Source organism: Mus caroli, unplaced genomic scaffold (genome assembly GCF_978045245.1).
Source record: "Mus caroli unplaced genomic scaffold, Mus_caroli_1 scaffold_3, whole genome shotgun sequence".
In the NCBI taxonomy this organism is placed as follows: Eukaryota; Metazoa; Chordata; class Mammalia; order Rodentia; family Muridae; genus Mus; species Mus caroli.
In genome coordinates this window covers 7,806,573-7,950,751 of record NW_028227258.1, presented here as the reverse complement: position 1 = coordinate 7,950,751, position 144,179 = coordinate 7,806,573, and the positions used below count along the sequence as shown (strand labels likewise).

General features: G+C 44.4%; 1 protein-coding gene and 1 pseudogene across 1 annotated transcript; both read right to left on the bottom strand.

Annotated features, from left to right (window-relative positions):
* Positions 1-40,269: 40,269 nt before the first annotated feature.
* Positions 40,270-66,932, bottom strand: LOC110291949 (phosphatidylethanolamine-binding protein 1 pseudogene; annotated as a pseudogene).
* Positions 66,933-67,274: 342 nt separating this feature from the next.
* Positions 67,275-140,112, bottom strand: Gipc2 (GIPC PDZ domain containing family member 2). Its single transcript, XM_021158210.3, has 6 exons — positions 139,732-140,112; positions 108,799-108,984; positions 99,665-99,845; positions 80,578-80,684; positions 75,439-75,520; positions 67,275-67,729 (listed from the first exon to the last, which is right to left on the bottom strand). The coding sequence occupies exons 1-6, from the start codon at positions 139,969-139,971 to the stop codon at positions 67,581-67,583; spliced, it is 945 nt and encodes a 314-aa protein (XP_021013869.1). The 5' UTR covers positions 139,972-140,112; the 3' UTR covers positions 67,275-67,580.
* Between the last annotated feature and the right edge of the window lie 4,067 nt (positions 140,113-144,179).

Below are 144,179 nucleotides of genomic sequence, written 5' to 3'. Positions count from 1 at the left end.
GTCTCAACATTCATGCACCAACTCTCCTACCCGATCCCAACTCATTAGTTTGCACAAGTGGGAACATGTAACATTTGACTGTCTGCACCTGAACTATCAACTTCTGTCCATGTTGCTGCAACTATCAGAATTTCACTCCTTTGAGTCTGAATATTTGAACATTCCACTGGGTCATATTTTTCCTTATCCATTCATCAGTTCACGGACACCACTGTTTGTGCCAAACCTTGCCTACTGTGAATATTGCTGCCATAAACAGGAGCATGTAGGTGTCTCTTGATATCCTGATTTCATCACCTTTGAATATATATTCAAGAGTGGGAGCATTCAATCTCATAGTAATTTTATTTCCAGTTTTTAGGCACCTCCATACTCTTACAATCAAGCCAGACTAATTCATATCCTCAATAATGTATACGAGGGTCCCCTTGCTCATTGTGTCCTCTGTCTGTCTGTGAAGTGGGAAGTTTCTGGTTTCAAAACAACTCAGTTGTATCACGTGCTTTCCTGTCTTGTGAGAGGACATGTGATGTTGTATTGAAAACAGACCCTTGAGAAGGCACATGATGTTTAGAAAGAATAGAAATGGAACCCACAGACAGTGAGAGGATGCTCTTGCATTGCTACGCCACTGAGCAATGCTTTGCTGGTCTTTGTTGGTCTTCACTTCATAGAGAGAAATGCACCAAAGAACTTCTCATGGTACTCCAGCTGATTCTAGCCAGTCTGCCTGCAGAGCCTTGCTGTTTCTGCTGGACTGTGCTGCGGCTGCTGATTCATATTCGGTGTTTGCTAACCGTTAGCCATGAACTGGACGGCTGGTATCCTGACAATGAAGAGTGGAACTGCCCCAAGAAACTACTTCTCAAACAAACCCACATCCCTTTTCCTATTAACCTTCTTTCTCCCTTACCTCTGGTCAGTGGGCTAGAGAGGAGGCTAAAGAGTTTAAGAATCCTAAATAAAGTAGGTTTTGAAAAATCTAAGCCTACAGTCTGTCAGTCTATCTGTCTCTCTCTCTCTCTGTCTCTCTCTCTCTCTCTCTGTCTCTCTCTCTCTCTCTTTTTTTTTTTTTTTACAGTACCCATTCTGAGCCATTCCACCCAGGGTGAGATGCTATCTTGTGGTGATTTTTATTTATATTCTTCTGACTGGTAATGTTCTCTGTTTGCTCATGTACTTGTTGACAACTTGCATGTCTCTTCTGAGAGTTGTTCACACAAGTCACCAAAATAGACACTCAACTAGAAACCCACAGGTAAGTCAGGCTAGGACTAGTCCACAGTGATACATTCATGGAATTGTATGGTGATATTATGTGCACCCATAGTGTGATTTAATTTCAGTCCCATCATATGCAAGAATCTCAGTAAAATAACTAAAAACAAGATTTAGAAAGTCATTAAGAAATCCCACGTTTTTCTAAGTCATGCCAGTGATCTCAGTACTGAGGAGGTGGAGGCAAGAAAACTATGAAGTTCAAGGTCATCCTGCTCTATAAAGCAAGATGACAGGGAGAGGGAGGAAGGGAGGGAGAGGTCAGGAGAGGGCAGGAGAGGGGAGGAAGGGAGGAGGAGGAAGGTAGCAGAGAGGGAAGAAAGAATAGCCTTGTTTTACTAATACGCCTTTTGCAATCCTGTCCTTTCCTTATTCCCTGCCACTGTGCTATCATGTCTGTCTTCAAGGCTGGGGGGCAGGGGAAGGTCAATCCTCCTGCACCATGCGGCTGTTGCCCAGTCTTCCTTTCCTTTCTGAAAACTCCATCATGGCAAACAGCCTAGCATCCCCTCTATAAAAAGGAATCTTGGGAGGGAGGGAGAGGTTTGATTCACTAGGGCTGAGGAGGGATCTGTCACTGGGGGAGGGGCACCCCACACTGTCACTTTTGTCTCATCACAAACACCTCTTGAAGTTTTGGTTTCCATCGCATTGTCATGAGTCTTTACAAGTGGGTCATTGTCCCTGTGTCACCTCCATTACTGTGATACAATCACTAACAAAAGTAACTCAGGGGAGAAAAGGTTTATTGAACTCACAATTTGAGGTCACACTGCATGACTCAGTCACATCATATCTAAGAGCAAAGACAGAAATAATTCATGCCTGCCTGGTCTGCAGCTCATTCTCACTCTCCCTATATAAGCTAGAGCCCAACCTAGGGTATGGTACCTCCCAAAGTGGGCTGGGTCTTCCCACAACAATTATCCTAATTAAGAAAAGTCCCTCCTAGGGCTGGTGAGATGGCTCAGTGGGTAAGAGCACCCGACTGCTCTTCCAAAGGTCCAGAGTTCAAATCCCAGCAACCACATGGTGGCTCACAACCATCCTTAACGAGATCTGGTGCCCTCTTCTGGAGTGTCTGAAGACAGCTACAGTGTACTTACATATAATAAATAAATAAATCTTAAAAAAAAAAAGAAAAGAAAAGAAAAGTCCCTCCTAGGAATGCCCTAAGGCCAACCTGATGTACACATCCTCTACGAGGCCCATCGTTAGAGCTAACCATCACAGTCACCAGGAGAAAAAAGTGTGGAGGGAGATGGAGATATGATTGTGCACAATTAGAGCAAGGCCATCTTTCCACTCTCTAATAGCCTAACCACAGACAGATGACCACACTGTGGTTATCTGCCCTGATAACACCCAGCCACAAACCAGCAAACGCAGGCAGAGGAGACTTCAAAAGAAGCAAACGAGGTGACTGGCCCTGCCTAAAAAGGCACAACTCCTGTAAACAAATGTGCTCTGCTTTGAGCATGAGCCACTAAGCAATCCCAAGTAACTTGCTGCTTTAGGTCAATCACCCAGCAGTGGGGAATATTTTCATTCCAATCAAATAAGAAGCTAATGAAGCTATGTAAACAGTGATTCCATCACACCACCAACCTGCTATGTTGGGGCCACTCTGAGCTCTTTTGTGGTAAGACTCAAAAGAAATAAAACCTAGAGTGGAAGATGGAAAAGAAGAGGCCCCAACCTTACTTCCTTCCTCAGCGATTTTATCGCCTCCAAGTCCTGAAGGAATGTGCTTCCCTCAGAGGTCTCATCTCACCTCTGCCACAGACTGAATTCAGTCATCCCAAGTGCCTTCTTGCTACAACTCTCCACTACAGATTGCAAAAATCTAGGAAACTGGAATCTTCTTCTTCTTCTTCTTCTTCTTCTTCTTCTTCTTCTTCTTCTTCTTCTTCTTCTTCTTCTTCTTCTTCTTCTTTTTATGTTTTCTAGGTGCCTAGAAATGTTCTACCTAACAGTTAGGAAGTGGGTGAGCATTCACAGAAAAGCTGGGGTTCTGATTCAGTGCTGCAGTATATTACATCCCAGAATAACTATATCTAAGTGATTTCCTATAACTTAGAGCCTGGGTAGTTCTCCAAAGATGCTATTTCTAAACAGTAATAGATGCATCCTCAGCCAAAGATTAAGTCATTTTGTTTCCTAGAAAAACAGTGGGGGTAAAACAGGAAGTCAGTGGCAAATTGGGAAGAAGAAGTTTTACCCATTCCTCAGCCATGTGTGGAAGAATATTCATTCTCATATTATCTGACCTTTGGAGGGGAACTTCCCAAACTGCCTCTAACTCCGTTCCATCCAGCAAACCTCTCTGAATCATTCACGAGCCATGTTGGTGTGGGAAGTTATTGCAGCAATGTTTTTCTTAAATATTGCAAATGTTTCAACATCTCAGAGACGCTGCTCATGGCTTGGGTCTCCTGTGTCTGGACATATAAAAATCCAACACCTGAAGTTCTTTAGGTTAAGCAAAACAATTGAGCCATCTAGGAACTCACCTGCATTTGGACCACCTACCAGTCTGGATTGCATACGGGTTTGATGGCTCCCCAAGAAATTATTAAGATTCCCCAGGTTCTGATCTAGAGAGGTCTCCTTCCTTAACCACCTCTCACATGACCTTACACACCAAAACAGCTCAGAGACTCACAACAAGAGAAAGTGCTGAGAATAAATGACTGCTGTCTGACCAGCCTAAAATGGGACATCATTCCTCCAAGGCTCAGAAATATTGTTACTGGCTGGGAAGAAAGCCTCTGTAAGGCCCAGAGAATGAGCTGGAGTGGTGTCTCCCAAGCAAGGCAAGGTCAGTGCCCTCTTGAACTCTTGACAGCTATGATTATCTGCACAAGGCTTACACAAGATTGTACCCATAAACATTCCATCATGGAGGCACTAAGCACTCATTAGGTTTTATCCCTCCTTGAGTTACAGTTGTTGGGAGAGAAAGAGGTATTTTCTTAGCCCAAATTCCTATAAATGACCGTTCACCTCAGCTCTTGTGAACAGCCCAAGTTAGACTCATTGAATCATACATACCCCCCCCAAAAAAAAAAGGTTTAGAGGTGTCACCTTCACAAAAGTCTCTTTGAGTCTTCTCCCAGGTGCATAGACTGATCCCCCTTACCTTCTCATTGTGAGTACCATGTGATCTGATCCCCCCCCCCCCCGCTTCATATAACAGTTCAAGAGGGCAGCAGATTTGCCTGCTGGCTCCATGGCATCCCTGGGGTTCTGAATAGTGTTAACGAGTTGAACAGATGAAGCTTGCACGTTCTAGAGATGGACAGGCAGACAGCCAGGGTGGAAGATCCTGTCTAGAACTCCAAGCTTCTCAGATGGGTGGCACTGCCTCTCTCCCCATTCTTCTCCTCCCCATCGCTCTGCTCTCAAAACCCCAGTAACCTTTAACCACTTGTTGCTCAACCGTACCTTTGTTTCCCTATCTTTGTTTTCTGATTCTCAAAATACAGTTTCCCTACATAGCCCTTTCTGTCCTGAGGCTTACTCTGTAGAGAAGCTGGCCTTGAATGCACAGACAGCATCTGTCACTGTCTCCTAAGTACTGTCCTTATGCTTTTGATCAAGTTATCCCTTAGTCTTCCGAAACTCATGTCACAATGCATCATTTCTTCCATTCCCGTCTCACTGCCACTCCTAGAAAAGTCCTACTCATTCTGTGTCAGATCAGACATCTCCTTGTAAAAAGCTGCTGCATCCCCCATGACTCCAGCAAACCCTCAGGGGTGTGTATGTCCACCTCTGCCCTTTCCATATTGTAAACCAGTCTCTGTCTCCACTGTTTTAATACACTACACTATGAACTCCTTGAAATGTGAGCCATGCTGTCCCCTCCTCCTCCTCCTTCCCCCTCGTCTTCCTCCTTCACCTCCTTCTTCCCCTCCTCCTCCTCCTTCCCCCTCCTTCCCCCTCCTTCTCCTTTCCTCTTCCTCCTCCCCCATCCTCCTCCTCTCCCTCCCCCCTCCTCCTCATCTCCCCTCTTCCCTCCTCCTCCTCCTCTCCCTCCCCCTCCTCCTCCCATCCTCCTCCTTTGTTATGATCTCAGGCAGCCCAGGCTTGGCTGCATTTCACTCTGTAACTGAGGTCGAGCTTCGGTGCTAGTAATACAAGGTTGCACCACCATGTGCACTCTATAAGGTGCTAGGAATCTAGGTCTAATCTGTATGTCAGGTCATAGCCATGCGTTCGTTGGCCTGGTTTAGAATTCAAGTTCATCTGTTGACACTCTAAACCAGGTAGAAAAGCAGCTCACGGTTCCAAGCTTCTTTGACAATATCACTGGACAGAGAAGCTCATAAGCAGGTCGGGACAAGGGACCAGGAAGCAAAGTGACCAGAGAACATGGGAGGAAGCTTAAGTGGTGGGAAATTCCATCCATCAACGAGTCAGTCATGGTGGTTTCTGGGTGAGTAAGCCCTCAGATGCTTTATTGAGCCCAAAAGTCGTTTTGAAACGTCAGTACTCTCTAGAAAAGCTATCATTAAAATCTCTTAAGAGCTTCAAGTCATGTTATTTTTTTTTTTTTTGAGTGCCTCCGGGTTCTGGTTTTCTACTGCTGCTTTAATGCACAACTACAAAGCTGTGGCTGCAAACAGCACCGCTGTGTTATCTTGCAGTGCTGGAGAAATCCAAAACAGGGTGATGCTAACATCAAGGTTTCAGCAGGCTTGTATGGATTCTAAAGGCTTACTTAGGATCTGCCCTTACTTCTCCAGTCTCCAGAGGCCTCCAAGATGCAGAGCTCCTGTCTGCTCCTAGCAAAGGCAGCACATTACTGGAACCTCCTGTGACTCACTCTCAGCCTCCACCTCTGTCCTAGAGAAACCATCTGGTTAGACTGGGGCACCCAAATACTCCAAGATACCTGCCCCCCACCATAATCACATTGGCAAATCTCCTTTTTCTAGGTGAGACAACATGTCCACAGGTTTCCTTTTTTTTTTTTTCTTTTTCTTTTTCTTTTTCCTTTTTAGTGACCATATGGGAATTTATTTTAACATTATTTTTTATTTTATTTTATTTTTAATTTATTTTTTACACTCCATATTCCATTCCCTGTCCCACCCACCCACCCTCCATCTGCTTCACATCCCACACCTCCTCCCCACCCCACCTGACCTCTAAACTCCCTGGGGCCTCCAGTCTCTTGAGGTTTAGGTGCATCATCTCTGAATGAACACAGACCTTGAAATCCTCTACTGTATGTGTGTTGGTGTCCTAATATCAACTGGTGTATGCTGTCTGTTTGGTGGTCCACTGTTGGGGAGATCTCAGGGGTCCAAATTAATTGAGACTGCTGGTCCACCTACAGGGTGGCCCTTCTCCTCAGCTTCTTTCAGCCTTCCCTAATTCAACCACAGGGGTCGGCTGCTTCTGTCCATTGGTTGGGTGCAAATATCTGCCTCTGACTCTTTCCTAAATAGGGTAACATGTTCAAAGTTCCCTTGGGGTCATTTTCCTGCCTATGAGGGGTCTGAGAATCTTCTCTAGGAAGGAGAAAAACACAGGACTACAGAGACGGCTCTGTTCTTCCAGAGGACAGAGTTCAATTCCCAGCGCTCACATGGCTGTTCACAGCTGTCTGCCACTCCTGTTCCAGAGCCTCCTCAGGCACCAGACACACACACACGATGCACAGATGTACATGCAGGCAAAATAGTCACACAGAAAAAAATTAAACTTAAAGAAAGTTTTTAAAGAAACTTAGCTGCTAGTATTACAGTCAATCGTAGTAGAAACGCATCTACACCTCAGAAGCTCCTGCAGGACAGGCATTGACAAAAGCAGGGCGTACACCCAAAATAGTAAGAAACGGGAAGCTTCTACAATGCGCTATAATATAGCATTTTAATTGGCTTTACTCATTAACTATTATGTAATTATAAAGAATAATAAAAATACGAGTATAGGGGACTGGAGAGATGCATCATGGGTAAGAATATGCATCTTCTCCCAGATGATCCAAGTTCAGTGCCCGGCACGGACATGCCGCAGCTTATAACCACCTGGGACTCCAGTGCCAAGGGATTTGACTCCCTCTTCTGGCCTCTGCAACCACTGCACACATAACTACATTTAAATAATTTAAATGAAACTTTTCAAGTGGATAAAATAATTTAAAACTAAATTTTTAGCTGCAAATATGAATGTGATACGGCTGTTCATAAAAGAACGTGATCATTGGGCTTCCCTGCCTTTGCTCCCTTGGTTCTGTAGGTGGCAGCAGCTAGAGCACAGCAGTGCCAGCAACACTTATAGCATAGACACCGGAGTAAAAGACACGAAGCGCCCACAGGGAGGCCTTTTCCTTTTAAGAAAAAATAAGAAATAACTTGAAAAGTAACATTCACATTTTATGAACATTGTGGATGTCACGAGTGTTTCTACCTACAAGATACTAAAGAGAAAACTGGAAACTATTTCAAATGCTCCATATGCTCCTGATGGGAGTGTACACTGACCACAGCCCACACAGAGGCAAGACACATTAATGCATCAGCATACAACAGCAGCCAGGATATGAGCAGCGGACAGCAGGTCACCAACAGGGACTAAAAACAAAAGGATCTGCCTTCCACTCCAGAGTAACTGCCAGCCATGGAGGCTGAGGCCCCCATGGAGGCTGAGGACACCGCACAGTTCAAGGCCATCTTCTGTGCACATTCAAGGCCATGTTTATTTGCTAGATACCAATTATTTTTTAAGCAAGCAGCTGGTAGTAGTGACAGACAGTGTCTCTAGCTCATCTGCTTTCCACATTGCTTACAATGAAAGAGATAAAAACATTTAGAATTCTTTGAAGCCTTGCTTGAGGGATACTCTACTTTTTTTTTTCAATCTTTTTTTCAGTTGTTTTTAGATATTTTCTTCATTTACATTTCAAATGTTATCCTGAAAGTCCCTTATATCCTCCCCATGCCCTGCTCCCCTACCCACCCACTCCCATTTCTTGGCCCTGGCATTTCCCTGTACTGGAGCATATAAAGTTTGCAATACCAAGGGGCCTCTGTTCCCAATGATGGCCAACGAGGCCATCTGCTACATATGCAGCTAAAGATATGAGCTTAGGGGTACTGGTTAGTTCATATTGTTGTTCCACCTATAGGGTTGCAGACCCCTTCAGCTCCTTGGGTACTTTCTCTAGCTCCTCCATTGGGGAGCCCTGTGTTCCATCCAATAGCTGACTATGAGCATCCACTTCTGTATTTGCCAGGCACTGCATAGCCTCACAAGAGACAGCTATATCAGGGTCCTTTCAGCAAAATCTTCCTGACATATGCAATAGTGTCTGCGTTTGGTGGCTGATTGCGGGATGGATCCCCAGGTGGGGCAGTCTCTGGATGGTCCATCCTTTCATCTCAGCTCCAAACTTTGTCTCCAGCCAGAGACAACTATAACGACTAACTCCAGAGATTACCAGATGGCAAAAGGCAAATGTAAGAATCTTACTAACAGAGACCAAGACCACTCACCATCATCAGAACCCAGCACTCCCACCTCAGCGAGTCCTGGACACCCCAACACACCCAAAAAGAAAGACTCCTATTTAAAATCATATCTCATGATGGTGGTAGAGGATTTTAAGAAGGGCATTAATAATTCACTTAAAGAAATACAGGAGAACACTGCAAAACAAGTGGAAGCCCTTAAAGAATTACAGGAAAACACTGCCAAACAAGTAGAAGCCCTTGAAGAAGAAACACAAAAATCCCTTAAAGAATTACAGGAAAACACATCCAAACAGGTGATGGAATTGAACAAAACCATCCAAGAACTAAAAATGGAAGTAGAAACAATAAAGAAAACCCAAAGGGAGGCAACGCTGGAGATAGAAACCCTAGGAAAGAAATCAGGAACCATAGATGCGAGCATCAGCAACAGAATACAAGAGATGGAAGAGAGAATCTCAGGTGCAGAAGACTCCATAGAAATGCTCTACTGTTTAAAGGCAGCGTCTTCTAGCTCAATGAACTTTCCAAGATTCCTTGGGTTAGGTCACATGAACTTAAACCTGCTGAGCACTTCTTAATAATTATGTCCGTTTAGACTTGAACTTTGTACAAGGAGATAAGAATGGATCGATTTGCATTCTTCTACATAATAATCGCTAGTTGTGCCAGCACCATTTGTTGAAAATGCTGTCTTTTTTCCACTGGATGGTTTTAACTCCCTTGTCGAAGATCAAGTGACCGTAGGTGTGTGGGTTCATTTCTGGGTCTTCAATTCTATTCCATTGATCTACCAATGTCACTGTACCAGTACCATGCAGTTTTTATCACAATTACTCTGTAGTATAGCTTAATGTCAGGCATGGTGATTCTACCAGAGGTTCCTTTATTGTTGAGAATAGTTTCTGCTATCCTAGGTTTTTTATTTTTCCAGATGAATTTGCAAATTGCCCTTTCTATCTCAGTGAAGAATTGAGTTGGGATTTTGATGGGGATTGCATTGAATCTGTGGATTGCTTTCGGCCAATCCATGAGCATGGGAGATCTTTCCATCTTCTGGGATATTCTTCAATTTCTTTCTTCAAAGACTGAAGATCTTATCATACAGATCTTTCACTTCCTTAGTTAGAGTCACACCAAGGTATTTTATATTATTTGTGACTATTGTGAATGGTGCTGTTTCCCTAATTTCTTTCTCAGTCCATTTATCATTTGTATAGAGAAAAGTGATTGATTTATTTGAGTTAATTTTATATCCAGCTACTACACTGAAGCTGTTTATCAGGCTTAGGAGTTCTCTGGTGGAATTTTTGGGGTCACTTAGCTGGAAAGAACCCAGATGTCCCTCAACAGAAGAATGGATACAGAAAATGTGGTACATTTACACAATGAAGTACTACTCAGTTATTAAAAACAATGGATTTATGAAATTCTTGGACAAATGGATGTATCTGGAGGATATCATCCTTAGTGAGGTAACCCAATCACAAAAGAAATTATTAGAAATGCACTCACTGATAAGTGGATATTAGCCCAGAAACATAGAACACCCAAGATACAATTTGTAAAACACAAGAAAATCAAGAATAGGGTGGATACTTCATTCCTCCTTAGAATTGGGAACAAAATACCCATGGAAGGAGTTACAGAGACAAAGTTTGGAGCTAAGATGAAAGGATGGACTATCCAGAGAATACCCCACCCAGGGATACATCCCATAATCAGCCACCAAACCCAGACACTATTGCATATGCCAGAAAGATTTTGCTGAAGGGACCCTGTTATAGCTGTCTCATATGAGGCTATGCCAGTGAATGCTCACAGTCATCTATAAAATGCAACACAGGGCCCCCAATGGAGAAGCTAGAGAAAGCACCCAAGAAGCTGAAGGGGTCCGCAACCCTTTAGGTGGAACAACAGTACGAACTAACCAGTACCCCCAGAGCTCGTATCTCTAGCTGCATATGTAGCAGAAGATGGCCTAGTCAGCCATCACTGGGAAGAGAGGCCCCTTGGTATTGCAAACTTTATATGCCCCAGTACAGGGGAATGCCAGGGCCAGGAAGCAGGAGTGGGTGGGTAGGGGAACAGGGTGGAAGGAGGGTATAGGGAACTTTCGGGATAGCATTTGAAATGTATATAAAGAAAATATCTAATAAAAATATATATTAAAAAAAGAAAAAAAGAAAAGTAATTTTTCAAACCAAAAAAATAATAATAATTATGTCCGTGTGTTTATCAGAACAAGAGAAGGATCCCATAAAGAGAGCTAAAAGCATGATAAAGCCATAAATAATAAATTGAATCATAAGGCAATTAAAACATAGAACCAAGAGCACAGCAACTGCAAGAAAGCTGAGGTGAAGCTGTGAAGCATGCTGGGACGGACAAGAGCTAAAGACTGTGAGCCCTGAGAACACTGAAGTGCCACTGCTGAAGGGGAAGGAGGCTGCTGATTTGGTGTGTGTGTGAGTATGTGTGTGAGTGTGTATGAGTGTGTGTGTATATGGGAGGTAAACATGCATATGGGGGATGTGCTTGTGTGGGTGTGTATGTATGAGTGGGTATGGATGGGTGTGGGTGAGTGTGCATGTGTGGGGTGGATGTGTGTGCATGCATGCATGTGTGTATGTATGTAGTGAAGTGTGCACATGCACGTAATGAATGTGGGGGTGGGGTGTGTATACATGTGTGTATGCATATATGCATGTGTGTATACATTTGTATATGCATGTGTGTATGCATATGTGTGTGTCTGCAGATAGGTGTGTACAAGTCTGCGTGTGAAGACCAGAGACAGCATCAGCAATTGTTTCTCAAGTGCTACTCTGTCTTCTCTTAATGGGATCACTTAGACAACAGTGTGAGTACACAAGATGATGAATGCTGGTACACTGTGAGTATGAGCACGCAAGATGATGAATGCTGGTACACTGTGAGTGTGAGCACACAAGATGATGAATGCTGGTACACTATGAGTGTGAGCACACAAAATGATGTATGCTGGTACACCGTGAGTGTGAGCACACAAGATGAAGAATGTTGGTACACTGTGATTGTGAGCACACAAGATGATAAATGCTGGTACACTGTGAAACAAACATGAAGAGAGAGATCAATTGGGTCACTGCAATAATCTCAGTGGAGATGAAGACATCTTGGACCAAAGTGTGGCTATAAATGTGAAGGAAAGGAAACAATGACAGGAAACAAATTATTTATGGCCACCCTTGGGGGAAGATGTCTTAGTTTCTTTTCCTATTGCTGTGATGAAATATTCCTCACCGTAGAAATTCTTCATCAAAAGCAACTGCAGGAAGGGTTTATTTGGGCTCACAGTTAAAGATATAGCCCATTATGCAGGACAATCAAGGCAGCAGGAAAGAGGCTCAGCATACTGCATCTACCACGGGGAACAGAGAGAAATTAAGACCTGTGCGCAGCTCCATCTCTCCTTTTCATTCAGTCCAGGATCTAGCCCACAAAATGGTCTTGCCCACAATTAAGATGGATTCTCTTATCAATTAACCTAACTAAGGTAATCCCACAATGACAATCTCAGGGGCTCGTCTCCCGAGTGATTCTGGATTCTGTTATCACAGAAGACTTAACAAGTCAGCAGAAGGGAGGAGAAAGTCAGAGGAGTCTAGGGATGCTGGCCCAAGCTCCATCAGAGAGCATCCCTCTATCAACAGTGTGATTTCCATACAAATAAAGCTACAAGACCAGACTACATAGCTTATATCCTCTGAGTGATAATTTCGGCAGGACTCTGTGCCTGACACACCCAAGGGTGTATGAAATTCTATGTCACTGAAACCCAAAATGTGCAATCTAGTACAGAAGATGAGACTCGAAGCAGATTATAAAGGACTAAGAGTATAAGAGACAAAAATATGGTTGGCAGTTTTGCCAGCATTTGACTGCATACTACAAACATAAAAATGCACAGATGTTGTTCCCATAATCCATCAGAAAACCTGCTGAGTCAAACCTCAGCAAGAGAGCTACTAGGAAATACTAAGTTGAACTAGCCTGGGCTGCATCATTGTTGAAAAATTCATACTCAGAGAAAAGAAAATTAGGGATGCTCTTTATGAGTATAAACCAGTAACATAATCCTAACCCTTGTCCACCACAGGCTAATGTTTGAAGAATTGCAAACTCTTAACATTGTGAAATGACAGTAATGAATTGAATAGATTTATTTCCCAAACTCCTGGGTGTTGCCGAGACATTGAAAGGGTCAAAGTTTGACCACACTCAGTACTGTGAGGCAATGACTGAGGGATGTGTGCACCTTAGGAGCACAGTCATGCAGGAAACTCCAAATTATGAGAATAAACTATTGCACATGCAACTGTATTCATGCCAAAATTGACTAGCACTGCTCCAACATCTATTCAAAGGCAGCCAAAGTCTCTCCCATGGTTGTATGACTTCCACCAAGCCCAAAAGAAGTCCTGCCAACCTGGGAAAAATACAGGAGATTCTTCGGGATTGGGGAATAGAGCTTCTATTGCTGGAAATACATATGAGCATTCCAGGATTCTTTCCCCTAAAAGCAAGCTGCACCCAAGATTCCAGAGTCCATCCACAAATGTTTAATGGACACTCTTCCTACAGCAGTCCCTGAACATGAGCAGGATGCTGAGGAAGTGTATGTGAAGGTGTAGGCAAAAGCAGAAGAACGTGTAGGGCTGAGCCCTACAGGAAGAAAAGCTCAGAGTAGGTGACATGGCTGTGCCACACACCTGCTACAAGGCACACTGGCGGCTGGAGCTCAGGCACGCTTTTCCTGCACTCATTACCTGCTTTTCCTCACACAGCCTGTATGTATCCCCGCCAGGCTCAGCGCTCCAGGAGAAGATTCTGCTAGGGCGGGGTGAGACTTCTAACAGAAGAGGAAGCACTGAAGACTGTGACAAGGGTCCCAGGGCTCACAGCATTCACACAACAGGGCTGACAGAGAAAGGCAGAACTAGACCAGGTGTGCCGGCCTCAATGTATTCATTCCGGAATCCAGTCTTCAGGCAGGGGAATTGCTATAAGCAGACAAGCTCAATGTTTATTAAAAGATAATAACATAAACAGCTGTTTGATTGCTGTCACTAGTATTGACTGGAGTCTCAGATAAAGTCTCAGCAAATATTCCTGTCGGCTTCCAACCTGACAGGGGACTGAGGTGAGCATTTTACATACCAAAGCAGACCTGGCCTCCAGCATCCCTCAGCCCCTACCTGGCATACCCTGTCCCCAACTTTTCAGCCGGGGGCTGGGCTGCCTTTCCCCCAAAGACTGCTCCCTATGTAATCCAGACTCACACACTCTCACTCTCTCTCTCTCTCTCTCTCTCTCTCTCTCTCTCTCCACCACCCCCCCCCCGTGCCCACCCCACCCCCTTTCTCCGTGGCAACTTCCCTGACCTCAGTACTTGGGGCCGGGGAACTCGCCCAAGTGCAACTTCCCAATAAACCTGCCTTTAATATAATCTAATCTGGTTTACATTGGCTCATTTCATGGGCGACAGAAAATTTAACCTATCAGTAATGATTTCCACTTCAAAGGTGAGAGAGGCTCCGCCTTAACGCTGCTCCACCTAGCACACGTGGAGTACGTGTGAGAATCACATCCATCCATTTTTTACAATTCCTGGTTGTTTTAGTTAGGTGTTAGCTAAGTAGCATTTCATTCACTTCTTATATATCTCAGGCAGGGAAAAGTTAAAGAAAGGGAAAAGTGGGATTCTTTCCACTGTTAAGAAAAAGAAACAAATGACAGGCAAAAACAAAAAAAAACAACAACAAAACTGACAGCTAGGGCATAGGAAACATGATGGAGAGGTGGGATTATTTCATCCCGGCACTCTGGTTTGACTGTCTCTCACAAAGTATTGGAAATCTAATTTCCAAATGTCAATGTCAGTGGCTTGAAGAGGTGTGCTCTTTGAGACGTGTTTGTGACTAGATGAGCTCATGAGAGCGAGGCCTCTATAGTAACATTAGGACCTGATTTCTTACTGAAAGTATTTTTTCATAGAACATATTCTGATCTCAGTTTCTCCTCCCTCTCCCCCCAGACCTTTCCCCACCTCCTCCCTGCCCTCCCAACTCCACAGCTTCTTCCTCTATATATATTTAGAAAACAAACAAGCAAATAAAAAGTGAGAAAAAGAAAAGGCACACACAGAAAGAAATAAATGCACAAAATCAGAGACCGTAATATACAGACAAAACACAAGTAAGAGAATGAAAAAAAAAATCTCCAAACAAAGCAATATAAGACGAAAACAATCTACAAAAATACCATTGAGTTGTTTTTAGGCTGCCCATCTGTTGCTGGGCACGGAGCCTGCCCTTAAGTGTGGTCTATCTGCCCGGTGAGGCCCCATTAGAGAAAACTAATCTTTCCTTTGCAGGTAGTTGTCTGTTGGAGATAGTGTCTTGGTTAAGGGGTCCACTTCCCTCTTTTAGCACTGAGGCCCTGTCTGGCTTGAACCTGTATAGGCCCTGTGCACGCTGCCACAGTCTCTGTGAGTTCATATGTGTGGATAGTGCCTTTGTAATAAGAAAAGGAGTGGCTCAAGCTAATATGCATGCTCTGTAACCTGACCTCAGCAATAGTGGCATCACAAGGAGGTCCTCATATCAGCGTTATGCTTTTAGACATCTTAGCTGATGAAACTTGTCTCGGGCATTTCATTATAGTAACAGAAAGAAAGTAGACTAAGGCACCTGATTCTCCAAGCTCCAACCCAATCGTTAAGGCTTTTTTATCTTCATTGAGGATTGATCTTCAATTAAGACTTGATACCAAAACAAAAGTCACAAAACAGCCTCTATACTGCCCACCAAGAAGCATCCTTAAAACTTTCCAAGCCCATCAGGTCCTTTCAAGTTTTTAAAAGTCAGTAATGCCTCCCCTGTTTGTATCATCTGGAATTACAGAGATACTTTATCAATTCATTGTTTGGAGCTAAGATATTCCTGAGACTTAAAAATCTTAACAAATAAAGTATAAAAAAATTATCACAAGTAGAAAAATCTAAATAATATTATCTATTGTAATTCCTATTATTTTTTAAAAATAATGGACCATAGCCAAGTTGGATCTATTTCTCAGAATAAAAAATGACTCGAACAGTGGTTTTGTTAATTTTATATGTAATTTAGCATCTTAAATATCCTGTCTCTGCCTACTGGGTTGTGGATCTAATTTCTCAATGTGTTCTTGTGATTTGTGTTCAGAATGCACTTGGGAAGTTTTCATAATTGATAATGTTTTGGTGGGTTATGTTTTATTAATACCTCCTTTACATTATCAGCATCTTTCCCCATTCATGACTTTGCCTTCATTTTGTTTTGCCCATCATTAATAGAAGTTACTATGCTTCCATAAAGTCCAAAATCCATTCCACATTCTATATTCTAAAATAGCTGGAGGAAGCTAGGGGAATATCCATCTAAAGACAAGAAGTACGTCCAGTCTGGCTGAAAATAAAGACACTCTTTCCATTAGTAAGAAGACTATGCCCAATGTTACTGTTACTCTTTGATTCCAGAAAATCTAAAGGAAAAGTAAATAAAGGGGAAAGATGGAAAGGCTGAAATAAAATGAGAATTAGAAGCATAATTAGAGACAGATAGTTTCATGATGATTATGTCCAATCCACATATACATTCAGAGAAATATTTATATCATAATCAATCCCCTATGCATTCCTAGCTAGAAAAAATAAACAAATATTTAATTATTCTCATTTCATTTGTCACTTCTATCTCCACAGAGCATTTATAAATGCATTTGTTAATTACATTAAAGTGATGTAACCAGGAAGGGGCATCTACGTTGTCCTTACACTCCTCAAAAAGCATGCAAACTGCTAATCTAGGCAACTCAGTCTCAAAAAGACTGAGGAACTAAACACAAGAAAGAAATGGGGAAAGCATCTCTGGTAAAGCTTCAGAAATCTCCTAGATGGTCCAAGACTTTCCAAAAGCCTTTCTCAAAATGCCCACCAAACTTCATTGCAAAAAAAATCCTCTAAATCTGAGCCCCACATAACAACCTTCCCTCTGCTTACTACAAAGACAGCAGGGTAATTAGGAATGTAAAAATATCTGTGGACTAAACAATGATGTTGAACTATAATCAGTCAAATGCACTAAGATTAGTCATTAAGGCTTTCTGGTAACAATTTACTTAGACTTAAAAGGCTTTAAGAGGGCTAGAGAGATGGTTTAGCAGTTAAAAGTGCTGGTGTGCAAGCAAGAGGACTGGAGTTCAGATGTCCAGAACTCACAAAAAGTCCAGGTAGCCTTTGTAGCTCCCTGTAATTCCAGTCTCAGAAGTAGTGAGAGACACCCATTCTCAGAGCAAGATAGCTAAGGAGACTAAATGGAGAGAGGAGCGCTGGATTTGACAGAAAGATCCTGCTTCAAAAGTGATAAAGCAATCCAGGAAGATTCCAGACCTCAACCTCCAGCCTCCACATGCATACAGTGCACATCCATACATCCACATACATGCACACACTAATGCACACACATGTGTGCATGTGTACCATACACACAAACACATGAAAAAAAAAGAACAAATATAAACATAGAAGCTTTGGCATGAGGACTCTGAGTGTTGCTTATTGTTGATTGATTGTTCCTTTGTGGCCAATGGACATTGAAAACTAAGCTCATTACTGGAGATTCCTCTTCCTCTCTGTATTACAAAATAAAAATGATATTTGATTATTTCAATTCCCCACACCCACCTTCCTATACCTGGCAATCAATAACATCAATATCACCTCTATTCATCTACAACCAGTCTCTCTTTAATACCTCTTAACTTGTTGGGTTACGTTAGATCCTTCCCAAAGAGAAGAGATTCTAACATGCAAGTAAAATGACCGGTCCCTGTAGGTTTTAACCTCCATTAGAAAACAGAAAGCTAGAAAACTGCCAACACGTGTAAAAGACACCAACAGCTGCTGTATTGCATAACACTACAAAATAATGTTTTTCTTGGTTTAAAAAAAAATGGGTGAAATTCCAGGAAGCTTCTAGAATGATTGTCTTTCTGAAGTCAACAATTGTGTTGATGGGAAATTAAGACAAACAACACACATCTGCATTAAGAATTCAAACAGGACTCCCAAGTGAAACATTAGAATTCCATCGGACTTTATGGGGGAAAATATTGTAACTAGCTTGGTAAAAATGTGTATGACTCTGGCCAAATTCAACCACATAAGATTGCTTTTCATCTGAGTGTTTTGGTAAACGACTAGTAAAATTCAATTGATTTAAAAACAACAGCAAGCAAACAAACAAGCATCTTTAACAGTCCCCCAAATCAAACATGTGGCCTCTGTGCTGCTGACCCCAGCAAGGGACCTGTACCCAATGGTAGCCACCCCGTTTTAGCCATTGGCTTTTTTTCCATTCTACAAAGTATCCATGAATGTATCTACATGCTCTGTTGCAGAAAGCTAGCCACAGGCCACAGCAATGAAGGCTGTCACTCACATGCCCTACCTTGAAAGAGTACACATTCCTCCCCTCCTTTTCCCATTCTCCCTTGGAAGGATCAGTCACTGTGGAAAGATTACTTCACTGTTCTTATAAAATGCTCCAGAGCAATCCCACTTCCTGAAGGAGCCACACCCTCGCTGTCAACGAAAGACAACAGGCAGATAAACAAAAATAAGAAGCTGCCCTGTGTGAGTCTGGCCTGTGCTCTTGATAGTACCACGTTGTAGCTGTATAGACAAGCACATTCATGAAAGGAGCCAATAATTACCTCGAAAAGACTTCTCTGTTACCTCCCTTTGGTTTATTTTCAATGTTGTTCTTTAAAACAATATCTTAAAAAGAAGGTAAGGATTAAGGAAGGACCAGGGGTGGAGAACATGGAAAGAAGTTGAATTGCGCATTACATGGCCCATCCCCAAGTTTCAAGGACAGCCTCGAGGCTGACAAGGTGAGCCGGTTGTCTATTTCCCACAGCCAACAACTAAAGTCTGACATATTTCAAACATGACTCATGAATGTGTCCTCACTGCCAGGTTAGTCCAGAGCTCTTGACAATTTAACTAAGAGAAGAAAGGAAAAACAAAATACCACCATGGCCCAAATCTTTTTGTTCTTAAATTTTGATAACATTGGTATAGCCAAAACTCCACTTGGCCATAGAGCCAGCAGCCTTAGGAAAATATCCATAAAATGTGAAGGCATATCTTCCTGAGTAGTCATCTATAGTAAAGTCACTACAAAAACGTTTCTGTAATGAGCCACTTGCTCTTTGGGCTTACTCTCTATAAACCAGTGAAGAGCTAGGGGGAAGGGGAGCCTCCTTTTGCTGAAAAAGAAATGGTCATAAATGTAATGGCCCAACATAACACCCTTGAGAAGTGCTATAAATCAGAAGCCAGCATGGAACGGCTAGGTACAACTCAAGATTCTCAAAGTCCAAATCCAAGGTCTTGGCCATAATGAGCTCCTTTTGAAGCTCTAGGAAGTTCCCTCAGCTACTCTGAGTGGTCTGGGCAGCTTGTTCTCAGTGTTTACTCATGGTAGCTGATATTCCAAGTCTCTCTTCCTTCTTCATTCTTCACCCAGCAAAAGCACTCCCCCCCCCCCTCAGTAGCCAGCACTGGGCCATGTCCCCACCTTAGAAACAGTGAATATGTTGATTTAAGCCAGCCAGGGTCAACCTCTGGATCCAGATGGGATATCCACTTTATGGCTGACAAAAATACAACCTAACTCAAAAGACATAAACAGAGAGAGAGAGAGAGAGAGAGAGAGAGAGAGAGAGAGAGAGAGAGAGAGCACAATTGACAAAAGTTTATTGTACAGAGAAGCTGAAGTCTCCAAGGTCATACTCGAGAGCTTTCACTGCTCATGAGAAACTAGTGCTCGTTGTTGTGTAACTTATGGACTCTTCAGTCCTCAGTGTTAGAACCCTGTCTAATTTCCTCATGGTTCAGCAATTAGAGCCCAGAGAAGCGATGCAATGTGCCTAGGGATACGCATCTCATTAGGCCACTGAGAAGAACATTACCCAGGTGTGCTTATTTCTGCTCCGCCCCGGGTATGTTATTAGTACACAATCAGGGTGAAAATCAGGCCACGTGATGTGTCATTCCTGTTATTCTCTAAACACAGAGTTTACTTGCAAAAACAGCATGTTTGCTAGATTTCTAAGGAAGGCAAAAAGACTGAAATGTGGAAGAACAGAATAATATCTTTTAATTTGGTTTTAACTCACAGAACTAAAACATTCGTCAGCCCTAGAGTTTTCTGGGAGATGAGGAGATGTGATGGGGACATTGAGGACAAAATCCAACTAGTAATAAGTTAGGCTCATAGCTCCTAGTTCCAGGGCTGAACGACATTTGGAAAACAGACAAGCCCTTGGCTCTGCCCTCAGCAACCTGTGAGCCTGGAACCTTCCTCACAGTTCCCATTGGCCATGCTTTCACCTGAGGAGCCACTCAGAGGAAAATCTCATCCTGGTCAGCTTTCAGAAGGCATAGCTGGTAACATCATCAAGGTTCGCCCATATTGTCACATCCGGTGGACTTCCTCCCTCCATATGTTGGAGTCGTATGACTCATCTGTTCTGCAGGAATAAAGATATTCCAAACAAATATCTGTACTCCTTTTAGCTGCCAGACAATTGATCCAGTGTACACCCAGGAACACTAGACACTCCTGCTGGAAGAAGGAAACGACTGGGAGACAGGTACCAGACAGAGGTGGACATTGTCACTCAGAAAGAGATCTGCAACTTGTATGAGACAGAGCCTGAGGCCAAGATGATGGTGATTGCTGGGACCACGACTTGGCCAGAACTACTGAGGTATGCACATCTCTTGCCCTCTATTTAAACCTAACAGAATATTAGGACCCCAACAGGGAGTGGGGGTCCCTGAAGCTCTTTGTTGCTCTCCCAGTGTGGCCATGTCAAACAACTCTCCTTTTTCGCTTCTCACTATGAGTCTGGCCTGTCAAGGGTGGTAGTCAATCCTGGTTCACTCAGGTATCCATGACCCAGGCTCTTATACTAACAACCCTGTAAGAATACCACACTTTCTGCATCCATTCTTCTGCTGGACGTCCAGGTTGCTCCTGCCTCTTAGCTGTTGTGGAGAGTACTGGGATGACCATGGAAGAACAAATACGCAAACAGTTGTTAAAATCTTGCATTAATTAAGTACAATAGTAATCATCCCAGAGTACTTTAAATGTGTGGATGTCACATTAAGGGAAGAAAGGAAACACTTCCCCCTTGGAGTAATTTAATCAAGAGTGAGGCCAGATTTAAATTCTCTCCCTCTCTGCCTGTCTCGTCCAGCTGGCCCAGAAAACAAACAAAGGCTCATAAGGAGTATCCATATTCATCTATAAGGCTGTTTTCACCTACCTTCTGTTAGAATTTATTATACAATTATTATATTATTATATTATTCTGTCAGAATTTATTATACAATCATATTGCATTACCACTGGGTTGGGGACATGGGTGGGTGCATAATTTAAGATTACAGCTATGTGTCAGCTTAGGTTGTAAAAGTTGAAATCCAGGCAAGTAAGGTTCAGTGTTACATTGTTCTCTTAAAGGCAGGCTAAAAAAAAAAAAAAATCAGGCTGAGTACATAGTAGGACAACAAGCTTAAGTCTTAAGTGACCTCAATATATATTATTAACTTAGATGTGAGGTACAACAAAAGTTCCAGTCTCTTTATATGTGTACTGGCTAGTTTTGTGTCAACTTGACACAGCTGGAGTTACCACAGAGAAAGGAGCTTCAGTTGAGGAAATGCCTCCATGAGATCCAGCTGTAAGGCATTTTCTCAATTAGTGATCAAGGGGGAAAGGTCCCTTGTAGGTGGGGCCATCTCTGGGCTGGTAGTCTTGGTTCTATAAGAAAGCAGGCTGAGCAAGCCAGGGGAAGCAATCCAGTCAGAAACATCCCTCCATGGTCTCTGCATCAGCTCCTGCTTTCTGACCTGCTTGAGTTCCAGTCCTGACTTCCTTGGTGATGAACAGCAGTATGGAAGTGTAAGCCGAATAAACCCTTTCCTCCCCAACTTGTTTCTTAGTCATGATGTTTGTGCAGGAATAGAAACCCTGAGTAAGACAATATGTAAGGGGTATTTTCAAAATACTGTATCACCACAAAATCCTAACTTCATTTCTTTTAGGTAAAACCATGAAATGAGGTTGCTAAGTCATGTGGAGGTTCTATTTAAGGACAAACACTCCATGACTCCAGTTATCTGAATATGTTAAATAATTAAGTTCACAGAAGCAGAGCACAGGAAGGCAATTGCCAGGGGACTCGACGGGGAGAGAGAAACCAGGAGCAGTGACTCAAAAGATGAGATGTTTCAGCTACGCAAGGTACAGAGTTCACATGGACCCTTGGTTTTGCTAAGATGGTAGGAGCCCTTAGATTGTATACAAAAAACATCAAACTACATTTTAAAAAGTATTTAACTCATAGAGAAACTTTCATCCAGGTCACAGCACTGTGACAGGTCAGCTAGTGACAAGCAGCAATCAATGGGTATGGGGGAATGGATATGGAAGGGCCACCACTGTGACCTGGCTGTGAACTGTCTCCCATCCACTCATCTGCTTGAACACTTGGTCCTCAGCTAGTAGGACTGTTTGTGAAGGTTGTTGAATCTCTATGTGCAGCCTACCTGGAGGAAGTGGATCAGCAGAGGTGGGCTGAGGCTGCATAGCCTGGTCCCATTTCCTGTTCACTCTGATTCTGGACTGAAGATGTAATGTGGTCAGCCAGCCTTCCACTCCTGATTCCTGTTTCCCCTGCTGCCGTGTCTTCCTCGACATAGTGGACCGGACTCTCTCAAGCCATAAGCAAGTGTAAACTCATCCTCCATCAAGTTGCTTCTGGTCAAGTATTTTGCCACAGCAAAGAGAAAACAAATATAACAACCCAAGGTGCCTGTCCCAGAGGCCAGGACAACCAGTCTTAGAAGTCACAGCCATTGCAGGTCTATTCCAGGGCCAACTGCTCCATTGGTCTGTCCGTCTTAGCCTGTGAGTCATCACAGTATCTCATCAGGGATATATTTAATCAACTTTTGCTTCCTTAGCCTCCTTCCAGATCCCTGCCAGCCCTGTTGTCCTCCAGGCCTTCCTGTACCTTCTGACCTAAATCCCCTTTCTAAACATAAGCTGAACTGTGTAATTGTGTTATGCACAGAACAAATCCAAATGGTTGTAGAATAACAGCTTCCTTGTTAACGAGATCCACAGGGGCCCAGCTACTATGACTCACCCTGTGACGTCACCCACCAGACCAGCAAGGCCACCTCCACCACCACACGGGGTCCTTTCACTGGGCTCACTCCCCACTGAAAGCCTTCCCTGGCCTCAACTAGAGAAAAGCTTGCATTTTCTTAAGAAAATGTTTTGTTTTGTTTTTTTAAGTTGCCTACTCTCTTCATCTCCTTTGATAATTCCCTTTTCGGCATTACTGAGAAAAATATGTTTTATCTTTTATATTTAATTAGCTTACAGAGTAGCAGGCTTCCTTGTTTATGTTTACCCATACTTAAATTTAGTTGAATTTCCCTCTGTCGTTTGCTCTCACCCATCCTTCAGTTTCCCCATCCTTGTACCCTACAATCCCCCATCCCCCATTCCACTTCCATATCAGACAGGATGAAATTTACACCTCGTCTCCTCCAGACAGGAACTGTGTCTTATTTACCTCTGGGTTGTCGGCTGTTCTGGAGTAGATAAAAGACAAGTTAACGCAGTTGAATTATTTTATGTATAAAGCTTGCCTTTAGACGGACGAAAGGCAACAAAGTCTCCTAACTCTAGGTTCAACTTAATGTTTTGAGCAATTCTCATTCCTGCCTCGCCTCATTTTAAAATTAAAATGCACCTCTAGTTCCAACTCTCAGGACTAGTGAGGCAGAGCAAAGACTTTGAAAAAGTCCAGCCCATACCCTAGAGCTCAAGATCAAATCCCCCTGCCCCTGGCTGAATCCCCGGGCCACTGGTTGAAACTGGCATCCACTTATTAAATTAGTGAAGGAACACTGGAAAGCATATTTTGCATCAATGAAAAGGAAACCCGGGTGACGAATAGACAGCCAGCAAACAGTGAGCCAGCCTCTAGTTGCCTATGTAGCAGAGAATGGCCTAGTGGGCCATCAATGGGAGGCGAGACCCTTGGTAATGAGAAGATCATATGTCCCAGTACAGGGAAATGCCAGGGCCAGGAAGCAGGAGTGGGTGGTTTGGGAAGCAGGGCGGGGGGAGGGTATAGGGGACTTTCGGGACAGCATTTGAAATGTAAATGAAGAAAATATCTAATAAAAATTAAAAAAAAAAAAAAGATGGCAGTGGGTGTAGACACTGCAGCCGTTGCTGCAGCTGCTCTGCCAAACCTTTCCCAGCCCTAAGTCTCTCTGCTCTGTTTATATCCCTTGGCTTTCATCCTGCCATTCCTGTTCTGACCGTCTCCACTGTTTTTAAAGATGGGCTTTCCAAGCCGCTATCAGACAGCAGTCCTGTGCCCATATTTCATTTTCTTTTAAATGAGACTTCCTACCAGAGCCTCTTCATGGAATAAGGAAACGCCAGCATCTTCGCCTGACCCATTGTCTCAGGACTCTGGCTATGGAGATCCGGCTTTTCAGAGAAATCATCCAGAAGTCTTCAAAGTACCCAAGAGTCCCTAAGGTTCCTACTGTGTGTGCGCGCGTGCGTGTGCGCGCGCGCGCGCGCGCGTGTGTGTGTGTGTGTGTGTGTGTGTGTGTGTGTGTGTAATTTCTGTTATAAATTTCAAATATGTGGGCTATATTTCTGTCATGTTACTCACCTCCCTTTCCTCCCTCCAACTTCTCCCCATTTCTGCTCAGATTCATCACCTCTTTTTTTTTATTATTGAGATATGTGTGTGTGTGTTTGTTCATATATATATCAATATATTGTTCATATATTACATATGAACAAATATAAATACAACCTACTTGGTCCATTTAGTAGTAATGGTGTGTGTTTATGGCTTTAGGGCTGATTACTTGACATTGGATAACCACTAGGGGGCTCATCTCTGGGGAAGTCTGATTCTCCCTCTCTCAGAAGTCATTAATTAATTGCCTGTAGTTTTTCTGTCTATGAATGGGGCCCCATAAGAATTCCTTCATCCATATTGGCATGTGTTTGTGGGAAATATTATGAGCTGGCCGGCCAGGCACTAGCGGGCATGGCGGGCCTATTCTCATCTCGTGGAGACTGACTCAGAGCTCCGAAATTTCCCCACCCAGCTCGCAAAGTTCCCACTGGTGGGTCACTACCACACCAAACCCACGCTCCAAAATTCCCATGGCCTTTTGGGATACACTTCTGGCAAACCCATGCATTGCCTCCATACCTTTGTCTCCGGAACCCAGTTAGCCGTGGCAGCAAGGAAGGAAAACACCACACAAACTTAATTCAGAATCAATGGTAACTCAATCGCTGGCACAACTAACATCCAAATTATTAGCCATGTTAAGTTAAATCCTCCGGTTGTGGATCCAAACGGATCCGCCACCTGAAAGAGGTCTCCACTGTCTACATCTTCATCTCCCGCTGTCTGGTCCATCCAAAAGCCTGTATCTTTCTCCTGCCTCTTATCTCCCTCTCTCTGACCCAGAATCCCCACCTACTGGCCCAGTGACTGGTTTCTTTATTCATGAAGTCCTGAGTTGTCCTTTATAAGAGTTACCTTGAGCCGGGCGTGGTGGCGCACGCCTTTAATCCCAGCACTCGGGAGGCAGAGGCAGGCGGATTTCTGAGTTTGAGGCCAGCCTGGTCTACAAAGTGAGTTCCGGGACAGCCAGGGCTACACAGAGAAACCCTGTCTCAAAATAAATAAATAAATAAATAAATAAATAAATAAATAAATAAATAAAATAAAATAAAATAAAAAGAGTTACCTTAGTCATGGTGTCTCTTCCCAGCAATGGGAACCCTAACTAAGACACCACTCTGATTCTAAAGAGCTCTTAGTGTGGTGCTACCCTGAGCATCCTCTTGGCTCCCAGGCCTTTGGGCAGTGCTAAGCATGGGTTCATTGACATAAATCTGAGTTGAAATCTTGAGATGATGGCACGACAAAGCCTGGAATGGGGCAGAGGAGCCACAAGCCTCAGACTTCCAGCTGTCCAGCTACAACAGTGGGGAACAGCAGAGATCACACTAGACTTGGTGCTCAGTCTACAGGAACTTGGTTCTCTGGTCCTTAAAAAAACGAAATTCCTCATCTATAAATGAGAAGAATGATCCTTGCAGGGCTCCCTAAATGGGTGTTGGAGAGGCTCAGATTGAATGTGAACACTCTGTAAAGACTGAAGCTAGACTGAGCACCCCTCAACAATCAGTGCTTCCCCAACAAGCACCAAACTGTCTCACATCTCCTACTTCCTAGTCCTTCGTCTCCAGATTATAAGTACCTGTACTGGCCGGTTTTGTGTGTCAACTTGAGTTATCACACGTTGGGTTATCACAGAGAAAGGAGACTCCCTTGAGGAAATGCCTCCATGAGATCCAGCTGTAAGGCATTTTCTCAATTAGTGATCAAGGGTGGGAGGGCCCATTGTGGGTGGCACCATCCCTGGGTTTGTAAAAAGAAAGCAAGCTGAGCAAACCAGAGGAAGCCAGCCAGTAAGTAACATCCCTCCATGGCCTCTGCATCAGCTCCTACTCCCTGACCTGCTTGAGTTCCAGGCCTGGCTTCCTTTGGTGATGAACAGCAATGTGGAAGTGTAAGCTGAATAAAATCTTTCCTCCCCAACTTGCATCTTGCTCATGATGTTTGTGCAGGAATAGAAACCCTGACTAAGACAATACCATAGGGGTATAACCACTCTCTCCTACTGTCGACTATAGTGTTGGGCATTTAACTAGTGCTCAGTAAGAATTTTCAAGGTGGTTGGGTGAATAGATGGATGGATGAGTGAATGAACAGACAGACCGATAGCACCCAACAGTGTTCTCTTTTTTTTTCCTATGAAATTTCCACCCTATGTCAAAAAAAGTCTCATGTCCTTGATGACTGATACCTTCTTATTGACAAGTCTGCTTCCCAGTGTAGCTTAAATGGATGAATAGGAGTCTAGCAGTGTTCATTTTCCATGAAATTCTCATGCCATGCCAAAAGAAAGAAATCTCATGATACTGATGTCTGATGCCTTCTTATTGACAAATTTGCTTCACTGTGTTAACTGAGAAACACCTGCCAGACCCAGATGGGGCCCAAAAAGAGATAAAGCAATATACAGAGTCAGTGCAGCTCTCTAAATTACCCCTTTGATTTAAATGTCCTCATAGAATTAACTTCTAAGCCTGTTTTCTACAGCCTAAAACCATGTGTTTCTATATATGGACTTCTTACTATGACTAGATAGACTATTTTAAACAGAAACTCAGTTGTGTAAAACTCTCAGCTGCTTCCTGGTGGAGGAAAAGCAAAGAATTTGGAGGCCCAGAAGTTAACAGCATGCACAGTGAGTGCAGGGGAGGTGGGGGCAGACAGGGACACAGGCCACTGCTGCAGATCCCATGAAACATTTTGTAGAAACAATGATTCAAACACGAAGTGTACAGACCATCATTACAAACATCTGAAGACAATGAGAAGAATCTGGGAAACAGACATATGGCAGAACTTTAATGCTCCCATACTATGAGTATTTGTAAGTATTTGTACCTTAAAAGTACAAATAGTCTTTTCTCTGCTTTTATGTGGGATAAACAAGCAGACTTAGCAACTTGATCAAACCACCAGAAGTTTTGTTTGAGGGATATTTTTCCTTTGTGGTGATGAGTCTGCAGAGGAGCTGAGGACAGAGCCATCATGTGACATCACCGTCATCCTGGAAGAACTGAGTAAAGTCTTGATCATCATTGAAAGTCGAGGGCTGGGGGCGTGGTTCTGTGGGTAAAGTGCTTGCTGTAAAGCTTGAGGGGCCCAATATGGATCCCCAGCACCCACATGGGATGCAATAGTGTATGTCTTTAACCCTTGAATTCCCATCATGAGAAAGGAAGAGGAACAAGAGAAGCCCAGAATGCTCATAAGGCAGTTAGTTAGCCTACAGTAGAGACTCTCTGGTCAATAACACTTTCCCCTCAGGTAAAACAGTATATTGAGTTATCACTGTACTGTCACATCCTTTGTGGCTACACTCAAAAAAATTCTCAGGCAACAGCGTTATATCATTAACACTCTACGCTCGACGTCACAGAATCTTAACTCTTCATGCTCATCATTCCTGCAGGCACTGATACCAACATAAGCCATTAACTAGTCTTTTCAGAAGTAAAGTTAGAATCAGTACTAAAGTTCATTATTGGTTTAAATGCTTGCCTAGATGTGGGGAGCAGGTATGGCGGCAGTCCCAAAGGCACCAAGGACTGCAGCTAAGTCGTATGACTTGCACCTGACTTCCTCATATAAACCACAAATATCGTGAGTGCTGCGCAGGTGTACCAGGTTACTGGCGAAGCCATTTTGGTGGAGATATGCCCCTGCTGCCCTGATTAGCTGAAGTTGCGTACCTGGTGAGGTGGTGTGGCCTGCTGTGAGTGGATGGGAACTGATAGTACATAAGAGTGAGAGGCCCAGGGCTCGGGGTCTTTCGCCTACACAGTCAATGCTCTCCCAATAAACGTGTGCAGAAGGATCCTATTGTGGTGTCTTTCTTGCTGGCGAGTCAGGCGTCCCACACCTAAGAAAAATAATTATCACTTATTAAGAAGGCCTTTGAATTTGTTAAACTCTCAAGCACAATTTGTTAAACTCTCTCTTCCACATTTGTAAATCAGGAGATGTTTAGTATGTATCTACTCTGGGTTTTACACCTTATCAAAACAGGCAGGAATCCAATATATATTAGTCTAAAGCCCATGATCTTCCCGTTGAAAAATACCACTCATGAGAAATCGTGGTAGTGTTTAAATACAGATAGGTTATCTTTCATTTGAAATCCTGAGTAGAATAAAAAGAATAGAAATATATACATACAAACTCGAACTAATTACCATCTTAATTAATATAAAAATACCAGAGATTATTTGATTCTAAAAAGTTGAACATGGCAGAAGAAATTACTATCTCACAGTAATTAAAATATATAGGAAACCCTAGACAAAGGAAAAAGAAAAAAGTTTACTCCTATAAATATTTGAAAAGAGTTTCCAAAGGAAAGAAAGAATCCTCTCATCTCATTATCTACCTGAGTCCACCGCTAAAGAGGGGGCATCTCGGGCCTTGATCCTGTTCTTGCTGCTGGCTGATGGAGGCTAGAGTTCACCCTGGAAATACATGGGATTGTCCTTAGTTACCAAATCAGCCCTGACACAAACAGGTTGCTACTCCTGCTCCTCAATGCTACTCCAGCTGCCTGACTCAGGTCACCTCAGATGCCAGCTCTCCCTAGCCAATTGATTTAAAAGATAATGACTTTCAAGAAACTTTCTAAAATTTGTATTTTATCCCATAGAAAAAAAAGAGAGGCACATTGATTCTCAGCTATGAGTCAGGGATGTGCTGGGATTTGCCATGACGCCCCTTGAAGGGGGACACACCTGTAAGACCTTTTAAGTCATTCTCCTTGGCAGCCCTCCCGGCCCACTGTCCCCAAAATCATCTGAAGTCCAACTTGGCAAATTTGCCTCGCTACAGCTATGTAGTATATCCTGAAATTATAACGAAGGAGCTTATTATTCTCTTACAATAGGCTGAAATCCATTAGGACATCCCTGGTTAATGTTCACTTATTCGGTAAGCTTTCTTGAGAACCTACCATATCCCATACAATGTGCTAAGATATAGGGATTGGGCCAGCAAGCCGGCTCAGTGGGTAAAGGTGCTTTAGTTAGACTCCCAGAATCCACCTGGTGGAGGGAAAACACCAACTCACTCAAGCTGTCCTTATCCTCCATACAGGCACCATGATCCACATGCCCACACATATGTAGATGCACATACACATAAAATTAGTTACTTAATTAACTAATTTTAAAGATAATATGGATTTTGAAATGAATCAAATGGAGTCTTACCATCAATGTGCCTTCATCGATAAGAAGATAAATGGACAGGTGTTCCACTAATAAGTTTATACTATCAGCAAGTATCTGAGCAGCTACTGTGACCCTGGAGTTCATTTTGGGTGTTGGAGAAACAAAGACTAAAGTCTAGGCCTCAATGGGGAAATAATGTCCAGGAGGAATGAGCATCCTGAAATGAGCTGTGTGCAAAGGAGAAGGACCTGGCCTGGGATAAACCTACTTCTAGAAATGAGATGGAAGGACACACAGACACCAAAGGAGACAGCCTGGGAAAGGCAGAGAGATGCCCAAGGCTCCCAAGAATGTCCCCACGTGATGCTGAAGCTGGAGACCAAACAAGGTTGAGCATTTCCTCTGAGATTTATCCATGTATTGCATTCGTGATACTATCAGTGAATTATTTATGTGACAATCAAGCCAGAGATGGGAGGCAGCGGTGGTTAGTGTAAAATCATTCAAACCCAACAGTTCTGGTGAGAAACGGTGACTCCACTCAGGAAACATCCTTTGGCTCCCCGAGAGATACCAACTTTTCTGAATAATTTGCTTTTGCCCAGCGCAGTCTCTGTATTTGCTAGGCTGTGGGTTTGTGTTAACTTCGCTGATTTCACTTGAGAAACACTCACAATTAATTAGGCAAGCGCAGGGGCCTTGATGGACTCTGAAACACTGCCAAGCTCTGATTTCCCCTAAGCTAAGGGAAACTTAATTAACGTTCCACTCATTTCTAGAAGCATTTCAATTTGCCCTTCTCTAGAGTTTATACCTGTTCTAAGAAGGGGAAAATGGTTATAGATGTTTTCTTTCTTCTATTTTTTAAAGATTTATTTATTTATTTATTTATTTATTTATTCTATATGAGTACACTGTAGCTGTCTTCAAACACACCAGAAGAGGGTATCAGATCCCATTACAAATGGTTGTGAGCCAACATGTGGTTGCTGGGAATTGAACACAGGACCTCTAGAAGAGCAGTTGGTAATCTTAACTGCTGAGCTATTTCTCCAGCCCCCAAGTTATAGATTTTTTTAAGACAGTAAATGAAGTATAAAAATTAACACTAATTCAATTCGTGAAATAATTTGGAAGACCTATCTTGCTTTGAGAACTCTAATGGCAGGTTGTGTGGTTAGGAACCAATAAACAGCAGACAGTAGGGAGGCATGAGACAATCCCAGAGTCTCTTTGCTTACTCCAATCTCCCTACTACCCCTTTAACTCTGGCCCTGCTGGCCTCAGAAAAGCTAGAGCAAGATTCAAATGCCTTTGGATGTCGCTCGTTTTTAATATTTATTTTGTGTACTTCCTGTGCAAATCATCACCTTCCTGGAATTATGACACTTGAAAAAGTGGAATGCACTAATTCCAAAATCAGAATACAAACACAAATTAGTTCCTGCCTCTTCTCAAGTGAGTCCTTACTGGTAAATCAACTTGAGAAATTTTGGCTACAGTGGAAGATGGCAAATGATATTTTCCTTTTGGCTGTATCCCTGCCCAGAAATTCACAGTGATGGGTCTTCTGAGAGTGCATTTCCAAAAAAACGTGTGATAGAATGACATTAGCCAGAACTGCACTAAGGACAGCTCTGCCCCCACAGGAGATGTTTCCTGATCTACATCAACAGCCAGAAGATACAGCCATACTGTATTTGTCAGCCAAACATTGCTGATCAAGGACAAAAGAAAGGACTGTGGTGTGTCTAGAAGCTGCACTTCATCAACTACCAAAATGATATTTGTTGAGGATTCCAGTTAAAAAACTTAGAATAGCCAAGATCCAAAACTGTTGAAAAGACAGGAAATTCTCAAGTAAAAGGTATATAGTTCACTGTTCACCGTCCCCTCTTCATCCCATAAAATATCTAGGTCTCATGCATGCCATCACAGCCTCTGCAAACCCATGTGTGTATCTACCCTGTTGTTTCTGGTAGTTGCTGCTTCCTTGGAGTCATCCATTACCTCTGGCTCATAAAATCATACTTCCTTCTCTTTCGCATCCATCTCTGAGCTTTGAGCAAGGGGTTTGATGAAGACCTCCCAATTAGGGCCTCATGTTCCAAGGCTTTTACTCTCCAAACACTGCCCAGTGGTGTTTTCTTGACTGCAGTTAACTTTGACCATGCTCTCAGTACATCCTGCAGAAGTTACATATCATGTGCTTGAGGTGACTTGTACCATTTTTTTTTAATCTGCTGAAGCCAGTGAAGGCAAGCCGAAGCTTTGTTCCTGATAAATTGCATAGCGATCCTCCGTTCTTTGAGCAGCATCTGGCCCTCCAAGAGCATCCCACAGTGCTGTCAGCATCAGCCTTGTTACCTCATTTGTTGGCTCCTTTCCCTCCTAAGGGCAGAAAACAAGAGTGTGTCAGAGCCCATTCTTCAACACTTGGGCAGTCATATACTATCCTCTTGGTTTCTGGTGATCAGACTTATTTGTTCTTGCCTCAAGTGTGGTCATTTTGTCTCCTGTCCCTCTTCTCTCTTTCAAATCCTTGGATCCTTGTCCCCTTTCCTTCCTTGACCCCACCATGACAGAACTTTCCACACTGCACTGTAACTGCAAACCTCCCTCTGCTTACATAAGCTCTATTCCTCTGTGGTGATCTGTTAACACATCATTTGGTACACAGACATGTTTTAGGTAAACACCCTATTTGCTTGTTCCCTTGCTTGACTGTTTGTTGGTTTGTTTGTTTGTCTGTAGCTCTGGATTATGTTTTATAATTTAGCTTTAAGCCACACTTTCTTCTTTGAGGTGGAAGCCTTTTGCTTAAAGACTTACCTGGGCTTCTCAATCCAGCTGCCAAGCCTTCACATAAAGGCAATGTGAGCTTCGACCACTCTTCCCCAGCCACAGCTGACCTGGTTCTACCCAGATTCCCTTTCTTCTAACTACTAAAGTGAAAAGAAATGTGTTCTTGGACCCAAAGGGGCATGACAAGATAAAAGAAAAACCAGTTCAAACCTGTGTCTTCTATCAGAAGGACAGTCCTCAGGACTCCACATGATCTGCTGAAGTCCCCACTCACAGGGAAACACCTCTGAGCAAGGGTCTGAGTTGTGCTCTCCATATCATCTTGTTTGATCCTGAAATTCTATGTGTAAGAGTTTATTCTCTCCATTTTACAAATAAAAAGAATCTAAGGTTTGAAATTGAAACAACAAAACAGCCAGGTAAACAGTAGGTTAGAATCATAGCCAAATCTACCTGTCTCTAAAGCCGATGCCAATGTTATTTTTGCAAAAGCATGAACTATACCACAATGGCCTCTAAATACAGTCTATGAAAAAGCACCTTCTAGGGGTAATGAAACATAACAACCACATAGAAGTCACCAAGAAAGGAAAGGATACAACTTGGGGAATGGAGTTAACCCCCAAAGGAAACTAATGACCATTAAGACATAGGTACAAGTGTCAAAATTCTACTTAAATGACTACGTAATGTTTTAAAGATTCATAGAAAGATACACAATAATTAGGGGCGAAGTTGAGTAACAATCTCTGAAACAGCTTTGAACAATGCTACTAGAACAGAAAGAACACTGCCCAAGAGCTGAAGTTAATTACAAAGTTGTAACTGTTTTCCCGCCTTTTCAAGCACACAAACTATCCCATTAGTTGGAAATATTGAGTAATCTAAACCAGAAGTGACCAGCATGCAAATGGCCTTGCAACACAAAATGTTCTACAACCAGATGACTGAGCAAGATCAACGACAGAGGGCATTTCCACCTGCAGGTAACTTTCTAATGCTTGCCCAGAGAAAGTATCAAACTGTTTCCTTGATCACAAGACAGATATGAGTGGGGACCAAATTCACAGGGAGTTGGGGAAATGATGTGTAAGAAAGAGCCAGTGTTCTCACATACAAACGTGGGCTTTCTCATCAGGGTAACTCTGATTGGCCTCCTCTCCCCCAGCTACTGCCTTGATCCACTGCCAGCCATGAGTAAGACCCCACTCAAACATTCCAGGGGCACAACTCACCACATACTGCAGTTCTTCCCCGTGGTGATCACTCTGTGTACTCCATTCTCCCCAGAAGATGCCTGGAGATGCCTGCTTACCCTTCAGGTCCTAACCTGAGGGCATTCTTCACTGGAGAGACCTTCCCTAGCTATTAACACAAAGCCAATCTTCTACTTGACTCAACTAGTTCACTCTTCTCTTTGTCTAGAGCATGCTGGCTGGTTTTTTACAAGGACATAGTGAATTTATTTACTTTGACCTTTTCTATTAGCACCTGGCTATTTCATTCATCATCAGTTTTCCAAGATTGGACAGTGTCTAGAAGTTAGGAGCAGCTCAAAATTATTTGCTATAAGGAGGCTGGAAAGATGGCTCAGGGCTGAAGGCATCTGCCGCTCAGAGAGGACTTCATTTCAATGTCCCTCATGTACATTGGTGGCTCACAGCCATTCTTACCCAGTTCTAGGGAACTCGACAGACACACACACATGGTGCACAAACATACATGCAGGCAAAAATAAATCCTTAATTTAGAATACAATAGATCTAAAACCTTTTTAGTTGGCTAAATGAACCAAAACCCATAAACTCTTCACCAAGAAAACTCCGTATCAAATACTGTCCCTAGCCAAACACATCTTCTCCACTACCTTAGGGCTGGTGCTCAGCAAAGCTTTCCTTTCTAGAAGCCTTACCTGGGCTTCTTCTCAGCCAATCTCCACTGCACTTCACTTTTCCTACCTAAATAACTCACATTATTAAATTAGTCCTTAAGCATCTGGTGATGACAACTGACTTTAATGCTCACGTGATTTTTCTTTTCTTTTTATTTATTCTTCTCTCCTATGTTACATCCCAACTGTTGTTTGTCCTCCTTCCCCTTCCCCTATCTCTTCCACCCCATCTCCCCTTTCCCTTAGACTCATCGCTGTTTCACCTCCCCTCAGAAAAGAGCAGGTCTCCCAGGGACATCAACCAAACAGGGCATAAAACAGGCTACAGTAAGACCAGGCGCATATTCTCACATCGAGGCTGGATGAGGCAACTCAGTAGGTGGAAAGAGGACCCAGTGGCAGGCACAAAAGTCAGAGACAAACCCATCTCCCTCTATTAAAAATCCTACAAGAATACCAGCTACATGATCATAACATATATGTAGAAGACTGCCTGTCTGTACCAGATGCTGTCTGCGGAGATCTGTGGGGCTCTGGCCCCTCCAGAGCAGCCAAAGAGTTGTATTTTCCAAAGGGGACGAGGAGTCAGTCTTACACTGCAGGACACTGTGCTGGTAGGTGAGGGTTGGAAGCGGGGAGATATCAGACCTAGGCGAGCTGCCTGCTGGGTCTCTTCTGCGGCTGCGCAGCTGCTCCAGAGGAGCCCGCTGAGTGAGAAGTTGCAAAGGCTCCAGGGGAGAGTATCTCTTGTCCAAAGTGTTACAGCTCTATACAGCAGACACTCTCAGACAGTCCTTCACAAAATAACGAGTACTTTATTCCTGTGGACAGGGTCTTATATACACTTTGGGGGTGGGTTGGGGTCTAAGAGCAGATGCTTTCTGTTGGCTTGCCCCGAGATGTTAGGGATGCCTCGTCTGCCTGTGCATGGTCACCGTCCTCTCCGTGGGGTGTCACAGTCACGTGTTCTAGCACAGAAATCTGGTCCAGAATAGATGAAACATCTACCATATGCAGGTATGAGGGTCCCGGGGTTTCTGAATCCACTCGACCTTACCAAGTTGTCTGGCATGTTCCGCTGCCCCACAGAGGACCTAGGTCAGACCCATACAGGCAGGTGCCCTGATCTCTATAAGCCTGCTTGAGTCCTGGTAGATTGGTGTCCCACATGACTTCTAAAGTGGTGCTTCATGTACGCTGAAATATAAACAAAATCCTCCATCTACATTGACCACTGTAGTGCCTACGGATGTGTTCAGTTCACCGATCATGTGCAAAATCCGCTTCTTCACAGGCAATTGTGTTAATACTTTAGATTGTGAAAACCAGGTTAGCTACCTTTCTTATGTGCCTATGTGTTGTGTATTAGATTCTTATGTATCTTACCAGCACACCTACCAATTGGTTAAAAACAAAAAAACAAAAACAAAAAAAACAAAAACAGAAACATGAAACCATTGTCTCGTCCCTTTTGTTCAGATCGTCACTATCTCCTGAGATTTCGCTCCTCAGCATCTCTCAAAGCCACTCCATTTCAACCATATCGCCATCTTCTGGCTGTAGAAAGCTGCAATAATCGCCCCTCACAATTGCCCTGCTCCCACTGTCGCTCCTTCAGTCAGTTCTGCAAAGCCAGGTGCTCTTTCTAGACTCTGAAGCTCTCAGTTCACCCATGCTGAGCTCCGACAAACCAGGGGCTGCCTGCCCCTCCCAAAACTGGTACTTCCCGAGGCTGTGTGTTCACATTCTCCCTCTTGATGTAACTGCTCCTTTGCTTCAGCCATTTATTATCTCGTCTTAACCTGGACTTAAAAGAAGACCCATCCCCCACAGGAACAGGCAGAGCTGCAGACCAGACCTTCCCAATGAAGGGATGTCTTCCCCTAAAAGCCTTTTTAGCGGGCAGCCCAGAGAGCTCAGACTCTGCAGGCAGACTGTAGTAGTGGCAGAGACCTGCCCCGAAACTCAACAAGTTATTTCTTGTGCCCTAAGAGGTCTGGGTGAGGGCACAGATGCCACAGGGGGCAGCACCTCCCCACAGAAATGAGGAGGGTGTCAGAGAAATGGGGGCTCACCCTCCCGGTGTCAGCAAGGCCGAGCGAATCTCCCTTCACTTACACTACTGTAGCTGGCCCGGTGTTCCCTTAAACAAGTTTCTAGAAGTGGGACAGAGTCGGAGCAAAGGGCAGCTCTGAGCCTTTTCATCCACGTTATCAATCAGCAGCCAGCGCACAGATCTCCATTCCCTACAGCAGTGGAGGAGGGCACCCATTCCTTCACACTGGGCTGGGCTGACCGGGTTAGATGATACCTCGTTATTGGTTCACTTGAAATTCTGTACCAGTGAGGTCAAAGTGCTTTCCACATGGTGTGCACACTCATAAACTCCCTGGCTAGTTTTCTTTCTTCTTTTCTAACTCCTTTGATAATCTCCCTAGCCCATTTCTCTAGTGAGATTTTCATCTATTCTTACTCGTTTATAAAATGCAAAAAATACTTAAGTCATCCTCCTTCACCTCAGAATTATGGCACACAGGGCAGGAGTCAGACTCACAAGCTTAATGGCATGCATGATGCTAAAAGCAATTATTTCCATATTTATCCAAGCTTGTACTTAAAGAAAAAAAAAAAAAAAAAAGAACTTCCTTGAACAAAAGACAGAATTTTAGAGCGGGTCAGAGTGAACAGACCATGGAAATGTTAGCCTTAACATCTATTAGTACTAAATTTTAATCTTAATTTTAAAAAATTGAATGATTATTAATACAGAAATATGAAATTTTGTTACAGATATACTTTATTTAAGACATAGTGAAGGCATGGAGATCTGAAATTCATGAGAAAAAAAAATCTGATCGTAATCTCTTGCCTTTTCTATCAAATGGTGCCACCATAGAGAGAACTAGAGATAACTTTACCAAGCAAAGTAAGCCAGACCCAGACAGACAAGTGCTGTCCACTGTGGGATATAGTGAGAGCCTCCACAATCACATGAATCCATTTTCATCATAAATTGCCCTGATATATTTGTGTATGTCTGTATATAACCTATTTGTTCTGTTTCTATGGAGAACCCGGGTAATATTGGGTTCATTTGTGGGGGAGACTAGGTAGTTAGCAATAGAATTCATATGATATCATCAAGACTGGGGAATTTGGGCGCTCTTCCAGGGGAAAGGGAGAAATGGAGAATGAGCATATTCTAGCCATGAGGAGAGGCAGGATAGGACACAACACAAAGAATAAGTAGTTCAATTTGGCAGAAATATCATTAAAGGGAAATGCAAATTGGAGGGAGACTGCAGTATAAAGGAAATAATATTTCAATAAATCAGTTGTTGCAAAGTTTTACTATAAAATTACACCAATTTTTGTGCTGATATGTGTGAAAGACATTGTCATATTCTTTTCTTTTCTTTTCCTTTCCTTTCTTTTGAGACTGGGTTTCTCTGTGTAGCTCTGGCTGTCCTGGAACTCACTCTATAGATAGGATGGCCTTGAACTCAGATCTGCCTGTTTCTGCCTTCTGAGGGCTGTCATTAGGTAGGTGTGCTCCACTACCTAGCATTATATTAATTTTCTAAAAAAAATTACATTTATGCTTATGAGGAGGTGAGATAGTAATCAGTGCTTTATATCTCATTAAATTCTAGCCAGAACAGTAGAGGAAAGGACTATAATTAACCTTCTTCCATTTTATAATTTAAAAAAATATATAAAGCCAATTACACTAACTGGTTTGTCCAGGAACATACGCTTTTTTTAAGTGGCTAAGGCAGAATTCCAACTACATTTTTAAATTATTTTTGGACACATCTTGTAAGCATCACTAGACTGTCTGTTGTGCCAAGGAATTTGAACATTGCCACAAAGCCCATGAGAGGTCAAGAGGGAAAAGAAAGACATGCTCATTTTTCTTTTGTGAGGGACATCTGAAGTCACTGAGGAGAGGAGTTGGGAGGACACTAGCAATGGACCATTCTACTGTGGAGGCTCATTGAGCTGTGGTCTGTAAAGGATAGACCCTGGAGTTGCGAGTTGATAGCAATTAAAGTAATCCAGACATAAGAATATGAGTGCTTGAACTAAGGAAGGGCCATAGCAAAGAAGAAACAGGGTCTGATTCGTGGATGTCCAGGATGTAGGACCAGCAGAATCTGGTGTCTATGTGAGTAAGGAAAGTAGTACTGAAAGACCAATTGGAGATTGTCTGCTGTGAGCAGACACCATGACCAAGGCAAGTCTTATAAAGGACAACATATATTTGGGGCTGGCTTATAGGTTCAGAGGTTCAGTCCATTATCATCAAGGTGGAAGCATGGCAGCATCCAGGCAAGCATGGTGCGGGAGGAGCTGAGAGTTCTACATCTTCATCTGAAGACTGCTAGCAGAATACTGACTTCCAGGCAGCTAGGGTGAGAGTCTTAGAGCCCACGCCCACAATAACACATGTACTCCAACAAGGCCGCACCTTCTAATAATGCCCCTCCCTGGGCCGAGCATATACACACCATCACATCACAGAGATGAAATGGGTTTTTGTTCTGTCCACCTGAGTAAACCAGGACCACATTCTACAGTCTCCTTCGCTATTCAGTTCTAAGTTTGGTAACACTAAAAGAGAAACGTGGGCAAACTTTGGAGAGTGGAGTAGACTATCTCTGATGGTCTCTGTGATTTATAGGTGACACAAAGTCCTGTCAGCCCACCTCCAGCTGTCTCCCCAGAAGCACTGACTTGTCCACAAGGCCAGTCCGTAGGACTCCTCGGTCACTCTTCCATTCGCCAACTCTAGTCTGTGAGTTCTTACTTCCTCACTTTGAGCTCCTCCCCCAAGTAAGATTTCATGTAGCAGTTTCAATGGAAGACTGTGAAATCTGAACGGGACTGCAGTGGACCTGTGGCAATCAAGATAACTTTGAAAAGAGCAAAGTTGGAAGGTCTCCATCGTTTTATTTCAAGCTTTTTTCTAAGGGATCTCTAGCCAATACCTTGTCTTCTCCTGGGAATTCTTTCCTGCCCCCCTTGTTGACTACTGTTTGGTGGACCTAAGATTTTCTTCAGGAACATTCCTGCTCTCTGCTGACTGGCTTGCTTGTTTGCTTGCCTGCTTTTTTTTTCCCCCTGAATCCAATGCCTTTTATTTGTATCTGATGAGCAACTTCACTGACTTTCACCCATCCTACTGAGAAGCATCAGGCTGAGCAGGGTCTCTCTCCACAGCCATGCCTCCACACAGCAGAGCTGATCTTTAGAGCTATAGGACATCTACACCTGTGCAGCCACCTGACCTGGATGGCCAGGACTCAGATGAGATGGGAGTCTTGGTTTGTCTCACTCGGGGGACAAGACTCTAAAAACACACCTCAAAAGATGCCACTGTGCCTGATTCTGGACCAATTTTTCTTGTTAAACCACTTTCAGACAGCACGAGCCCTGGCTCTCCTCTGGGGAGTTGCTCATGGCAGAATATTTCCTTTTTCAGAGTTGCCCTTAAATCAATGATAGAATGATAAATCCATCAGAACACCAGACACCTGCCAAGATGGAGCCTAAGTCAATCAAACATAAACTGGGATGTGACTATCCAGAAACATAATGACAGGCAGCGGGAAGACACCCTAAACCTCTATCCTAGCACAGCTGAGAACCCATGAGAGGGTAGGAAGGCAGGGTGAGAAACAGCATGCTTTGCACAACTTGACATTGCTGTGGGTGGTTCCCAGGACTGCTGGCCTCCACAGCGTCCTTACTTCCCAGACAGCTGCTCTTACAGCTTGTGCCCGGAGTCGTCCCACTCTTCCTGGCAACACGTGCCCACCACCAGGGCTTCCTGGTAGTGCTTCTTGCAGAAGGCGCCACCTCCAAGTTGCTGCAGTGATCTCCAGACCTGTTGTTGAGGATGGGCTCATCACAGTTCAATGGCTTGTCCTACTCATAAACCAACCAGACATAGTGTTGGAGGCCTGTGCCACTGGGAGGACCAGAGCCCATGTAATCTGAGAGGACCGTGCCACTGCTAATGCCATTGTCCTTCATGTTGATGACCAAAAAGTGGTGCCACTTCCTGAAAGTAGGGTCCTTCTTGCTGGGAGCATCCAGGATGTATAGTTTCCCTGGATCAAGGCCATCCCATGAAATGCTACTGGGACTATTCTTAGCCTTGGGTGGGTCTCTGCACTTTGCCCAGCTCACCCGCCTCCACCCCTGCATAGGCAGCTCGAAGAGTGTGCCGGGGCTGTTTGACTTCCTTCTTGGCCCACTAGCTGATGCCGGCGATGGAGAGAAGGAGGACACCCCATTCTCTGTTTTTTACCATGGTTATTTCCTGACTCACTTGTCTCATCTGTCTCTAAACTCTAAGCTCTGTGGGGACCAGGACTTTTTCTGTTCCTTTCTTATAGTTCCAATAGCAATGAGAGTTTCTTGCATGTCCAGAGAAGACATTCAGTAAGGATTCTCTGAAACTGAGAATCTTATGTCTAAAATCCAAGACCTGCAGACACTAACTCTACACACACCCATGGTCACTATAATACATTCTTTGGTGCAGAGTTCACTATTAGGAATTATATGGTGTTTTCTTGAGGAAGAAGGCAAATTTTGTAAGATAATTCAGTGATCATGAAGAAAGTATAAATAATGCTACACACTTGATTCCAAGTACTGCCAATTATGTCACCAGAATTATCCCTCAAGGTCATCTTAACTAACTGATTAGAAAAGATTGCAATCTCTAAGGCTTCTTTATGACAAAATACTGTTTTGTGAAGAATCTCCATTAACTTTTAAAATGGCATGTCAGCGTTTTCTTTTATATAATCCAGCAAGAAGGAAATGGGCAGTTGTCTTTGCAGCATCACACCCATTAGTAAACGGCAGTGATAAAGCAGGAAGTGGGGAGGGAAGATTGACCGTCCATAATGTCCCCACACTGATGCTATAAGAGGCCTGTAAGAAAAAACTCAAGGTCTGATCAGCATTATTCACTATAGAATGGCCAAAGCCAAGAGCAGAAAAGATCAATGTCTATGAAATATTAAATATTTCAGATCTGTTGACTGAGGTCTAAAATATAATAGGGAAGATATATGCTTAATATTTCAGTAAAGATAGATTCAGGATAAATAAATTTACAAGTTATTTTTCTTGGTGGAAAAAACCATTAAGCTTTGGTTAACTAAGAGAATAAAAGCGTCAAAATATGAAAAGGTAAATAGATTCATTAATTTAATGACATTTTGTGGGAATAATAATCAAATCTTGGGGTCTGAAGCCAGGTGGCCACTAGTTAGTCTACAACCCGACCTTCAAAACCCACATACTGCAAGCCACATACGGGAAATTTGCAATGACCTCCCCAACACACCTACCACCCTTTGACTCAAATAAAGACTTCAATGAGGAGCAACGAATGTTCAGGCAAGCAGCGGACCACACACCGGTGGGAAAAGCCACCAGGAGAAAATGCTACTCCTCAGCAGAACATGCGCAGTGGAGGAGAGTGGAGCCTCAAACACACATGCGCAATAAGAAGGAGCACGCTCTCAGGAGCACATAGGCAGTGAAAGGGATTATGAGAAGAGCTTGGGCTTTGAAAGGCTCTGAGAAGACAAGAGGAGGAGCAGAGCAAGCAAGATGGCAGAAAGTCTCACAGGAACCATTAACCAGTCAAACAGTTTTATATATACTTATTAAAATGTTGTGGGAGGTAGATAAGGGGCTGAACTTTCAGATGACACTGAGTTTATTTAAGCAAAGAGTAAAACGGAACATGAGGAATTAGAGCATAATGAACGCACCCCCCCCACCCCCCAATAAAAAGGAGCCGGACGTTATCTTTACAGAACTAGAAGATCAAGCCCAGTCGAACCTGATTTTGAGAGAGGTGGGGAACTTCTGCAGTATCTAAGTTTCCTATATAAGTTCACATGTTCCTAAATCGGAGAGGATGGAGTGGGGAGCACGTTGTTTCCTCAGAAGATGCAATAATGCAACCAAAACAATGTTTTGCATATTAAGTGACCTTTGTATTACAGTAGTCAAGGGTTACTGTTTTTAAAACACTAGTCTGTTATGTTAGTCTGTCAAGAGGACCCCTAGTTCTGGGCCGCGTGAGAAGAGGAAGGCTGATTGGCGAGGATGCAAGCCAGCGTCGTCTTTTCTGATTCCATCAGTGGACCGACTGCACCGTTCCCCAGGTGCTCCTGGGTAAATAGGAATCCTGGTCACAGCAAGGCCATGAATTCGGTATACATGGTTGGCGATCTCACCGGTGTCTGCTTCCCTTCCTTAATCTATGTCAGTCCCTACAACAACCCTAACAGGTAATGCTTCCATCTGAGTGAGCAGGAGGAAGAAACTAAGGCCCAGAAACTATGGTCCCTCAGCTGGTAAATATGCCACACACACACAATACAGGAACCTTTCTAAGCCACTTGTGGTGGCATATGCCAGTAATCCTGGCACTCCTGTGTGCCAGGCCACCCTAGGATACACAGTCAAGACCAGATTTCAAAAAAAAAAAAAAATTAAAAAGAAAAAATAGAGTAAACAGGGCTGGAGAGATAGATCAGCCATGAAAAGCCCTTGCTGCTCAAGGAACCAGAGTTTGGTTTCTAGAACACAGTTAGGGTAGCTCACTGCCTGTAATGCCAGCTCTAGGGAATGGGACTTCCTCCTGTGGCCTCTGCATGCATATGCACAAACACACACACACACAAATAAATGATAAGACTAAAACTTTATTTAAAATATAGTAAAATAAAATCAAATGAACCTTTCAAATACATCCTTAGTATAGCTTTATAATTTATATACTTTACTTATCTGGAATTTATGCAATAGAAGTATTTTTCAGTCTCAAATATTTATACACCAATTTGGGCTATGTTTATACCTGTGCCTTTGATCTTAAACTTAGTAAGTGAAAGTCTCCATTAGACTTGAAATGTAGGCTTTCTATTAATAGGTCCCCAGGGAACACTAACTCAGTAAGATGTAAGTGGAATGCTTATTCTTTCAAAGGTAAGAGCCTGCCTGATAAAAATCTTAAGTGAGTTGTATTTTATTTTTTACATTCAACAAATAGCCAAAGAAGAAGAAGAAGAGCTTGGGGAAGAGATGTAAGTGCTGAGGAGGCCAGGGTAAGTTATAAGGATCTGTTAGTGGCATGCTAAGGTGAAGGAAAGAAACCAAATTCAGGGACCCTGAGAACCACAACCCTCAAGTCAGGAGCTGAAAGTTAGAGTTTGGACTAAGTGTTGAGACTGGGTTTCCCAGACAGCAGGAATCCATCTATATGTCCCCAAGACCTCATAACAGGAGCAGCAAGATGTTTTGAAGCTAAAGTAATGCATTCTTACGGGAAATTATCTAGCAGAAGGAATGAAGGGAAAGGAAGGGAAGGGTGGGAGTGGCCACATTGCAGATTTGTCAGTTTAGAAGCAGAGACACTAAGACATTCTCTTTGCAGTAGGCAGTTCCCAAGGCCTGATATGCTTGCTGAGTTCAAGGAACATGTATATTCCTCCCTGTGACACAGAACTGACTAAGCTCCGACACTCAGAACTCACAGCAAATCACCGTGCGCTCAGATCTTTCTTTTTCCCTAAAATCTAGTGACTTATCTGGATTAATGGGGAAGGAATGGTGTTTGTTTCAAGTTCTCTTTGTCTGACATTTCTTTCTACCACCTCTGAGCGCTTGGGCTTCGTTTTTCCACCGGGAAAGTCTCTTTTGACAGATTTACACTGAGATTTATGTCAACTGCAGTTCCGAGTAGAAAGGCCGGGCCAGCTCGGGTTTGCTTGTTGTGGCGTTATGAGAATTCTGACGCAGTCAGAGGTCAGACGCTCCTACCCAACTGGAAAAATTCTCACACAGACATATAAATATATAGCCATCCAAAAAAAAAAAAATCTTCACCTCGCTTGGTACATTTCCTGGGAAGAAATCCAAAAATTTCACAATCGATCCGTGACCAGTTCAGGGAAACCTTCTCAAAGCTTGCAGAAAGAAATAAGAACACTGCCGCAGGACGCAGGGTCCAGACCTCTGCATAGGGAGAGAGAGTGCCTCGAGACCCCAAAACCAGAAAACCCTGAGAGACTCGCCATGGTCTGTGGCGTGTTCTGATCCACATTAGGAAGTAGCTGCACATTAGGAAGGGAGATTTCATTAGGATTAAGGTGTGTTCACCCATTAATTCTGCGACTAGCTGTCAACCTAGGAACATTTTTAGGCACTCTTACTCATGAGATCGGAGGGACTCACCCAAGCAAGGCCATCAGTAGATGGCGGTTGGCGGTTTCGAGGGCAATACATTTTTCTTTCTTGAGTTTCTGTGCTGTGAACAAACACAGCAACTTGGGGAGGAAATGGTTTGTTTTGCTTACACTCCCATATCACGGTTCATCATCCCTAGAAGAGAGGGCGGGAACTCAAGGCAGGGACCTGGAGCTGATGCAGAGCCCATGGAAAGATGCTGTTTACTGGCTTGTTCCTCATAGCTTAGTTAGCCTGCTTTCTTACAAAACCCAGGACCACAGGCCCAGGGGTGGCCCCGCCCACAGCGAGCTGGCTCCTCCCACATCAATCATTAATCAAAAAAACTCAGGCAGGCCAACCTTAAGAACATATTTTCTCAGTTAAGATCCCAGATATTTCTGGGTTTGTGTTGGGCTGACAAAACAAGAAAAGCCAGCATTCATGGTGTCGTGGATTCTGATTACCTAATTCATTTCTCGTGTTAAACGGAAACGGTGGTGAGTGAGGAAAAGCCTGAGTGTGGCATCTTTTACGTTGCTGGCAATTTTATATACATTTTTTGAATAGAAATTGTCTTTATGGATACTAGAAGGTTTAGCAAAATCTAAGACTTTTTCGGGCATTGGGAATTGTGGCGCCACCTTAGTTTCCAATATAAACTCACAAGCCTGAATCCTCTGACTGCTTTGTTAGCTGCTTCCTTGGTTGATGGAATTGTACTTCACACTAGTAGGATATAAAAAATAAAAAATAAAAAAAATGCTTGCCAAGCTGAGTGTGGAGAAAAACACCTATAAGTTTAGCACTTAGGCAACAGAGGCAAAAGAAATGGAACACACCTGGGCTACCTAATGAGACACTGTCTAAAAAGAACTTTTAAATGCTTTTTAAAAAATAAAAATTTTTTAACAGCTTACCAAAACCCAAGAAAATGAAAGATGAAATGTTATTCAGGAAATTCTTTCTTTTTTTAATTTAATAAAATGTGGCATTTACTTCTTCTCTCTAAAATGGTGAAAAATCATTGCCCCACACAAGTGCCTTGCTTCTTCTGGGACCTCTGTCCACTAGCATGGTCATCTGCTGATGCGGAGAGAGGCAGATATTTTATGCTAACATTCCTCTCTGGGTTTAAGCAGCTCACGCTCAAAGATGTCCCATCTTTTCCTGCAGGAAGAGTTTGTAATAAATAATGTCCCAGATGTTCAACATTCCCTGCGCTTTTTCTGACACGGTTTCAAAGCGGCCCTGAAGAAGCTGCCCTGGAAACTAATGTATAATCTGCTTTAGAAGTTATAGCCTCTTGTCCTTAGTCTGCGCCACTGTCTGAAGCCGTGCTGATGTGCTGTGTGGGCAGTGCTGCCACGGGGACCATATATTGCCCGCGCTTTTGTGTTCCCCTGGTAAGAACACGCTCAGGGCAACCGGAATCTTCTGCAGCACAAACTTTATTGCTTACCCCATCAGGAGCCAGTGGAGAAGAGAGCCAGAGAGAGAGAGAGATGGCGGAGCCCCCTCCCTTTTATGGAGGACTGTCCTCCGCCTCGGACGTGTCACTCCCTGATTGGCTGCAGCCCATCAGCCGGAGTTGTCGTCACGGGAAAGGCAGAGCACATGGCGTGGAAAGCTACCCCGGCACATGCGCAGCTTGCTTGTTTACTACTTAGAACACGGGTGTCAGTGCCATCAGCGCCATCTTGTAATGGCGAATGTGAAGGCGGCTCCTTACAACCATAGTGATCTGAGTGGCCTGTACTGCCACCCAAAGCCATGGGGAAATCTGGGTCCATGCTGCCACCCAGGGCCATGTCTGGATCCATGTTCCTACTGCAGCCAGATCTGTGATATCCATGGCCTGTGATACCAGTGAAAATCATACAGATGACTGCGGTCTGTGCTGCAGCCTAAAGCCATGGAGATGTGCATGGAATGGCAGAAGGCTGTGTAGATGTCCAAGGTCTATAGAGCCAGCAGAGACCATGCGGAGGGGCATATCAAGTGCTGGAGTCAGAGACAGCCATGGTTCTTGCTGTCACCAGAAACCATGTGGACAGCCATGATCCATGCTCCTGCAGATTCTAAAGGGTGAGGAAGCTACTTTTGAAGTGGCACTGATAACTGCAGACTCACTGTTTAGAAAGAGGGGCATAGAACTTTGACAACTTCTACCCCCACCCCAGTCTAACCCACCCTACCCCACACCACCCGCCAAAAAATAACAACCTAGACAGAAAGCCATCCAAGAGAACTCTGTGATAGGATGCTGAAGTACAGCTCCTCACAACTGATGGCTTCTGGCGGGAGTGTGGATGGGGAAGGACTCGGGGGCTGACCACAGGGAGTTTGACCATGCTACAGCGAGTAAATGGACAACATAAATTGGACTTCTTTTTGTTGCTATTGTTGTTTCAGGTTTTTTGTCTTTCTTTTCTTTTTCTTCATTTTTTTTCAAGTGTGAGTTTGCAGGGGGGCTGTAGGGGAGGCCAGGGAGGACTGAGAAGTGAGTGTATTAGGGGTTCATGATGTAAAATTCCCAAATCATCAACAAAAATATTGTGAAGAAAGGTTAAATTCTCTAAAAGTTTATCACGTATATCTCTGAGATAAGCAAAACAAATGTTGTCTATATAACCTTAATTTTCTAGAATTATCTAAATTGTATATATTTAAACACAGATTGAACCACCTAATAATAGAGGTTTGACTAAGTAAATGATAATAGATTATACAAGGACAACATTTGTAGCCATTTAAAAAGTATAGATGAATATGAAATGTGAATATATCTGAACTACATAGTTACTATAGAGAAAAAGATGAAAAACACTATGAGAACATGATCCTGATTTTACAGAAAAGGGAAGAATAAATATACACATCAAAATAATAATTGTAGTTCTATTGGAGTGGCAAAATCATGGCCTCATTTTTGCCTTCAACTTTTCCATATTTGAGCTTTTATTAAAATGTCCTATTTCATGAAATGTATTTTGAAATCTTATAAAATATTTAGTATGATCCCATCAGCAAAACATCTTGAAAATGTAAAAGTTTAAATACTTAGGCTTATACTACCAGATGGAGTAAACCTCAAATTCAATCACAAGTGTCAGGAGGCATCGAGGAAAGGCTAAGACTAGCAGGAGATTTTCCTGAGATGGCTCGACTGTGGAGCTGCTATGAATGAGCCCTTGGAGGGATGGCCTGGGGACCAATGACTCAGAATTGATTCTTGCTATTGATATGTGTTTCCTGTGATTATTAAATTATTATAATAATCCCTGGGCATTAACCTGACCTATTGGGCAGGTTTTCTGCAGAGCAATGAATATGTACTGTCTTGTAGTCATGCTATATGGACAAATAAATGATTTCTTACTTCCTAATGATGAGTTTATAAGAATTCCTAAATTTATAATATTAGAATTCTGCTCACAAGCTAATTGCACTAGATTTACAATACAAGCAGGAATACATTCCTTTAGGCCATAAAACTATTAAGTAAAGGTTATAAAAGGAATGAACGGGACACCCACCAGCCACCCAGGACCCCCGCCACAGGATTTTGAGACTGCTGGTGAGTGGAACACAGCTTCTGCTCCAGTCCAATCACGCGGGACCTGAGACTGCTTTGGTTGGGGAGGCAGAAATCCGGCCTCAGTAGGGCCACAAGCCTCTCCAGTCAGGAAAGCGCTGGGGTAGCTAGGGCACAGGGTCGGCTGACACTCGCCAGCTACCCACAACACCCGCCACAGGATCTTAAGACTTCTGGTGAGTGGAACACAGCTTCTGCTCCAATCCAATTGCGCGCGGGACCTGAGACTGCATTAGTTAGGGAAGCAGAAAAACGGCCTGAGTAGGACCACAGGCCACTTCCGGCCGGACCAGCACCAGGGTAGCTAGAGCGCAGGGTCGGCTGACACCCGTCAGCTACCCACGACCCCCGCCACAGGATTTTGAGACTGCTGGTGAGTGGAACACAGCTTCTGCTCCAATCCAATTGCGCGCGGGACCTGAGACTGCATTAGTTAGGGAAGCAGAAACCGGCCTGAGTAGGGCCACAGGCCTCTTCCGGCTGGACCAGCACCGGGGTACTGCCAGCTACCCACAACCCCCACCACAGGATTTTGAGACTGCTGGGGAGTGAAACACAGCTTCTGCTCCAATCTTTAAACAGTGACAACGACAACAACTAACCCCAGAGATTACCAGATGGCGAAAGGTAAACGTAATAATCTTACTAACAGAAACCAAGACCACTCACCATCATCAGAACCCAGCACTCCCACTTTGCCCAGTCCAGGGCACCCCAACACACCGGAAAAGCTAGACACGGATCTAAAAGCATATCTCATGATGATGGTAGAAGACTTCAAGAAGGACTTTAATAACACACTTAAAAAAATACAAAGGAACACTGGTAAACAGGTAGAAGACAGTAAAGAGGAAGCACAAAAATCCCTTAAAGAATTGCAGGAGAACACTGCTAAAGAGTTACAAATCCTTAAAGAAAAACAGGATAACATAATCAAACAGGTAGAAGTCCTTACAGAAAAACAGGAAAACACATCCAAACAGATGATGGAAGTGAACAAAACCATACTAGACCTAAAAAGTGAAGTAGACACAATAAAGAAAACCCAAAATGAGGCAACACTGGAGATAGAAACCCTAGGAAAGAAATCTGGAACCATAGATACGAGCATCAGCAACAGAATACAAGAGATGGAAGAGAGAATCTCAGGTGCAGAAGATTCCATAGAGAACATCGGCACAACAATCAAGGAAAATGTAAAATGCAAAAAGATCCTAACTCAAAACATCCAAGAAATACAGGACACAATGAGAAGACCAAACCTACGGATAATAGGAGTGGATGAGAATGAAGATTTTCAACTCAAAGGACCAGCAAACATCTTCAACAAAATTATAGAAGAAAACTTCCCAAACCTAAAGAAAGAGATGCCCATGAACATACAAGAAGCCTACAGAACTCCAAATAGACTGGACCAGAAAAGAAATACCTCCCGACACATAATAATCAGAGCAACAAATGCTCTAAATAAAGATAGAATACTAAAAGCAGTAAGAGAAAAAGGCCAAGTAACATATAAAGGCAAGCCTATCAGAATTACACCAGATTTTTCACCAGAGACTATGAAAGCCAGAAGATCCTGGACGGATGTTATACAGACACTAAAAGAACACAAATTCCAGCCCAGGCTACTATACCCAGCCAAACTCTCAATTAACATAGATGGAGAAACCAAAGTATTCCACGACAAAACCAAATTCACACATTATCTCTCCACGAATCCAGCCCTTCAAAGGATAATAACAGAAAAAAACCAATACAAGGACAGGAACCACGCCCTAGAAACAACAAGAAGGTAATCCCTCAACAAACCTAAAAGAAGACAGCCACAAGAACAAAATGCCAACTTTAACAACAAAAATAACAGGAAACAACAATTACTTTTCCTTAATATCTCTTAATATCAATGGACTCAACTCCCCGATAAAAAGACATAGACTAACAAACTGGCTACACAAACAAGACCCAACATTTTGCTGCTTACAGGAAACTCATCTCAGAGAAAAGGATAGACACTACCTCAGAATGAAAGGCTGGAAAACAATTTTCCAAGCAAATGGCATGAAGAAACAAGCTGGAGTAGCCATTCTAATATCTGATAAGATTGACTTCCAACCCAAAGTCATTAAAAAAGACAGGGAGGGACACTTCATACTCATCAAAGGTAAAATCCTCCAAGAGGAACTATCAATCCTGAATATCTATGCTCCAAATACAAAGGCAGCCACATTCATTAAAGAAACTTTAGTAAATCTCAAAGCACACATTGCACCTCATACAATAATAGTGGGAGACTTCAACACACCACTTTCACCAATGGACAGATCATGGAAACAGAAACTAAACAGGGACACAGAGAAACTAAGAGAAATTATGAATCAAATGGATCTGGCAGATATCTACAGAACATTCTATCCTAAAACAAAAGGATATACCTTCTTCTCAGCACCTCATGGTACCTTCTCCAAAATTGACCACATAATTGGTCACAAAACAGGCCTCAACAGATACAAAAATATTGAAATTGTCCCATGCATCCTATCAGATCACCATGGACTAAGGCTGATCTTCAATAACAAAATAAATAATAGAAAGCCAACCTTCACGTGGAAACTGAACAACACTCTTCTCAATGATACCTTGGTCAAGGAAGGAATGAAGAAAGAAATTAAGGACTTTTTAGAGTTCAATGAAAATGAAGCCACAACATACCCAAACTTATGGGACGTAATGAAAGCATTTCTAAGAGGAAAACTCATAGCTCTGAGTGCCTCCAAAAGGAAACTAGAGAGAGCACACATTAGCAGCTTGACAACATACCTAAAAGCACTAGAACAAAAGGAAGCAAATTCACCCAAGAGGAGTAGACAGCAGGAAATAATCAAACTCAGGGGCAAAATCAACCAAGTGGAAACAAGAAGAACTATTCAAAGAATCAACCAATCAAGGAGCTGGTTCTTTGAGAAAATCAACAAGATAGATAAACCCTTAGCCAGACTCACTAGAGGGCACAGGGAAAGCATCCTAATTAACAAAATCAAAAATGAAAAAGGAGACATAACAACAGATCCTGAAGACATCCAAAACACCATCAGATCCTTCTACCAAAGGCTATACTCAACAAAACTGGAGAACCTGGATGAAATGGAGAAGTTCCTAGACAGATACCAGGTACCAAAGTTGAATCAAGATCAGGTTAATGATCTAAACAGCCCTATATCCCCCAAAGAAATAGAAGCAGTCATTGATAGTCTCCCAACTAAAAAAAGCCCAGGACCAGACGGGTTTAGTGCAGAGTTCTATCAGACCTTCAAAGAAGATCTAATCCCAGTTCTTCACAAACTATTCCACAAAATAGAAACAGAAGGTACTCTACCCAACTCATTCTATGAAGCCACAATTACTCTGATACCTAAACCACAAAAAGACCCAACAAAGATAGAAAACTTCAGACCAATATCCCTTATGAATATTGATGCAAAAATCCTCAATAAAGTTCTTGCTAACCGAATCCAAGAACACATCAAAACAATCATCCATCCTGACCAAGTAGGTTTCATCCCAGGGATGCAGGGATGGTTCAATATACGGAAATCCATCAACGTAATCCAGTATATAAACAAACTCAAAGACAAAAACCACATGGTCATCTCGTTAGATGCGGAAAAAGCATTTGACAAGATCCAACACCCATTCATGATAAAAGTCTTGGAAAGATCAAGAATTCAAGGCCCATACCTAAACATGATAAAAGCAATCTACAGCAAACCAGTAGCCAACACCAAAGTAAATGGTGAGAAGCTTGAAGCAATCCCTCTAAAATCAGGGACTAGACAAGGCTGTCCACTTTCTCCATACCTATTCAACATTGTACTTGAAGTCCTAGCCAGAGCAATTCGACAACAAAAGGAGATCAAAGGGATACAAATTGGAAAAGATGAAGTCAAAATATCACTTTTTGCAGATGATATGATAGTATATATAAGTGACCCTAAAAATTCCACCAGAGAACTCCTAAGCCTGATAAACAGCTTCGGTGAAGTAGCTGGATATAAAATTAACTCAAACAAATCAATGGCCTTTCTCTACACAAAGAATAAACAGGCTGAGAAAGAAATTAGGGAAACAACACCCTTCTCAATAGTCACAAATAATATAAAATATCTTGGCGTGACTCTAACTAAGGAAGTGAAAGATCTATATAATAAAAACTTCAAGTCTCTGAAGAAAGAAATTATAGAAGATCTCAGAAGATGGAAAGATCTCCCATGCTCATGGATTGGCAGGATCAACATTGTAAAAATGGCTATCTTGCCAAAAGCAATCTACAGATTCAATGCAATTCCCATCAAAATTCCAACTCAATTCTTCAACGAATTAGAAAGTGCAATCTGCAAATTCATCTGGAATAACAAAAAACCTAGGATAGCAAAAACTCTTCTCAAGGATAAAAGAACCTCTGGTGGAATCACCATGCTGGACCTAAAGCTTTACTACAGAGCAATTGTGATAAAAACTGCATGGTACTGGTATAGTGACAGACAAATAGACCAATGGAATAGAATTGAAGACCCAGAAATGAACCCACACACTTACGGTCACTTGATCTTCGACAAGGGAGCTAAAACCATCCAGTGGAAAAAAGACAGCATTTTCAACAAATGGTGCTGGCACAACTGGTTGTTAACATGTAGAAGAATGCGAATCGATCCATTCCTATCTCCTTGTACTAAGGTCAAGTCTAAGTGGATCAAGGAACTTCACATAAAACCAGAGACACTGAAACTTATAGAGGAGAAAGTGGGGAAAAGCCTTGAAGATATGGGCACAGGGGAAAAATTCTTGAATAGAACAGTAATGGCTTGTGCTGTAAGATCGAGAATTGACAAGTGGGACCTCATGAAACTGCAAAGCTTCTGCAAGGCTAAAGACACCATCAATAAGACAAAAAAACCACCAACAGATTGGGAAAGGATCTTCACCTATCCTAAATCAGATAAGGGACTAATATCCAATATATATAAAGAACTCAAGAAGGTGGACTCCAGAAAGTCAAATAACCCCATTAAAAAATGGGGCTCAGAACTGAACAAAGAATTCTCACCTGAGGAATACCGAATGGCAGAGAAGCACCTGAAAAAATGTTCAACATCCTTAATCATCAGGGAAATGCAAATCAAAGCAACCCTGAGATTCCACCTCACACCAGTCAGAATGGCTAAGATCAAAAATTCAGGTGACAGCAGATGCTGGCGAGGATGTGGAGAAAGAGGAACACTCCTCCATTGTTGGTGGGATTGCAAGCTTGTACAGCCACTCTGGAAATCAGTCTGGCGGTTCCTCAGAAAATTGGACATAGTACTACCGGAGGATCCAGCAATACCTCTCCTGGGCATATATCCAGAAGATGTCCCAAACGGTAAAAAGGACACATGCTCCACTATGTTCATAGCAGCCCTATTTATAATAGCCAGAAGCTGGAAAGAACCCAGATGTCCCTCAACAGAGGAATGGATACAGAAATTATGGTACATTTACACAATGGAGTACTACTCAGCTATTAAAAAGAATGAATTTATGAAATTCATAGCCAAATGGATGGACCTGGAGGGCATCATCTTGAGTGAAGTAACTCAATCACAAAAGAACTCACACAATATGTATTCACTGATAAGTGGATATTAGCCCAAAACTTAGGATACCCAAGATATAAGATACAATTTACTAAACGCATGAAACTCAAGAAGAATGAAGACCAAAGTGTGGACACTGTCCCCCTTCTTAGAATTGGGAACAAAACACCCAGGGAAGGAGTTACAGAGACAAAGTTCGTAGCTGTGATGAAAGGATGGACCATTTAGAGACTGCCGTATCCAGGGATCCATCCCATAAGCAGCTTCTAAACGCTGACACCATTGCATACACTAGCAAGATTTTGCTGAAAGGACCCAAATATAGCTGTCTCTTGTGAGACGATGCCGGGGCCTAGCAAACACAGGAGTGGATGCTCACAGTCAGCTATTGGATGTATCACAGGGCTCCCTATGCAGAAGCTAGAGAAAGTACCCAAGGAGCTAAAGGGATCTGCAACCCTATTGTCGGAACAACATGATGTACTAACCAGAACCCCGGAGCTCTTGTCTCTAGCTGCATATGTATCGAAAGATGGCCTAGTCGGCCATCATTGGAAAGAGAGGCCCATTGGACTTGCAAACTTTATATGCCCCAACATAGGGGAATGCCAGGGCCAAAAGAATGGGAATGGGTGGGTAGGGAAGTGGGGGGCGCTATGGGGGACTTTTGGGATAGCATTGGAAATATAACTGAGGAAAATATGTAATAAAAATATTAAAAATTTAAAAAAAAGGAATGAACAATTTATTGTAAGTGCAAGAACAGAAGAGAATATATTGACTGGGTTTATCTATCAAAACTTCAGTATTAACTTAGACACAAAAAATATAGGTTTAGACTCTCAATGAACCTGTGGAGCTGGTGACAGATAGTGAATGTCTGGTGAGATAACTACCCTTAATGGAAACACATGTAAACATCTCTGTTGTGACTTCTTGTTCAATTTATTATATGAATTTATGTCTGAACTTTTGGGATACCATGTGATCTTCTCTCCTACAAAGGTACAAAAAAAACTAGGAACGATGACATTAAGGAGGCAGAAGGAGGGCTGGTGAGATGGCTCAGTGGGTAAGAGCACCTGACTGCTCTTCCAAAGTTCCAGAGTTCAAATCCCAGCAACCACATGGTGGCTCACAACCATCTGTAACGAGATCTGGCGCCCTCTTCTGGAGTGTCTGAAGACAGCTACAGTGTACTTACATATAATAAATAAATAAATAAATCTTTAAAAAAAAAAAAAAAAGGAGGCAGAAGGAGAGAGCAGAATTATTAGTCAAGAGAATAAAACAGAAGCATTAGAGAGCTGAGTAGAGAGGCAAGGCAGGTGAGAAAACAGAGAGAGCAGAAGGAGCCATGGAGAGAGCAGAGAGCAGCAGGCAGGCTTTCCTTACTGACAGGGACAGGGCTTTTTCCTACATATTTGTGTTTCCTTCATTTAGTAATAAAAGGTAGAAGGTTTTCTTTCTCTCTGCAATAAAAGTTGAAACTTATTTTTCATTGGAATGAGTGAGTCCTTTCTGTGCTGACGCTTGGTCTTTGTTCCATGTTGCATACGTAATTATAGGTGTGCTGGTGTAAGTATGTAAAATAAGTAGCCAGGCCCAACACAAGTGTATGAAAGAATGTATGAATATATATGTATGAATGTATGTGTGTTTGCTTGTGCAAACATATTTCAATTGTTACAGATGATGAAAACTCTAAGCAAAAAAAAAAATAATCTGGCTTTAAAATGGGGGAGGAATGTTTTTTCTAATGTGTTGCAAGAGCCATAGGCTCAGGAAATCCAAGTTTTCCAAAACTGAAAATCTTTTACATGCTATACTTTCTTATCAAAATGAAGTTCTGTGTCCAGGGTTGTTCTGTCATATATTAAATGTCATGGTAATGTTTTGTTTACATGGCTGCCATTATATCTTAGAGTCAAGAGGTCTATCACAGAATAAATTTCTCAGTGCATGAAACATTAGAAAACATATATCTAGATCAGGCTTAGCAGTGTGTTCTTATAATCGCAGCACCCAGAGGCAGATAGATCTCTATAAGTTCAAGGCCAGTCTAGTCTACTTAGTGTGTTCAAGGACAGCCAGAACTACATAGTGAGACTCTGCCTCAAAACAAATTAAAAATGGGTAACAAGTAAAACATTGTATTGCCAGGTGGTGCTGGTGCACCCTTTAATCCAAGCACTCAGGAGGCAGAGACAGGCAAATCTCCCAGTGTGCGGATAGCCTGGTCTACAGAGCAAGTTACAGGACAGCCAGTGCTACACAAAGAAACTCTATCTCAAAACCCTTCAAAACAAACAGAAAAAAATTACACTATCTACAGTTTTTAAAACAAAAATAAAAAAATCTTTTGTAACACTGAAGGAGGCACTGGCTCAGCTGTCCAACTATAAGGGTGGGCTTATGCTAATTAAGAATCCATGACTGAAAGAATGAAGAGAAAAGTGTTCCATTCTTGGAGTAAATAAAGGAAAATATTACTCTAGCTCAGCATTGCTTGAAGAGCCCAATTTAGAAAGCAAATATGTAATTTATTGGGAAGATAATTACCATGAGCAATAACAAGGCGAAAGTTCCTTGTTCCTCTTGTCTGCTAACAACTTAGTGACCTGTCGGGATTCTGTATGCAGAGATGCTCTGCCATAATAAAGCTGACCAAATACAATTAAGTCAACCATAATTTGTGTATGAAAAAAATGATCTTCTTGGAAAAACAAAAGAGGTAACTGAATAAAAAGCCCAATGGGTCGCCCTCTCACTGAGACCCAGATGGGGAGTATCCACCACACAGAACCAAGGACAGGCATTCAGAGACAGAGGCATGCTACCCAGTTTCTACGGCCACTCAAGAAAGATCATGAAAGCTTATTTCGTGCTTTAAAACTAAATTTCTCTGGTGAGCATTCAGTCAGCAATGCTAACATGCATGCATCTTGCTAGGCAAGAGCCAAACTCCAAAAGCCATGTAAGCTGATGCTAGCAGGAGCCTTTGGGTTCTCTGACCAGGTAATCTTACTGACTCAGTGAGCTCCAGGTTCAGCGGGGACCTAAGAGAGACACCCGACATCAACCTGTGTTATCCTAAATTCAACAGCTATCTTCATCAACTTTTCACAAAGCCTCCAAGGGAATCGAGGCTATTTTTTATTGAATAAGTAGTTTTATTTAAAAATAGAAGCATGGTAGTGTAGTCCAGAAAGTAACGTGTGCGTGTGCGTGTGTGTGTGTTATGGCTTACTATGTATCATGTCCAATAAGTCTGAATGAATACATCTTTACTAATCTAGAAAGGAAATTTGAGTTGGCCCAAAAGCTAAAAGTTCCCTTCCTCCAGGTTTCTTGCGAATACAGGTTCTCAATACAACTTAAGTCCTTCTATTCGCAAATGGTAAGATTGGAGAAAGACCGCCTAAGACTTGGCTTGTGCTGAAGCCGAGGCACAGAAGAGCTGTGTTCCCAGGGTGGGAGCCGCGAACAACAGAAGCAGCTTCCAGCTGTAGCAACAGTGCCTTCTGTAGGGTACCGGGGCCAAAAGGCTTTGGGCTTTGTCCTAAGGGCTGCCTGGTGTCATCCCCTTGAGTCCTTCTAAAAATTCTGGGCCACTCACCTAACCCTTTCTTCTTAGAAAGAATTTAAAGAAATAATCTCTTTGTGGAAGCACCACCTGTCAATTAAAAGCTTATAGCCTATTAGCAAAAGGCAGGAAGTAGAAGGTGGGAGGTACTGATAGAGAGGTTGGAGATAGTCAGAGCAGGGAAGAGTCACCCGGACTCAGAGGAAGTCAGACACATGGAACTGAGGAGAGGTAACTAGCACTGTGGCAGACACTGAATACTTTAAACCGGTTATATAATTACGAGTTAGTTGGGGAAGAAGCCAATGCTTATGGCGAAGGCAGGTGTTCATAAATAAACAAGCCTAAGTTGTTTTTCAGGAACTCGGCTCCGGTGGAAAAGCCGGTGGGCACACAGATTCTGTTCTCTGTAACTCGGTCCTCATAGGATCATGTACAGGAAGTCCAGCTTAACAGAGCCCAGGGGCAGCAAGCAGTGGAAGGCCAAGAAGAGAGGGACCCTTTCTCAATACCAGAGAGCCTGATGCTCCTGTGGAGATTGTGCCCTGTCTTAGTTAGGTTTCTAATGCCGTAGTGAAACACCACGACCAAAGCAAGCTAGAGAGGAAAGTGATTATTTGGCTTACACTTCCACATCGTATGTCATCATTGAAAGCAGTCAAGACAAGAACCCAAAATTAGCAGGAACCGGGAGACAGGAGCTGATACAGAGGCCATGGAGGGGTGCTGCTTACTGGCTTGCTCCCCATGGATTTATCAGCCAGCTTTCTTACAGCACCCAGGACCATCACCCCGGAGATAATACCACCCACCATGAGCTGGGCCCTCCTCCATCAATCACTTATTAAGAAAATACCCTACATACTAATCTCATGGAGACGTTTTCTCAAATGAGGTTCCCTCCTTTCAGATAACTCCAGCTTGTGTCAAATTGACATAGAACTGGCCAACCTGATTGGTCTCTTGTCACACACACTATTAAGCCACAACATTTCTTTCTTGCTCATCACCAAGAACACACGTTAATATCGACATCACAATATAAAATATTTTAGAGTTAAAATGCCCCGAAGTCTTTACAAATTCATTCAATCTCTCTAAAACTGCAAAGTCTCTTTTAAAACCTAAAATCTCTTTCAAAAATTCAGACTCTCAACTGTGGCCTCTTGTAAAAATCAGAAATAAGTTAAATACTTCCTTACTTCAACATGTTTCAGGGCACAGTCACAATCAGATCAAAACAAAACCACACTCCAGCAGTGTAAGTCACTCAGTGGTCAATATCTGGGATTCACCCATGATCTGTTCTCCAAAGGGCTGGGTATCGTCTCCACTTCTGCACCCTGCACCACTCACATCTTTCTTCTAGACTCAGGCAGGCTCTCCTCCCCACTGCTGCTGTTCTTGGTGGTCATTCCATTGTAATGGTATCTCCAGAGTGCTGGGGGCTTCTGCTGTGACTGGGCTACACTTTCACCAGTAGCCTCTCCTGGGCTCTCTTCATGGTGCCAAGCCTCAACTTCTCTCCATGACCCTTTCAATCTTGGGGCTCCAATTGCTATTGCAGCTGCATCTTCTCCAGTGGCCTCTCCTGGCCTCTCATAATGCCAAGCCTCAGTGGCATCTAATGACCCCTCATGCCTTCAATACCTGGGTGACTCTTACACATTATCAAGTTTGGCTGCCAGTGCAAGAGACAGCTGTGGCTGCCTCTGTGGCTGACTGTGGTGCTGACGCTGAGGAAACACCTCTCAGAAAATTTCACCTCAGTGTATTGGTCTCTTCTTAATATCAATAATTTCTTAGCTCTAGCTGACCATCATCGATTGTCCCAGTAAAGCAAAGGTTTTAGTTCAGTGGCTCCCAATCTAGACCCTTGGCTAATCACAGTTGATTCTTTGGCCCCTGTTAAACCAGAAATATAGACTTTCAACTCAAAATGGCAACAGCCCTTAGAGTCTTCAAGTCAGACCTCTACGTTGCTTTCCACATTCCAATCATCCAAGTTCCAGAAAAAGAAAAGCACCAAGCTTCAAACAGTCAATGGCTTTTGTAGCCCCAAGTTCCAAAGACCTCCCAAAATCCTAAAAACATGGTCAGGCCTGTCACAGCAATCCCCCAGTACCTGGTAAAAACCTGTCTCAGATAAGCTTTACTATTGCTGTGATGAAGCACTACGGCCAAAGCAACTTGAGGAGAATAAGGTTTATTTCACTCACAGTTCCATATGACAGTCCATTCTCAAAATAAATGAGAATGGGAACTCAAGCAGGGCAGGCACCTAGAGGCAGGAGCTGATGCAGAGGCCATGGAGGGGTGCTCCTTACTGGCTTGCTCCTCATGGCTTGCTCAGCTGTTTTCTTATAGAGCCCCCGACCACCAGCACGGAGTGGTACCATCCACAGTGGTCTGAGCCCTCCCACACCAGCCACAAATTAAGAAAATACTCTACAGGCTTGCCTACAGCCAGTTCTTACAGAGACATTTTCTCAAGAGGCCCCCTCCTCTCTGATGACTCTGACTTGTGTCAAGTTGACATAAAACTAGCTGGTTCATGCCCTTAAAAGGTTGATAGACTATTCCAGATTCATAGAAAGTGAATCATATAGATCCCTGTAACTGTCAATCAAGAAAACACAGCCCATCACAGGCTACTAAGATCCATATGCAACATTTGTTGAGATATTTGGTTTCAATTAAAAAGAAGAGGCTAGCATACTAATAAAAAAAACAAACAGTGGTGTCAAAAGTGAACCACAAATCAGCAATGTCAATGAATCTAACAATAGCTTAATGCCTGGCTGTGATGGTTTGTATATGATTAGCCCACCCAATTTGGAAGTGTGGCCTGTTGGAATAGGTATGTCATTGTGGGCTTGTGCTTTAAGGCCCTTGTCCTAATTTCCTAGAAACTGGTGTTCTGCTAGCAGCCTTCAGATGAAGATATAGAACTCTCAGCTCTGCCCAAAACCATGCCTGCCTCCTTGATGAACCTCTGAACCTGTAAGCCAGCCCCAATTAAATGTCCTTTATAAGACTTGCATTGCTCATGGTGTCTCTTCACAGAAGTAAAACCAAATGGTCCATGCCACTCCTGTAGCAAAAGACTAAATTCTGGAAGTTAGGGAATCCTATTCTCAACTAGACAGAGTACTGTGCAGGGAGACTGAAGGAATGGCCAACCAGTGACCAACCCAACTTGAGACCCATCCCATGGGCAGGCACCAATCCCTGACACTGAGTGATGCTGTGTTATGCTTGCAAACAGGAACCAAGCATAGCTATCCTCTGAGAGGCTTTACCCAGCAACTGACTGAGCTATATGCAGAGACCCACAGCCAAATATTAGACAGAGTTTAGGGACCCCCTAAGGAAGAGTTAAGGGAAAGATTGAAGGAGCTGAAGGGAATGGCAACCAGTGGTGCCAGCTAACCTGGACCCCTGGGAGCTCCCAGAGACTGAGCTAACAACCAAAGAGCATGGGCTGCTCTGAGGCCCCTCACATATGCAGCAGACAGAGGACTGCCTTGTCTGACCTCAGTGGGAGAAGGTGCCTAATTCTGCAGGGACTTAATGCACCAGGTTGGAGTGATATGGGGCGGGGGAGGAACGACCCTCTCAGAGGTGAAAGAGAGGGCACTTGGGGGAGGAACTCTGGGAATGGGAACCAGGAGGGGGCAGCATTTGGGATATAAACACATTTTTTTTTTTAATTTAGAAAACCAATACGAAAAAACAAAGAGTGCTGCTCAAGGAAGGGCTTCCCCTTAGGCATGGAAGACACGTATCCTTTGGCATCCCCTCTCCCATGGATACGTGATGTCATGACCAGTTGTGAAACCCAGAACCCAACTCCTCCATTGAAGGAGTTGATTCAGGGTCCTGCTGCTCTCTCCTAGGCAACTCCACCTCCCACAGACACCATCCTACAGAAATCACCCACAGACACCATCCTGCAGAAGGAAAAGAGCAACAGGAGACCCTGACTCGGAACAGAGGCGAAGGCGAGGACCGACACACCACAGTTTTCCCTGACGGCCACATGCATGCAGTGACTCGTGACCACGCAAACACGCACATCATACGCATGAACACAAAACTAATTATTCACTAATTAACTAAAGGTGCCAAGGCTACATATTGCTTCTAAGGAAATAAAAATAAATGAAAAATCTTGTCTATAACAAATGTCACATTTAACCACAGTTAACAGCAGCATCGGGAGGCAGTAGAATTAAAACGTAAGTCACAGAAAGGAAGATCCCCAAGATAAAACTGCTCTGGCTCCAAGCGTTGGCAAATTACTTAAATGTGAAAAGTGCCACAAAGAATAAGAAGCTTAAGTGACCTCAGTTAGAGCAGTAAAACCTGAATCAACCTCCGGACAGAGTCCTATCATAATAAAGATGAAAGCCTTTTCATGAGCTGCAGAGTATCGATCATTAGCTGCCACGAAGCTTGGCTTGCTTATTCAAGCAGAGAACCATTTAATTCACAATTTCCTGTTTGCCCAAAACTCGTTTAAAAGTTTTGCAACCACGAATTAAGCTTTAAAATTTTTTAATGCGCCTGTTTAATTTTCTGCTTGGTATGAAGTCGTCTATAATTTTCACAGGATATTAAGCACAATCATTCCGGCAGCGCTCCACCAGTCAGCGCCTCTCCGGGTTAGTGGAACCTGGGCTGATTTTGGTAGACTTTGTCATCAGCCTCAATACTCTCAGAGACACCAAGTGCAGTCCCCAAGGCTCAGAAGAGTAGCTGAGTATCAGAGGCACGTTAGCTGTCAGCTGACTGTGCTTAAGAATCACACTAGACAGGCCAGAATGAAGGGTACAGCAAACACCTGACAGACCTATCCGAGTCACAAGAGAAAGAAAGGCAGCTTCGAGGTGGCAGCCTGTGCAGGTAGTGCCACCTACTGGTCAGACGAGGTAGAAAACAAAAAGCAGGGTTGGCCCACCTGGGCCATGAAATGAGATAGGCTCACCTGGATGAGCCTACCTGGAAGACAGTTAATTCACTTTCATGTATTATTATTATTATTGTTATTATTATTATATTTAATGTTTAATTCTATATTATTGTTATTATATTATTATGACAGTTCATTCACTTTAGATTGCTATTATTATGAGTGTTTTGCCTGCGTGCACGTATGTGCCCAGAGACCAGAATTGGGTATCAGATGCCCCACGACCGGAGTTACACAGGGTCATGATCCACCACGTGGGTGCTGGGAATCAAACCCAGGCACTATGAAAGAGCAGACAGTGCTCTTAACCGTTGAGCCATCTCTCTAGCTCTGAATTAATTTACTTTAAAAGACTGACTATTGATGTTTAATCAGGAAAACTGAAGGAGTGATGTGGTCATAGTTCATAGAGTTCGGAATGACCAATTATAACATGGACCTCATTCCAGCTGCCTTCCCACTCCAGATCCGCCCCGGCCCTCAGCTAAAGCGGGATGCATTGAGTACACCCCCTGAGAAGTGGATCACCCCTGAAGGAGAAACATTTTGGATTTTGGTCAGTACAGTTAAAGGTAGTTTTATTTGGAGTTTAATATTGATGACAGCCTTTCAGATATTCCTTAAGTATTAACTGAAAAAACAAAAAACCACCTTGTTCATTCCATCCAAACAACAAAGTACTCATCAGCTGGAACCAAATCAGTTAAACCAGGAGATCACTTACACCAGCAAAGGCATTGGAAGATTGGTAAAGCCAGTTCTTACTTGCCGAGAAATTGTCCCAATCTTTGATTTCTTTAAAAAAAAAAACTGTTAAGCCATTGTCTTAGTCAGGGTTTCTATTCCTGCACAAACATCATGACCAAGAAGCAAGTTGGGGAGGAAAGGGTTTATTTGGCTTACACTTCCATACTGCTGTTCATCACCAAAGGAAGTCAGGACTGGAACTCAAGCAGGTCAGAAAGCAGGAGCTGATGCAGAGGCCATGGAGGGATGTTCTTTACTGGCTTGCTTCCCCTGGCTTGCTCAGCTTGCTTTCTTATAGAACCAAGACTACCAGCCCAGAGATGGCACCACCCACAAGGGGCCTTTCCCCCTTGATCACTAATTGAGAAAATGCCTTACAGTTGGATCTCATGGAGGCATTTCCTCAACTGAAGCTCCTTTCTCTGTGATAACTCCAGCTGTGTCAAGTTGACACAAAACTAGCCAGTACAGCCACCCTAGGAAGAACACATACAGCAATGAATGCACTATTAAATACAAAGTCCTAGCATAGTCGTTACTCACTTCAGTTTTCCTCACCTAAAGAACCATGTACCTTTGCATCTAAATCCACCATCTGGCCATCTAAATCTGCTGGTTAGCCTGGCCTCGAGGAGGCGGCTCTTTGTTCCAGTAGTGAGAGCTGTTAGCTGAATCTCCAGCCTTGCTTTCCGGGCCCTCATTCCCTACACAGCTTTCCTTGGTTGGGCGATGTACACTTCACATTGTTCCCGTAAAACGTTAACAGAGTCAGCTTCGCAGAGAGCTGAGGGTTTGACTCCAAACCCTGTTCAAGTCCTGAATTTGCCACTAGCTACATATGTGCCCTTGAGCAAGTGACTTAATTTCCCACAACCTGCTTTTTTAAAATATTTAAAAATGAGGTGAATGTTACTCAAGGGGTTGCTAGGGATTACCTGAGGTGGCTGACCAAATACTTGTTGACATTCTTCATTGGCTTAGTTAGGGTTTTATGGCTGTGAAGAGACTCCATGACCAAGGGAAATGTTATAAAGGAAAACATTTAATTGGGGCTGGCTCAAAGGTTCAGAGAGTCGGTCCATTATCAGCATGGCGGGAGCACGGCAACATCCAGGCAGACACGGTGCTGGAGAAGGAGCTGAGAGTTCTACATCTTGATCCAAAGGCAACAGAAGGAGGCTGCCACACTGGACATAGCTTGAGCATATAAGACCTCAAAGCCCACCCCCACAGTGACACACTTCCTCCAACAAGGCCACACCTCTTAATCATGACACTCCCTGGGAGCCAATCATTCAAACAGTGTGTCTATGAGGACCATTCCTATTCAAACCACCACACACACCAATAATTGGGGTAGTGTTTAAGTTTGCAATTTTGTGTTGGGCTACACTCACAGTCTATCCTTGGCTGCATAGAGCCCATGGGCTACAAGTTAGATATAACTGCAAAAAAAAAAAAAATCCAGTATTATGTTTAAAAAAATGAAGGCCTGAATAATCATAATATTCCTGTCATATTTATTTAAATAACACTAAAATTCAGTGAGGAGATGGCTCAGGGTAAAGTGCTTGCTATGAAAGATGGGGACCTGAGTTCTAATCCACAGCCCCCCTGTAAACACTGGGTGTAGTGTGTGTCTGCAATCCCCGTGCTAAGGAGGCAGATCCCTGGAGCTCACCAGCCAGCCAGCCTAACCAAGTCAATGAGTCCCAGGTTCAGTGAGAAACCCTGTCTCAAAAAACTGAGCTAAAGAGCAACTGAGGAAGACACCGATGTCAACCTCTGGCCTCCACATGAGAAAGTACTGACACGTGCAGCCATGTGCACATGTACAAACACACACACACACATACACACCAGCATGAAACTACACAAGAGGAAATGAAAGCACTCACTGTACATTGCCAAAGGGAGCAAAGATCACAAACAGATGTTTCTGCAGGTGTGGAGACGGAATGACCTGAAGAACTGACCTTGTTATTAGTCTCCCAGTAGAGGCAAGAGATGAGAACATTCCAGAGGGAATTCTATTAGTATATGCAGCACCCGGGTCCAGCTGACACCCTTGGTAACAAGTGACCTCCAAATTCTAACAGACAAGAACAGGTGATGCTGTTCACGGACACTGGTGCCTTGCATACCCAAGCTCTACAAAGATCACCGTGACAGTGGTTTTCTGTAAGACACGGGGAAACTGAATTCTAGTCTTCCTGAAGACCTCCAAAGGAGAAACGGATACAGCCCCAAGGAAATTCTCTAATTCCTATACACTCACACTTACTGACACACACTCGTAAACTCTCGTACATTCACATTCACACACTCTTACTCAAACACACACATACACCAAAAAAATCATAATGATGACAAAAAATATACAATAAACATTTAAAATATAACATCTAGTGACTAGAATTTATATTTTTGCTATTGTTTAAACTACGATGTTTCTATGGGTCTCCTACTTCTTCAGGTAACTTTACCGTTCCTAAAACGCCAGCTCTCTTTTGTGTCTCTAAGTTATAGGCATTTTTGGAACCTCCGCAGACAACTCGCTGAACAATTACTAACAGACCACAGCTTGAGCTGAACCCTATTTTTCAAATACGCACAACAGAATTAAACGTCCTGTATCCTACAGGCTGCTTGTGCTTCTCCCTAAGGATTCAAATCGCTCCTGTGCAGGGCACAGATTAATAAATGAAGAAAGTGAACCACAGCGCCGCTCTGCTGTGACGGAGGAGACAGCAAAAGTAACGATTTTGCCGAAAAGGACAGAGTTATCGAGGCATTAACCCAGCATGAAAAAGACATTCCTTCTGGTTTGCCGGAGCACGCCCTCCTGGTTATCATTTCTGATTGCTGCCAAGGTGCTCTGCATCTTCCATCTGAGGTACCGAAGTGCCTGGCCACGCCCTCTTCCGCCTTACTAAATGATCTGCGCTGAGGCCGGTTATTTCCATTCCTCTTACATCCATGAAATGCCCACGGAGGCTGAGACTGACATTTCCTCTCAATCTTCTCAATCAAGCAAGGGTCAGAGGAAGGGTGCCAGGACTCTAAAATAACAGGCAGACGCACTCTTCCATTCTGCCCTCCTACATCCTTCGAGCAGCAGGTTCCTGACAGTGTTTCCTCCGATGTTTAGGAGACCGAAGACGATTGCTGCTTAAACTACATGCTCACGCGCCAAAGACAGCATGTCAGATATAGAGTAAAAACGCTACAAATATAAGCCCTGGCCTGGAGGCCTTAGAAGAGTTAGCAGACAGAGGTTATAGGTGAAGAAAGTAAATAATAGTTAAAGGTCTGAAAAAACAAAATCAAACACAAATGCTTCTACTTGTCATGTTTATACCTTGCACTCATGTACACACACGCACACAGGCGCGCACACACATTCGTGCACACAGAACAATTCCAACCAATTGCTTTTAAGAGCAATTACAAAAAAAAAAAAATCAGCCCTTGTTTTACAGAAAATGCCCTACAAACAATGAGTCAGACCGAACACCTCCTCCTGCTCATTTAAAAATGAGCGCCAAACTTCTAGACCTGTGGCAGACATCATCCACGGTCCTTTTTCTAAACTCATCCTGTTCATGTTAACATAACAAAAGGAAAATGCTGTGGGGTGAATCAGACTCTGATCCTAGTTCCCTTCATATTAAGATTATGAAGAAAGGGGTTCCTGGAGTCAGTTCAGCACTTGACCACACTGGCTGCTTTTGAAGATGACCCAGGTTCACTTCCAAGCACCCACGTGGCAGGTCACAACTGCCTGTCACTCCAGTTGGAGCGTTACAGGTGGTTATAGACTCCCTCTCTGGCCTCCTTAAGCACTTCGAGCACAGGATGTACAGTTAAGCACATATATGTAACAATAAATATACAACTTCAAACATGGTCATAAACATGCAAGATGTTGAAGAAAAATACCCACAAAGCTGTTGTAATCAAGTATTTTATGTGGAAAGAGCCGTGGGTACAAACAGGGACCAAAATCACCTATGTATCCTCTAAAAATTTTAAAGCTTTTGAACAAATATTAAAATGGATCACACTTTAATTTACCTTAAACACACTATATAAGAAACTATATTAAACATCATCCATAAATCAAAATTACATTTTGAAGACTGTATCTCATACACAGGAAACTAAAGTAGAGTTCATAACAGTATCGAAGACTCCGGAGAAGGCTGCCTGCAGAAGAACTGTGGTCATCTCTGCAGGAACACGGGCCACGCCATCATCTTCCTTGTTTCACGTCACTGATGGCTCCCCATACGTCGAACAGGAACTCATCAGGAAAGGCAAAGTCTCCCAGAGTCTCGTCAAGAGCGACAGCAAACTCATCTGGGTTGCTCTTGTCTTTCCCAGCTTCAAACATGGTTGTAGCTGTCAACGATAATGTTTAAGAATCCATGAGCCATGAATTAGCATCAGAGGACTGATAAAATGTTAGCAGGACCATGACTTCTTACCCCAAAGCAACACACACACTTTCACTCACCAAGGGCCAGGGATTGATTTCGTTATCTGTCCTCTGTACCAGGTGTGCAGCTGTCACCAACCTGAGAGCCCGTCAGTTAGTTGTTTGGGGTTTTTGTTTTGTTCTTTTTGTCTGGTGGGGCCTGTGTGTGTGTGTGTGTGTGTGTGTGTGTGTGTGCCAGAATGCAACCTCAAATGCTGTCCGTTCCCTGAAACATTCCCCACCTCTTTTTGAGAACAGGCCTCTTGTTGGCCTAGAGCTTGTTGGCCTAGAGTTAGACTGTACTGTAATCTAGCCAGCTCCAGGAATCCTCCTGTCTCTGCTGCCCCAACATTAAGCTTTAAAGCACACACCACCACATCTAATATTTTCACATGGGCCCTGTGGATAAAACTTGTGCCGAGCCCTCTCCTCATCTGGATGGGTGAAGACACTGTGAGTAACCCCATGGCTAACCTCACCAAGAAAGTCAGTGCGTGCACACAGCTCATCTCCCGCAGTGATTGAGAGTCTGTGTCCCTCCCCTCCCCCAGCCCCCACCACATGGAGCCAATGCTCTCCTCACCAGAGGAACAGTTTACAGCTTGCCACACAGCACTTTGAATTCTGTGACATTTTTCTTTAGCAACTTCTAGCTTAGGGTCGAAAATTAGGATGGGTCTGTAATCTGCCTTCCCTAGGAAGTTACTTAAACCCCGTGTTCTGTGTCTCAGAAACAGCGTCTGTCAGTACACATCTCCTAAAAACTTCCCCCAGGAACTAGACGCCCATGGAATCCACCCTACATGTTTGCTCAGCCCCTTATAAGCACTAACAACCGAGAAGATTTTTTTAATACCATACATATTACAACTAAGTGCTGACCTCTTGTGGCCACTCTGAGACTCTTTTTATGTTCCTACCACCACAAAATTTTGACCAAAATACTGTTTCCATTAAGTGTGTAAATATTTAAACAAGTTTTAGGTATAAAAATTAACATATTTCTTATCATCTTTACATGTGTATATGTATATGAACATATATGCATGTGTATATATGTGTGTGTATATGTATGCATATGTAGATGCTCTACCTATAAGCTTCACCCTCACCCTACATGTTTTAAAAAATATTTTATTTACCTATTGTTTTCATGTGTGGGGTATTTTTTTGCCTGCATGTATGTCTATGCACCGTGTGCATGCAGTATACGTAGTGCCTGTGGAGGCCAGAAGAGGGTGGTATATCCCCTGGATGTTACAGATGGTTGTGAGATGTCAGGTCCTCTGAAAGAGCAGCCAGTGCTCTTAATTGATGAACAATCTCTCCAGCCCCTACTAGGCCCTTTTTAATAGAAATCTACTCCAGACTCCATTGACTTAGAAGGGGCTCTCCACACCGTACACTGTTTCACTGACCAATGAAAGGAACCCAAGCAAGAAAGATGTCCTTCACTATGAAACATCATTAGTATATATATACCTTCGTAACCAGCTACAAAAGGAATCGAGGGAAAAATAACTTAGGAACTACCATTCAAATCGCCTTCCCACGTATTTCTGCCTTTTAATAGGATAAATTTCTAAATTCTGAAGCTGACAGAATTAGTTTCAAAATCCTATATTGGTATCAGAAGACACTGTAGGTCCACAGGCAGTTAGCTGTTGCCTTAAAGCTTCCAGAAGGAACTGTAAGGCGTGTCCTTGAGTTAGATCAGTCCAGGGGACTCAGCATCTGCCAGAATCTCAAGGTACTCCGTGATAGCTTGGCTGGTTGAAACTCACCCCTCAGAGCTTAACTTTACAGCCACCGAAGTACATTCATCCTACAAAGACTCTTATGTAGTTGGGTGTGGTGGTGAAGCATGTTGATCTCTGAGTTTGAGGCCAGCCTGGTCTACAGAGCAAGTTCCAGGACAGCCAGGGCTACACAGAGAAACTCTATGTGGAAAAGCCAAAGTAGGGGAGGGAGGAGGATTGAAGGAAGGGAGAAGGAGAGAGAGGGAGAGAGAGATTCTGAAAGCAAAGAATGCTGGAAATGCAGGTATCAGTCTCGCTTGTCTGTTACATTAGTCTCGCATTTCTGAAGCATATTTCATGCTAATTGTATCTGAACAACAGAAATTCCTAATTTAACAACAGCTGGCATTCTTCAAATATTGCTTTCCTTCCTCTTTGCCTCCCTAAGTGACTGATCACATCACTAACCATGTATGATGACAATGGCTTTGTGTCAATCAAAGGAATCTGCTACAGGCACTTAATTAAACTGACAAGGGACCACCGGGTGATTTCAATTAAATTTTTAGAATATTTAGTGGTCTTAATTTCTGAGAGCAAGAGAAAATTCATTTTTTAAGGTTCTTTTTCAAATTACATTTATTTCTCCATTGTGTGTTGTTGTTGTTGTGTGTGTGCGTGTGTGTGTGTGAGTATATGTGTGTCTGTGTATGTGTGTGTAACAGTATGTGTGTTGGGTCTGTGTGTGTCTGTGTGTGTATGAGTATATGTGTGTGTGTGTCCACTTAATTTCTGAGAGCAAGAGAAAATTCATTTTTTAAGGTTCTTTTTCAAATTACATTTATTTCTCCATTGTGTGTTGTTGTTGTTGTGTGTGTGCGTGTGTGTGTGTGAGTATGTGTGTGTCTGTGTATGTGTGTGTAACAGTATGTGTGTTGGGTCTGTGTGTGTATGAGTATATGTGTGTGTGTGTCCACAAGTTCATGTACTAGGCTCAGTGAGCAACAAAAGGCCTTTACCTAATAGGCCATTTTATTGACCCAGAAAATTCATCTTTAAAGACTTGTGTCTTAAATTCACTTATAATCACTTGTACTATTATCCAACATTCTGCTGTACTATATTTGTATTTTCTGAGATTTAATTTGTAGGGCTTGAGAGACGACTCATCTATTAAGAACACTCGCTCTTGTAGAGGACACAGGTCAGTCTCCAGCGTTGCCATGGTGGCTCACAATCATCCATAACTCCAGTTCCTGGGGATCTGACCCCTCTTCCGACCTCCGAAGGCACCAGGCATGCACGCACGTGGTGCACATACATACATACAGGCAAAACACTCACACACATTAGCAAAGTCATTGTTTTATTGGGAGGAGCTGGAGAGTTGGCTCAGCAGTTAAGAGCATTCAGGTTCCATTCCCAGCCCCCCAGGAGACAGCTCCCAACCGCCTGCAGTCCCAGTTCTGTGAGCTACCATGGTCTCATTAGGCTTCCATAAGCACCAGGACTTATTGTACCTCTGCATAATTAAATACGTGTGTCGGGGAAAGTGCAAAGCCCATGGAGGCCAGAAGAGAGTATCAGACCCTCTGGAGCTGGAGCTACAGTGGCTACGAGTCACTCCCCGTGGGTACCAGGAAACCATCTCATCCTCTGAGCTGCTGAGCCTGAAACTCACAGAGAGCCACCTGCCTCTGCCTCCTGAGTGCTGGCATTAAAAGCATGCACCATTTTTAAGCAGTACAGTATGATGTTTCTATGTGTTTGTGTTTACACTACAGAATAACTAAATCTGTACTGACTGACTTTATGTCAACTTCACACAAGCTGCATTTACCTGAAAGGAGAGAACCTTAGTTGAAGAAATCCCTCCATGAGATCCAGTTCTGAGGTATTTTCTTAATTAGTGACTGATGGGGAGGGTCTAGCCCATTGTGGGTGGTGCCATCCCTGGGCTGGTGGTCTTGGGTCCTATAAGAAAGCAGTCTGAACAAGCCATGGGGAGCAAGCCAGTAAGCAGCACCCCTCCATGACCTCTGCATCAGCTCTTGACTCCTGCTTCCTGCCCTGTTTGAGTTCCTGTCCTGACTTCCTTTGATAATGAGCACTAATGTTTAAGTGTAAGCCAAATAAATCCCCCTGCCCCCAACACCTAAAAAAAATCATGCACACGGTACCTGACACATTCCTTTTTTTTTTTTCCAAAACTTTACCTGACACATTCCTTTTTTTTTTTCCAAAACTTTAATTTTCTTGTCGAATTTCTCTTATTTGACTGGCCTTCTTTTCTACACTCAAGATTCATTTTCTTACTTCATTTGTCTGCTTTTATGTTTCTTGTGTGTTGTCCCTGATCATCGTATAAGTACGCTCTTAAATCCTTTGTCTGACATTTTACCCAGTTTAGTTAGTATTTTTAAACTCAATTGTTGAAGATTTATGGTCTTTTGACAAGCTGAAGAGTCGTGCCGCCTTGCTTTTTGCATTTCTGGTGTTTCTGTGCTGTGAGATGTGCATCTTTTGGTTGTACACCGCATCCATTTTATCTGGCTTTTAATGAGCAGCCAGTTCTTAAGGTTCAGTTGCCAGCACCTCTCAGAGAGGAGAAAACAAATTACTAAAATATCAACTGCAGGGAACCCAGCAAGACGCAGCGGTACACTTAGATTAAAACCTCGTCATACATCACTACCTATCATAAACTGACAGGGACAGAGCTGTCCCTGGGAGGTGAGGTTAACATTATTTAAGGTTAGTACAGAGACAGGAATGAGAAAATAAAGCGGAGAGGAGAGGGGGGAGCCGGAAGAGGTCCCAGGTTACGGAAACATAGAATAAATCAGAGTGCTAAGGAGAAAGCTGAAAGAAAATGAAAGTCAAAGGGAGGTCACCCAGTCATGAAAAATACATAAACAATATCATAGAAATAATATAATCATGAGAGCTTTGGAAATAAGATAAAGTAACAATATACCGAAAGCATGGTTAAAAAGAAAACTGAAGACAAGGGCTACCAAAACAGGTGGCATGCTACACTGGCTTCTCCTGGGTCCTGTAAGCCTGGGGTGAGTCAGTGTCTGTGAGCCAGAGGCAGCTGGATGTGTAGGCTCTTGTCTTTCTTACAGTTGATGCCCTTGTTGTGCCAGTGTGGGTCACAAGTCAGCCATAGCCCCCCTCCCCACCCCATCTTCCCTTCTGCTAACAACCTACAGCTCTGCCTTCTGTGGGGGTAGGCGCGGGGGGGGGGGGGGATGGGGTCTGCTGTGCTCTCAAACCTCTCAGTTCTAACACCACGGAGTGACTAATGTGGGAGTGTCTGAGGGAGTGTCTCTCAGTTAGGGGTGAGGTCTGTGCAGGCCAACCTGACTGAACCTTTAAAATCCTCTAAGCCTTAAATGCCCTGAGGGGTTGGAGAGGCAGCAGGTGCCAAGTGACTCAGTGCAACCAGAGTTCTCAGTCCCTATGGCAGCCACGGGTGGCTCAGAGTTGATCAACCTTCAGGCATCAGGTTCAGGACCATGAGGCTGCAAATTCATTCTAGGATGATGAGGCTCATGCCCAGACACTGAGGGTGAGGCCACATTATCCTCCCAGTCTCTGTCCCACTACGTCCTCTGGCTATATGTCATGCCCAAGATGTACTGGGTTGACTTCAGGCTCCCTGGGAGTTAGAGCGTGAGCCTATGCTCGCGAATAGATGCAACAGCCTGGGAGAAATCAGGCCACATCCTGCTGCAGCCAGCCCCTTGGAACCAAGAACAGGTACCTGCTGAGACAGATAGAGCAAGCCCATCCACCCACTGCAACTGCAAGACAAGTCAATGGCCGTGACTGGTGCCTGTCTCCACAACAGGTGTACCGGGTGTCTGATGCTCTGATCCGGAATGAATGCTGAAGGTCCTGTTCCCCAATTGGTTCTCGGGGAACAGTAAAGATGCAAGTAGCCAATGGCTGAGCAGAAGAGGCGGGGCTTCCAGTTTCCCTGTAGGCAGGCTAGCTGACACAGGAAGAGGAAAGAAATTCACCATGGGAGAAAGGGCCACCGGCCATGTGAGATCTCTGGTGGAATGGCCACTGGACACTTCCCCTACTGGACCTCGGGTAGCAGGTGGGAGATTAGAAAGTCAACTAAGCTCAGAGCAGATTTCGGGCGCTGAGCTAGGACTAAAGGTAACTGAGCAACTAAACTGAAAAAAGATTTAGCGTGATGAGCTGGAGGTGAAAAGAAGGGCACAATTGCTGAGAGAGGCTTAGAAGAGCCCGCCACTGAGCAAATAGCATATTAAAAATAAGGGGTGTGTGTGGGTGGGTGGGTGTGTGTGTGTTTCATCCTCGGATCCAGGGTGGCTCCTGGGTGACGGCTGGTAGCACAGTCCGCCCACCCAGAGCTTAAAGCTGGAGTGGTAGAAACTACATGCTACAGACAGGAATCAGGCAGAGGGGCTCGATTTTGAGCAGCCACCTCTCAGAGCAAGGACACCGAGCCACAGCCCTGTGAGACATGGGGAGCGACACAGTGGACCTCCTGTTCAAGTGTCGATGTATCATGCCTGAGAAATCACTGTCTCCTCAAATCCCCAGTTGTGTCTGGGCTTGCAAGAGCAGGACGCGTTTCCAGTACTTCTTGACTTACCTCTGATGTGAGGCTTCTGCTCCCCTCATCCCACAAGCAGGGACCACACAGCCCAAGCTTCGCTCTGTTGGCTTCTTTGTGCTGAGTCTCCTTTCTTAGGCCCCCTTTTGTTCAGCTCTCCCATCGCTCCCTTGATGGCTTTTCCCATCCTTCCTCCTCAGAGAAGAGTTTGTTCTTTGTTACCCCAACTCTTCTCATCACACGGAGGCAGCTGCTCAGGCACCGTAGCATCCATACTATCTCTGGAATTACCCATCTAGTGTTCTATTTGTTTTATGTATGAGTATATGTATGTGTGCAGTGCTCACGGGGGCCAGAAGAGGGCGTCAGAGCCCCTGGAACTGAAGCTACAAATGGTTGTGGGCTGCCACGTGAGTGCTGGGAGCTGAACCCAGATTATCTACAGGAGCAGGAAAAGTGACCTTAACTTCCGAGCCAGCTCTCCAGCTCCAGAGCCAGCCATTTTTGAAGACAAGATCCACCTCTGGATGGTTTAGTTATAAAAACGATAAATTTCTCTTATTGCTCATATTTTTCCCACCTTAAATACAGTTGGAATTGGGGTTTTTTGCTTTAGTTTTGTTTTGCAATATTTGCTACCGGTAGGGTAGCAAGCACAAATCTTAGTTAATGAATCGAGACCTTGTCATGTTAATAGTAACATAAAAAAATTACCTAGGAAACACCCAGAAATCCTAGTGCCAAGCCAACTGTTCATGAATTCTGAGTCTTCTCCCCTATTTCAGAAATCCTATTAAATGATGTACAACTGCATAAAGTAATCAATGATCAATGTAAAGGTGGCACCTCAGGTAGGAAAGCTTTCCATACGTATCATTTATTTATATATTTTCATATATATTTTAATGCACAGAACATGGTAAAGGTGACATTATTATTTGCAGTGCCTAGATTAAAATTTTACTAAATTTTTTGTTTGTTTTTTGAGGTAGGGTTTCTATTATGTAGTTATGGCTGTCCTGGAACACATAGTGTCAAACAGGCCCGCCTTGAACTCACAGAGATCTACCCATCTCTGCTTCTCTGAGTGCTGGGATTAAAGGCGTAGACTACCACACCCAGTCTAGATAAAATTTTAAAAGTGGACTTAGCACCAATATCTCACGGCAAGGAACTGGGTAAATCATTACACTTTACTGTTTTTATGTTCTGTTGTACTCCACAAATCCCTTTTATCTTGGAAGTATAACTGGGCATCATTTGTCCACAGCACGGAAGTTGTCGTTAACAGTCTTACCTAAGTCAATATCTCGAATCCCCATGTACAGTTCAAGGAGATCATCAACCTTTCCAATTGCCTTTGCCTTGGCTTCAGAGGGCTGTGAGAAGAGAAAGTCAAGATATTGCATTCACAAAATAAAATCCCTTGGTGGTCGGAGCACACACAGCAGGAAGTAGCTGACCCATTAGCTAATTTTAGTGGACATATCCGGAATATAGCATGACCTTATAGCTAAGTGTAAACCAATACAGTAAATACTTATAGTGTCAGCATTAAATAGTATGGATTTTTTTTTTTAAGAAAAAGAAAGAAAAGGACACCGTTCCTAAGCTCTGAACTACCTCGATAGGACAAAGTTGTAGCATAAGTGATCAGAGAGTCGTTTTAAAGGGCATGACAGGTACACAAGCTGGAAGCCTTCAGAAGGACATGATTTAAGAACTGCGTTTCCAAAGGTGGAGAGGTGTTAGACACACAGGAGACACACCTCGGGTAGCGGACAGTATACACGGGAAGCCCATGAGAATGTGTGAAGTCCGACAGAAGAACATGCTATGGTCACCATAAGAAGTCCACAGGCCTGGAGAATATAGTCTGTGACGCGAACCTAGGGGGCCTGCACCACGAAAAGGTTGGGAATCCTTGGTATTTCTCTCTCTCTCCCCTCCCCCATCCCCATGTGTCAGTGTGACTGTGTATCTGTATGTCTGTGTGTGTTTCAGTGTGTTTGTGTGTCAGTGTCTGTGTATGTCTGTGTGTCATTGTGTCTGTGTGTGTCAGTGTGTGTGTCTGTGTGTCTGTGTACCTGTATGTCTGTGTGTGTGTGTGTGTGTGTGTGTGTGTGTCTCATGTATATGGACATATGCGGCATATCTGTGTGGAGGTCAGAGGCCGACATGAAGTGCTCTCCTCAATTGTTCTCCTTTATAGTTTTCAAGTCAGCATCTCTCCTTGAACCTGGAGCTTACTGATTCAGCTCGCAAGCACAAGGGAGCCTCCAGCCTCCACCTCCCCCTGCTGGGATCATCAGTGTGTGTGAGTGTGTACATGAGGAAGTGCCAGTGCATTGTGTGTGACTGTGTGTATGTGTGAGGAGTGTAGGTCTGTATATTTGTATAAGTGCTTTTTGTGTGCATGTGTGTAATATTTGACTGAATTGTGAGATGGTGTGTATGTGATGTGTGCACATAGAGAGATAGGTGTATGCATGTGTGTGAGTCTATGTGAATTTGTGTGTGCACATGAGTATTCAGAATGTTTGTGTGTAAAGTAAGTGTATGTGAATGTGTGTGAGTGTGTGCATCTGTGTGTTTATAATGTGGACATGTATGTGAGAATGTGTATGAGTGTGTGTGCTCCAACTATCTATCTGTGTGAGTATATGAATATGTATGAGGGGATATGAAGTATGCATGTGTGTACACATGTATACTAGAGGTATATGTATGTCAGTCTGTCTGTGTCAGTGTCATTGTGTGAATGTATGAGGTTTAGTATATGCAAGTGTGTGTGTAGGGTATACATGTAGCTGAATGTGTAAGAGTTCATGTGAAGTATGAGCATGTCTGCAATTGAGTGTACGTCAGTATTTCTGTGTGTACACATGTGTGTGGAGTGTTTAGGTACGGCAAGTATATGGACTGTGTATCTATGTATGGGGGTATGTATATAAGTCTTGTGAGTGTATGGTATCATTTTGTGAATGTGTATTTGAGTATAATTGTACATGTATGGATAGCTGTATAGAATGTATGAGCACTGTGCATATATGTTTTATGTGAATGTGTGAAAGTATATGCATAGAGTACATAAGTTGAACGTGTATATGTCAGTGTATTAGACAGTTTATGTGTGTGTGTTTCTATGTGCATGTGTTAGTGCAAGTGTGTGCACGTGGTTATGTATGTGGGTGAGGGTGTATAAAGTGTATGTGCGTGCACATGTGTGGGAAAGTTTTAACATGAGTGTTAACTTCCTCGTAGGGATTAAGCCAAGGCTTGTACATTGCATATACCCTACTACCGAGTTATACCCCAGCTTCCTCAAAACTTCATTTATAAGGAACTAAAACTTAAGAAAAGCAAATGACAGCAGTGATTGCTCCTGCTTCGATGCAATGGTTTTTAACTATCTGTCAGACTGTGGCTACACCAAGTGTCGTGATTTGAGTGAGAATGGTCCCCATAGCCATGCATACATTTGAATGTTTGGGCTGCACTTGGTGGAACTGTTTGTGAAGGATTAGGAGGTGTGGCCTTGTTGGAAGAGGTGTGTCTCTGGGGGCAGGCTTTGAGATTTTAAAAGCCCCACCATCTCCAGTTAGTGTGTGTGCAACCCCCTCCCCTGACTCTGGATCAGGTGCAATCTCTCAGCTACTTCTATAGTGCCATGCATGCATGCCTGCTGCCATACTCCCCACATGATGGTGGTCATGGGCTCGCCCTCTGAAACTGGAAGCTCAATAAACTCTTTCTTCTATAAAGACACCATACCCTGACCATGGTATATCTTCCCAGCAATAGAACAGTGACTATGACATCAGCTAGCTCTGATATTAACCTTCCTTTCCCCCTGGCCACAGTGTAAGGAGTGGTAACAAGCGGCGGTGCTCCTCAGATACAAATGGCACCAGTGTCTGGACACTGCTTTCTGAAACAGCTCTTGATCCCTTGCCTGTTTCCAGCCACATCCGGTCGGCTTGGGTCCCCACAGAGGTTTCCTATTTCCTGCCCTGCCATTCCCTCTTAAACCCATCCTGCTCTATCAGCGCATCCCCTTGAGCCAAGGAATTCTTCTAAAATACACAACTGACAGTGTTGCTGCCCCCACAGTTACCACAGGTCCTTCCACACCCTCACTCATCTCTTCCCCCAGCCTCCTCGCCACCTAGTGGCACTCGCTGCAGCGGCTCCCTAGGCGCTCAGGCCGGTGCGCCCCCTAGCGGCACTCGCTGCACCGCTTCCCCAGTCTCCCAAGCCGCGTGCACCTTCCCCAAGCCAGTGGCTGTTTCATAATACACCTCCCACTTGCACCTCCCTCCGACTCTGCCGCTTCTAGAGGGAACTGCTGGCTGCTTTCTTGTCTTCCCTTGTCCCTGACAGCCTCTTCATCGTGACACTGTGTGTCCCGAACTGTTCATCAGTTCCTAATGGCTTCTGTCTCCTTCTTAAGGGAGGAAAAGGGCCGTTATTCATCCTTGAATCACTAGTGCCCAGACTGCCAGGCTCAGCAAAGGCAATGAATAAATAAACGAGGCCTGGGAGTGCAGCATCATGGTCAGCTTCCCGCATTTGTGCCAGGTCAGAAGGGAGATTGTTTCAAATCCTGTAAGTTCTTTAAATCCTTCAGAAACTTGATTGCAGGCTATTTATACCAATTTAATATTAGCGTCAGACTAGCTTCTTTTCATTATGAGCTAATTTTAATTGACCTATTTAATTAAACAGACTATGCACATCTGTGGGTTTTTAATGTTTATATTTGAATAGCTTTTTCTCAGCTTCCCAGATAGATCACAGGCTACCCGCCTTTCACTGAAACCTACAAGCACCCTATAGAACAGGGAGCTTAACAGGTACCCATTAATTGCATTAACTTCTGGGAGATGATGTTCATCCCACGGGACATGAAGATGCCCAGCACAGCCTGCCTCTTCTGCTCTCTATGGCAAAGCTGTTCACTCTTCCCCACAGCTTCCAGCAGAGAGCCAAGAGAGCGTTCTCCCAGTGTGGGCTGCAAGCTCCCACCCACTGACTACACATTCCTCCTGCACCGATCCCTGCCTTCCACTGAGGCTTGCTCAGAGATTCGAGGAGCAGTGGCAGTCTCCAGCAGTACACCAGGCAGCGTAATGAGCAAGGGAAAACTTAAAGATGCCCCTGCCCTGCTGTTCCACGCAGGACTCATCACGGCTCACTTTCAAAGGCGTTGGCTCTACTGCGGCTGGCCTCAGCTGCACTCGCCTCTGTGCTGGCTAATTCTGTCAACTTGGTAACATGTAGCTGTAACTGTAGAAACACATCTCTGCGAATCTCTGTAAGGGACGTTCTAGACCAGGTTAACTGACACAGGAAGACCCGGCCCTAGCCGTGGGCAGCACGGGTCCCAGAACAACGAGGAGAAGGTGAGCTGAGCCCAGCGTTCATCTCGCTTTGCATCAGGAGCCTCTGCTCAAGCTCCTGCCACGGAGCTTTCCCAGCGTGATGGACTGAATGCCTAACTCACCATCCTCCTCTAGGTCCCTAGAAGCACACAGCATCCCGAGTGATGCCCACGGCATCCCGAGTGACTCGGGCAGTCCCAAAGACAGCGTTGACCCACTGAGTCTTTAAGTATCTGCTCTATCAAAACAGCCGCTCATGGACCCTGGACACCTGACATCCAGCAAGCATTGGGGACCACTCTGTAAACAGCATCCTAACTAGTCACCTGACTCATCCTGTGTTCTGCAAACCTGGGAATCTGAGGGCGGCAGCATTCACACAGTGAGAGCCTGGGCTCTGCTCTCAGGAGCTGCAAGTCTCAGGGGCCTTCACCTCAGCTACATCTGCACTGCCCTCGCTGCAGTGAGTAGACCAGACCCGCCTCTGCCTCACCCACTCAGATCTCTGCGGGCTACGCCCCAGCTGCTCTCTTCCTTCCCCTCTGTCCCCCCATCCTCTCTTCACCTTCTGGCATTTTCCACTCTGACACTGACCTTTGCGTTGACACAGTCAGTCAATATGTGAAACCCTTGCTTTTCTCAACCTCAAATAAATCCATAATTAATTCATTAATGCTGAAAACGCTTGAGCTCCTACGACACGGTGGGGGCGGGGGGGGAGGAGAACGGGGGGGGGGAGAGGCGGGGCGGAGTTAGAGTCTGGTATATCACAGAGCTGGACCCACAAGGTTTTGGTAGCAGAAGAATGTAGAGCATGAGGGAAAAATGCAGGAGCGGGGAGTCCCACTGACCACAGCCTCTCTTCCCAAGCTCTGGCGTATTTTCCTCTTACTGTTACTACAGTGGTTTTCAAGTCGCATGAGGCGGAAATGCACTCAAAGCATGCGTTTTGCGCCCGAGTGCATTTTACACGTTATGACTATGTTAGCTTTATCACCAGCTCTAATAAATGCGCAGACCTGTACATTTCCGGACAGAATGGGATAACATACCAGCTCTTCTACTGTAGCGGGGCCTTTCGATCTCAGACGGAGGGTCCCTCTTGAAGTACCAATTTTTTCTGTTGATGTCTTTCCGGCTTTCGACCGTGGTCCTATTTCTGTAAAAACACATGAGTAGAAAAGGCGTGAGCTCAGAAAGGCTTCCAACAGGCGCTGTGAAAAACTGGTAATTTCCTCTAGGAAACAAGACACAATTATGGCAGATTTGATAAGGGGTGTGCCTCCTTACTGAGTTACCAAAAACACACGCAGCCCACCTGGCTTCCATTATTCCCATATGTCTGAGGGCTGTTGGATGTACCAGAAGAAAGCATCCAGGTGAGAGGGGCTGGAAGCTTTACAAATGAAACAAAAGGAGTTGGTTTTATTTTCAGAGCAAAGAGGTGTGAGTGGCCCAGAAAGCAGCCAGGAAGTCCCATGGGACTTCCTCTCTGTCTGAAGGAAGCTGGGGAAGAGAGAAGGCCGATGAAGGAAGCTAGGGAAGAGAGGAGACTGATGAAGGAAGCTGGGGAAGAGAGAAAGCTGATGAAGAAAGCTGGGGAAGAGAGAAGGCTGATGAAGGAAGCTGGGGAAGAGAGAAGGCTGATGAAGGGAAGCACTGTAACTTGATGCTTTGCAGACAGAATTCCACCTACCACACAGACTGTCCTGTGAGGCCTGCTGTTATCAACCCCATCTTACAAATAAGGAAATTAAAGCCAGTGCAGCTGGAATTCAAAACCAGGCATAGTGGCTCATGACTAATGTCAGCACTTGAAAGGCTGAGGCAGGGAGATTGCTAAACTCATATCACATGATTCCCAAACTCTTCACTCCTTACTGAACAACACAGCAGCCCCACAGGGACCAGAAGCTGGAAGAATGGCTTCAAAGGAGATCCTAAAGAGTGAGGTCCAGAATTAAAATAAGCTGGGGCACTTCCAAAGAAGGAAGTCCCACAGTCTCCAGGGAGCATCCAAGAGAAGCCACTGCTGTCCTGGGCTCGCTTTGCCTACACTTTACCTTGGTTTTTCTTTTGCAATGCAGCAAGTGTGGTTTTCCAAGGCATTAATCCTAAGCAGCAACACAACCCAGGGAGAGGGGAGGGCGGGTAACTGGAAGGGGTGTGCCCCATCTAGACCTCTCAAATAACACATGCCCTGTGGGAACAAAGGCCCTGCTTAGCCAGACTCACTCACTGTTGGCAAAGAAACTGGATACTCAGAGGTTTATGTGAATTTCCTGATTTTTTTTTTTCAATTTAAGCCATTAAGCCCAATCCTTTAAAAATAGCACACTGACAAAAATAAAAAGAAATCAGGATCTAAATAAGTACAGGCTACCAACCCATAACCTCTGCAAATGTGTCCAAGTCCCTTTGGCTGCTTTCCCTCTGCAGCTGCAGCTTAGGGCAGGGTAGCAGGGGCTCGACCACCCAGAAAGCAGCTGAGCCTGCAGTCAGTCAGTGAGGACCTGCAGAACGCGCTGCTGAATTCGAGCAGCAGAGAGGTCTGTGCAGACGTCAGAGGTGCACGCAGGTGTGCTCTTGATGAGAACCCTAGACCGGTGTGCATCTTCTGCCAAGTTCTGTTTTCTCTCTGGGTATCTGGGTCAGTGTGACTAAGAATCTCACACATTCCTTTTAACCCAAATTTAGGGTCAGAATCTCCAAAATCCAAGTTCTCCTCTGAAAGTTACCATAGGATGAATAGACAGCCTACCCGAGAAGGAAGGATGCCATAAATGGTGTTGAGATGGTGCCCAGATGCTGGTCAGTGACTGAGCATCTTTCCAGAACAGTGAGGCTGCACAAACTCAGCTCACAGCACCAGCCTTGCCAGTTACTACACGTCCCTGGGGAAGAGAGGACTCTCAGCTGCTCAGAGCACAGTTCCAAAAACAGTGTCCAGTGAGAAAGAATAGGTCAGTCTGTCATCGGCACTGGCCAGCAGTGGGAGTGTTCCCAGCCCAAGGTCACAATCGTAAAGCAGGGAAGTCAGGCTTAGCTGGATGGTACCAGCAAGTGAACAACACACACACAAGTGCACATGCCACACTCAAGTTTGCCATGTCTCAACCGAGCTGGGAAACACACAGCACACACATGCCCACATCATTCCACTTCATTCTGCCACAAACAGCACACAGCACACACACCAGCACCACGGCAGTGTCTCCCTGCCATCTACCCAGCATTCTTTGTTTCTAAAACAAAATTTCCTACAGAGCAGACAGTGAACTGCTCAATCAATACACGTGTGTCTTATTCTAGTATTACATACATGTGTCTAATCGAGTGTATATTAGCATGTGCTTCAACCAGTGTTGCTTAAAGGCTCGTGAACACAATCTACTCCTAGAAAATGAACCAGTTCCCCAGTCATTGAACAAATAGTAGGCACCTCATGTTTACAAAGCGAAGGACCCTAGTGCTAGAGTGTGTAGCTTCTAAAAGGCATGTTCAGCCCTCTGTGAAATCAGCCCACCTCTACAGAGGATATCTGTGAAGGGTGGCTTGTCAACTTGATAACATCTCAGTGAGAGACTGTGTAGAGCAGATTGGCCCCCGTAGACATGTTAACGGACCGGAGAAGACCCAGCCGGAAAGCGTGGGGCACCAGTCCCTGAGTTCGAGTCCTGGGTTATGTAAGTGTGAGAACCTGAGCTGGGTGGTAAGCATGTCCACATTGCGTGTAGATGAGAAATGAATTCATTTCCTGTCTCCATCACTGCCCTGCTATGATAGACTGTAGCCATGAACTGTGAGCTAAAATAAATGCATTCTCCACTTTCCGCCAGGATATTTTATCACAGCAACAGAAATGAAGCTAGGACAAGTTTCCACAACACTTCTCTCCACAACAGCAGAGTCTAGAAGGGAAATTACGGGCTTGAGAGATGGTGCAGCGGTTAAGAGCACTGACTGCTCTTCCAGAGGTCCTGAGTTCAATTCCCAGCAACCACATGGAGGCTCACAATTGTCTGTGACGCCTATGTAAGCAGTCTGCCCATATACGCCCCACAGACCGCCGCTGCAGGATCGGCACTTCCCCAACCAGAGCAGAGAGTTCACGCTGACCGTCTCTATCACCCAGAGTCCGTGCCAACACTTGGGCTCATGGCCTGCGTCCATCACTCATTCTTGGTACCCTAGCTGCTTAGGGCCTGCGCCCATCACTGAGTGTCACGAAGAGTCACTGCCCAAAAATCTCCTTATTGGTAGCATTTGTTTTTATGACAGCCAGCTTCTTCTCAGAGCATGTCACTTCCAAACCCACCACTTGATGGCACTAAAGCAGAAGTTAAGCTTTGCTTTCTGACAGCCTCCAGCCTGGCGTCACCCAGCCTGGCTTTTTCCAAGATTTGAGGAGGTTTCAGGGACAGGTCAACTTGTTCCTACATGAAAACAGGCGGGATGATCTGGCTCTCTCATCGCGAGGCTGGTGAAGGAGAAGACAGGTTTAATGTCTGGGGAATGTTTAAAAGATTCTGAACGTTGATAGTCTGGCCGAACTTGGAGTATAGCCTACCTCTGCATGTCTGGGCAGGCAAACCCAGGCCCTAAATCCATCAGTTCACAGAAATGGGTAGACACAGGGCTTCTCTGGGGATGAGTTAGGAGAGGACATGGTTCAGACTGTAGATTTGTAACCAACCCCAACCTGTAAAGTCACTACACTCACACGTAAGGATTCTCCTCTCTCATTGGATACCTGCCCGCCTGCCACCATCACTGAGAACATAGAACACCCCAGCTTAGGGAGGCTGGCTGCCTCTGCAGTGAACTGAGTGTCACCGAGAGACAGCTGTGTTTCTCCCAAACCTTCTCCCTAGCTGTGATATCTGTCACTCTAATTATATGATTTAATTTTAAAGAACACGAGCTGATGACACGGGGAGCTATAATTACCAAAAAAATTAGGTTGAGTGCTTCAGAGCAACTTCGTAAGAGTTGAAGAAAAAAAGAAAAAAGAAAAAAAAAAAAACACGAAGGCATGTGGGTGGCCCTAGGAGATTGAAAAAAGTATTACAGCCATGGTCATTTCACAAACCAGGCTCTTCTTTTTAATAAAAGAACTCACTTGTGTTCCTTAATGTTGTGATTATAAAAGAAAGAAGTCCAGTTAGGTGAGGTGGTGGTTACATTCAGGAGCCAGAGGCAGGAAGATCTGAGTTCAAGGCCAACCCTGGCTACATGAGACCTGAAGGAAGGAATGAAGCAAGCTGGGGAGGGGAGATTTCACACACTCTGGTTTGTGTGGTCTACCCAAAGAAAAGGCCTTTTAGGAGCTAAAGGACAAAGATGCTTGCCGTGTGAGCCTGGTAACCTGAGTCCCATCCACAGGATCAAAACAAACTCATCCTCTGCCCTCCATAAATGTGCCTTGCATACAACACACACACTAATAATGACTAATGATGAACAAAAATAAATAATAATGATGATAATGATGATGAATAAAAGCCCTCTAGGTCAAGAATAGTAAAATAATGTACATTTTTACGTTTCAAATTAAAGTGCAGCATTCATACAGACGTGAATTGCTTTAGTGACTGTCAGCTGGCATTTTTAGCAAGCCTACGAACTCAATCTTAGCTGTCTGGTAGGAAGAAAAGCGTTTGTCTCCAGTCCCTCTCCAAAGCCAGGATGTGAATTCCAGGGAAATCAGTGTAGACAAAACTGATTCGAAAGCCTGTTCTCAGGACAAGCATTAGCAATGTGGTTTGGCTCCTCAGTAGCAAGAGGAAGTGGCACTCTCTCGGTTCTTCATGCCGTGAAGGACTTAGCCTGGAGTATGATGCCACACTTGAGGGCAGGGGCAAAGAACAGGATCTCAGCAAACGGTGGGCACAAAGGGATTGAACTCTACCTGAGCGGTCAAGAGAGTCCAGGGAGTGAGGCATAGCTCAGAGCTGTGCCTGGCACACCTGAGGCCCTGGGATCCACCTAGAACTTCTGTTTAAGTTTCAGAAGTCAGGAAGAAAGGCAGAACAAAATCTAACGAGCACACAAGAGACCATAGGGAAGGGCTACATCCCAGGTTGCTGGAAACCATTTATAAAGAAATTGAAAGAGGAAAAAAAAATCAGTATTTTAGTAACATAGAAAAAAAAAGAAATTAATCTCTTACAGTTCAAAACTGATGTAATTTTTAAAATATATTTCTCATTAAATTTCAGCTGAATGTATGGGCTCATTTCATTTTTCTAACTCCTTAAAAATATGATCTGGCCCTTTAACCATAATTTTTTCTTTTTCCTTTTCTTTCTCTTTTCTTCTTACTTACCAGCTCAGGGTGAGCTGCTGGAATTCATTATATAACACAGGCCTGCTTCAAACTCCAATGATCTTCCTGCCTCGGCCTCTTGAGTACTGTGATTACAGACATGAGCCACCAAGCCCAACTGCCCTGACCTTTTGGGACATCTATGGGGACTTTCCACTGAGATCTGACGGCCCCCATGGTACACTTGGTTTTCACACAACGTCATAGCTCACAGCCACGTTCTAATGGCCGTGGCTAATGGTTTACCCTGTGGGGCAAGCGCCCTTTGGTCAATGTGCACCGTGGCCCACAGGCAGTGATTAAAAGCATGGACTGTAGACTCTCAACTAAGCCAGCATCCTCAGAGCTTGCAGCTACAGCTTGAGGAGTAAAATCCTTATTTGTAAGCAGAATGTTGTCTACAGGGCCGAGCAGGCTCCCACAGAGCAAATGCACGGAGGACTCTGGGCTGGGCAGCCTACGCCTACTAGCAGACTGCTGTGGCTGCCCAGTGGTTTGAGAGAGGGTGAAGGGTGACTGGGAGTGGGAAGGAAGGAGGAAGGCAGAAAGGGAGGGAGAGAAGGAGGTGGGGAGGGAGGGAGGGAGGCTCTTCACTCCCTCCAGAACAAAGCCATTCACATTCTTTCTGAAAATGGGAAACATGCGAAGGTCCTTCTTCTTAAGTTCAAAAAGTTCACTCCACAAACATCAGAAGCACAAGCCTCTCTCCCTCTGTCTCTGTCTCTTTGTCTTCATTAGCATATATTTTTACCCCTCTCAAATAAAGCCATATAATGGCTCCCTTCAATTCAGAGTAGCAGTAGATAAGCCTAATAGGGTTCCACTCAGATTCCCCAAAACAGAGAGATGCAGGCAAAGCCTTCACAGATGCTCCACACTGGAGATCCCTCCGAGGCTCTCCCATTGGCGGAGGCCTTAACGAGGAAGAAGAGTGCTCTGGAGAGCCAGGGTGATGGATGTAATCCCAGAACTCTGGCCTCTGCCCCCTCCATCCCAGAAAGGGAAACACAGCCCTCCTCTAACCTGCTGAGCATCCCTGTGGCCTCCATCTTGAGTGGGACAGCAGAGAAAGGTGGAAGAGACAGAGCTTCCTGGCAGAACGTTGCAACAGACTCCAAGCTGCAAATCCAGGGATGCTTGCCGTCCCTGGGTTCCCAGAACAGACAGAGTCTCAGGGACTGACAAATACAAACCAGGTTCACTAGGAGCAGACCCCACCACCAGTTTATTCCACAGGAGGAGAACGGTTTTACACAGCATTGAAACCAACTGGTGTCATTTTATGGAACTGCTGTGTTAACTCTACAATCTTGCGATTATTTTTAATTATACACATACACACACATACACATGCATTATGTGTGTGGGGGGGGGGGGGTCAGTGCACATGAGAGCAGGTGATTTCCAAGGCCAGAATAGGGCATTGTGTCCCCTGGAACTGGAGTAACAGACAGTTGTGAGCTGCCATGTGGATGCTGGGAATTGAACCAGGATCCTCTGGAAGAGCAGCAAGTGCTCTACTGCTGAGCTATCTCTCCAGTCCCGGAATCCATGTTCTTAACACCGTAATCTGCAGCTATTAGAGGCCCAACAGGGCTCCCGTGCTTCCTGTTCATGGGTCAGAATCTTCCTTTAAAAGTGGTGTCTATCAGCAAAATCTTGCTAGTATATGCAATGGTGTCAGCATTTCGAAGCTGATTATGGGATGGATCCCTGAAAGGACCCAGATATAGCTGTCTCTTGTGAGACAATGCCAGGGCCTAGCAAACACAGAAGTGGATGCTCAGTCAGCTATTGGATGGATCACAGGACCCCCAATGGAGCAGCTAGAGAAAGTACCCAAGGAGCTAAAGGGATCTGCAATCCTATAGGCGGAACAACAATATGAACTAACCAGTACCCCAGAGCTCCTGTCTCTAGCTGCATATGTATCAAAAGATGGCCTAGTAGGCCATCACTGGAAAGAGGCCCATTGGACTTGCAAACTTTATATGTCCCAGTACAGGGGAACACCAGGGCCAAAAAGTGGGAGTGGGTGGGTAGGGGAGTGGGGGCGGGTATATTGGGGACTTTTTGGATAGCATTGGAAATGTAAATGAGGAAAATACCTAATAAAAAATATTAAAAAAATTTTAAAAAGTGGTGTCTAAGCAGACACCCAGCCACCAGGGGTAAAGACAACGAGATGACCACAGCCAATGGCAGAGAGAACAGAGCAGAGCAGAGGAGAAACCGGTCCAGCCCATGAGTTCTGCAAAGTCAAAGACTTCAGAAGCAAGGAGAGGGCAGTTTCACAGTCCCGCCCAGCTGGGTGACTCTGCGCTTTCTCTCTCTGGCCTGCCTGGGATGATTCATCTAAAACTTCCCTCCAACTACTGTGAGCCCTGAGCTGCTCGGGGATACTTGGCAGCAGATCAAAGGGCTGGGCATGAAGGGCGTTCCCTTGGGCCAAGGCTCTAAACTGGGAGTTAGCAATTATGTCTGATGAATTCATGAGTGTTATGCACATACCGTGCTTGTAGCTTTTTTCTTTAACTAGTTGACAACTTTTTGGTTATTGGTTTTATTTATTTATTCATTCATTGTTTGTTTGTTTGTTTGGAGACATGGTCCCACGTAGCCCAGACTGGCCTTGAACTTAATTTGTAGGCAAAGGTGATCTTGAATTCCTGATCCTCCTACATTCAGCTCCCACACAATGAGATTACAGGCTGAAGATTCTTAAAGTCCTGGTTTATGTGGTACTGGGGACCAAACCTAAGACTCCGGACATTCTAGGCAAAAACTCTACACCCCAGCCGCACTTCTCTCTCTCTCTCTCTCTCTCTCTCTCTCTCTCTCTCTCTCTCTCGGGATGGGCATTGTACTCACTACAAAGACCAGTCAAATATCAAACTCAGAGATTTGCCTGCCTCTACCTCCTGAGCACTGTGGTTCAAGTGCTTGCAACACCATACCTGGCAAATTTTTGTTTTCAATAAGGGTTTGCAGCTTGCTTAGAAAGAGCCCCTATGTTGATAACCAGCTGAGTCTTCCATTGAAAATATTTAGACCAGTTTTGCTTAGAATTCATCTCAAACATTTACTACGCCCCATTAAAGACAACCTGGCCCTTCTTTCATCTTCTTCCATAGAATCATTGTGACAGAATGAGTTATACTGCATTAAACATTAATGACAACCCCATTTTGTCCTTGTAAGCACTTTAAAACCTTGACCAAAACAATGTTCGTCAATGACAGATAAAATGCAATATAGATCTAAAACCCCAAATTTTCCCCAAAGTCCCTTCCACACCCCAAATGCCCATTTCTTATTTTTTAAAAAGATTTATTTATTTATTTAATGTATGAGCCCACTGTACCTGTCTTCAGACACACTAGAAGAGGGCATCAGATCCCATTACAGATGGTTGTGAGCTACCATGTGGTTGCTGGGAATTGAACTCAGGACCTCTGGAAGAGCAGTCAGTGCCCTTAGCGGCTGAGCCATCTCTCCAGCCCCCATTTCTAATTTTAACACCATTCTTTCATTCAGCCTTCCAGGACAGAAACCTTGAGAGTAAGGTTGAGTTATGGGCTTCCCTCCCATAGGCCTAGACATCAGCAAACCAGCTCCTACCTGCGTCTACCCTTGAAAGTGTTAAGGAGATATTTGAAGCGGTTTCTAGTTAGGGTGTGACTTGGCCCTTAGCACATACCTTTAATCCCTCTGGCTGGAATGCAGACACACACCCTTAATCCCAAACATTGAAGGAAAGTTAGTTTGTAGAAGGAAGCACCTGTGTTTGAAAATGATGTCTAATTGAATAGCAAAGTGACAAATCAGAGAAAGACTTGACAGAATAGGATGTGCCTAACTCTCTCAAGAAGAGAGAGGAAAAAGAAGCTACTTGAGAGACAGTCAGTACAGGAGAGGAGAGTGCCGCACAGGATACAGCAGAGTTCTGAGAGAGCAGACAGTAGAGTTGAGAGGGAGAGTGGAGTAAAGGGAGGTGCGGCAGGGGTGGGGGTGGGGGATAGTTGTTTAAAGAGACAGGATGAAGAGAGAACAAGCTAGACACAGGTGAAGACAGAACCAAAACGGGAGTGAGAAGGAGCCAGAGTAGAAAAGATTGCTAGAGCTGAGGCCATGCAGAGCAATTCAGGGGTCAGGAGGAAAACCAGATTGAATAAGTCAACTGGGAGAAGAGTTTGAGCCAGAACAGCTGAGTTGAACCAGCCAGCTAGAGTTCAGAAAGAACTAGGAAGGGGTGAGCTTATCCAGCAGCAAGTCTCAGAGGCTGGGAACATCCAGGCTACAGTGGATTGTACGGAGGCTAGAACCTCCCAGGATTGGGTTAGCAGACTGAGGCAGGACACCTCAGACATGACAACCTAGGAGAATGAGAAATCCTTTTCTGATGAATTGTTCCTCTCTCCTTCCTTGGAATCCCCACTGCCGCTCACGGCCCTAAGCACTTAGCATTTCCTCTCTGTTACTCTGCCAGAGAAACACCATCCCAAGCGTCTTCTCTAGTCAGATACAGCAGCACTGGTCTTTCTGACTTAATTGCTGTAACTTCATCTTGTGTCACTTTTAAAATCAGCATGGAACGGCTCACTCTCAGCCTCCAAAGAAAGCCCATGTTCCCGGCCTGGCTTCCAAGCTTCCCTGACTCTAAGTAGCTTTTGCTGCCTGCTCCTGCAGGCCGGTGCTCTTCACTGCCACGGACCTTCCAAACCCTCCTGCCTTCAAATACGTTCCTGCCATTCTCCCAGGACAAGTTCAGGTGTGATTTTCACGGAGCTTCTTTCTCACCTAGTCCCACCTGCTCCCGCGTCCCCTCTCACAATGCCCATTAGATTTCCACAGTGTGTTCCAAACATCAGCCCACGATCCCATACATAAGAAATGCCAAAGCAGGGCCTGGAGAGATGGCTCAGTGGTTAAAAGCCCTGGCTGCCCTCTCAAGGACTTGGGTCTGGCCGCTCTTCAGCTATAATTCTAGTTCCTGGAGATACAAAACTCTCTTTTGGCCTCCTCAGGCACCAGGCATAAACACATATGCAGACAAAACACTATACACATAAATCTTTTTTAAAGGTATAAAAAGAAACAGAAATAAGGGGCTGGAAAGATGGCTCAGCAGTAAAGAGCACTGATTTCTTCTAGAGGTCCTGAGTTCAAGTCCCAGCAACGACATGGTGACTCACAACCATCTGTAATGGGATCTGATGCCTTCTGGTGTGTCTGAAGAGAGCTACAGTGTACTCATATAAATAAATTAATTAATTAAAATTTAAAAGAAAAGAAATAATTGTCAAAGAGGATTCTTGATCCCCTACTAATACCAAACACATGCACTTGTGCACCAATCCCCAGCTGTGGGTTTCGTGAGATAACTCATCTGTCTTAGTTTTGTCTGGGTGGACTTTGCTTGCATCCCAGGATCCAAAGGCCTAAGGTTGTCCTCAGTGATAATGGCCCCGCCCTGTCTAGTCATTGTGTCCACTTTCAAGCCAAGCCAGGGTGAAGAAAGTCTCTTGGAAAACCAACACTCGCTCTCACAGTTCTGACACCTGTTATCATCTGGTCAGGAGGCCCAGTACTTTTCTCTGGTCCTTAACATCGACACAAGCCAGGCATAGCCATCTGTCTCATGGCATCCTCTTGGGAAAGTTTCCACCCAGCCTTCCCACTTACTCCCACGCAATCACATTTATTATATTTATATTTATTTAGTATTTATGTGTTATTATATATTAATTCATGCATTTATAAATTATATGTATATATTATTATATAAATATATCATATTATAATATACTTACATATTATTACATTTATTTATTATTATGCCCAGCTCCTGAATGAACTGTGCAGTCTACATCACAGCGTGGCAGCCTCTGAGCCTGTGGGACATTCTAAAGCAGGAACACCACACACCATTAACACCTCAGACCTGGCCAGACTTCTCTCTCCCTACACTTCCTCTCCATCCTCTGTGACTCGGTGAGTAATTAATCCACCCCAAGACTCAGTTTCCTCACTGGAAAAGCCGTCATGGAATCGTGTGAGGATTAACAGGGGCATAACAGCATTGGCTCCCGACTCTGTGACTCAAGTACAGTTCCAAATACTTCATATGCATCAGTCGTGTTAAATTCAGAGATGCTATAGATTAGAAAGAGGGAAATCTGGGTTATGTAACACCAGTGATCACTGAGCTTATAAGAAGCTAGAAGCTGGAAACAACCCAGATGTCCCTGAAAAGAAAAATGGATACAGAAAATGTGGTACATTTACACGATGGAGTACTACTCAGCTATTAAAAACAATGACTTCATGAAATTCTCAGGCAAATGGATGAAACTAGAAAATATAATCCTGAGTGAGGTAACCCAGTACAAAAGAACACACATGAGAAGACGGGGAAGGGAAAAAGCTGGCCAGTTCAGATATGGGAAGAGATGGGGAGAAGTATAGAGGATTGGGAATTTGAAAGTAGGTGTGAAGCAGTGGGGAAGGGGGAATTGAGGGTAGCCACTAAAAAGTCCCAGAGGCCTGGGACCCAAGAGGTCCCCAGGACCCAACAGGGAGGACATTAGTCAAAATACCCAACAAAGGGGAGATAGAACCTGTAGAGACCATATCCAGTGGATAGGCATGGCCCCCGGTTGAGGGATGGGGCCACCCACCCATCTCAAAAATATTAATCCAGAATTCCTCCTGTCAAAAGGAAATGCAAGGACAAAGAGTGGAGCAGAGACTGAAGGAAAGGTCATCCAGGGACTGCCCCACCTAAGGATCCATCCCATCTGCAGACACTAAACCCAGACACTATTGCCAAGAAGAGCTTGCTGACAGAAGCCTGGTATAGCTGCCCCTGAGAAGCTCTGCTAGAGCTGCAGATGTACACAGCCAAACATCAGACTGAGCGTGAGGACCTCAATAGAGAAGTTAGGGCAAGAACTTTAAGGAGCTGAAGGGGTTTGCAGCCCCATAGAAAAAGCAACAATATCAACCAACCAGACCCCCCAAAGCTCCCAAGGAGTAAACCAACCAAAGAGTACACAGGGGGTACCCATGGCTCCAGCTGGATATGTAGCAGAGAATTGCCCTATCTGGCATCACTTTGAGGGGAACCCCTTGGTCCTATGGAGGCTTGATGACCCAGGATAGGGGAATGCTGGAGCATTGAGGCAGGAGTGGGTGGGCGAGTTGGGGAGCACCTCATAGAGGCAGGGGGAGGACATAGGGGGCTTGAGGCGGGGACCGGGAAGGGGAACAACATTTGAACTGAAAATAAATAGAATAACCAAGGAAAAGAGTCAAGGAAAAGATGCAAACACCAGTGTCTTGGCTAAGTTTTTGTCTTCCCTTCATCACATTTCAATCACACATCCAGTAAGTGTTGTTACTATTAGTAACATTAGTGGCTTCTTAGTGTATTTGCCTCTTTATCCAAATGTAAACTCGTGGGGACAGCACACAGTGACTCAGCATAGCAGTCGTCAGGAAGCAGGCTCTGGTCACTGTGACCTTCTCGCAGAGACCCTGGGAAAACAGCTTTAAGTTTAGAATGACTGTGGGGATTGGATGGTTTTTTGCTTATAAAAGTAGATGGGAGAGATGGCTCAGGGAATAACAGCACTTCTATTTAAGTATGAAGAGCTTAGTTCAAATCCCCAGCACCTACATAAGAAAGCCAAGCATGGCTACACACACCTCAAACCCCAGGGTTGGGGGACAGAGACAGGCAGAGGACAGGAGCTCCATGACCAGCAAGCGTAGCTGAAACTGTGAGCTTTGGGTTCAGTGAGAGACCCCGGTCTAAGAAACAAGGCAGAGTGTGTAAGAGATACTCACTGTCCTCCTCTGGTCTCTACAAGTAAACCACACTCATATGAACGTTCCCCTCACACATGTATTACACAGAGACAGAGACAGAGACAGAGACAGAGAGATCCCTTACAAAAGTGAATGGTAGCTGCCATCATGATATATTGCTAGGACCTGAGGTGAGACAGCAGCAGTTTTTAACAAGCATCTGTTCTCACCCGCTCTGCTGTCCCTGTGTCCTGTAAGTTCCTCTGTTGCTAAAATTACCCCTTGCAGTGACTGCACAGGCTGAAGGGTCCTTGTCTGAAATCCTGGGGACAGAAGTGTTTCAGCTACCAGGTGCTCAGATCTGGGGCCAGCTACATGTGTATAATAGGGTATCCTGGGACACTCAAGCTTTATTGGCATTTCATGTACCTCTAACTCACAACATGAAGGCCACCATGAACATTATTTTTGATGCACCTGTGTTCTTACTGTGGCCCAACCCATTGGGACAGGTATGGGATTTTCCATTCCTAGTCAGGCCTGGTGCTCAAGAACTGGCAGTTAGGAAACGTTTCTGATTTTAGATTTTGAGGTAAGGGATGCCTAACCTGTGATAACAGCTAACTATTGTTGAAGATTTGATGTATCAAGGACTACTTGTACCACTTTTCCAGTGTAGTCTTCACAACAGACTACTGTGGTCAAGTCTATCAGCATCTTTACTTTTGGTGTAGGGAAGCCAAGGCACAGAAAGGTTAAGACATTTACTCAGTTGTTATCACACACTCAGCACCTGGCAGAGTGACAGACCTAAGTATTCATCTCATCTCCTGTCAGTTATTTCATATTTGTCCAGGGTAGTTTATAGAGTCCAGAGAACACAACAAACAAGCCAAAGTATTTGTAGTTGAATCTTTTACACTAAATGTAGCATGAATAGTCAACATCATCTTCTGAAGATCTGTGTAGCGTCTCTGTAATACGAGCACTTAGAAAGCAGAAGCCAGGGAATTGGCGCTGCAAAACTGGGGCCAGCCAGGTCTACGTAGTGAGCAGCAGGCCAGCCAGGGCTACATAGTGAGACCCTAAGAAGGGAGAAGAGAAGGGAATGCAGGGGTTTTTTTTTAATGTTTGAAGTTTAGGAAGTTGTGTGACGGAAGGAGCATTTTTCTCCTCAGGTTTTCAGGGCAGCGTTTGGAAAGCTGAGTGAGCTAATGCAGGGCCGCGTCATCTCCCGCTGTGTCACTCCAACAGTGTGTAACCACACTGTTCCACATACTTAACATCCCATTCTGATGGGTACATGTCGCAGAAAGGAAGCCTCTAAAAGCAGACCTGCTACAAAACCTAAATACCCCCCAAAACCTAACCCCCAGATGTCTTAAGAGGAGACCATTCCTTCCCAACTCCCCTTCTGACTTGGAAAACACAGGTCTCCTTCTGGAAGCCTCCTATCTCAAAGGGTAAAAGTCACATATCTCCAGGATAAGACTCATTTAAGCAAAACACAAAGGCCCTTAGCCCCAGTAGTTATGCCCACTACAGTTCAAAGGTCTCCTGGGAAAAGGAACTGGTCAGTCTGGTCTGGTTTCAAGAGTCATTTCAACAGTCAACTGGGTTACACAGCTGAGAACACTCTGGGTTTTCAGTGAGCAGGGGTTGAGCTCATTGTGAAAGAAAGCTATGTCCCTTTACACTGGCACAAGGAGAAAGGAAATGAGCCAGGCCCTAAAAAATATCTTTGGAGACGTTGCAGCCAGCACGTGATAAGGGCTGGCAGGCTGCCATGACAAGGGCATAGAAGACTCCAGCTCAGGAAAGAAAAGCGGATCAGATAGCAACTAACCAGGGGAAATCACGTCAGGTATGGGGAAGGCGTGGCCCCGCCCTTCCAACAGGGAAGTCCTCCACCGAGCAGCTTTCAGTGCTATGGTTTTGCTGTGACTCTCTGTGAGAGATGGATACACGCTAATGTATAATATGCACTATTAATACACACAAACAAACATACATAACTGAAACAGACCCGTGTTTGTAACAAATAAAGTTTTCCCTGGAGCTGGGAATGGAGCTGTTAGTAGAGTGCTGTGGAGCACACATGAGACTCTGGTTCGAATCCCTAGCACGGCAGAAACAGCGTAATAGTACACAGTTGTGACTCCAGCTCTTGGAAGGTAGAGGCAGAAGGATCAGAAGGTTCAAGATCATTCTGGTGGTTTGGATGGGAACGACCCCCAGAGGTTCATAGATTTGACTGCTTGCTTAGTCATCAGGGAGTGGTAGCAGGAGTCATTAGGAGTGCCCTGTCAGGGTGGGTGTGGCATTGTTGGAGGAAGTACGTCTCTGGGAGGTTGGGCTTTGAGATTTCAAGAGCCCAAGTCAAACACAGTGCCACTCTCTTCCTGTTGCTCTGGATCCAGACGGAGAACTCTCAGCTCCTCCTGGCACCATGTCTGCCTGCACACTGCCATGCTTCCCACCAATGGACTAAACCTCTGAACCAATAAATCAGCCCCAATTAAATGCTTTCCTTTATAAGGGTGGCCTTGGTCACGGTGACTCTACACACAATGGAAACCCTAAGACAGAGTGTGTTTTCAGCCCTGCTCTGAGTAGGTGGTTGGTCCTACTAGTGACGGGACTGCTGACCAGCACAGAAGATCCCAAGAATACATTTTATAGCCTTTACTCCTCCCTGAGCTCCAAGGCTGACTTGGGAAAGCCCAGGGGATCTGCTCTTAGGAAGAGTGGCCTACAGTCACCTACAGCCTCCCTTTGTCTGGTCACCTTCACTATGCTAGCTTCTTTTCCTTCTGCTGTGTGAATGCTGGCATTTCCCATGAAGCTCCGTTTTCTGTCCTTTCTTCATGCTGAATGAATATTTTTCCCCAGAGTACTAGAATTCAATCGTTCATAAAACCCTTCTTCTAGGCTTCAGTTCTCAATGTCCACAGCCTCACACAACTGAACTGTCTTCATAGATTTCAAACACATGAGATCCCAAACTATACTTCTCATCTCTCTTCCCTGTCTCCTTTCTAAATCTTCCCCATCTCACCTCATCTCAAAGAATCCCTCAACCAGCCCACAAACCTATTGATTATTTGCAAGTCTTATTCCTTTACCTCTAGAGTCAACAGTTTACAATCCAACCTTCATGACGTTTAGGAATATGCAATAAACATTTGACAGTCAACTCTCCAAATAAAAGTTCTGTCTTGGGCTGGGGAGGTAGCTCACTTGTAGGTGTTTAGTATGCCCTGGGGTGCCATGGGTGTTTAGTATCCCCAAAACCATGTCTTGTGGCATTTGCCTACTTAGAGGTATAAATAACCCACTCTAATGACCTATAAGCAGTCAAGTCTGCCCCATGGAAGGAATGATATCTATAAATGGTTCCTCCACAGCGTTAGCTTGTTCCTCCAAGCCATTTCTCCTCTCCACACCTGTGGGACCAGCCTTAGTTCAGGATTCTGTCTTCTCCACAGCTAATGCAATATGATCTCTCTGATTTCCTGACTTCAACATCAAATCCTATATGTTCATTGATACAATCTCAGTTATCTTTCTGAAATCTAGGGCCCACCATGCTACGGCCTCTTATACCCCATCCTGGGTTCTCCATGGACCACTCCCTGTCTTCACAGATCAGGCTTTTGATAATGTGGACTTTCCTGACACTTGGTTTTCATTTTTGATACACTGGTGTGTGCAGCACTCACAAATACACAATGGTTCATACTGAGCCCATTCTGCTCCTGTGCCCTGGGTCACCTTCCTCCAGTAAGCGTACAGAGCAAGCACCTGGCCACCTCTCAGATGTAGCTCAAAACCCTTCTCTCAGGATTTTTCCTGGGCTGGAGATATAACCAAAAGGAAGAACATTTGCCAACACGTGCAAGGTCCCAGACTCAATCCCCAACACCTCCCTCCCTCCCTCCCTCCCTCCCAGAGCCTTCCCTCAACACCTTATTCCTGCTTTCACACTCTAGTGTATTTAGCACCTCAGCACCAACTGTTCACTTGATTTATTTTCATGTTCTTCTCATCTCACTAGATAGGAGCGTGTATATGATGTGGATCTTAGCATATGCCAAGCATACAGTCCAGAGATAGTATACAGTAAGCTATCAATAAGTGGCCAATATCATTACCTAGCACTCTAAAACCAGCACACACCAATGGCTCAGAAGGGACCTGTTGAAAGAAATGTACCAGTATGTTCTTGATATCTACCAAGAGCAGATAAAAGCTAGAATATTAGTATATTCTAGACAGAGAATTCAAGAACTTCATATATGGTCCAAGATCAGGCAATGGAATGGTTTTTTTTTTTTTTCTTCATCTCTATGGTGGTTTCAATAAGAATGGCCCCTATAGATTCATGTTTGAATTTTAAGGCAGTGGCCCTACTTGAGAAGGATTGGGTGGTATGGCCTTGTTGGAGGAAATGTGCCACTGGAGGTGGGTTTGGAGGTGAGCCCAGGCCAGGCCAGGTGTTTTTGTTGCCTACAGATCCAGATGTAGAACTCTGAGTGCTGAGTGCTGCCATGCTTCCCGCCATGATGATAATGGACTGAATCTCTGAAACTGTAAGCCAGCCCCAATTAAATGTTTCCCTCTATAAGAGTTATGGTGGCTATCATGTCTCTTCACAACAATAAAACCCTAACAAAAACAGTGTTGGAGATAAACATAAGAAGGAGTTCTATTTCTTAAGTTATACGGAGACTAGCTTTGCTTTACAAAGAGTTTTCATTGTGTAAGACAATGTATGTGAAGCCCCTGACTCCCATCAGTGTAAAGAGCAAACACTGGAAGAGCTGGGTGGAAAGGGACTGCTGCAGAGAGACCTGGGCATGCCTTGCCATCCTGAGAAGGAGAAAGGCATAGGTGCTGATGCACAGGCAGGAGTATGGCAGCACCACTTAGAGCTCCTACCATGGTCCCTGGGAAGCAATGAGGCCGCAAGCATCCTCCTCTCAACCTTTCAGTGGAATCGTCTCCTATATACAACACAATTCCCGTTACATTTATATCAATTGACAAAGAGTCATTTGGTGACAGAGAGTACTTCCTAATTCCATGGATTCAGAGGTGACCTGTCGCTCACTGGAAGGGGGAGGTCAATATGTCATTTCATCCATTGCCCCGAGGAAACAACGTTAGAGACAAGTTAGAAGAAATATTTGTGTTATGAAGGCATCAGCAAGAACACAGGGTGTGTGGGGGCGAGGTCAGGGATGAGTCAGGACAGGCCCAGATGATCCTGCTGAGGATGTTTTAGCACTGCTGTGCATGAGGACTTCACACATTAAAATAGTGTGCTGTAGCAAGAGAGAAGCTGGCACATTCTCACACCATGGGATGGCCCTGGAGGTTTCACCAAGAGTTGAGACACAGCTGCTGTGGCTAAAACCAGATGTGACATGAAAGAGGGAGTCACTTCATGACGTCGCAAACTCTAAATGTCAAGAAGAAAGTGTTCTGAATCTGTGACACGGAGCGGATGACTGTGCTAAGTACCACGTCCATAAGAAGCCAACCTCTGTTGCTTGAGTCCCTGGGAAACAATCGTGGTTTGAAGAGCCCCGTCAGAAATCTCTCTGCTCAGCACAGTGAAACAATACAGCATCCGTTGGCACAGCCCCACCTCCAGCTCCATCCCCGGACATCTGACTCTGCAGAACTTGGTTTAGGAAAAGGTTCTTCAATGGAAAACTTTCCTTTCCCTTCAGTTACTTTCCTTCTAAGTAGTGCTGTCTGTAATAGTCTGTGTTCTTCCCTAGTACAGTACAGTAGACAAAATGGTATGCTAGAAGCACACAGCCCCACAGAGCAGTATCCTGCCTCTTAGATAAACAAGGGGAAGAAAATGGTTTCTCTTTGTCTGTCTGCCCATCCGTGTCTCTCTCTCTCTCTCTCTCTCTCTCTCTCTCTCTCTCTCACACACACACACACACACACACACAACACACACACACACGGGCTCAACTTACCAAAAGCCTTCTTGGGTTCTATTAACTGCAAAGTAAAGAGTTCCTCCTTTTTCAATTCCTTTAACTTCTTAGCGACTTCAAAGTGACGCCACCCAACAATATTTTCTCCGTTTATACATTCAATATGATCCCCCACACAGATCGTTTTAACTGAGTCAATGGTGCTGCCATCTTTAATTCTCTGAAAGAGAGAAAATCAATGGTGATATCACGTGGAACTGTGTGTCGTTACCTCTTGTGTTCCTGCTGACATATTACAATATAGCTTAATGTTCACTTAGGGACAGAAGGTGAAGCGAGAAAGAACAAACGTCCTATCTCCACCTAGTCTTCATCTTCCTTCCATTCAGAATTCAGCTAGCTCACAGCTACCATTTCCTCTAGACATCTTTCCCCAGCATCCTCCAACCCAGTCACCTAAGAAGGGTGAGACACCGTTCTTCCCTCTGCGTACCTGTCACACCTGCCACATCACATCCTTCTAAAGCCCCTGTGAGATTCTACAGAGGGCATCAGATCCCCTGCAGATGAAGTTAGAGAGGGCTGCAGTGCTGGAAACCAAACATGTCCCCCAGAGGAGCAGCAAGTGCCCTTAAGCACTGAGATATCTCCTCTGCTCCATGATACCTGGGTCTTCCTTTTCAAACAATTTGAACAAGACACATCTAGTAGCTTTGTGCTTAAACCTGTTGTTACAAATGCAAAGGCTTAAGGAACGCTGTGATTACAGCCAAGGAGACCAACCTCCACTGCGTGACAAGCATGGCTAACATTTCAGGAGTCCATGAGACAGAGCTTTGCATCCATCAGTGAGGGAAGGTTCACCCTGTTGATTTCCGTTGATGCATTTTAAATGGGAGAGGCGCAGGCCCACGGAGAACTGACTGCAAGCTATTTGATGAGGGTATTCTTTTGTGTTTTACATGTTTACTACATTCGTTTATTTGTATGTGTCTCTGTCTGTGCCTGTGTGTCTGTGTGTGCTTGTGTGTCTGCGTCTGTCTGTCTGTGCCTGTGTGCCTGTATGTGTTTGTGTGTCTGTATGTCTGTCTGTCTGTCTGTGCCTGTGTCTGTCTGTCTGTGTGTCTGTGTGTGTCTGTCTGTCTGTGCCTGTGTCTGTCTGTCTGTGTGTCTGTGTCTGTCTGTGCCTGTGTGTCTGTGTGTTTGTGTGTCTGTGTCTGTCTGTCTGTGCCTGTGTCTGTCTGTCTGTGTATCTGCGTCTGTCTGTGCCTGTGTGCCTGTGTGTCTTTGTGTGCTTGTGTGTCTGTGTCTGTCTGTCTGTGCCTGTGTGCCTGTGTGTCTGTGTGTGCTTGTGTGTTTGTGTCTGTCTGTCTGTGCCTGTGTGCTGTGTGTCTGTGTCTGTCTGTCTGTGCCTGTATGCCTGTGTGTCTGTGTGTGCTTGTGTGTCTGTGTCTGTCTGTCTGTGCCTGTGTGCCTGTGTGTGCTTGTGTGTCTGTGTCTGTATGTATGTCTGTGCCTGTGTGCCTGTGTCTCTGTGTCTGTGTGTCTGTCTGTCTGTGCCTGTGTCTCTGTGTCTGTCTGTCTGTCTGTGCCTGTGTCTGTCTGCCTGTGTATCTGTATGTCTGTGTGCTTGTGTGTCTGTATGTGCGCACACATGTACGGGAGTGCCATGGCATGCCTGTGGAAGTCAAAGGACAGCTCTCAGCAACCAGGGCTCTCCTTTCTCCATGTGTGTCCTGAGGACTTAACTCAGATCATCAGGCTTTGAAGCAAGCACCTTTACCCACTGTGTCATCTTAACAGCCTGTTTTGTTGGATTTCAGTTTTTAGAGACACAGTCTCTCTAAGTAGCCCAGGCTAGCCTGCAACTTACAATACCCCTGCATCTGGCTTCTAAATAAGGGGAGCCTGTGCCTTTGCATACAGTTTATTAAGGCTTAAATCTCTTACAGTGTACCTGTAATGCAGTTTCACTATGAGGTCTAAAATCCATTAGATGGCACCGAGAATTCTGAAGAGAATCAATAACATACCACTTAAAAATCTAGTTTCTAAACTGTGGCAGAAAATAACAACATTAAACAAAAGATTGACATCTAAAGGAGAAAAAAAAACTTATAAAATATGCTGTTAGATAACCATTTTTAACCCAATAAGGGATTTGAGAATCTGCATTTAATTTTGAATTTTTTTTTTTAAATCTTAATTGATGTCTTAATTCACCTGGAGCCTATTTTTTTCTCTCGACCAATTACAAAAACAAATTGCAGTGTTCTCAAGTTTTGGTGTTTTTTAATATGTGTTATAAATTTATTTAAAATAAGGCTATACATAAGCTTAACCATGTAAAAGACTTAGAAGCGATGCATGACTCTTACCTGTGAATTAAAGGCCAGATTAACAATGAGACGCTATCACCCAAGCTGTGAGATGATAGAAAGGTCACCAGAGAGTGCCCAGGCCAGAGGGAGAAAGGCAGGCACCAGAAGTCTGACAGCAGCAGCAGGAGAGTCAGAGCACCTGTGGGCCACAGACGTGGAGCAGAAACAGGGAGGAAACCAGAAAGGTAAAACCTGGAGAAGAGCACCCAAGGATGCCCCGGGTGTGAGAGCGTAACACTGGCTAATTTACGTCTGACCTGAGCCCCGGACTCCTGAGCCAACAGAATAAAAACTGAGGAAGTGGGTGTGTCCATTAGGGTTCTGTAGTTAAGATGAAACACCATGACCAGGGCTGGGAATGGTGGGGCATGTCTTTAATCTCAATACTTTGGAGGCAGAGGCAGGAAGATCTCTGTGAGTTTGAGGCAGCCTAGTCTGCATAATTAGTTCAGGACAGACAGGGTTATGTAAAGAGACTCTCTCTTTCTCTCTCTCTCTCTCTCTCTCTCTCTCTCACACACACACACACACACACACACACACACACACACACACACACCAAAACAGAAAACAAAAAACATCAATTAGAAAGAAAGGGTCTATTTGGCTTAGATTTCCTAGGTCCCTTTGAGGGAAGCCAAGGTAGGAACTTAAGGCAAGAACCAAGAGTCAGGAAGTGACACAGAGACCATGGAAGGATGCTGCTTCCTGGATTGCTCCTCCCAGCTTGCTCAGCCTGCTCCCTCAGAAAACCTAAGGCCCTCTGCTCAGGAATGGCAGTGCACTCAGTGAGCTAACACTCCTTCATCAATCATTAATCAAGAATACGCCCCAAAGGCCTGCCTATGGCAGTAGCTCTCAACCTATGAATCCCAGACCTTTGGAGCTGAGTGGCCCTTTCACAGGGGTCACCTAAGACCATTGGAAAGCACAGATATTTACATTATGATTCATAACAATAGCACCACTACAGTCTCGAAGCAGCAATAAAATAATTTTAGGTTTGGGAGTCACCACAACAGGAGGAACTGTATTAAAGGCCACTGGTCTATAGGCATCAGATGGAGGCATTTCCTCAGCATAGGTTCCTCTTCCCAGATAAGGCTAGCGTGTATAAAGCTGACAAAAGAAAGAGAGAAAGAGAGAAAGGAAGGAAGGAAGGAAGGAAGGAAGGAAGGAAGGAAGGAAGGAAAGAGAGAAGAGAAGAGAAGAGAAGAGAAGAGAAGAGAAGAGAAGAGAAGAGAAGAGAAGAGAAGAGAAGAGAAGAGAAGAGAAGAGAAGAGAAGAGAAAAACAACAAAGAATGAGCAGTATATATCTCGGTCAGCGCAAGTGTTGGCTATGTCTGCAAGCATGGGTACATAAAATCCAGGAGTGGTGTGTGTGTGTGTGTGTGTGTGTGTGTGTGTGTGTGTCTAATCCCAGCATGGAGAGGCTGAAGCAAGAGAACTCCTGGAACTTGTCCAGATCCCAGTGAGAGATCCTGTCTCTGAAAAGACAGTAGGTAGCTCCTGAGGGACACCGCCTGACATTGACCTTTGGCCTCCACATATACCGATACACTTGGGAACAGTTTTATTTAAATGAGGTGTTAATGAATATAAACTTCTGAAATACAATGTGTTTCAACAATCACACAGTATCTGAACAGAGTTTAATAATACTGCTCAGGGTATTATCTGGTCCAAAGAATCAAGAAAAATGAAAGACATGCATTATTTGCTAGTATATATGGAATTATATCATTCTATCTTCACTAAAGAATCTAAAGAACTTTTTCTCTCGTCTTGGCCCTTCCAAAGTTGTCCCCTGAGGAATCTTCAGCACTTGGATAATTTCCCTGCTCCAGAGAGTAGATCCTGTCTTTCAATATATGAACACATCAGAAAGTAACAGATTAAAAGCATTGGCTGCTCTTGCAGAGGACCCAGATGCAATTCCCAGTGCCCACATGGCACTTACAACCATCTTTAGTCCAGATCAGGTGACCTGACACCCCTTCTAGCCTCTGCAGGCACCAGGCGTGCACAGAGGTTCTTGTACTAAAAATACCCACACATGTTTTTGGTTTTTTTTTTTTGTTTTTGTTTTTTTGTTTTTGTTTTTTTGTTTTGGTTTGGTTTGGTTTTTTTTGGTTTTTTGAGACAGGGTTTTTCTGTGTAGCCCTGGCTATCCTGGAACTTACTCTGTAGACCAGGCTGGTCTCAAAATCAATAGACTAAGGAGAACCCCCCCACTCCCCCCCCAAAAAAAAAGAGCTAAGGGATTATTCCAGAGATGTGGAACAACCATCAGAAAGCAGGCTGCCGCACTGGGCTTACAGAAGGGAGGGGAGGTGGGGAAAATAACCAAGAAAACCAAAGTGGACTAGAGATAAGTTTTTCCTTCTTTGTTTTGTCTTGTGGTGAGACTAGGGCTCAAAGAAGGTTGGTTTCAAACTTTCCACAGAGCCAGCAATGACCTGGAACTTCTGATCACTCTACCTTTACCATCTGAGTGTGGGGATCATGGATGTGTGTGCCCCTATGGCCACTTTTATGCTGTGCTGGGGATAGAACCCAAAGGTTCGCGTGTGCAAGTAGTACCCACTGAACTGCATCCCCAGCTCTGGGAATTAGTTGGTCGAGTCAAGCCAATGTTTGATTCTTTTCAACTTCATAATTGTACTATGGGTATATGTAACATGAAGAATACTTTGTTCTTAGTGATTACACTCTGAAGTGGTCAGGGGTAAAAAGGATACGTCTAGACAGAAAAACAGATATAAATATAAATGTGTATGAAAAACACAGCAAATTAACAAATGATAAAAACTGGACATTTAGGTAAATTATCTATAAAAGTTATTTTCATAATTATTGTAATATTTTCAATTTTGAAATTATCCAAATTATATAATTTTTACTATCTGCATTTTAAAGTAGACTATGTGTTGGCTTTGTCCTTTCTTATCATGACCTCTGTCCGCAAAGGACAATGACTCGTACTTTGAAACAGGCACGTGTTTGACAAGAAAAAAGAAAATAGAAACAGAAGCTTGGAATGTTAGAACAACATCTAATATCTAAAGCATTAGGGAAGCTTCCGAGCCCTCCTCTGCAGAAGTAGGCAGGCTCTGCTGCTTGTACCTGGTGTCCTGAACTTCCCCTGGACTCTCCCACATGACTTTCCCAGCTCAAAGGTTTTCCATTTGGTCACCCACTCCACCTCCAGTGCATTGCTATCTTCTACAGAGCTAAAAATAACCTTCCGATCGAGCAGGCAGTTAGAGAGGCATCTACAGCTAAGAGAACTTCCCTACGGTTGCTTCTTTAACAATGATGGTGCACCAGCAAAGAAATCCGTGATAAACTTGCTGTGCTGCACAAAGCCTATACTGAATCTTAGCTCAGTGCATAGAAATGCCAGCTCTAGAGTCAGACTCCTTGGGTTCAAATCCCAAACCTGCCCAGCCTTATAATTTCGACCAAGCTATTTAACTGTCCTCATCCTGTCTTTGTACTTTGGTAATACCGTCCACCGTGGACACATTGCAAAGACACACCGAGAAAGGCAGAGACTGCAGATACGTAATGCTTGATTCTATAAATCCCAAGAAGCAAGTTGCTACATCCACTCCAGTGTGACAGGTTTAAAAGCCTGGAAGCAGTCATGAGGCAAAGAGTTTCAAGGAAACTTAGCCTCCTGGAACCTAGGCATTCCCATAGCTAGAATGCCCCAGGTTTGTCCCTGCAATATTGTGGAGGGTCTTGCATGCTTTCTTACAGTATTTTACTGGATAAGAGTTAGAAATCTCAGGGCAAGCTTAGCAAAGTATACCTAGAATCTTCAGTACAGCCAGGTATAGCATTGCATATTAGAAGAAAGTTGGTGAATTCTTCTGACAAATGGAGATTCCCTACAGACACTTAAAAGAACAGCCAAGTTACTCTCAAATGCAAGAATTTACCAAGGCCTAGGAAAAAGGGGGGTTGTTATTGCATTATTCATGAGAAGGTCTGCTAGAGCAGAACCCCCTGGTGCTAGCTTTCACAAGGCTCAAAGGAGTAGCACAAATTGTAACTAGGGTGTGAAATCCTTACCTGTCATTAGCTGACTCTAGGCAGGGCTGTTTTATCATTACTGTAAACATTACCTGGTTCCTGTCAGTCCTTTGAAGTCATTCCTCTGTTTTGTGTCAGATACTTCAATGTACTTTGCCTGCTGTGACACCCTACTCCTTTGTTTTCTGTATTATATAAGACTGGTGTTCGCTTTGTGAAAAATTACATTCTTATACCGCACACTCCCTGGTGTCTGTGTCTGTGTCTGTTTGTCACCCTTTTCTGGCCAACTCTTTGCCCATCTGTCCAAAACCCTGATTGCCGGTCGGTGGCAGCAAGGGGCAGTGGGTACCACCTTTCAGGGCAGGTGTTGCTGGAAGGGTGCCCAGGGGAGCCTTTGGGGTAGCAGACATGTATGACCCTATGGCTCTTACACCACTGTACTGGCACTGCTACATGAACGTTCATTAAACTGAACTTTTTTTTAAACGTGCAACACTGGAAATTTTAAAAAGGCATCGTGTCAGTAAAATAAGGTTGCTGTGAGAATGGGAGATAGTTCAGTTGGCAAAATATGGGCTATACACTCGAGCTTGGATTTCTAGCAGCCACATAAGGAGCCAGGCACGCATCTCCAATTCCAGCAATGGAGAGGCAACATCAGGCAATCCCTAAAATTCACTTAACAGCCATCCTAACTTAATCTGTGAGCTCAAGATTCAGTGAAAGACCTTGCCTCAAAACATAAAAGACGTGACTAAAGAAGCCATCCAACATCAACCTCTGGCCTATACACACACACACACACACACACACACACATACACACACACACACATATACACACCCTGCCATGGGTGCTACCACACACATAAAATTAAATTAAAATAAATCAAACTAGGATTACTGTGAAGGTTAAACAAAAATGCATGCAGAGTGGCTGGTATTTGATGAGCACTCTATGTAAACCAGCTGCTATTAAGGCAGCTATAATGACTACTCCTTGTCATCAGCCTGACTACATCTGAGTGAACTACAATCCAGAAATTCAAGGCACACCTGTGATCCAAATCTTGAGGCTGGAAGACACAGGCTTCTGACCTGGATCTTGACATGGGATGACACATGGTTTTGATCCAGATCTTGAGGCACAGTGTCCATGAAAAGCTTAGGCCCAGGCAATGTGGCACAAGCCTTTAATCCCAAGAGATTGAGGCAAACAGATCTCTGAGTTCAAGGCCAGCCTGGAACAAAGCAAATTCCAGATCTAGGTGAGGTAGTATATACCTTTAATCTGGGCCACACCTTCTACTAGAGGCCTACTTAAGGACACTGGAAGAAGGAAGGCTCACTCTTCACCTGCTTGCACTTACTTGCCAGCACATCTGTTGGAATCTACTTCTACAGAAGACCGGCTGAAACAACTAGCCTCATGGGACTGAGCAACTACTAGAGTCTTGGACTTCCCATTCACAGCTGCCCATTGTTGGGCAGCTGTAAGTCATTACATTGCAGACTGTAAGTCATTACAACAAGTTCCCTTAATATATAGAGACATCCCAAAAGTTCTGTGACTATAAAGAATCCTGGAGAATACAGCAGCCAACCCTGAGGCAAGATAATCATTTGAACTCAGGAGTCCATGGACAGCCTGAATACATAACAAGGAACTGCCTCAAGAGAGCATGCAACAACTGTGTTTGTCCTGGACATATACAGACATTCCTTGGTCTCTAAGCAACGTGATACAGTAACTATTTATATAGATGTCATAAGAGGTCTGTCTACTAGAGATGCTTTAAGCTGTCCAGTAGGATGTACACAAGTTATGTGCAAATGCTAAGCTATTTGTATTATACACTTGGACAGGCACAGATTTTAGCATGCTCAGGGGTTCCTAAACCAACCTGTTTGGACACACACACCCACGCACACATGCACAGGGAATGGGGATGGCTATACTCATTACAACACACACACACAAACACACATACACAGAGGATAACTTGGCTGTACTCATTACAGCAGAATTTTTACTTGGCTATTCTCATTTTCATACTATTCTAAACTTTTCCTTACAACCCTATATTACTCTTTTTTGTATAAAAACAAAAGAATTAGATTATTGAGATAACTCTAAAGAATATCTTCTTTAAAAACAAAAACAAGCCGGGCGTGGTGGCGCACGCCTTTAATCCCAGCACTCGGGAGGCAGAGGCAGGCGGATTTCTGAGTTCGAGGCCAGCCTGGTCTACAAAGTGAGCTCCAGGACAGCCAGAGCTATAAAGAGAAACCCTGTCTCGAAAAACCAAAAAAAAACAAACAAAAACAAACAAAAACAAAAAAACCTGTGCAGCTGGGCAACAGTGGCACATGCCTTTAATTCCAGCACTTGGGAGGCAGAGGCAGGCAGATTTCTGAGCTAGAGGCTAGCCTGGTCTACATAGTGAGTTCCAGGATAGCCAAGGGCTATACAGAGAAACCCTGTCTCGAAAATCAAGAAAGAAAGAAAGAAAGAAAGAAAGAAAGAAAGAAAGAAAGAAAGAAAGAAAGAAAGAAAAGAAAAGAAGAAAAAAGAAAAGGGAAGAATTTCAAGAAGAGTTTTTCAAAAGTGCTGTCTTCAAACATCTTTTAAAATAAAAGTGAAATACCAATTTGTGAACCCCATCTGAGCTGGCTAGCTCTCCCCGAAGAGAATTTGTAACTCCCTTTGATCTGAAAAATTGTCTTAATTTTTTTTCAAAAGCTTACCTTGATAAAAGCATAGCCCACGCCGTTATCCGTGATGGTGAGTCCAAGCGAATCCTCTGATTTATAAACGTTCACTTCCTTTTTTGTGCCTTTCACGTGGGCAAATATGAAATCCTCAAGGCCCAGCTGCCCGCCCAGGAGCTTTCCCATGTCAATTTTAGGTGTGTTTAAGGTACAAAATAAGATCTGCAGAGAGAGAAAAGAGCCTTTAGATTAGTCTTCTTTAACAAAACACCCTGACCATTAATGAATTTATTCAATAAATATGTATTGAATGAAATAGGCCTCAGTTTACAATGTAAAAGTCCCCGTCATAAAGTGTATTAGTAGTTGGTCGTGGGTAGGATTTGAGGCAATGTTTTCATTTGTTAGCATGTCTTCAACGTTTCTGAAGACCAGACCCTATGCTAAGAGGTTGACATCCACTCTCTCATTTAACACTCACAATTACTATAGAAAGGGCACTGTTGTCCTCGTATCACAAACAGGAAATGGAGACTTAACAAAATATATTAGTTTGCTTACAGTCACAAAGTCGTCACTTGTCAAAGCCAAGGACCTGAGTTCAACTCTCATTGACTTCAAAGTGGTTTGAACTACATGACCCCCTCTGAAATAGAAGTTCTATTCCCGAAGGTCCACAAAGTACACATGCATAGCAGTGATGCACACTACCAAGGAAACCACATCAAAACCAGTAAATACATCTTGTTTGTTTGTTTTTTGTTTGTTTGTTTGTTTGTTTGTTTTTCAAGACAGGGTTTCTCTGTATAACAAGCCTATTCTGGACTCACTCTGTACACCAGGCTGGCCTTGAACTCACAGAGATCGCCTGCCTCTGTCTCCTGAGTGCTGGGATCAAAGGAGTGTACCGCCACTGGCCTTATCTTTTTAAAAAACAGGTATTTTGTTTCTTTTGCATCATGATGATTCAAAATAGCAATTTAAGTGACCCTGAGGGTGTAGCTCGGTGGTGGACCTCTTGCCTAGCACAAATCAAGCCTCAGGTTTGTGGGAGGAATTTTTTTTTTTCCCCGAAACAGGGTTTCTCTGTGTAGCCCTGGCTGTTCTGGAAATCACTCTGTAGACCAGGCTGGCCTCGAATTCAGAAATCCGCCTGCCCCTGCCTCCCAAGTGCTGGGGTTTAAAGGCGTGCGCCACCAACGCCCAGCTTGTTTTTGATTTTTTTTTCTATCGAAGATGGTGGCTAGCCCATCAAGGGCCAATATTCCACAAATCTTCCCCAATTAGCTAAAACTTTTGTTTATACAAAAGCCACCTCCCTATATTTCTGGGACTTGAACCTTGCAGCCTGCTTCACTAGAATAAATACCCTCCCGCCTATGTATGTGCCTGCGGGTCCAGCTGGTACAGGTTCTCGGCACAGAGAGACTGCCCTCTGGGCGTCTTTCCCTTGGCTCTCCTGCTCCTTGTGAAGCACCAGGGTTGTTATTTGTTGCTAATAGATTCAGTTCCCAGCACGGGAGACAGGGGACAATTTAAAGTGTGGATGAAATATTTTAGGAATAAATTGTGTGTTAATGAGTAACAAATACAACTGCTTAAATTTTATGAATATATATGTATATACAAATTCTATCAGTTCTGTACCTCTAGACAACCCTGGCTAATAAATCATATTACTCAATATTTTAAACTAAATGATAACTCATGGACAGCATTTTTTAAAGATTTATTTATTTATTTATTTATTTATTTTATGTATGAGTACCATTGCTCTCTTCAGACACACCAGAAGAGAGCATCAGATCCCATTACAGATGGTTGTGAGCCACCATGTGGTTGCTGGGAGTTGAACTCAGGACCTCTGGAAGAGTAGTCAATGCTCTTAACCGCTGAGCCATCTCTCCAGCCCATGGCCAGCATTCTTACTGTGTATTTATACTTTAATTGCTACTTTCCTGGTGTTTTTAAATTTCTACCATGTACTTGTTACTGCTGATCTGGCCAGGACAGCTAAGGCCTAAGTGCAGAACCAGCGCTATATTTGATGCTACATTTCCTATGGTGGTGCTGCTGCTACATAGTCTACAAGGATACTTTTTGGGTAGCACAGAGTAACTACATAGTCTACAAGGATACTTTGTGGCTAGCACAGAGTAACTACATAGTCTACAAGGATACTTTGTGGCTAGCACAGAGTAACTACATAGTCTACAAGGATACTTTGTGGCTAGCACAGAGTAACTACATAGTCTACAAGGATACTTTGTGGCTAGCACAGAGTAACTACATAGTCTACAAGGATACTTTGTGGCTAGCACAGAGTAAATGCTTGTCCCTAGTGCATCAGGAGATGTTCTAGCCCACAGACAGATGAACATGTCCCCAAAACACACCCAAATTATTGTTAAAACTCCAGGAATTTCATTTCCAGCTCTCTTTAATTTGATGTTTTTCTTAAACAGGAACTACACTGGCCAAAGATTCTAGTGTTCCAACAATATGTGAATAAAGAAGTTATGGTTTGGGACCCTAGAAGTGCATTGCTTGTGGGTGTGGCTTTTTCATTGTTGCAGGTAGATTCTTCTCTCATACACCACATTCCCACCGAAGTTTCCACTCCCCGGACTCCTCCCTCCTCGTGTATGTCACTTACCCACCCCACCCCCTCACCCACCTCTCCTTCCCCAGAAACACTCCCCCTACATATTCCTTCAGAAAACAGCAGGCTTCCAAGAGACAACAACCAAACACAACAAGATACAAAAAGACTGCACACAAGCCCCCACATGGAGGCTAGTCAAGGCAACCCAACAGGAGAGAGTCCCAAAAGCAGGCAAAAGTATCAGAAACACAGCCACAACCACTCTTGTAGGTTCAGGTTTTGTTTTGTTTTTAAGATTTATTTTATGTATGTGAGTACACTGTAGCTGTCTTCAGATACACCAGAAGAGGGTATCAGATCCCGTTACAGACGGTTGTGAGCCACCATGTGGTTGCTGGGAATTGAACTCAGGACCTCTGGGAGAGCAGTCGGTGCTCTTAACTGCTGATCCATCTCTCCAGGCCCCATGGATTGTTTTAAGTGAAAGCAGCTGAAACAGTTATCTCCTGTGGCTACCTACAGTAGCAATACTAAAAAATTTTCATAACTGTTTTCTTATATCTCAGTTTTCCCAAGAACCTTGCTTTTTTGTGTACCCTTTATTTCAAATAAGAATGGTAAAAATAGCCGGGCGTGGTGGCGCACGCCTTTAATCCCAGCACTCGGGAGGCAGAGGCAGGCGGATTTCTGAGTTCGAGGCCAGCCTGGTCTACAAAGTGAGTTCCAGGACAGCCAGGGCTACACAGAGAAACCCTGTCTCGAAAAACAAAAACAAAACAAAAACAAAACAAAACAAAAAAAAGAATGGTAAAAATATCAGTCAGTATCACTACAGAAAATAAAAAAGGGAAATTGAAAATGAATAGACCAAGAGTGCACCCTCTCATGTGAGGATTTTCACTCCATCATTACACTAAGAAAACCATGATGTTGTCTTTCTGTTGTTAATGACTAGGTTTGACCTAGGTTGTTCTTTTTTTTTTTTTTTTTTTTTCAGATTTATTTATTTTTAATTACGGATATGTGTATGTGTCTCAGGGGGCGGGGGATACATCTAAGTGAAGTTGTCCAAGGACACTAGAGGTATTTGATCCCCCTAGAGTTGGAGTCACAGTTGGTTATGAGCCCTGATAGGGATCTGAACTCTGATCCTTGGGAAGAGCAACCAGTGCTCTTGTCTGCTGAACCTGGGAGGTTCACGTTGTCTACCTTTTAAAGATTGGTCTAGCCGGGCATGGTGGCACACGCCTTTAATCCCAGCACTTGGGAGGCAGAGGCAGGTGGATTTCTGAGTTTGGGGCCAGCCTGGTCTACAAAGTGAGTTCCAGGACAGCCAGGGCTACACAGAGAAACCCTGTCTCGAAAAACCGAAAACAAAAACAAAAACAAACAAACAAACAAACAAACAAAAAAGATTGGTCTATATAGTGAGTTCTAGGCCAGTGAAGACTGTCTAATGACCCTATCAAAAAAAATCTTCCAAAAATATCAGCATCTTCTGCTATATGATCCCCAGGCCTTAGTCAGTGTTCTGTTGCTATGAAGAGACACCATGACCAACTCATAACTTATAACTCAAAACTATTTCCTAACAATGCTGGTTCTGGGGTGAGGTGTATACTGTTTCAACATGGGCTCCCTCCTTTTGCTAAAGCACTGTGGATACCAGCATCTACTCCAACTATAACACTGAAAACAACACGCTGAGGAGATGGAAGTCCAAAAGAATAAAAGAAGATCAGTATCTTGTCTAAGGACAAGAGACAATGATGCATGATGGGTACCAGATCCTTACACAACACGAAGTTACAACCGATCCAGGTATCTGTCAGGTTGCACAACACTAATTTGAAAAGTCCAAATTCAGAATGTTCCACCATCCAAAGCATCTTGTACCTGAATATACTGTGGAATATTCTATATCACAAAATTTTTGTTTTCTGCCCCAAATTACTTTTGCTGGAAGGCAAACGGAATCACCCGAAAGCTCACATATGCAGCACCTAGGCAGGAACAAGGGAGGCCCTGCCTCAGCACAAGGTGGAAGAGAATTAACTGCTGAATGCTGTCCTCCAACTTCTGCATAGGCCCCACGTCCAACACAGCCTGCCTCCCAAAATCATCCTTAAGAACACACCACCACTGAACTATATCTGCAGTCTCACCTTTTCTCCCACCTTAAAAAATAATGGCTTACAGAGTAAAAAGAAGTTTTGTCAAGGGCTCTAGCCATGGCTGACTGATTCCAAGCTCTTTGCCCTCCACTGCGTCTCTGAGCGCTAACATCTGCACAGGGCCAGCTAAGCCCCCATCACCTCCCAGCCTGAGCACAACTAATCCTCCTGACTCAGCCATGAAGCATGGAGCCCTGTGCTCTCAGCAGACAGGGCATCAGCTCAGACCACAGAGAGTTTGTCTGTCTAAGGTCAAAGTCACAACAAGAATTCAGGCTTCAGTGGTTTTGGTTTGTTTGTTTGTTTGTTTGTTTGTTTGTTTTTTCTAATCCACAATTCTTTATCTATGGTGTTAAGTTAAATTCGGTCTTCAGTGAGAAACTTCTATAATTCAGAGATTATGCATTTTATGTTGTGTAAAACTAAATAGTTTGTGGAATAAACTGTTCACTCTCTAAACGAGTAAGACAGCTTCCAAAATGAACTTCTTGTAAATGGCTCTAAAAGTCATGCATATTAGGTGTTTTAAGAAAGGTACAAATACCATCAAAGCATGATTGCTCAATTTGAATTATAATAATTGAAAAGCTTTTTTTTAAATGTCATTTCTGGTAATTTTAAACTATTTACATTCATTTCTCTGTATTATAAACAGTCATCCCCAAATCTCCTGCCTAGTATTTTCTCACTATAACATACACATTAAATCTCTAGTATTGATTCAAACAATGCATCATGCTATATACACAGAGCCTTAATACCTGTAGTCACTAGAAACTGTTTCACAGCTTAGAAAAGATATAAAATTGGCAACAAGCCAGACATTTTGAAACATGATACTGTGTGCTTTATTTAGACCCTCATGAGGATATTGTAGAAAGCCCTGCCTCGAACAGGATAGAACTTTCTATAAATGATTCACTTCTAAATTAGCCTCCCGAGGTCAGCAATGGCAAGCCTTAAATAAAAAGTGAATCATTCTGTGTAATCCTTGGCCCACACAACCACTTCTTCCCCGTGTTTCTAATGACTAAAATAGTATGACAAAGGGATTCTATCAAAAAAAGAAAAAAAAAAAAAAGAAAGTCAAATCCATATTTTTAAACCATCAGATGACTTCCCAGAATAACGGAAGGAACAAATTTTTCTGCTATGAGGTCTAATTGAGGGAACTACTTATCCAAGAAAATCAAAATCGCAAGGCAGTTCCTGAGACCCAAGAGAAGGGCAGGAGAACTTGAGTTTTCATCTTGCCCGTGTGGTCCACAACCCAAGCGCTAACCCAGCAAGTGAGACAATGGCCTCTCCCTCAATATCCCTGCAAGGAGAGACGATGGGTTAGCTTATCCCACCCAAGTAATGTAAGCTACTTGCCAACTTCAAGACACCATAAATCAAATTCTGTTTCCCGCTTTCTGAGCCAATTATCTTTCTTAACATGTCTTCCCCCTTGTTGCAAAAGATGGGGAGGAACACAGCCAGGCGAGGAGACTATGTCAGTAGTTTACATCTTGGCACAGTGGGATGGCATATAAGCATTATGGAATTTGTGAACTAAACTCTCCAGTCACCAGCAAACCTGAACATATAGTGGTAAAGACGGTCGTTTAGCATCAAGAGAATCTTTAAGCTAAATATTCCACCATGTTTTCCAGAACAAAGAACTCTGTTTCTCTTGGCCTGGGACACTGACCTATAACACTTAGAATAAAATGTCTAAAGAGAAGGTGACATTTGAAAATGACCCTCATGGGACTGGAGAGGAGGCTTAGCAGTTAGACTTGCTACATTGCAGAGAACTGGGGGCTCAGTTCCCAGCATGCATGTCAGGGAGTTTACAACCACCTCCTATTCCAGCCCCAGGCATCCCATGCCACCTTCTGTCTTCTGTAGGTTCTTATATGCCGGCGCACACACACACACACACACACACACACCACACACTAATAAACAAAATAAGGCCTGAATTATGGCATGAGGAGACACTCAGCTGTGAAAATGCAGTCGACCAAGGAAGAAGTTCTGTTACTACAGTCTAGAGCAGGAGGGTGCTCTCTTACTGCAATCTAGAACAGGAGAGCTGCTGTTACTACTGTCTAGAGCAGGAAGGTGCTGCTGTTACTACAGTCTAGAACGAGCAGGAGGGCACTGTTACTGCACTCTAGAGCAGGAGGGCACTGTTACTACAGTCTAGAACAGGAGGACACTTTGTTACTACAGTTTAGAACAGGAGGGTTATGCAGTTCCTACAGTCTAGAGCAGGAAGGCATTCTGTTACTACAGTCTAGAACAGGAGGGCATTCTGTTACTACAGTCTAGAGCAGGAAGGTGCTCTGCTACTACAGTCTAGAGCAGGAGGGTACTCTGTTACTACAGTCTAGAACAGGAGGGTACTCTGTTACTACAGTCTAGAGCAGGAAGGCATTCCGTTACTACAGTTTAGAACAAGAGGGTGCTGCTATTACTACAGTCTAGAGCAGGAAGGTGTTCTGCTACTACAGTCTAGAGCAGGAGGGCACTCTGTTACTACAGTCTAGAGCAGGAGGGCACTCTGTTACTACAGTCTAGAGCAGGAGGGCACTGTTACTACAGTCTAGAGCAGGAGGGTACTCTGTTACTACAGTCTAGAGCAGGAGGGCACTCTGTTACTACAGTCTAGAGCAGGAGGGCACTCTGTTACTACAGTCTAGAGCAGGAGGGTACTCTGTTACTACAGTCTAGAGCAGGAGGACACTCTGTTACTACAGTCTAGAGCAGGAGGGCACTCTGCTACTACAGTCTAGAGCAGGAGGGCACTCTGCTACTACAGTCTAGAGCAGGAGGGCACTCTGCTACTACAGTCTAGAGCAGGAGGGCACTCTGCTACTACAGTCTAGAACAGGAGGGCATTCTGTTACTACAGTCTAGAGCAGGAGGACACTCTGTTACTACAGTCTAGAGCAGGAGGACACTCTGTTACTACAGTCTAGAGCAGGAGGGCACTCTGTTACTACAGTCTAGAGCAGGAGGGCACTCTGTTCCTACAGTCTAGAGCAGGAAGGCATTCCGTTACTACAGTTTAGAACAAGAGGGTGCTGCTATTACTACAGTCTAGAGCAGGAAGGTATTCTGCTACTACAGTCTAGAGCAGGAGGGCACTCTGTTACTACAGTTTAGAACAGGAGGGCACTCTGCTACTACAGTCTAGAGCAGGAGGGTACTGTTACTACAGTCTAGAGCAAGAATTCAGACAGCAAGCTGAACAGTTAGGGAAGGATGCTCTAGAAAAACTACCTGAAAGAGAGGGCAGAGGGACTGGGAGATGGCTATTTATTCTGGACCAAGACATTTGGAAGTTGTTAGGAAAAAATCCTTTTGGAATCCTTAGGTGAGGCTAAAGAATTTGGGAGAAGGAGGGAGACCACCTCAGGAACCTTAATCTTTATTTGGGAACTGGATCATGTAAGAAACGAATGATGGGTAAGTGGGAAGGGGGCAGCTAAACACACAGGCATGGTTTCCCTTACTGCAGACTATGTGTGAGATCTCTGCTAGGCTGGGGTTGCTCAGGTTTGACTCTTTTCTTGCTCTAGAGTTGGAGATCTTTAGGACCAGACATTGGGAAAAGGAGAAAGGGCTCTGGGGAGGGTAGGTCACAGGTCTAAGTAAAGGTCTCCGTGCTGGGGATTGCTTAAGCTTGCTCCCTACTCCCGCCCTCTGCCCTCTGCCCCCTCCCCCCACCATAGTTTCTTCCCACCCTCTGCTTGCCAGCATCATGTCTATTCAGCCTTCGAGATCCCTAGTACTGGGGCAGGCAGAGTATTTGGAGGAGGAGAGAGGAGCCAGCAGGGTCAGAAGGGTTCCCAAAAGGCTGGCTGGCTACAGCTGGACGCCACGCTCAGCTCCCAAGAATGTGTTACCACACCAGAGCCAGAACGCACAGTACAGGCCCTGGCTCCAGGCTGGGAACCGACTCTGTGTCTGTGCTACCTGCTTCTATTTTTAGGACCACACACGCTCCCTTCCTCCAGCCTCCCTCAGATCCTGTGATGTGTAACCCTCCTCACCACTCTGAGAAGGGGAGATGGGAGGATGGGGGATGGAGGGATGGGAGATGGAAAGGAATCCTGCTGCTATTTCAGTGCGAATGTATAACAAACTCTTTCAGCTCCAATCTCCTTCTTTCCTGCACCCCCACCCCCAGCAATTTGGTTATCATTAGGTAAACGTAAACTTTATCCCAGGTTATCCTTGACCTCACAACTTCTTTTGCTGTCTGCGTTATTTGGGTGTGTGATATAACTGTAGGCTCTCCTATTTGCGTTTTCATTTCTTCTTAAAAGGACCAACTGGCATGGTCCTGTATGAGTGGGTTGAGGCTAAAACATGTGTTAAAAAGAAGATTCTGGTGGGATGGCTCAGTGGGAATAGCTCCTGCAGTTTGAACCTGTTGACCTGAGTCTGGCCCCCAGAACCCTTGTGAAAAAGCCAGATTTGATGGTGGGCACCTGAAACCCAGTGCTGCAATACCAAAGCAAGAGGCAGAACAGGAGACTCAGCCAGGACCAGAGAGCTTGGGGTAGCAAGTATGGCAGAAAGAGCGGGAGAAACCTTCAGAGAGAGAGACAGAGAGAGAGAAGGGAGGGGAGGGGAGTGGAGGGAAGGGAAGGGGAGAGGAGAAAAAGAAGAAGGAGAAGAGAGAAGGAGGAGGAGGAGGAAAGAGAGAAAGAGAAGAAGGGAGGGGAGGGGAGGGGAGGGAAGGGAAGGAGAGGAGAAGGAGGAGGAAGAGAAGAGAAGAGAAGAGAAGAGAAGAGAAGAGAAGAGAAGAGAAGAGAAGAGAAGAGAAGAGAAGAGAAGAGAAGAGAAGAGGAGAGAAGAGAAGAGAAGAGAGAAGGAGGAGGAAAGAGAGAAAGAGAAGAAGAGAAGGGAGGGGAGGGGAGGGGAGGGGAGGGGAGGGGAGGGGAGGGGAGGGGAGGGGAGGGGAGGGGAGGGGAGGGGAGGGGAGGGGAGGGGAGAGGAGAGGAGAGGAGAGGAGAGGAGAGGAGAGGAGAGGAGAGGAGAGGAGAGGAGAGGAGAGGAGAGGAGAGGAGAGGAGAGGAGAGGAGAGGAGAGAGGATAGAGCATCTTCTGAGTATTGCACTCTGGCATCCACATGTCATGGCACATGTCTGAAGACAGACAGACAGACAGACAGAGACACACACACACACTAGCAATTACAACAGTAATAACAACTTTTAATTAAAAATAAAGGAAACTCTTAGGACCCGGGTGCTGGGAGAACTGTGCTTGAATTACTCTTCTGTATCTGACACTGATAACCATCCCTAGACTCCCCGTCTGGGCTTCTAGGGCCATGTCTCAGTCAGGGTTTCTAGTCCTGCACAAACATCAGGACCAAGAAGCAGTTGGAGAGGAAAGGGTTTATTCAGCTTACACTTCCACATTGCTGTTCATCACCAAAGGAAGTCAGGACTGGAACTCAAGCAGGTCAGAAAGCAGGAGCTGGTGCAGAGGCCATGGAGGGATGTTACTTACTGGCTTGCTTCCTCTGCCTTGCTCAGCTTGCTTTCTTATAGAACCCAAGACTACCAGCTCAGGGATGGCACCACCCATAAGGGGCCCTCCCCTATTGATCACTAATTGAGAAAATGCCTACAGCTGATTCTCATGGAGGCATTTCCTCAACTGAAGCTCCTTTCTCTGTGAGAACTCCAGCTGTGTCAAGTTGACACAAAACCAGCCAGTTCAGGCCATGATATGAACATAATTACCAAAATTCTAGGAGACTTAGTGGGCATCGGGAGGGGTGAAAATTAGCTTTGACTCCTGAACATGAATGCATGCTTAGCAGAAGGTTTAGTAGACTGGCAGAATTGTATGCTAAGGATAAGCCCGCCATGGCATTTTCTATGCCTAGCAATAACACACAGAGGAATTCCTTCCCCCAACCCACCTCCCTATCTGACCTCAAAGCCTGTGCTTTTCTTTTGCACCATGCTGACTCACCACCTGTCAAGAACCTAGTCAACCTGTGCAGAGCTGCAGTGACCTGTGACCCTTTGAGACATTGCAACCACGTGCTCTACTCTGCATATTATAAACCTGTAAGAGCCAGGACTGTGGCTCAGTGCTGGCCTGGATTTCTATTTTCAACATCTAGAGAAGAACCAAAGCATTCCGTAAGATTGATCCAGAAGCCTAAACTCAGCTGAGATGGTCTCCTGTCCTCCACCTGAAGCACCACCTGCAGGAGCCGGGAGCCAAGTAACAGGACTAGGGCAGGGGTGGGCGGTACCAACCTCTAAGGAAATAATAGCTGAGATCTGGGAGTGCTCGTGGTTGTTACAATGATCAGGTGATGCTAGCATTTGCAGAAGGTTTGGAAGTCTCAGAGATGCTACATGAACTGCCTGGCTTGGTGAAGAATTGGGAAACATTCCAAATAATTTTCAAGTGTCTTGTTAGATATTCAGACTGACAAAGTGGGAAATATAATTACGTAAGCCTAGGCTCTGACTGTTTTATACCGGAAGTAAGTACTCTTTGTTCTGAATTCTCCTAGACTGCAGTGACCACGCCAATCAAAGACCCATTTGCTTTATGCAAAAGTAAGATTCCTTCATTTCAGACAGCGACATCCCTCACCAGTGCACTGCCCGTGTTATTTAACCTTTAGCGTGCATTTCAGTCAGCTCCTGGTGTTGCTGTGTTGCAATAAATCATTTCAAGTGTTCACAAACATTATTTGGTCGTTCTCTATTTTAGATTTCCATGGGAGGCTGGAGTAATGGCTTAGAAGTTAAGAGCACTGGCTGCCCTTTCAGAGCCTGGCTTCAATTCTCAGCATCAACACGCCTGTAACTCCAGTTCCAGGGCACTCAAGGCCTTCTTCTGGCCCCTTCCAGCACCAGACACATGCACAGTGCAAGGCATTCATGCAGGCAAAACACCAATACATAAGCAAAACAGGAAAAATAAAACTGAAATTAAAAATGTCATGGGCCAGCAAGATAGTTCAGCAATCGAGAGCACTTGCCATACAAGCCTCGTGGCCTGAGTTTCATTCCTCTGACCTTCATATGTGTACACACACATGTACTCATGCACACATACATGCATACATGCATAGACACATGCACACACACACACACAAACACATGTACAAACACACACACGCCACAACCCAATAGTTAAAACATGTACAAAGTATAAATGTGACATCTGAGGAAAAAGCAAGCTGGACGTGGTGGTCCACACCATAAACCCAATGTTTAGGAGAGTTACACTGAATTACCACACACTCAACCCAGCCTGGGCCACTTGCTAAGTCCCAGGGTAAGACCCTGTCCTAAAAAACAAAACAAGTGGGAAAGGAATGAGAGAATATATAAACATTCCGTGGGATATTATTCTGTTTTCATTAGTTAAATCCATGATTTTACCACCTGTAGGTACAAATGCCTGATTGCTTCATGTGTCTTCTACTTTCTCCAAATATCTGTATACTAAAAAGTACATTCCTCGCTAATATTATGGTCAATTAATATCTTATGTTTTAAATTGTGTGTATAGATAGATGGTGGTTAAGATATTATTACACAAAGGTAAAAATGTTCACACATTTAGTAGTAGACAAATTCGAGTATAGAGTTAAGAATCAGCTGTGAAGGCAGACATAGTAGTGCACACCTTTAATTTCAGCACTTCAGAAGCAGAGGCAAGTGGACATATGTGAGTTCAAGGCCAGCCTGGTCTACCTCATGGGTTATAGGACAGCCAGAACTACATATGTAGACCTTTTGTTTAAAAAAAGAATCATTCTGTTCGGCCTTGAAGGAAGCCATGCAAGAGGAGGATGGTGTTTTTTGAGTCCAGTTTGGGCTACACAGAGATTCACAGGCAAGCCTAACCACACAAGAAGACCTTGTGTTCGTTGGACAGAAACAGGGGAAGAAACAAACTTTGGGTTTGGCCAGACACTTGGGATCAAAGACACTGCCCTGCACTTAAGTGCTTCACCTATACTGTGAGCTCCAGTTGCCTCCACTGGGGATCAAGTTAATTTCTAGAGGCTCTGAAGGAATCCTCGCTTTAGATGAGGTAGCACGTGTTAAGGGTGCACTAGGAGTTCGGCAGTAACCACACTCCTCCTGTTTCCTAATGTGTACTTCCCTTCTCCCACACATGTTTACAGACAGGAAAATCAAGCTAGAAAATGGGAAATACAACGAATTCAGAAAGAGACAGACGTGACAGGAATGGGGAACATCCTGACAGACAGCAGAAGGCGAGCTTGGGAAGAGGAGCCAGAGTTGGCCCTGAGTCAGGAAGAAAACGGTGCTAACACCAAATAACCAGCCACCTCTACATGAAAGTGACACTTGGATGTGTGAATGATCGTAACAAAGATGCAGGGCTCTTTAACTCTCACACTGTGTATCCCTCCAAGGCCACTTTAACACTGTAACTTAGGAACCTGTGACTTTTACCAACTGGCATGTGGATCCTGGGTGTCAGCCGCCAGATAAAAACAGTTGGACCTGTCGCTCTACCAGACTTTATCTCCAGGGAGATTTTTATACACATAACAAAGATGCCTTCTCAGTGCTTGGGTTCTTAACCCACTCAGCCACTAACAGAGGGCAGATACATTTCTCAACCGTAAACAGCCTGCCATTAGCAAACTCTGAGGTCCCTTCCTGTTTTCCAGATATCCAGAAAACCTGCAGGACCTCGCTGGTGGCAGCAAAGTCCCAGCTTTGACTTCCAGCTAGACCTGTAATACCCCAAACACTCAGCCACACAAGAGCTGCAGTTCCTGTGGCAGTGGCCAGGGTTCATTTGCTTGTATCCTAACTCAGAGAAGCCACACCTCTTCTCTTGCCTTTCTCCTCTCTAGCTCAGCAAGCAGCTAGCCCAAAGCTATTTGTTAATTAGTTACTTTGTTCGGAATAATAAGATTCAAGGAACAGCCTTGACTAGCTCAGGTGTTTATCCTCAGGAGACAGAGGAAAAACAACAGAAGAAACCCTTCCAGGAGACACACAGACTTTTAGGAATCATTCAACCGTGGCTCCTTCTTAATGACGCAGTATCACTTCTCCTAGCACCTGGAAGACACCAGGAGACACGAACCAACTGCTCATGGTGCCTTCCCTTCCCAGGCCTCTGTTGCTTTCTTAAAACCACTCCTCTCGAGTCACTACCAACAGTATAGATAGAACAGGTGTTCAGAATGCTTCTAGCCAGGTTGGGGTTTTTTGTTGTTGTTGTTTTTTGTTTGTTTGGTTTTTTGTTGTTGTTGTTGTTTTTCGAGACAGGGTTTCTCTGTATAGCCCTGGCTGTCCTGGAACTCACTCTGTAGACCAGGCTGGCCTCGAGCTCAGAAATCCGCCTGCCTCTGCCTCCCGAGTGCTGGGATTAAAGGCGTGCGCCACCACGCCCAGCTCGCCAGGTTTGGGTTTGGTGGTCATGTAATCCCCCAAATTTAGGAAGGTAAAACAGGGGGTTCAGAAATTGAAACTCCAAAGCTGACTATAGGGTAAAGGTGTCTGTCACCAAACACCTCAAGTTAGGCTCCTGGATCCACCCGGAGGAAGGAGAGAGCCAACTCCCACACGCCCGTGCCATAGCTGTGTACTCCACGTACAAATAAATAAAGGGAATGCAAAACATTTGAGAAGTTGAAGGTCTTTCTTGCTTACAGATGGGGTTTGGTACCATACAGGACACTGCCTCAATTTTAAAAGGGGTGAAGGGGTATACTGAAGTGATAAAATTATAAATACCATGGCTGCAGAGATTGTTCCGCAGTTAGGAGTACTTGCTGATCTTGTAGAGAACCCAGGCTCAATTCCCAGCATCCATATGGCAACTCACAACTATCTGTAACTCCAGTTCCAAGAGATCCAATGTTGTCTTCTAGCTCTTTGAGCACCTGCATATACGTGACACACGTACTCACTCTCAGGGCATGCATACATGTGACACACATACTTACTCACTCTCAGGGCATGCATACATGTGACACACACACTCACTCTCAGGGCATGCACACATGTGACACACATACTCACTCACTCTCAGGGCATGCATACATGTGACACACATACTTACTCACTCTCAGGGCATGCACACATGTGACACACATACTTACTCACTCTCAGGGCATGCACACATGTGACACACATCCTCTCAGGGCATGCACACATGTGACACACATCCTCTCAGGGCACGCATACATACCCTGAGACATGTACTCACTCTTAGCACCTGCATACATGTGACACACATGCTTTCAGCACCTGAATATATGTGACACATGTACTCACTCATAAATAACTTTTAAACACCATAAAGATCTGTGTGTGATCGATACATTACCACAGAAACCAAGACAATGGTTACTCTTGTGGGAGGAAGCACACTGAGGTTTCTTTTGGGAAACGGTCTATTTCCTTATGCTCCTAGCTTCAAGGCTTTTCAGTTGCTCCATTATACACGATATTTGCTTCCTGTGCATTCCTCTGCTTACGTTTGTTCAACAATAAAAACTCTTTTATTGGAGGATGAGAGGAAGAAATGTTGGCGAATGTTTGATAGCTGCTGGCGCTGGGCACAGGGATAAATTATACTACCCTCCTGCTTTTGCATGTAACGTTCCATAATAAAAAGCTTAGCATTATAAAACTAACTGTAGCCTAATGATGGTCCCTGCCCAGAGAAACTCTCAAAATCACAGGAGAGAACAGATCAACAGTCAGATAAGAGTTTCTGACACGCGGGGCGGGGCGGGGCGGGGCGGGGGGAGCATGCAATTCAGTGCTAAGGTTGAGGAACGGCTTTGGGATCCTCTGTGTCCTCCAGCTAAAGAGCAGGTCCATAGGAAACACAGACAAAGAAGAGGATGCACGGAGGCCCTGGGGAACAGCAGCATCACATTTCTGGTGTGTGGTGAGGTAACAGCATAGCTAATCTTTCCCTAATTCAAGCTGTCTCAAAATGCTGAGCCTAGCCAGCTCCCCTTCTGCAGGACTCCTCAGTCTTCACCGGCCTACAGTGCACTGCAGGCAACACAGAGCTGAATCCCGGAGCCACAGGCATGAGAAGGTCCTGACCCACCCACACTGGACTCTGACACAGAGAAACAGAAACTGGTTTGTGACTCATAATGTAGGGCACAGAAAACTATGTAGTCCCCCAGCAAAAAAGGGAAGAGATTGTTTGCTGACGAAAGGATGGACCATCTAGAGACTGCCATATCCGGGCATCCATCCCATAATCAGCTTCCAAACGCCGACACCATTGCACACACTAGCAAGATTTTGCTGAAAGGACCCAGATATAGCTGTCTCTTGTGAGACTTTCCCGGGGCCTAGCAAACACAGAAGTGGATGCTCACAGTCAGCTATTGGATGGATCACAGGGCCCCCAATGGAGGAGCTAGAGATAGTACCCAAGGAGCTAAAGGGATCTGCAATCCTATAGGTGGAACAACATTATGAACTAACCAGTACCCCTGAGCTCTTGACTCTAGCTGCATATGTATCGAAAGATGGCCTAGTTGGCCATCACTGGAAAGAGAGGCCCATTGGACTTGCAAACTTTATATGCCCCAATACAGGGGAATGCCAGGGCCAAAAAGTGGGAGTGGGTGGGTAGGGGAGTGGGGGGGGAGGGTATGGGTGACTTTTGGGATAACATTGGAAATGTAAATGAGGAAAATACCTAATTAAAAAAAATACAGAGATGAAAAATAAATAAATAAAAAATAAATAAAAAATGCTGTGTGTGTGTGTCTGTGTGTAGTGTGTGTGTTGTGTGTGTGTCTGTGTGTGGCGTGTGTGTGTGTGTGTGTCTGTGTGTTGTGTGTGTGTGTCTGTGTGTTGTGTGTGTGTGTCTGTGTGTGGTGTGTGTCTGTGTGTGGTGTGTGTCTGTGTGTTGTGTGTCTGTGTGTGTGTCTGTGTGTGTGTGTCTGTGTGTTGTGTGTGTGTGTCTGTGTTGTGTGTGTGTCTGTGTTGGTGTGTGTGTCTGTGTGTTATGTGTGTGTGTCTGTGTGTTGTGTGTATGTGTCTGTGTGTGGTGTGTGTCTGTGTGTGGTGTGTGTCTGTGTGTTGTGTGTGTGTGTCTGTGTGTGGCGTGTGTGTGTGTGTGTGTGTGTCTGTGTTGTGTGTGTGTCTGTGTTGTGTGTGTGTGTCTGTGTGTTGTGTGTGTGTGTCTGTGTGGTGTGTGTGTGTGTCTATAGGTCAGAGAGCAGCATCAGGTGTCAGTCCTCACCTTCCTTGCTTGAGTCAGGCTCTCTCCTTTTGCTCACTGCAGTGTTCACCGGGACAACAGGCTCTAATGCTTCCAGGGATTCTCCTGTCTATCTTTCCACAGACACACTGAGATTATAGGCACGCTATCTACCCAGCTTTATGTGAGTCCTGGAAATCTGAACTTGGGGCCTCTCACTGAGACACCACTGCTTTACCTGTTGAGCCATCTCCCAGGCCTAGAAAGGAGCCACTGGGTCGAGGGTAGTTCATCCCAGCCACCCAGACAGTTTGGCCCAGGCTACCTGAGTGTCTCTATCTCTTGTATAGCATACCTACTGCAGGCTGCAGATAGCTGGAGAAGTGAGGAGAAGTGAGGGCTGGCCATCTAATCAGCTCCTTCAGGCTAGTCGGCTAAGCCCAACACTGCTCTCGTCTCTGTGTTTGCGTGTGTGTGTGTGTGTGTGTGTGTGTGTGTGTGTGTGTATGTGTGTGTATGAGTGTGTGTGCATGGGTATGAGCATGTACCATGGCAGGAACATGGAAGGGAAAGGACATCTTTCGACAGGCAGCTCTGTCCTTGCAGTATGTGGGTCCCATGTTTGACCACCAGTGCCTTTACCCACAGAGCTATCTCACTGGCCCTCCCCTTTTAATTCCCAAAATGAGTCATTTTTCTTGAAGTTTTCACATGAGAGTGACACTAATGTTCATAGGGGATACTAAGCACATGAAGTGGCTGTTAGCACGTTCCCAAGTTCGCAGGCAAGAAAGTGCAAAATCAGAAAATACCAGCAAACCAAACCTTATTATACAGAAAACAGCAAATGCATGGCTGAGTAAGTTCTACCTTTAGAACGAGAGTCAGGCCTTTCTGCACCTTCTAAAAACTGAGTCACTCTCCCGGCCTGGAAAGTAAAGTTGCCCCCTCCTCCCTCAATACACACATATCCTATAGTATAGCTGCCCCCCACACACATCCTAAAGCCCCTCCCACACACATGAGACTTCCACTGCTGTCTATCCTCTCAGCTTCGTCCTACTGCATCCACCATGAATGTTTATTTAGCAGAGGTTGATGGAGCACCTGACCATCTGGTGGCTTAGACAAGCCCCAGCGCTCAGGGAGAGAGCAAGCATCACTGAGTTAACTCAGGGCCTGATGCTATGAGGCTTCAGCATTGGACAGGGCAAACAGCCCAAAAGAGATCCAACGTGCTTTGTCAAATGGCCCTGCTACATCAGGTTGCAGTGGCAAAGAGCCAACCTCTATAAGCGGCTCAGAGTACCTCCTGCCATTAACCAGTTCACCCAGGCCCTAGACAGGCAAACAGCTACCCAGCTGCTGAAGATTGCCCACAAGTACAGGCCAGAGACAAAGCAAGAGAAGAAGCAAAGGCTACTGGCCCCTGCTGAGAAGAAAGCTACTGGCAAAGGGGACGCCCCAACTAAGAGACCACCTGTCCTCCAAGCAGGAGTCAATACAGTCACCACCTTGGTGGAGAACAAGAAGGCTCAGCTGGTGATGATGGCCCATGATGTAGACCCCATTGAGCTGGTGGTTTTCCTACCTGCCCTGTGTCCAAAGATGGGGGTGCCCTACTGCATCATCAAGGGAAAGGCCAGGCTGGGACGCCTGGTCCACAGGAAGACATGCACCACGGTTGCCTTCACACAGGTTAACTCAGAAGACAAGGGTGCTCTGGCTAAGCTGATAGCACCAATTAAAATAGTGAGCTGTTAGCTGAGCCACCACTAGGAAGGCAACATCCTGGGTCCTAAGTCTGTGGCTCACATTGCCAAGCTGGAAAAGGCAGAAGCTAAAGAACTCGCCACTAAACTGGGTTAAATGTACACTGCTAAGTTTTCTGTACATAAATATAATTACAAAAAAATTTTAAAAGGCACAGTAGAATGAAATGCTTAAAAAACTATAAAATGCGGAACTGGAGATCTGACTCAGTTGGTGACCTGTCTAACAAGCACAAGACCCTGGGCTCTCGCACCACATAACCTGGGCATGGTGACACACTTGTAACCTCAACCCCTAGGAGGTGGAGCCAAGGTGATGAGAAATTCAAGAGCATCTTAATCTACATATAGCCAACTCAACACACAGGAGACCCTAACTGAAAGATCTGAAGTGTAAACAGAGGATTCTCAAAAGATGTGATGAGCGTAGCAGCCACAGAGGAAGACTCAGGAGACAGCAGGAAGATGAGAAACCTCTTGGCTGGTAGAGTACGTTGAGAAGTAACTAGGAACCTTGAAGAGTGAAAAAAATCATGGAACTGGAATAGTAGAACAGAAGATAGGTGGAGTGTGTGTAGCACACACACATCAACAACCCAGCACTGACAACCATCCGTGAAGCGCATCCAGAGGCCACCAGGACTTACGCCCCAAAGTTCAGTCCTCTGTATAATAAATGAGGACACTGCTGAGACTGCATTCCCAGGGGAGCACTGGGGTCTTGGTGACGTGCTAAAAAGATGGGCGTGGAGATCTGGAGAGACAGCTCGAACAGTAAAGCACTTGCCATGCAAGCATGCAGAACCGACTTCATTCCTGTGAGCCCATATGGAGGAGGGTTACAGGAGAGGTGGCTCAGAGGTCAAGGACACTTGCTGCTGTTAAAGAGGACTCTGATTTCTAGACCCTGCTTTAGGCAGCTCACAACCACAGGATAAGGGGAGGAGAATCTGACCCAAATACACAATGTGCATAAACATTGTCAAAGAGTAAATAAAAAACTTAAATTAGAAGCAGATGGAAATGAAGGAGGAAAAAGAGAGAGAGAGAGGAAGAAAGGAAGGAAGGAAGGAAGGAAGGAAGGAAGGAAGGAAGGAAGGAAGGAAGGAAGGGACTTAGGCTTAGTGAATAGTGATCTGGGGGCAAGACCATCAAAGCACAGGTTTGCCCTGTGCATGCTCAGGAAATAGGGCCAATCCTACAACCATACACCTTAGAAAAGCTGTTGATATTCTACAACCTTTACCTGACATCTCCACCCTGTTTCTGCACAAGAGCAGGCTGCCAAGGTTACCTCAAGTACCAGCCTACCTCCTAGGCATCAGCCCTGCTTCTCCCTCACACTCTGCTGGGCTTACTTCGTTGTCCTCAGAAATCAATAGTAGCCCTGACTCCAAATTCCCAATCCCCCACCCTTGTGGCATTCTGTGGCTGGGTGTGGGAGCTCGACACAGGTCTGTAAATCCCATCCCCCGCCTTCCTGGAGCTCACGTGTATGAGCCAGGTTGACAGTAGATCCGCCTGTCAGTTATCTGTGTCTCTGGGAAATGGTAAAGACTGAAGAACATTTTATGTTCTCCAGAACTGCCACAGAAGCACACGGTACTGATTCCCACAGGAGCTTGGCACTGGTACCAAGGACTCGGGAAGGGAGATGCTTCTGAGAAGCCTCATCAGGCAGCTCCCGTATGCTGTGACTCACTAGGAAGTGGCTTTGTTTGCAAACAGCTGCAAATGTCACCATTCGTAAGACGGGTATGCTAATTAGCTTGACTGCAGTAATTGTATATATTAAATACAATATATCAAATTATATAAATATATATTAAAGGCTGTTTCACACCTTAAACACAGACAAACTGTTTTTATGTTAGAGGGACCTGTGCCAGCATGAAAACTTGAATTTGAATCCCCATTTGGACTTTGCTATGTATGCTTGTAAGACTACTACTAGGCAAGCAGACCCTGGAAGCGAGAACCTGGTAGCCAGTTGGCCTAGCCAAAAAGGCAAGCTTCCAGCTCAGTGAGAGACTGTGTCTCAAGACAAGAGCTAGAAAGCAATAAAACACCCAACATCTGCCTCCACCCCTGCACTTACACAGAAAGGTATGTGTGCACCTGCAAGCTTATATGCTACACACCACACACACACACACACACACACACACACACACGCTTGCACACGCAAAACTGGGTTGGATTGAAAATAAAGAGAAAATGTTAAAGATATGATGTTCCTTACTGAGAGCAGTCACTCCTCCATACAACATAAAAGTTAATATCTCCATTAAGTTAATATAAAAAGTTAATATCTACATTAATCTAAAGATTTAATGCCAATGATGCAGAATTATAAATATTAAATTTGTGAGGATTCTTTTTCTTTTGTTCAGCAAATACACTTTAATAATAAACATAAAACCACAGATACAGAGATAGAGCTGGGGATATAGTTCAGTTGGCAGTGTGCTTGCCCTCCCCAGTCCCCAGCGTAACATAAACTGTAACCTCAACCGTCACAAAACTGAGGAAAACGGATTCCTGTGTGTGAGGATAGCTTAGGCTGCACAGCACCTGACTCAAAACACACGTGAAGCAAATCCGAGTTCCCAAGGATGTCCCAGGTCACACAGCTTTTAGGCCCTCAGAGTTGTACCAGTAAACAAACAAGACACAAGTTGTAGCCCTTGGGGAGGTTTTTCTCTATTCCGGGGGCGCAGGACATTAAGTAACGTCCTACAGTTAGGACAGTAGAAGGCAGCGGAGGAAACTTAAGCAAGAGAGTGTTTTGGGTGCTGTACATTCTGAGGGGATGATCAGGTCAGCCTTGCCAAGAGGACATTTGCCAGAAGAAGCCCGTCCAAGACAACAGCCAGGGACCTGCACACAAGAAACAGCCAAAGAGTCAGCCTGGCTGGGGCAGAAAGAACGATGACCACGTGAGATGAGAAGCCATGGAGGGTTTGGAGCACAGAATGTGATGCTGACGAATTCCCAGTAGAGGTAGCAGCCCTGACGGAGTTCTGCTATAAAGGAGAGATGAGAGTGGTAAGCTTAGGATATGGGACCAAGGGGTGGGATATGGCTCAGTGAATAAAAGTCACCCGGACCTGACGACCTCGTGACCTGTTGACCCAAGAGCCCCGTCTCTGGAAGCCACAGAATCACGAGTTGGATGCAGTGGTGCATATCTGTAAACCCAGCGCTCATACAGTCAGATGAGAGCTGAGGCGGGGCAGTGGGCTGGACGCCTGGAGCACTTGGTGCAGCGTTGGAAACACGAGAGACCCTTCTTCAACAAAGTGGAAGATGGGAGCAGGCTCCAGGGACGGGAATAGACGCCGAAAAGAACATAGGTCCTTTTCCCTTTAAAATAAATAATTGAATATTTTGAGATTGAGAGCTTCAGTTTTGTTTGCTTGTTTGTTTGTTTTTGTTTTTGTTTTGTGAGACAGAGTTTCTCTGTGGATTCAGTCTGTACACCAGGTTGTCCTCAAACTCAGCGACCACACGTGCCTCTGCCTCCCGAGTGCTCGGATTAAAGGCGTGTACCACCACTGCCTGGCTGAGAGTTTGAAATTTTAAAATCACATTTTTAAATGTATTTTTCTGGCTAGACGTGATGACACAGCACATGGTCCTAGCTACACAAAAGGCTGGAATGTCTGAAGCCAAGAGTTAGAGGCACATCTGTGCAACAGAGAGACCTCCATCCCAAACACTTGTGAGATATGTCAAGAGAGAAGGAACCACCAAATGGTTCACCCACTCATTCAATGAGCTGTTCGGTACCTAACGATACAAACTGATAAAGATTGTATAGCTCTAATCCAGAATATTCCCAAATCTGAAACTCTGAGCATCAACATGATACAAGCAGAAAATTCCACACCTGACCTCATGGGATGACAGGCAGACAGAATCTGGGCACGCACTCAAAGTGGTATATAAAATTACATTCTGGCTGGGTATAAAATGGATACAAAATGTAAAATTTTGCTATGTGCACAAAGCATATATAAAACAGAAATTAACTTTCTGTTTAGACTTAGATTCCATCCCAGGACTTTTCCTTGTGTGTTTACAAGTATTACAAAGTTGTTTTTTTTTTTTTTTTAAGAAGTCTGAAACACCCTGGCTACAAGCACTTCTGGTGAGGGAAAATCACTGGCCAGTATAGTCAAGACCACAGAAATAACTTCTAAACCCTGTAAAGAAAGTGAGTCTTAAGTTTCTGGTTTCTGGATATACCAGCTTCTAGCCACATTCAAATGTACGGCCTGCTCCAGCCTTCATTCCTCACAGTAAGGATTTATAACCATATCCTGCCATCAGCTCCTTGCTGAACAGTTAAAAGAGGTAAATATTCAAAACGCCTCTTCAACAAAATGTATAACGATGATCAAGAGCTCACGAGCTCCAGGCACAATGACTCAACTCTTTTATATAATCTGAATACTTTTAAAAATACTTTAGGGGTTGGCTGAGTGGTTAAGGAGCTTATACAAGGGTGAAGACCTGAGTTCAAAGACCAACACACATGTAAAACCCTGAGTCTGGCTCTGCATGCCTGTGAGCCCAATGTTGTAGGACAAAGACAGGCAGAGTCCAAGAGTCCACTGGCCAATTGGCCTAGCTGCAATGAGAAGGGTCATATTTAGTGAGAGGCTCTGTCTCAAAGCAGTAAGACAGAGAGAAGAGGAAGGCATCTGGCCCCCTGTATTCGAGTATTATGTGCATGTACACACACACTCATGGGTATGAACCAAACATATACACCATACACACATATATACGACACACACACATAGACCACTCCCACACAAATACCATACACACACCATCCACTTCCACACATACAAAAAAAGAATTTTTTAAAAATCGCTATTCAGTTTTCTAAAGAGACATCTTTCATTTGTGTGATGAATTAACCAGATTCTCTCCTCTTTCTCTCCCTCTCCCTCTCCCTCTCTCTCCTCCTCCCCTCCCCCTCTCCCTCCTCTCTCCCTTCCTCCCTCCCTCCTTCCCTCCCTCCCTCCCTTCCTTCGCTGAATTGCTCAGTTAGTTATTTGGGGGCGAAAGCATCCGACAGTGGCTTTTTGCATAATTGCCATCTGTTTCCATGTACTGATCACAATAGTCTGCACCCAGCCAACATCAGTAGCAAATCTGAAACAATTCACAGGCTCCATTCACTTCTTCCTCCAGGGACTGCGAAACAGCTAGAACCCAAGCAGTCACTTCCCAGCAGCAGTATCTGTCTTTATGTATGTTCACTGTGCATTGGACTGGGTTTTGTAGAGATATTTTCAAATATATCATAAACTTTGACCATATTTGTTCCTCATTCTTTACAGCTGAATACAGCTCCATTGAGTGTGTCTGTGCATATATGTATAGGTATATGGCATATATGTATATGTACATGTATATACATATATGCACATATACATATATACATATACACATATATGCATATACACATATATACATAGATGTGTGTGTGCATATATAAAATGTTCTCTGTCCTTCCACAAGCTGACAGACACCCAAGCTGATTCCATGACTCAGCTTTAAACAGTGCATCAATAAACATGGCTGTGTAGGTCCCTCTATGACATGCTAATTGAAAGTCCTTTGAGCAATTGCGGAGAAGCTATACAGTTTGACTCTATGGCATTTTTTTTTTGGGAACATTTATGCTAACTTCATAGTAGCTGCACTAACTTAATTCCCCTCAGCAGTATGCAGGGTTCCTGTCCCCCCTCTATTCCCTGCACAGCACTGCTGCTGTTTGGGTCTGTCTGTTGTTGCAGTTGCTGGTGCTGCATGAGTGTATGATAAGGTAACTTCCAGGATACTGGCGGCACATATGCAGGGTAGAGGACGATTGCGGAAGCCGAGTCTCCCCTTCTCCCTCCGTATGGTTCCAGGTCACTAGGTTTGACAGGCAAGGGCTTTACCACTGAGCAATCCTGCCAGGCCTGCTATTTGTTTTCTTTCATGAGAGCAATCCTGAATTTGGTAAATGGATCTCATTGTAGTTTTGATTTGCATTTTTCTAATGACTAATACAACACGTTTGGGGGACAAAAGAAATACATATTTGTGTGTGTGTTGGAATTGAGAAGCGTTTGGCTAAAGGGGTTTTTCTTGGTGCTGGTCATTAATCCCAGCACTCAGGAGGCAGAGGCAAGAGGATCTCTGAGTTCGAGGCCAGTCTGGTCTACAGAACTAGTTCTAGGACAGCCAGGGTTACACAGAGAAACCCTGTCTCCAAAAACAAAAAGCAAAACAAGGTTTTCTTGGCTGGAGAAATGACTCCGTGGGTAGGAGCACTGGCTGCTCTTGCAGAGGATCCAGGATCAGTTCTGAGCAGCCGTGTGACGGCTCACAAGCATTCATAACTACAGCTCCAGACAATCTGATGTTTCTCCTGACCTCCAAGAACACTGCATGCATGTGGTACACATACATACATTTAGGCTCATACTTATACACATAAAAATTCAATAAGTAAACATTCTTAAAGTTTTCCTGACAGGGCGTGGTGACACACATATTTAACCCTGGTACTCAGGAGGCATAGGCAGACAGATAGATGTCTGTGAGTTCAAGGCTAGCCTAGTCTACATAGTGAGTTCCAGATCAGCCAGGGCTACATAATGAAAGCCTGTCTGAAAGAACTGTTTTTCTGAATTTGAATTTAGAATTTGAGTACAATTACGAAGAACCTCCTAGCTTCTGTGCAACCAGTTAGAACCAGGAAACGCAAATCAAGTCTTGGCTCTGACAATCCCAGGGGTTCTGGGAAAGCAGATTAACTTCTCAGAGGCACACTTGGTCCAACTATAAACTGCAACCGAACCCAGTGAGCAGAGACCACACCCTACCCTGTCTGCCTAGCACAGCTGGGGATGCAGGAGTCCCTGGGAGTTCGCCTGCACCTGCCTCACCTGACCTCAGACTTCTTCCTCTTCAGAGAGTGGAGCTCTTGGTACAATGCTACTTCTGTCCCTGCAGCCACTTCTCCAGAGTCAGGAGGCTTCAGCAGTCCCTGTCTACTCTCTTTAGGGAGGAGATTTTTTTTCTTTTATATATATAAAAAAATGTTAGTATATATATATATATATATATATATATATATATGTTATATAAATATGTTTTTATATATGTTAGTGTATATATATATATGTTAGTGTATATATATATGTGTATATATATATACATATATATGTATATATATATATACTAACATCTCAAAAAATATATATATATAAATATATATATATGTTATATAAATATGTTTTTTATATATGTTAGTGTATATATATATGTTAGTGTATATATATGTGTATATATGTGTATATATATGTATGTATATATATACTAACATCTCAAAAAACAAGTGTATATCACCATATCCCTCACTCGAGAACAGAGAAGGGGACAGAATCCCCAAGGTGTGCTTGTTGTTGTTTCTGTTTGTCTTGTCTTGTCTTTCCTTTCCTTTTCTTTCTTTTCTTTTCCTCTCTTTCTCTCCCCCTTTCTTTCTCTCTCTCTCTCTTTCTTTCTTTCTTTCTTTCTTTCTTTCTTTCTTTCTTTCTTTCTTTCTTCTTTTTTCTGTTTTTTAGACAGCATCTTGCTATTCATGTGGCTCAAGCTGGCTCCAGACTTGCTCTGTAGCCTTGCCTGGCCTCAAACTTGTGTTCATGATCCTCGTGCCTCAGCTTTAGAGTGCTCAGGTTATGGGTATGTCCCACCATCCTTAGCTCCTTAAAATACATCTGGGGGCTGGTGAGATGGCTCAGTGGGTAAGAGCACCCGACTGCTCTTCCGAAGGTCCAGAGTTCAAATCCCAGCAACCACATGGTGGCTCACAACCATCCGTAACGAGATCTAGCGCCCTCTTCTGGAGTGTCTAAAGACAGCTACAGTCTTACATATAATAAATAAAATCTTAAAAAAAAAATACATCTGAAGGTTTTTGGTTTTGTTTGTCGTTTCCTTAGGACACTGTAAGGAGGGTATGCAATGGGTGTGGCGGTTATAGGAGAGCTGTGTGATGTGTCTTTGATTTCACTAAGCAACTTCAGTGTCAGCTCCTGGGATGTTTACCCTCTTCAGTGATAAGCAGCTGTATTATCTGATGATTTCGTACGTGTCTATAATGTTGGTCAAACCCTCTTTCCATGCCCTTTTATCCTCCTCTAGCCCCTGCCCCCTGCAAGCCACACCTCGTGCCAACAATTCCCCCACACACTTTCATTTCAGTTTGTGTGTGTGTGTGTGTGTGTGTGTGTGTTTAGCTAGGGCTGCCATCATGAACTTGGGTGTGGAGCTATCCACTGGACTCCCCAGTGTCGTTTATACCACTGAAGACCTCTCTCCCTCTCCCTCTCCCTTTCTCTCTCTCTCAGCAGCCCTCAGCAGTCAATAACTTCCCTAGGAGGAACAGGTGACCAGTACTCTGGCCTGTCTGTACTCATTATACCAATTAAGATTTTTTTTTTTTACACTTTTGGGAGAGGGGTGGCGGTGTGTTCCAGGAGTCTGTGTTCCTTCCATCAAGTAGGTTCTGAGGCTAGAACTCAGCTTTGGCAATAAGAGCTTCATCCACTGAGCCATCTCACCCACTATTAACGTTTTAAAAGTCCATCTGGAAAACTAATGCTGATTACACACACCAACACTCCAATATACATATTGTTGCTATAAAAATCTGCTTATGAGCTTTGCACATCCAAACACCTTATGCTCATTAATATGTTGGAATTTTATCTTGCAAGTCAATGCACCGGAAACTGAAAACACGTAACATAGTTTCCAAGCTACTATTAAAGGACTGGAAAAACTAGTTAACAATGTAGCTTTGTAGAATGTGGAGTCAGGGGCAAATGGGCTTACATGTAGACTCTGCCATTTACCATGTGTCATGATATAACTTGTATTCTCCTATGGTAACTGTTGTCAGACAGGCTTCCTGCCTTTGTCGGCTAACCTGGGCCTAGACCTGAAAGCTTCTAGCCTCCATCCAATCTTATCTAGGCCTAGAATGCTCCCAGCCTCTGAGACTGCCGAATAAGATCAGTCTTTGTTTGTTTGTTTGTGTGTTTGTTTGTTTGTTTGTTTGTTTCTGAACTCTGGCTGGTTCAACTCAGCTGTCTAGCTCAATACTTCTCTCTAAGCTGACTGATTCAAATTAGCTTCTTTCGGTTTCTGACTGAATTGCTCTGCTTGGCCTCATACTACCTTTGGCAATCTGTGGTAATCTTCTGGCTTCTACTCACTCTCTGGCTCATTCTGTCTTCACCTGGGTCTAGGCTGTTCTCACTGCCAACTGTCTCTGTACAACAGTCCCAGTAAAGCCCTTTCTCTCTTTCTCTCTTTCTCTCTTTCTCTCTTTCTCTCTCTCTCTCTCTCTCTCTCTCTCTCTCTCTCTCTCTCTCTCTCTCTCTCTCTCTCTCTCTCTCTCTCTCTCCACCGCTTCTTCACTAGCTGCCCTTTCCTCTCTTCTCGTGAGAGTTGGGCATAGCCTAGTCTGTCAGATCTTTCTCTGATTGGTCAATTTGTCTGCCACTCAATTAGACATTGCTTTCAAACACAGGTGCTTCCTTCTACAAACTAACTTTTTCCTTCATTGTTTGGGATTAAAGGTGTGTGCTAAGGCTGAGCCACCCCACAACTAGAAATAGGTTTGTTTGTTTTTTTTTTCAGTAAATAACACAATCTTGGGGTTCACAGTGTGAACAAATATCCTGTGACAAAGAATGACTTCGAATATGAAGCTCGAAGCCCGAGTTCCCTCTTTGTGACGCAAAAGCACAACAATGCTTCTTAGGGACTAAGTGGATTGGATGACGTCATGTATCTTTAGCTCAGGGTGGTGTATTCATGATAAGGAAAGGGGCTCCTGGAAAGTTCCCTAAGTCTGGAGTCCCTGGTTACAGGAGAGAGTTTAAAGCTCACCGGTGCTACACTAACACTCTCACTGGCTTGGAAACCAGAGGACTCAAGCACAAATAGCAGCCTCGCTTCTTCCCTCCCAAGCTGACCTTGTTCAAGGCCCAACCTCTTGCACGTCAGCCATTTGTTTAACTGGTCTGTATCAACGGTATTAATTACAGCTTTTAGAGCACCAGTGTAACCTGTTAGGTTTACATGCAGACTCCTCCCATCTGAAGGACCGCCTAGTTGATAGATATCCTTATCTCCACCCGGGTAGGTAGCTGATGCTAAACAGAAGTCAACCTTGGCCAAGGCTACCCAGCTACTGAGAGTCAGTGGAGGCTGGATTTACAGTCAACCACACCTGGTTAAGCTGCCGTCTACCTCACCCGGGGGAGGTGAGAGGCAAGTGTTATTTGAAAGCACTTTTTCAATTGAACATCCCTATACAAACACTGTGTTATGGCAATCCTACGCTAAAATAAATAATTCACAACAAAAAGACTTTGTGATTTGTCCTAGAGCCTGGGAACCCTGAAAGAACAAAGACTAGCATTTTAAAAAACTTCTTTCATGGGATTGGAGAGATGGATCGATGGTTAGGAGCACTGACTGATCTTCCAGACAGCTCTGATTTGATTCCCAGCACCCAGGGCTGCTAACAACCCTCTGTAACTCCAGTTCTAGAGAATCAGACTGTACAGACACATGCAAACAAAACACCCCCCCACATAAAACAATTTTCTTAAATCTCAAAAAAATAATTAAAAAAAAACCCTCTTTTCTTATTGAAACCTCGCCTTGACCTCAATTTCATTTAAACAGACCTAATAAACAACTAATTTAAAAATAAAAAAAAAAAAAATAAGAAAACACCGCACACAAAACAGCAGAACAGATGTATGTAGGCCACAATCGACAAGAAGTTGCTCTCAGCGGGCCTTGGTGGTGCACACCTTTAATCCCAGCACTTGGGAGGCAGAGGCAGGCGGATTTCTAAGTTCGAGGCCAGCCTGGTCTACAAAGTGAGTTCCAAGACAGCCAGGGCTACACAGAGAAACCCTGTCTCGAAAAACAAACAAACAAACAAACAAACAAACAAACGAAGTTGCTCTCTACACCTCTGAAAGCCCACAGCAAAAGCCTGAGAGCCTAAAGAGACAGTGTGCGCGAATGCACACACCCATATTTCGAGTTCCCCGGCAAGAGCACCTACACTCACACAAAAATGAACAAAATGTTTCCATGTGTGTAGCTGCTAGTAGAAGCCAGCGGACAGTCCTGAGCATTGCTTCTTAGACTCTGTTCGCTTTTTTTTTTTTTTTAAACAAATTCTCCCACAATCCTGAAACATACCAAGTAGACTAGGCTGGTTCAAGCCCATCCCTAGGCACTGGGGTTACCACTGTGCATTTTTTTCTGATGAGTTCAGGAATTTGAGCTCGAGTCTTTTGCTGCAGCTCCAAAATATTTCACACCTGCATTTGCAGGTAGCTCTCTTGAGTAAGCACAAAGGGCCCACAAAAACCCCCATAGACTAACGCATCTAAAATAGGACCTAGGGCAACTCCGGCTCCAGGCATCAAATAATCAACCTACTTACGTTTCTCGGTCTCTTTTCAAAGATACCTTGGAGAAAATGAAGCTGAGCTCTTCCGTGAAAACTGTGTTTGCTAGTTGGACAGTTTGCTATGATTTTCTGAGTTACTTCCCTTGGAATAACAACCCATGTTTTACAATTCTTACATATTACCACCAAAACGGTTCGTTCTGGAGGTGTCCAGTGGTGAGCAAACGAAGCTTCACGTTGTACCCACCGGGAGGTCTTTCCCCCTTACTGTGGTGTGTCCAGGGAGGCACTTTCCCCCTTCTCTTTAACTCGGGTTAGACTCCCAGTGCAGCTCTCTGACAGAAAGCCCAAGAGTAAAGTCCAAGTCCTGTGGAAGGCATTACTTTGTCCCAGCAGACCTGCGTCCCGGAAGGTGCTGGCGCACATCCTATCCTGCGAGACTAGACCTGAGCACGTCTACAGCAGACTCCTTAACAAAAGAAAACCCCGTCGCCTTGACCCCAGTGACCCACAAGCCGGATCTGAGCGGATAGTTTCATCCGGTCCCAGGACTGGGCTTTCCACCACCAAGCTCTCTTCCCCTGAGGCGCTGGGGACCGACCCCACCCTGCTGGCTACCTGAAGCTCGGGAACTGCTGCGCAGCCAGCTTGGGTGGCGGAGCCAGGCTGTGCCCCTGTGCTTACCTCGGACGGCGCGATCTCGAACACGCCGGCGATCTTGGCGTAGAGCTCGCTGATGCTGGAGAAGTCCTCCACTCGGCCCGTGGCGCTGCCGTGCGCCAGCTGTGCGTGGAACACCAGCCTGCGAGCCGGAGCTGGGGGTCCCGGGACACCCTGGCTGCCACTGGATCTCTCGCCCTCCACCAGCCTCGCCGTCTCCTTGGACTTGGCGGCCTTCTTCTTCCCGCGCAGTCCAAGCGGCATCTTGCAGGTCCCAGGGCGTGGACCACCTGCGCTGCGGCGCCAGCTCCCCGGCCTCGGACAGCGGACTTTGCGCTGTGGGGGCCCGGCTCCGCGCAGGTGACAGCGGCTGCTGAGCCAATGGTAGCAGCGCTTCCGCCTAGCGGCGCGGGCTTCAGGTCCCCTCCCTGTGAAGGACAGGGCACCTGAGCCGGGCAGCTACTTACTCAGGCAGAAGGAAAGCTGTGCTCGAGTCAACCCCCTTCTAGACTCAGACATCCTCTCAGTGAAAAGGAATTGGTTTCTATGAAGGGCCGGGGATGCTATAACAAAGGGCCTTTGCTCTCAGACCGACCTTACCTTGCCTTGCCTTTCAGAATCTGGGCGCTCAACTGGGCGTGGTGGTTCAATGATTTCAGCACTGTTAAGGCTGGGACAGGATAATTGCAATGGTTGGAGGCTAGCCTGGCCTACAGAGTGAGTCCGTCTCAAACACACACCCACGACCAAAGCCCCCCAAATTATATTGGCAGGAAAACGAAAGGATGGAAAGAGGACATTATTATGTTAAATAGAGTAGGCCAGACTCAAAGAGAAAAATGTTGCCTGTTTTTCTTCTCCTGTGTAGAATCTACATGTGTCGGGAAACATGCAAACAGAAAAGGAACATGAGAGAAGCTTGGGGTTGTGGAATGCATCTGACAGGAAAGTACGCAGGGGGAGGGGTTCCAGAGAAAGGACGGTGGGGTGGGGGAGGGGACATCGAAACAGACAACAACGACCTGTGCGCATGAAAACGCCATAAGCAAACTCATAACTTTGTGTGCTAACCTAAAAAAAAATGTAATAGACGGAGCATTCGGCCACATTTGGGTAACCCCAGCCAAAGACTTTGTCCATAGGAACTTGTGTAGCAGCCATCCTTCCTCGCCCTCTCTGCAAAGGAGGTCACACGAGTCAAGTCAAATACTTCGGCCATTCCTGCAGCCCCTCTCTCTAGCCTGTTCCTCTTGGAAGGCCTACTTTCTCCCCTAGGTTTTCATCACTCTCGAGTCCATTGTTCCACATCCTAAGAGAAGCTCTCTCCTATTCTTCAGAGAGCTGAAGCCATTCACTGAGTTGTGCGTGCCCTCAACTCCCCATGCCTCATCAGTAATTCTATCCACCTCACTTCTCTAAGCGCTGAAGCAATCCTTCGTCTGACCCCATCTGATTTCTCCACTCAAGGGGCTCTCTTTAAGAAAAAAAAAAGGGGGGGGGACATATGCGAACGCACGCACGTGTGTGTTTGTGTGTGTGTGTGTGTGTGCGCGCGCGCGCGGGTTCATGCACACACTCTCGAGTGCTGCTGTGCTTGCCAGGGCATTTGGCCCAAGCGTTTCTGGGATTTCTCCATTCCCACCTCCCTTCCCGTGCTGGGCGCGCTGTGATTGCAGACCTCTCTGCTACTATAACAGGCTTTGTAAGGGTCCGGGAAATCCTAGCTCAGCCCTTACACATGAGCAAGCAGTCTTTACCCATGGAGCCATCTCCCGTAGCCCAAGGATGTCTGCTTTAAGTTACCCATTGATTTCTTCCTCAGCCCCTGGAGCCACTGGTGGGCAGCGCAACTTTATTCCCAAGTCCCTCATCCTCGCTGTTTCCTCAGGCTGCTTCGTTTTCTACAAAGAAGCATTTGTTGTTAGCTCACACGTGAAGGGACACACACTGTGTACAGTCAGCCATTCCTCAATCTCCTAATGTAATGAACTCCTTTCAGTCCATCTGCCTGGAGCTTTAAGTGGTCTGGGCTGGTTTTCTTCATTCTCTCTTAACTCTTGACACTGTCCCACCTTCGCTTCCGTTGGGCCGCCGCTTTTCAGGTGCTCCCCAGACTTGCTCAGCCCTCCTCCCCCATCCCTGTGTGCTCCTCCAAGTGACTGCAGTAATCCTCCATTCCACAGATATTGTTAGCCAAGCTACGTGATCTACAGTTCAGCCCCATAGGAAGGAAATGGTATACGGATGTTCTCAGAGTCCACAGACCTCATTCTTCCCAGTAGGTACGTTCTCTCTCTGGTCTCAACTAGAGCAAATAGACAACATGACTGTGGTTCAAGTCAAGATATCCTTAAGAATTTAAAGCAAGTCTGTTCATCTCCCTTCACCTCTCCTGCACGGCCAGTCCTGAGAAGTCTGCGCTTCTCCAGGTAAGGTGAGCAGATGTTCTGAGGGATGGGGTGAGGAGAGAAGAGTCTGTGATTTCCATAGGATAATTTGTATTTTTTGTCGTTGTATGTTTCTGTCGCTTTGAAAAGTAGCATGGGCACTGAAGAGCACTGTTGGTAGTGCTTGCTGTGTACGCAGGAGGACCCACATTCGAGTCCCAGCGGACATGTAAAAGCAGGGGCAGAGAGGCCCAAGGGAAGCAGAGTGGAGGATGCTTAGGTTTATTGTCAGCCAGCTGAGACAAATCGGTAAGCTTCTGGTTCAGTGAGAGACCCTGATCCAAAAAAGAAATAATGTGGAAAGCAATTGAGGAAGACACCTGACCTCACGCATGCACAGACACACACACACACACACACATACACACAAGTATTGTGAACATATTGAACATTCTTCTTTTTAAAGTTTATTTTATTTATTTATTTTAAGTATAATAGTTAAGCCAGACGATCCTTTCATAGACAGTCATGAGATGCCATGTGGAAGCTGGGAATTGAACTTGGGACCTCTGGAAGAGTAGCCAGTACTCTTAACCACTGAGCCATCTCTCCAGCCCATACTGAACATTCTTGTTCATGTGAATGACTGAATCCTTTGTGACTCTGACGTATATAGCACCAAATAGTATTACTTGGCCTTGGCCTAAGGAGAAAAGAGCAAAGCCAGGCAGTCATACCAACCTAAGCCTAGCACTTAGAAGGCTGAGGCAGCTCAAGTTTGAGGCTAAACCAGCTGAGAGAAACAATGTCTCAAAAAATAAGTAACAACCGAAGAAAAGTATAAATAAGTGGTGCAGTCTGGCTAAGTGAAGGCAAGATAAGTCATCACAGGGCTGTGGCAGGTGCATCCCCAGAATCTGAGAACACGGGGTGTAAACCTTAGAAAACCTTTAAGGTGAAAAATGTGGGTGTTTCATCCCCTTTGTACCTCTAGCTTACCTCAGCCTCTGCAGTGTTAGAATTGCAGACTTTGCTACCATACCCAGCAAAATAGGATTTTGAGTTATGTGCAATTAAGAAGCAGAAAAAAGTGTTGGCATTGGGAGGGCTGGGCATGTGGCTCAGTTGGTACAGTGCCTGCCAGCATACACAAAATGAGTACACACACACACACATTTTTGAATGGGGAGCTACAGCTGTGTGGGTTTGTTTCCAGCACACTGTTCTGTTCCATTAGTCTAGATACCGGTTTTGTGCCTGTCCCATGCTGTTCTGGTCACTATGGCTCTGTAGCATAGTTTGAGATCATGTATTGTGTTATCCCCAACATTGCTCTTTCTTCTAAGGATTGCTTTGGGCACTCTGTGTCTTTTCTGTTTCTATACAAATTATAGGATTCCTTTTAATACTATAAAGAATTTTACTGATATTTTAGTGAGATTGCATTGAGGCAGATGGAATGGGGGGGGGGGTGAAAGGGTAACCGGGAAGGGGGAAGGGAGGATATCATTTGAAATGTAAACAAATAAAATGATTAATTACAAAAAATATTATTGCGGTCAACCCATGAGCTAGGGAGGTCTTTCTGTCTTTTAGTGTCTTCAATTTCTATCTTCAGTGTCTAATGTTTTCATGGTAGAAGTCTTTCCCCTCCTTGGTTTGGTTTGTTCCCACTTTGTTTGAGGAGGGGTGTTGGTCTTGAAGCTACTGCAAATAGGAGCTTTCCCCTGACTTCTTTCTCAGCAAGTTCATCACTGATAGACAGGAAGGCTGCTGGGGCTTGGGGGTTGATATCCTATCCTGCAGCTTTGCAGAAAGCACCCATCAGCTCTGAGAGTTTCCTGGTGAAGCCTTTGGGTTTCTATTCTCTCACTTTCCCCATTGAAATGATGGCTCTACCTAGAGAGCCCTCAGTAGGAGGAAGCATTTCACGGTTCTTTTTGGTGTCCTGTTTAATTTTTATTGTATTATTTGCGTAACAAATATTAGTGAGTATAATTGAATAAGTCAGATTCCCCTTTGGCATAGTCAAAGATAAACTAATAAAACGCAACTGAAAGTATCTGGCTAAGTTTGTGGCTCAAT

What these genes read in the sequence shown, in the direction of transcription:
- Gipc2 (XM_021158210.3), bottom strand. Translation starts at nt 139,971, where the DNA reads ATGCCGCTTGGACTGCGCGGGAAGAAGAAGGCCGCCAAGTCCAAGGAG. An exon ending in TGGGCTATGCTTTTATCAAG is followed by an intron (nt 99,846 to 108,798) that starts GTAAGCTTTTGA and finishes TCTCTCTTTCAG; the next exon opens with AGAATTAAAGATGGCAGCAC. An exon ending in GATTCGAGATATTGACTTAG is followed by an intron (nt 67,730 to 75,438) that starts GTAAGACTGTTA and finishes TATCGTTGACAG; the next exon opens with CTACAACCATGTTTGAAGCT.